At 39.7% G+C, this 111,150-nt stretch overlaps 1 protein-coding gene across 12 annotated transcripts; it reads right to left on the bottom strand.

Moving 5' to 3' along the window:
- Nucleotides 1–9,329: 9,329 nt before the first annotated feature.
- Nucleotides 9,330–107,914, bottom strand: PIK3CB (phosphatidylinositol-4,5-bisphosphate 3-kinase catalytic subunit beta). 12 transcript variants are annotated; one of them, XM_050712531.1, is made up of 29 exons: nucleotides 107,801–107,851; nucleotides 95,106–95,185; nucleotides 92,823–92,922; nucleotides 88,215–88,376; nucleotides 70,076–70,195; nucleotides 55,002–55,264; nucleotides 54,867–54,911; nucleotides 54,486–54,671; nucleotides 49,325–49,550; nucleotides 47,498–47,721; nucleotides 44,019–44,201; nucleotides 43,601–43,771; nucleotides 42,625–42,702; nucleotides 37,662–37,913; nucleotides 37,021–37,117; nucleotides 35,989–36,119; nucleotides 34,124–34,177; nucleotides 32,934–33,122; nucleotides 30,295–30,416; nucleotides 28,192–28,335; nucleotides 27,202–27,301; nucleotides 24,611–24,789; nucleotides 24,014–24,123; nucleotides 23,638–23,716; nucleotides 16,346–16,513; nucleotides 15,778–15,901; nucleotides 14,585–14,730; nucleotides 12,918–13,050; nucleotides 10,649–12,390 (listed from the first exon to the last, which is right to left on the bottom strand). In XM_050712531.1, exons 8-29 carry the CDS (start codon nucleotides 54,636–54,638, stop codon nucleotides 12,253–12,255), a joined length of 3,201 nt encoding a protein of 1,066 aa, XP_050568488.1. In that variant the 5' UTR covers nucleotides 54,639–54,671; nucleotides 54,867–54,911; nucleotides 55,002–55,264; nucleotides 70,076–70,195; nucleotides 88,215–88,376; nucleotides 92,823–92,922; nucleotides 95,106–95,185; nucleotides 107,801–107,851; the 3' UTR covers nucleotides 10,649–12,252. The 12 variants fall into 12 exon arrangements, with proteins under 12 accessions (XP_035400566.1, XP_050568488.1, XP_050568480.1 ...); XM_050712523.1 differs by lacking the exons at nucleotides 92,823–92,922; nucleotides 95,106–95,185 and having other exon boundaries at nucleotides 107,801–107,894; XM_050712527.1 differs by lacking the exons at nucleotides 54,867–54,911; nucleotides 55,002–55,264 and having other exon boundaries at nucleotides 107,713–107,811.
- Nucleotides 107,915–111,150: the final 3,236 nt, after the last annotated feature.

The raw sequence follows: 111,150 nt of genomic DNA, 5'->3' as shown, positions 1-111,150 counted from the left end.
TCCCAAGCTGCTAATCATATCACTGCCTCTCTCCTGACCTCCCTCTTCCTGTCTGGAATCCTTTGCCCTGTGCATTTGCATGATAGTCTCTGCCACAAAGTTTACCTCTTGTTCTGTTCTTTTATCCCAGGGGATATCAGCTGGGTCAGGGCTGCTGTGTGCTGCTGCAACTGGAGGCATGTCTGCAGAGATGCTCCATTTCTGGGAAAGTTTCCTGTATCTTAAGCCTACCAGACCTGAGTAGGGAAAATTGTCAATCTCATTTGTAAGTTGCTTTAAAAAATGAAAATTCCAGAATTCATATTTGGTCCTGAAATTGTATTTATATTACAGGAGTTACAGAGGTACCACCACGCTGTGCGAGTAGTCCAGGAATGAAAGCAGTCAACAGCAAACATCACTGCAAGGGAGTTTTGACATCTGAAGTCTTGCAGGTACTGGACCTTGCCTTTAAGAGACAACATATACATGCAACACTGAGGTTCCTAAAACAGTCCACTCCTGTGATCTTCTGTTGTTTCAGCCAAAGGAAACTTATTTTCTCCCAGATCTTTAAGTAGGATTCCTGTTTTAAAGAGCCACTGAACTATTTGTTTAAGGACTGGCCATATAAATTGCTGTTGCTACTTATAAAAGTTGGGGGCAATTAATCAGTATATTGAAAACAAAGGTAGTTGAGTTTCATAAGATCTAAGCAGGGAAGAAAAACAAAGAAATCAATCATTCATTCAAATTCTGGGTATTCAGATCTTCTGATACAGCAACACATTTAAATGAAGCATACGAGGAATTCCCCCTACATCATTAGACTTACATTGGGCACACAGCCAAACAACTGCATCTTGAAAAGGAGTGAAATTAAATACAATATATGTTCCAAAGTACCTTTTTTTTTATTATTATTGACTAAAAGGCTTTAAAAAGACCCCTTCTGTGTATCTTTTATTCTTTGTCACCACTTTTCATTACTTACATCTGTACTCTCAATGTTACATTTTCTTCTCTTGATCTTTTAGACAAGAGGAATTAGTACTGAAAGATCCGGCAGTGAGAAGCCTTTGAAGCTCACTTCTTAGAGGTAAGATAGATTCCTGCCTCCCTGGTTGCTGCTTTTTATTAGTCAAAGATTGCTCTGTTCTGCAAGGCTTCACCTCAACACCACTGTATGCTTAATACAGGTCTTGAACTCATAGATTATTTTGTCACAAATTAAAAACTGAAGTCTTTTAATTATGAGGTGGGTCATTTTCTTTCATTCACAACTTTTATTCATTCCTCAATAGTACAGAAATCTGTTATAGTTTCCTTGTACAGGTAAATAAGCTGTTTTTAATTTTTCATAAAAATATTTTCTGCCATTTGTGTGGGAGGAATGGTTCCAACTTGCCTAGGATCTGCTAAAAAGCTGTGGGGGTATCTACCAAGCATGGTAGCAAGACGTGTTGCTCTGTTCCTTCTAGGAATTTATACTTTATTGTTAATATGTCAACATAGATTCTTGATATATATATATATATAACAGTGAAAAACTTTTAGGTTCTCATCATGTAAAACACTGGCACGGTGAGACCCTATTTTCTGCGTATATCCTACTGTAAGAACTAGTTATGGGAGAATTGTACTTAAAAGGCTGGTTTCAGTGGGTGGTGACGAATGTGGGGTGAAAGATAAAGGGTTAAGTCAGAAAAGTGAGAAGTTCAAAATGGTTGTCAATTTTTATTTTTTATAAAATATATAGAGAGATTTTGATCTTACAAACTTTGTGTGACTTGTTTTAGAAGATGATTCATGAAAAATATTTTGAACAACAGGTAGAAACAGACAAGAGCTTCCAATCATTAGGAGGGGGTGTACACTACCCTCCAAGCCAAACAACCAAAAGTTAATGCAATTACTAAGTATCAAATGTAGAGCAGAGAGACTAATTCAATCAGTGAGGCTAAAGGGATAATTCTTGGAGACAAAGCAATGCAATGCGGAAATGCAGACTAATCAACTGCTTCATCAGAAGAAAAAGGAAACAATTTCCAAGCCTTAACTAAAATCCCCAGTTGGTTCTTCATCTTTTCAGGCTTCTGGTTTTTGCTTTGCAGTGCTTGTTCCATCTCACAACATTCGTTTGTTTGCTTCTGTTCTCTGCGCAAAACTGTTTCATTGGCTCCTGGTTCTTTGCTTTCATCAAATGAGCCTCCTTCTTTCTTGCTTCTCAGCAATGAGCCTAATCATGAAAGAGAGCACACAGAGGGAAGTATGTATTATACTTAATGTCCAAGCCTACTTTCCGTAATTAGGTGGAATGCTGGTTGAGTAAGAATATCTAGAGTCGCCTGTGTCTGCAGAATTTTTCAAAGCACGGATTTGTTCCATCTGATAGAAAGCACCTGCTTGCCGATCTCTACTAAACCTTCTGCGTAACCAGGACTCTTACAGGTTTGTAGAGAAACAGATCGAGACTTTGCCAGGTGCAACGCAGTAAGGGAGAGACTGTTTCAAAAAGCTACTCAGACTTCTGCTTTCATCTGAGCAGGTGCAGTTGTTACAACAGATAAAATGAGCTGGCAAAAAGGAAAAAAGGAACTTACAGAAGAAAGCATAGGAGATGGGAAGCACAGCCGAAAAAAACGAGAGCGACTATTTAAGAAAAGATTTTCTGGATTAAGTCTCTTCTCTGGGTCTCCTAAGAATAAACTGTAAGTACATATGATATTATATTTTGTATACATTTTTAAACAAATTTATTTATACACATTTCCAAAGCACCTCTCAAAGAGCCATGAACACCTTTGTAACATCTGCTGTATTAACTTCACAAACAAGGTAACTGTTATGGGCTAATTAAACAATTTGATCTAAAAAGTAGCAAGTCACTGGCAGAAGTAAGGTCTCCAGTCTCCGGCGTCTGCACGTTTTTCTTGCAATCATTTCTTAAGCGTCCTTCCATCCATCACAAAAAATGTGGAGGGGCAGCATCCCTATTTTTCCACGCACTTCAGAGAGCTGCCACTTGGGATAACCCAGGGCTCCATTTCTAGGAGTAACAGTTTTCTGTTGCACCAATATCCCTAGCTCCAGGGTGCAACAGTGGCAATATAGCAGCACCTAAACTCACTGTTCAACAAAGTTAGTGCTAGTGAGTTGCATTGCTTATTTTCCCTGCAGTAGTGCCTTTATGCTCGCTACTTTTCAGAGGGAAACGAAAAAAGAAAAAAAAAAAAGACAAGCAATGAAAAACTATTCCTTTTATCACCAAATTCAGCGAAGAGGGAAAAATGACTTTTAGCTTACTGTTTGGTGCATCAGTTAGCTTTAAGGTAGTTTCATCATTCTTATAGTATTTGAAATTGTCTTCTTGTGTACTTGTAATTGACATTACTCTTCTTTAACATAAGGTAAACAGAGTGTATGTATCATGCTAAAATCTAAAAATGTGTCTTTCCTCATCCATTACAAAAGCTGTTTTCTGTACAGATCTCCTAAAAAGAGTCTGTCTTTGATAATGATCATGAAATTACCGTCTTAGCAGGAAGTGCATGCAAGTCTCAGCAATTACTCAGCTAACTACATTAAGCTTGATAGCCACGGCAGCTGGTTACAAGCTTGACATAAGATTAAAATACAGTAGCCAGAAATGATCATGAGAGCCAGATTCTTCTCTCAGATTGATCCAATTGCTGAACAACTAATACCAAGGGCTCTGCTTTGGAATTTATCTTGCTGCAGTCATGGGGAACTGGAGTGGAAACAGTCAAAGAACATCCAAGAAGTTAGTGAATTACAGTTGTGACTTTTCTTTGTTGTCTATAATTTCACTAAAGCATGCAGATAAGTGCAATTGAAGCAGTAAAACCATGCTGTCCAAACCTTGATCCTTATTTGAAAGTGACAAATACAGGTTTTCCCAGTTTGATCTAAAAAAAAGCAGTAACATAACATCCTTCTCCCACGGGACTCTCACATTAATCGAAAGTCTTCAGATGTTACTGGATGTTCTTTTACAGACACATTACATGGCAGTGCTTTTAGGAAGATTCTGGCCATGGGGGTCTACGGAACTTTCACAGTGGTGTAGCCAAATCAGAAGATCTCTATGGCTCTGTGCTGCTTTGTGAGCTCTTATAGGGGAACATGCTTAAAGTCTTGATTTATAAGTCACATTTTATATAAAAAACATTGAGAGTGCTTTTTTTTTTTTTTTCCCCCAGCCTCTCCACCTCTATTGAAAGCCAGTACAAAATAGGGCTTGTCTTACTAGCCAGCATAATTATTTGTGCACGCAAATGGAAAAATAACCTTTATGACAGTACAGATGAAGTCTATTGGGCCAGAAGCCTGTAGTTTAGACGCACGCAGTTGCATGAAAATTATCTTCATGCAAATACATGAGGTTTATGTCACGATTACCCACAGAAAAGGTACATATTAAAGAACTGTGGAGAAAGCTCCTATCTAGCTAGTTGACTTATGACTTTAATTATTATTTATTTATTTATTTTGCATTTTTGTTTTTAAAACTAATGACTTGTAACTACCATCACAACAACAGAGCCAGGCTTCTTTTTCTGCCCACTCCTGTTTTCTGCAGGAGACCGCACATTGCACCTGCTTGTTGAATGCCGTAGAACCTCGGGAAGGGTTCATAAATCAACACTAATTGCTTCTGATGATCTCATTCATCTAGGAAATGTATCAGTTAAACTTGCCACCCTTCTTTCCTCTGACTGTTCTAGCCCTCAGGGAAGGAATCAGATTTTTGAAGACAAGAGGAGATGTTTGCACAGGAAAGGTTCCAAAAAGCTGAAGCCAGCACGAGAGGAAATATGTTCTTTAAGGCAGCCACACTCTGGGAAAATGTGTCCGAAGTGTGAAATCCTTGTCTGCCGAAAATGTGAGACACTGCATTCAGAAAGCAGCTTCATTGCCCACAGCCTGCTCGATCACTATGACAGAGGAGGACGTGACAGCTCTAACACATTGATTGCAAAAGGCCAGCAAATACACAGAGGTGATTAAAGACTTGGTGGGGGTGCCTTGTTGATACCTGACTACATCCAAAATGCTGAAGCTTGGATCCATTCAGGCTGAGCCATCTGTCTGCGCAATCTGTATGCAGCATCAGCAACTACAGCCATACTGTTGTTCATACTTGTTATATGTAGCAGATGTCATTCACTCAGTTAACTAGTACAAACTCTGCAAACAAAGATTTGTAAGTAGGAGCTAAAAGTGTCTCAGCTATTAAGAACAGGGAACGGTTTCAAACAATTTCAAAGAGCTTTCTCTTTTTTCCTCTCAAAAAAAAACCACCCAAGATTATCGCATCTAGCTGCAAAAGAGAAAGTGAATATTAAATGCAGAACCACTGGGTGCATTACATTTGTTTGTAATGCACAGGTATGTTTCAGTGTTGCTTATAGTCTGAAATATTAAACTTATTTTAAATTAACTGGCATTAGTGTATAATTTGATTGGGGGAGGGGTGGGGGGGAGGGGAAGAGAACTTCTAAAGGCTATCCTGGCCACAGAAAATTGCAGATCACATTCAAATGCCCTTCCAGAATTCCCGAGCTTTTACAGACATTCAACGCCTAGCTTATGATCCAGCATCTCTCCTTAAGAGGAGCAGTAACAATAGCAACTCACAGAGTAAATATTTCAGCCTTATTTGGGTTTAAGATCTGTGTAGCGCAGCACTGATTAAAACAGTATTCAAAGTTTAAACAGTGGTATTCAATGTTAAGATTATGAGCGGAACCCACACCTTGAGCTGTCCATCTCCATTCCCTTCACAGGGCCTGGAAGGACTTGCCCAGTGACAATCAGGAGAGCAGGAAGGTGACAAGCCAATATACCATGCTAGGTGGTGTGTGGCGCTGCGGTCAGCCGTACACAAGACTATTTACCTGTATGGAACTCAGAAATACAGGGTAAGCATATAAACAGCCTCTGGAGCAGATTACGTCTTTTCCTCCCATGCTAACTGCCACAACTCTGTATGTGGGATTAATTCCTTGCTGTTGGTAGGGCACAGACTGAACAGACTTTGTCTCACATAGCCATAAATATTAAGGATTCTTTTATTTAGCCAAGCAAACACAGCATGAGCTGGACCTCTGTTTAATCACTCCTCTTACTAAGTTCCCAAGTCACTAATCCACGGGAGCAAGGAAACTGTCTCCTTCTGTCTCTCTCCGTCCTCCCTCCCTCCCCTTTGGGAGTTGTTCCATTTTTGATCAAATCAATGTTGGGTAAGGGGACTGGAATCCACATTGTTTCTGTCCCTAGGGAGTGCTGTAACTGTGCTGCATCATCCATTCTAATGTTGTTGGTTACCCGCTTCCCTGCCCCATGGAAAACAGCTTCAATAGGAGGAATCCGTAGCCAGGTAAAGGTCATTCCCACATTCCTGAGCAACAGTGCTCAGCTCCCTTCGAGATAAACTAGATGAAGACTCAACACTCCTTACACAGAGGAGGTAAAGAAACAATTTCAGAAACTAGAATGAGCTGCTTTGGCTCTTGTACAGGTGGTCAAATCAGAATGTGCACCCAGAGAGTGTTCACTGGGCAAAACCCAGTAGGTAAGGTAAGCAGGAGAAAACCTCGGGCAGGATTCTCAAACAGGAATGAGCCACTCTCGGATTCCTAACCTCTGCCCAAACTTCAGTGGTTGTAGGCACTCCCAGCAACAGATGTAGACTTCCAAGACAAAAACTTGGATCTTACAAACATCCTTGCACTACAAAGGGTTTTAATCCCTCAGAAACCATGTTTCCATGGCGCTTGATTGTTGCTTCTGCTCATTTGCTTCATAAAAGCCAAATGGTGCCTGGCAAATCAGAATTAACCTTTTATGTTTCCCTGTGACAGCTATTCTTAAAGTGGGATCCTTCATAAATTTCCCAAGAGTGAGCCATACAATTACTTAAGGAATGTATATTTAGCCCCATCCCACTTCAACAAGCAACCCCAGGGGAAACTTTGAGATAAACGCCTGAGGAAAACAAAGTGACAGGCTGAAAGTATGAAGGACTGTCTCATCACAACTGCATCACATTAAATCTGATAGTCCAATACGGTAAAACCTGTTAAAATAGGTCATACAGTTGAGCTGACTTTTAGACAGATGTTCTGGAGGTGACATAACAGATAAAGTTACACCAGTATCTGACTGGTAAAGTTTTCCGTTGTGGTTTGCTAGAGGACAGATAGTGACAGTAAGTTCCTCATGGAGGCTCTTGGGCTGGAAAGGCATCCAAGTAATACTAGTTTGCAAACCCACCTCACTAAAGGAAAAAGCTTTCTCTTCTTCCCACTTCATCAACAGTTAATTCTATTTTGCCACAGTATTGGAGGAAGAGCTAGTAATAAGAGCAGGATAAATGATTTCCCTAGGAATTACAGGTGGGAGCAAATACCCTCTTCTTCATCAGTCATGAAGTCACACTTGGAAAGAACTACATGATTTTTATTATGCCTTGAGGTAGCACGAACAACATGGTAGTCATTTTCTCAGTAGCATTGCCTGTTAAAATTATTGCACCTTTCCTGGATCAGATATTAACATCTGCCCCAAAGATCTGCTTGCTGTTGTTTATTCCCGAGACCACATTTGTTCCTTCTGCTTACTCAGGTTTATATGAAAAGGTCCCCCATGTCCCTATGGGAATGTCAGAAAATCCAGCTCTGCCGACTCCATGGTCCCTGAACTGAAAATTAGCTGTGCTCCCTAATAAGTGATCTGTGTGGGCAATAGGTTATGCATGCTGGTTCCCAACAGAAACTGTTAGAGGAAGCTGTCACATCCATGAGATCTAAACAAATTTTCTATGGAAAGGCAAAGCTAGTTTTCTGAACTGAGATGCTAAAATATGAAAGATCAGCCATTCCTATGTCCCTTTACATAGGAATGGCTGATCTTTCATATTTTAGCATCTCACGAGATTTTATCTATTATAATCTTACTACAACTGATTTGCAAAGATATTCCGATTACAGAAGTAATTTCACTACTAACCTTACACCCAGACTATATCCACCAGAAGTCAGTAGCAAACAGATGTGCCTCAAACAAAAAAGTTTTGCGCTGGAAATAGTAGAGTAGTCGGACCGATACAGTGGTCAGGCAATAAAAGCACCACTATTTTAGCTTAGTCTGGCTCTTATCTAGGAAGCCGGGCCAGAATAAGGCACATTTGTCTACAAAAGAATGTCTTATCTAAACTGTGAGGTCCAAAAGCAATGCAGCATTGCCATCTTGTATAGCAGCAGCTAGTAAAGCTTGCTTTCCATCATGATAACTCTGCTCCCTCATCTCTCAGCATTATTACAACAGAAAGAAAGATTTTTAAAACAACTAAATGGTTTTTAAATGATGGAATGCATTATGTGAGCACAGGATTTCAGTTTTAGATTTTAAAGCCAGATGAAACTCCTAATTATATTAATACAATATATTGTGAAAAAGTAGTAATAGAAATACTGATTACATACTTAGAAGATTTAGGCTTGAAATAATTCCTAAGAAATAAAGCTGTGGTCTTAGCCTGACATATTAATTATTAAGAGCCGCTAACATTTAATTATCTCATTTCAACAGCTCTAGGAAATTAAAGAGGAATACTGGACTCTATTATATTAAACATATGAATAGGCTCTGTCAAAGGCATTCACTAGAATGTGAATGATTTAACAATCAAAACACCACTGTCAATTAAAACTGAAACAAGCATAAAGGAGAAAGAAAGTAACTCCATTGGTGAGAGGCAAATCCATGGAAGCTTTTTCCTTAGAGAGCAAATATAGGACAAGCTGAATTGTAAAAGCAGCATTTGTCACCAGTAGTCACAAATAAAATAATACAAGGTAAGGAAAGCAAGACCCACCAATTAATCATGCAAAAGAGAAATGGAATATATACAACATATACATACCATATATTGTATATATACACAACATATAGAACATATATGTTGCATACACCTGGTTTCAGTTGTTTTTAAAAGCAGTGTCTAGGTATCTTTCTCTCGTGAGAAACAACGAAGGACTCGAGAAGCAGGATTGGTTTTAAAAAAAGTCATTTTCCCACTGGAAATGTGCAGATCAGAGTAAAAGTAGACTTGGAGAAAAGCAATTACCATAACATGGGACCATCTGAACTGAAAGTGTTTTATACCCAAATTCACAACTTATAATTAGTTTTTTTACAGGTGCAAAAAACTACATCCTTTCCAAAGCTTTCACAGTTTTTTAAAAGGCTCTATTTCTACTCACTGCTATGAACAAAATCTTGAAACTCTCATATTATAATCCGAACACATCATGTCTTCTGAATTCTGCAAATGGTCTGAGAGCTTAGAAGAGGAAAAAAAAGATGATCCTGCTCAGCAGAAATTAACCTACCACTTCAACACTACAGCTGGATATTGGCAGGTAGGTACAGAAATGGTTATTGATCTCAAAAAATTCTCAGATTTCTCCTCATGGATAAGGAAAAGCAGAAGGGACAGTCTCTCCTGGCACTTTTGCAAAGCAGCTCTGTTTGTTGTTTTTGTTTTCTTTTGAACCAAGATCTCTATGCCACAAAATAGCATAGATTATGGAAACCCAGGGAAAATGGTCATCTGTTACTAGCATAATTCAGCAGACCAGCACTACACTTAAAATTTAACATGAAAGGGTCACAAAGTTAACTTTGGTTACCTTATAAGCACCGCTTAACGTAAGGCTCCTCCCTGAGAAGTCAACCTGGAAAAGCATTCTTGTGAGGTATGCTACCCTCTCAGCAATCTAAGACCAAATAAGTCTAGTTTACATGAGGAAAATGCATCATTTTCTTTTGCTGCCAAACATGAAAACACACTGTATAACAAGCCTCTAACATGTTTTCCCCTCTTGCTAATAAATTGTCAACAGTAAGTGTAGTGATTTAAAGACAACCAAATGCAACTTTTTTAAAAATCCTATCTGAAGGCTATTAACCAATACAAATACTGAACAGAGGTAGTATTTTATAGTCATCTCTAAACACAAGCTATTTCAAAGAAGATGGGCAACAAATGACATTGCCCATCTCAAGTACATTTATAACCTGCATTAAAGTCACATAGAAAAAAATCTCATGATTTTTTAAAGATGTTTATCTTTACACCTCACAATATCCCAGTGGTAATTGGGAAGACTTTCCTGCATCTGGAGGTCACTGCTACTTCCTCCATTTTTATAGATGGGAGTCTAATACACAGGCTAGACTGACTTGTTCTTAGTCTCACAAGAAGCCTGTGGTAGAACATGGAACTTGCTTGCCTTCTTCATGATAGGTGCGAGCAAGGGACCATGCTCCCTCCTAACACATACCTTGCACACTGGCCAGTCAAGATGAACCGGCCAACTGTATCTCAACTTCTGGGAAAGGTTGTGTCTCCCTGAACAAGGCATCCCAGAGATGTTTGAGTACTCCAGCTCACAGACAAATATAACACGTGTAGGAATTATTACTTAGCTAACTCACAGCATGTAAATTTGTATGAGGATAAAAAGACTTCTTTTAGAGTTGTCAAATGCAGAGTCATTTCTTTTTAACCCCTCCTCCCATCTGCTTCTACAAAAAAAAAGGGGGAGGGGACACATGGCATTCCTTAAATATTACTACATCACTACAATATAATGATAATGAAAAAGAACTTGTTACTTTTACAATATTCTAGAAGCTGAGGTCATTATATACAGACCAGCCCCAAGAGTGAGGGCAAGAGAATGAGAATCAAACCAGTACATAAAATGCTCTCCTGGCTCTCTAGTTAGGACCAAAAAACCCAAACAACCCAAAACCAAAACAAAAAAACCCACTCTCAACAAAGTAAAACCACCTTTAATTAAATTCCTACATAAAACAACATTTCTATGCAAAACAACTGTTTAGTCAAAAAGTAAATATATATGTTTAATTCTCTTTCAAATGTCAACAAGAATTGAGAGCTACCAGTGTTCTTTGGAGAACAAGCAGTAGTTAAAGTCTATCTTGCTGATGTTCAGAAACAGTATGTTACATCTTTTAACCAGCAGTTCCTATTGCACGTAACAAATTTGCTCTCCATTTAAGCACCTAAAAGCCTGGTACCTCACTAAATAAATTAAAACAAATCCAGTTTCTTCAGTAACCATCTTCAACACAGATATCTCGGTAAAGCAACATTACTGCAAGCTTTTAATAAATACAGAAAGAAAAGATTAATGACTTTTCATTGGTGTTTTACGGAATGATCTTTTCTCATAAACACTTGCTTTCCAAAGCATTGTGGTTTTTGGTATGTATGCTCTAAAAATCACTGTACTATATTTAATGAAGATTTTCCATACGTGTTTATAAGTCAGTACATTTGCATGGCATACCTAATCTGAGGATAAGAATTTCTATATATGGCTGTAAGGAATTTCTTGTTGAACCCAAAATAAATTCATCTCCTAAGGAGCTGAAAACAAAGCCCTAGAGGCAGAATGGGAGACCATTATCAAGGAGGGATTTTCAGACATGTTTAGAATTGGCCCAGCTTTCTCTTACTTAAGGAATTCTTTTGTGTGTATTATGTCAGGGGAAGGAAACTGCGCAACCCTGAACATTTGGATGCTGCACCATTTTCAGAGATGTCTCCCCTTTTATCACCACCTCCTCCCCCCTGCATTACAAATGCCTGTCTACTCTTCTTTCGGCAGCAGTATAAGACATTAAGCAGCTCCCTGTAGTACAATGATACTGTGGTTGCTATTTACAGTAGAATTAATGCATCTGTGCCACTATGGCAGAATTCATATGAAAAATATACACATGGTCATTTTTAGCTAGATTAGAATATCAACAAAAATTTACTCTTCAAGTCCTGATTTTAAAACAAAAAACAGTTCTGTCAGAGGTCTTCAAACCTCCTAAGTGTGTTAGAGTACATTACCCTAACATATAAAACAAATATTTACACCTCCATAAAGTACCAAAGAATATTTAAAAATGCCTAGTAGCTCTCAGCGTGCAAAGTCAGCAGGAACTGATTATCCATGTTGTTCACTATTTGTAGACACAGTCTTGGGATCAAGCATTCAGAAGCAGAGTGCAAAAGAATCAGAAATTATTTCAGCCCATTTCTTTTTGTTGCTGCCTTGTTTCCTTTCTTATTTAAATAAAGTTTTGTTGGTCCATACTACAGATCCCATTTAAAAACACTTATCAAGGTAACATTCAGCTTAGTGCAAATCCAGAAATCTTCTAGGATCTGTAATCTTTTCGAACAGTGTGAGCCATCCAGTTCACTTTAGTAGTCCAACTTTCCCGGAGTGCTTCATCAAACTTTTGCTTAAATTGCTTTAGTGCCTCTTCCTCACTCTTCCCTAAGGCAAGGGAGTCCTAAGACAGTAAAGCAAAACAAGACAAAAACACACACACACACAAAAAAGTCTTGTTAGAAATTTTAAAACCATAGTTAAATCCTCCTTCACCTCTTAACACAATCCACATTCTGCTTTTTTTCTATTTTGACACTTTTTAGCCTACTATTCATTTAACAATGCATCAATGACATTTTCTGGGTTTAAAGGTAAAACTAAAAAATAATTAAGCAAGTAAGTTTCACCTTTACAGGTCTATGCTTGTGCATTGAGCCACAAGGCAAAACACCCCTGAATTGACTACACATAAGATGCAGGGATGCAGAACTCATCACAGAATAGTTGAGAGGAACATATATTCACTGTTTCCTTTGACTCAGAGGACAGAACACAGACCTTGTTCTACATAGCTGAAAAAGAATGCTTTGAGAATTCTATGGGAATCTTGAGAGAAATGTAAATCAATTAAAATTTATTCATCTTTGAATCAAAATTCACATACTGGAAAAATGTTAGGTCCTGATAAGCTATAAATCTTATTTTTACCTTGAGATACTGGATGTCCTTGACGGAGGTTAGCTCTGGAAGCCCTGCAGTTAACATCAGTGCAAAGAGTGTTATAAATAGGTTTCCATGTTTTCGTAGAATCAAGTATGCTTCTTCACAATACTGGCGGAACCTTTATATGCAACCACAAAACACATGCAATGAACACAACACGAGAACCTACACAGTTGACAAATATGTAATCATTTCCAAAAATTGTTATCTGGACTAAAATATATATCCTAGGAACATGGTAATAGAAAGGACAATTGAGATTTGTAGGAAAAAGTGCAGAGATCCCTAGAGAACCTCCAATGCGTTACTACAAGATATCCCATACCTGTCTAACAAGTCCTTAAAACACTGGTACAAAAGGCCAAAAGCTTTACAATAAGCAGAGTTCTTCAGAAAGAGCAAAAAAAAGCCAAAGGTAATGCCAGCATTCCATCTCCCTGATAATTTGGTAGGTGAAACGCGCTGGTGATGATATATAGCAGACCTATGCTGGAAAATCAAAGGCTCTGTAGTAGTCCCTGCCGATCCAGCCTATCCCTGAAAAGTAACTCCTTCCTGCTAACATGGTCAAAATTGAACTGACTGCCAGATTTGGCATCAAGAGCTGTCACACAGACACTTGAGAACTTACTCAGTATCCCTAGATGTGTCACTGTATTCTGTCCACTGTCTAATCTGTAAATTTCCACAGGAAACTGGAAGACCCCTTCAGACTAAGGAATTACACTTCAAAGAAAAATTCTCTCCTGCAGCAATTTTCAAGTGAAAATGGAATCCTCCTGCCATTTAAAGTACACCATATTCTGTAGGTCTTGCAATAGCACAGTCACCTAATAGCCTTTACTTCATGCTTTTAAAAATGGAGCTATGGGTTGATTTGCTCACTCTCCAGGAGAGAAATGGTTCGCTGGCAGTTATTTTCCATTCCTCCCAGACACACCATTACAAACGTATGCACAGGTTCTTCTTCCAGAAGTAGCCGTTATATTTCTCGATCCATATCTAAATGCTTAATTTTATTTCTCTGACAGTAAATTCTTCCTGTGAAGACTGAAAGCAATGTGAGAGCAAAACATCCAGAATGACTGTCCCATCAGTTGGTGGGAGTGATACAGAAAGGAAAAAGAAAAATCTGCCTTAACAAGTAGGATCTAGGAGTGTAGTTTCCATCATCACATGCCTTTGTTTTCCATTGTAGGTCTCTAACCCAAGATGGACTAGCACATTGAATGCACATTGATGGACAGAAAGCAGAGAAGGGAGACTGTCCTTTAAGAACAGTGTTTCATCTTGCTTGAAAAATAGTCTGTGGAGTCCCTCCCTGGTGCCTAGTGCTGCTGAAAGTTTAAGAGTGGGAAACAAACAAACAAAAACAGCAACAAAACAAGCACAGGAGAAACTGCCATCTCCCGCATCATCTACTGAAGACAAAATGGACTGTACCTTTCCACTGCAAAACCGCAGTTTCTGATGTACAAAGTAATCTTATACATATTCCAGTTTAAGTAGAGAAGTAGATTGTAACATAAATGCATCAACACAGTTACATGGGAAAATTAGCAAAACCAAATCCACACAGGTTCTTGCTATGCTGTACATTATCAGTGGAGATCATCTCAGTTACAAAAGGAAGAGATCAAAATAATACTCACCGACCAAATTTTTCAGTGTTCCCTGTTTTTCCTTGTTGTATAACATGAATGAAATCATAAGTGAGTATGAAAGGTACCCGTTCCCTTTTAATTCCAAACTTGGATTTGAAGTTCCCAAGAATATGCCCAAAATCTATATGAAAGAGCTAAAAACAGAAAGCAAAACAAAAAACATAGAAGTGAATAATTTCTCCAATGAACAATTTCATTTTTCTAATACCTCTGCAGGATGCTGGTATCAAGAACAGTTAACTCATGACGTTATTCTCCATAGCCCACGGTTTCAACCCTTTTGGGGTGTTTAGTTTTACAGTGTTTCAAGATTTATTTTAAAAGTCAGTGATATCAACACTTTTATGAGCAACCACTGCTACAAGTTAACGTGGAAAAGACTAACTCAGTTTCAAGCTTCTGACATCTTACTGGTAATATCAGAAAAATTAGCCCAATGATAAGCCCACAAGGCTTAACATCATTGTATCCAAGGGCTTCCTACAGGCAGGAGCAAAGCTAGTACAATTTATATTAATCCCAAGGAACCTGTGACAGTTTTCCCATTTCATAATCAAAGATAAGGGCATTTCAGCTTTCTTGTACTAGGTAAAGACTTAAAAGAATACTGCAAACATCTATAAAACTCTAACTTTTATAACCATTTCCAGTGTTTTCTAGGAAGAAAAAAAAAAAGAGTAGAAAGTAACAATTCAGCAAGCAAATACATTTTTATTTTACCTAGGTTCTAGGTTTTGAGATTTACAGCCAAAGAGTAATACTGGCACTCAGCTGCATACTGAAAATTTCTGCAGCAGTAGCCTGTAGAGACTAACTTCAGGAGAAATATATTGCTCAAGACTGTAATTAGGGTATTTAAGGATGGTCTTCTGCAGGATACTCTGAGAGGACTTTTATTCAGTGAATCTGAACCATTAACAGGCCTTTCAGATGCTCTGAAAAATATCTACAGAACAGTCTCACGGACAAATAATAGCTTACTAAACAGGCATTGGTTGTTCCTTCTACTAGTCTTACATTTAAACCTTTCTTTAAAGCTCTCCTCAATACTCAGTAAATGAAAGAAATCCAACAGCTTTTAGATATAATTCTACTGAGACACTAAAGAAATCAGAGTTTTCAAGGTAATTCTTGTACAAAGGAGATGCTGTTGTTATTCTGCCTACAAAAAGGATTTTTACCTGGCCATTTTTTCTGACCATGATATTGTCACTGTGTCTGTCACCAATCCCCAACACGTAAGTAGCTACACAGTAGCCAGCACAAGACAGAGTAAATTCTTCAATGGCTCGATCCAAGTCATCTCTAAAAACACCAAAACAAATATTAGTGCATTCAACTAGTAATTCATGTTATGCCTTAACATCAAAAAGGATTGTTGCAAGAGAATACTGTATATGAAGAGAGAATACTGTAGAGAGGGGCTGCACAACCACAAGTAGCTATGGAGAATGAGAGAAATCCAAATACTATGAAAGGCAATGGCATCAAGATTTAAGACCCATGTAGCTTTCTTGGGGTTTTTGTTTGTTTGGCCTAGTCTAGAATAACTTATTCAACAATATGAAATCAGAATGCTGCAAATATCAGAATTACATCTGGACCACTCTTTGAACACCAAGGGAACCTGAATCTGAGTCAGAGTTTGATATACTAAACCAAAAGAAAAGCATACCTGACAGAACAAACACACGTTCCTTAACACCTATAGCTTATAGAAACACTTACAGAAATATTTACAGAAATTACCCTAAATTGTATTCCTTCAGCCAGTTTAAGAGAGCATCTTTGTTGAAGGCAGCAGCAGCAGCAACGTTGCTACTATTTAACTGAATATCAGCAATGGTTTCTGAACTAGAAACAGCCTCAATAAGGCCAGAGTGATCTCCAGTTGCTAAACAGCCATAGGGCAATATCCTGAAACAAAATGAAGATTAATGTTAAAAACAAAAATAGTAAGAATGCTTCGTTAGTATACAGATACTTTCAGAGGGTTGAATATTCACTTAACTTGAACATTAAACTCTAAAAGTTAATATACAGATATTACTTGCAAAGTTAAAATATCAGCAATTATTTTAAAACATTCGTTTTTCCTACTGCATATATGTATCTAGAAAAAGAAATTATGAGCAACCCTTATTTTTCCATTTTACTGAAGAACATAGTTACTTGTAATTTTATAGGAGAAACTATAGAGGGAGCCCTTTATTTGCATTTGTTAATTTCCTGGCTAAATGAACAACTGTTGCACTCAAGTTTATTCTAGACTATCAGTTGTGTAAATGGAAACCAGGGTCTTATCCTTTTGCCCTATTCTTCCTAACTCAGCTTAAAATGCTAGAAAACCCTTTTGAAAATACGCACACAATATAGTATTTTCCTGGTATCGCCAATTTTAAGCGTAGAAAGCTAGTGAAAAACAGGAATACATCTTTCGATTCACCTGATACATAGAATGTTCCTGTGCATTTATACACAGTTTCTAACAAAAAAAACTTACAACAATTTGTTGCATTAAAGACATAAACATATAAGGGGACATGTCTAAATAGGTAAGTGCATTTTTCCAAGCTTTTTGTTCATTTCTGAGGAGTAAAACCATCACATTTGCTTTCTTCAAAAGCACTGCATCACATATAGAGGCGTCTACTTTCATTTTAGGCATCTCAGGTCATGAATAATCTCTCAGTTCTGGACATGGATCCACGTATTTAAAAAAAAAAGATACCCATGCAAAATCTAATTGCAGTACACAGCTATAGAGTAGCACTATAAAGATTTGCAGGACATTAAATTTGCATGTGTGTATAGATAGAAAGCACTGCTGGTGGAGGTATTGTCATCTGTATTTTACACAAAACAGGTATTACGCTTGATTTCTTCAGAGCAGAACCACATCTCTTCCCTAAGACAGCCTATTATCCCCTCCCGCAGAAGAAAAATAAATAAAATTCCAGAAAATTTAATTGGAGCTCGTTGGCATAACAGCTGTGAGCTAACTGAACAGTTTCTCTACCACAGTGATAACACAGCTGAAGGGGTATAAAGCAGTAAGAGCCCTAAAGCTGGGGATTCTTTTCCACTGGCAGCAAAGCAAACAGAAAACCAGATTCAACAGGGTTTTCAGAAAACAGCCAACTTCAAAACAACAACAAAAAAGAAGTGCAGATTTGGAACCTTCTTTCCTTTAGTATTCTAATCTATCTCCCAATTAAAAACCCCAAGTTTCTGTGCTGAAGGGTTCTCCCAGCGAACAGCAGGGTGACTCCAATTACCGAACGCCTGCATTCAGGACACGAGGAAGCACTGCCCATCCTTATCACGACATGACAAACGTAAGCCAAGTATTGCCAGGTTAAAGTGCACGCTGGCCTTCTTCCATGGCATTTCAACTCACCCTACTTGCAGCTTAACTGGGCACCCATCCAACAACTTCCCCTTCAAAAGCAAACAATGATGAAAGCCTTCAGCCCCTTGAGGACTGTATGCTTACAACTGGAGGAAAAAACATCCTTGTCAGAGAGACACTTTGACAGGAGTCAAGTTAGGGACAAATCCTCTGGGTCCTTTCCATCTCATCCTGGTCTTTCTGACTTTGACATCTGTCAGCAGGATACGCGCCCTACTTTTTAATGTTGTATAAAGACCACTGACAGATCAATACAGCAATTCTGGATTGATAGATAGGATAATTTTCTTTCTCCACTTCATTTTTCGTCAAGCACCATAAATGGAGGGGAAAAGATGCTTTAATACTGTTATTTATTTCAAGAATTTAATTATTTCTAAATACAACCCCAAGTTCGGGGACTTGATCAACACATTCTCTGGAACTTCGTGTGCAGCAGTTTCAAGACAATGACACACTTTAAACTTGTAACAAATTTATTTTTCAAAGGTTTTGTGAACTCTGATTTTACTTGCACAAAACCACTTAACATCAGACTTCACACAAATTAAGGCAGTGAAAACAAAAACTCATTACAGACAGGCAATGAAATGAAAAAGTTGTTGGGAGAACTCCCTCTGTCTGCCCAAGAAGGAACTAGGTATTGAATACTTTTATGACAATTCACCACAGTAAAGATCACTCAACAAAGATTAAATTCCTCAGACTTAGAAAAGCAACAGAAAATCCTAACTTCTCCCTTAGCACAATTTCAATGCTGCAATACAGGTAAAGCAACAGCAACGCCTTTTGGTGCAAGGTTTGCTCTCAAAGTTGCGCACGGCAGACCCCACAGCATGCTAGGAACACAGACGTTATGCTCCTCTGCAGTGACAGGTATTTGTAATAGTTAAACATTCCTCATAAAAATAATAGAAAGTTATGTCATCTACTATGATTATGCCCACATGCATGACTTCAGACTTATTTTTGAAGCAAAAATAACAGCTGTAGTTTTAATTTTTCAGGAGGTTGAACCTCTGAAAGTCTCCTTCTGTCACTCTGCAGCTGCAACCTCAATATAAATATTGTTTAAGTGAGTAAGTTTGTTCCATAACTGCCTATACTTAGAGTACAAGAAACAACTAGAGAAACTACAGAAAGAGCCAAGGAAGTTTAGTAGCACATACCTTGCTAACGTCTTAGGCAAACTATTTCAATAGTTTGCCTAAGAAATTAATCGGTAGGTTTTTTGTTTGTATGTCTGGCAGGAATTATTTAAAGAATATATATATAAATATATTATTAATATATATATATTAATATAATATAGTAATATATTAATATAATATATTTATATAAATATATATTTTTTTTCTCCCCAATTACTCTGGTACTTGACTGACTGATGCCTAAGGTGAACTGAACTCTGAGTCAGCCTTCTACAAATGACAGAGTAGTGTTCATCTTTGCTGATGGCCTTTGCTGTCTAATGGTTGGGTCTGTACTGAGAAGCAGATGCAATTTGCACCTGAAGTTTTATTCAGCTGTGCAACTCCACAGTCCATCCAGTGACAGCCCAGGATGAAGGACCTACTGGAGAACACTGTTGCATCCTGCTGCACACACACAAATTTCCTTTTCTGATACAAACCCTGGTCTTGTTCCAATATTTAGTCAGAATGCACACACAGGAACCTAAACAACAGAACATACCATGTGTGAAAGACGCCACTTTACCCATGAGACAAATTAGTTGACAGTTAAAAACAAACAAACAAAACCAAAAACTTTCTCCTTCACCTTTGCAGATCTCAAAACCCACATATATTTGGTGCCCCTTTCTAGAGCTGAGAAATCCCACTGGGAATTTTGTGCTTGCTTTACACTTCTAGTAGAACACACAGACTGGGCTAAGATTTCATATTAAATTACTAATGAGTAAGTGATTGGGAATTGCAGTACAATTATAAGGAAAGTGATCCTACCCCAAACTCCTCAATGGCAGCATATTGGCTGCCATGTGATCCCTGCTTCAGAGAAGCTATAAGATCTGCTGTGACAAGATATTCTTGACTGGGAGTAACTTCTCGAAGAAGACAGAGGCAAGCAGTGAGTGTTTCTGCATTTACATTGGTGAAACAAGTTAGAAGCCCTGCTTTTGCTCGAATGGAGTTATCAAACATTCTGTAGTGGAAAAAAGTTGAAAAGCACAAAATCCATTATGCATCCACAAAAGGAAAACGGGAAGCAACAGTGTCAGGGAAACGTAAACCTCAAAGGACGATAAAGAGCAAGAAGAAAAGACTCCACTCATTGGCACTGATGTATGAAGCTGGGTTTTTCAGGAAATCAGAAATATTTGACACTACTTTTTCACTTGATAGAGATGTCTCTCAACCCAAGCAACGAGAGGCAATCCAAAAGTCCTGACGCATGAACAGGGCAACAAAACTCATTATTACTGCTGCTGATTCATAAATTTTGGACTCGTCTCTTCTTAATAAGTATGTAAACTGTAAACATAGATTAGAGATCAAAGTCGTAACTTCTTAGCTGCACTGTCATCCTCCAGGTGGTCATAGGGCTGTTTTGCCCAATTCTATTGCCAGTTAAGGCCATTTCAGAACCTTTCCTTGGCAATTGCCTCATTAAAATCTCTTTGTAAGACGTAGAACTATAGCCCTACCTCAATCCCAGAATTTTATTTCATAATCAGAACTAAGAAAGGATGAATGGAAGGAAGATGCTCACAGTTATGTAAATAAATGGAAGAAGCCAATTATAGAACTGCCATTCTCACTATTTCCCCTTTCTACATTTTTCTTCTTATGAGAGTTTTAAGAAAAATCAGAGCCACGTTTTGGTTTCCCTTTGTTGAGGTTAAAAAAAATGCATTAGTCAGGAAAAGCACATTTGATGACTCCCAATCACTATTCCTGTTTGCTAGGCACAGTGTGTGGCCCTGGCTGGAACCACAAACTAAGCTTCTGGGAAGGCAGCAACTGAACTATGCCTCATCTGGGATTCCACAGCTGCCAGAGGTTGTCCTTGCCCCAAAATGCTGGATCAGTCTCTTCACAGTCTATTTATAATGATATAAATTATCTAAAGTTTCCTCAAATCAGTGTTCAACCTAAAACACACTCAGCTACCCCATAGCAAACATACACTTCCAGAAACAATCTATTATTCACTTTCCTATTTTATCCCATACTTCACTCTAAGGAATCTTTCCACAAGTAGCACATTTTCCTGAAAGGTTAAGAGATTATCTGTGGGTTGATGTTATGTGCTTTGTGAAGCACGTAACGCTTGAACAACAAAATTTGTAAAAATGAGATGAAAGAATCCAAATAAAATATTTCAAATGATATTTAAGTATTTCTAGCCTTATAAATAACAGTTACAATTACAATTAATATAAATGATTTCAGCTCTGTTTCATAGGCATACAAAATTGACTTTATGGTGTCCAAACAGTTCATAATAAAATATGAATCTGATATGAATCTGTCTTCATTAGAACTATTTTTCTGTCAAGAAATTAGAATTTGATAATTACCTTAACTAAATCTGGTGCACAGATTGGCTGGGAAAGCTTCCCTCATACTGGAGGGTTCTATTACGATGTTGAACAATGCCTCATACTCTTTGGAATAGCATTTCTATAAAGAAGACGGGCTTATCCTATCAAGTATATGAAGGTAAGAAAGCTGCTTTGGATAAGACTTCAAGATTCAAAGATATTTCTGGTCTGAAAAATGTTTTCTGACATCTAAATGGTGTTTTAACAATAAAAGAATGCTAAATGAGACTTCAGAATGTACGTTAAAAGTGTTTACAATGCCTGCAAGCAGGAATGGAAGCTTTAACACAAAATATTATTGAGTTCAACTTCATAAAAACATCTTTAGTACTAAATACACTAGGACACCATGCCTATTCTCCACTGATTTTTATAATAGCTGTATTAGAACTACATCACTGAAATGACATCAAAAATATATTTTGAAGTACAAATTTTGAGGAAGCTGCAGAGTATTTTTTTTCCCAATATAGCAGTGGCTCTAAATATACCACCTTTCCTGCCAGCCTCATCTTACTACAGAATCTTGTCTTACACATGAATGATTACCCACTGTTTATCAGAATTCAAAAATACAACTGAAAATATGCAGTAATTGGGATTAGCAGGTAGCAAGCATAAAACAGACGAAAATACTTTTTCTTACATACAAATAACAAGACTTTCACCACAGGCTATTGACAAGGCTAAGAATATAAAAATGTTTAGACTCCAGCAATCATTTATTTGTTTTCAACCTCCAGGCAGAGTATGTAGTCACGCACCCATCCAGACCGTAACACCCTAACTCAGAGGCAAGAATAGCACAGCAGTCAGACTCAAAAGCATTGCTAAAGTCAGGGTAAGGACATCCCCCCAAATTCAGTCATTTTATCATAGAAGGCAATCTGATTAGTCAGGCACAATTTATCCCTGGTAAATCCATATTGACTGTTCCCAATCTTCTAACCCATATAGTAGGTAGAAGACAGACAAACCTGTTACATTTTGTAGGAAATCGCAAAATAAAAATAAAACAAAAAAGTATTTGGACAGAAATGTATTCATTTATGGCCGTGGCTGTGGAAACCATACATACCATTAAGAAATAAGACCAACAGAAATAAGAAAATGCTAAAAAAGAAGAGTTTGATTGTTTGGCTATTCCACAACTCTGGTAATTCTCAACTAGATAGTGAAATTTTATTATAAACAGTCCTAACCTCCTATTACCCCACTCTCAGATTAGAATACCTAAAGTTGACTAATTTCTAAAGCGTGTTTTGCCTGTTAGAGAAGCCTGTGTATTCCAGATGCAATCCTCAATGACTAATTTTTGACCAGTACTGCTCAAACACCAGATAGATTACAGAAAGCCTTCACATAAAGATCTTTTCACTGGACAGCAGATTTGCATTCTACATTTGTACCTCACTTGCACATGTGTATTAAGAGCTGTAATTCCCATAAATCACAAAGTGAACTCCCATTTTTGCATACACCTGAAAAGTCTGTGACAGTTAATAGACATGTTTGTTACTTGAGAAATTTATAAAATACATACTTTTGGAAAGCTCACAGACAAAAACAAAACAAAGAAAATAACCAACCAACAAATTAAACAAAATGCACAGAACCTGCCTGCTGGACCTTTAGGTCAGGAATTGTTTCCACACCTCATACAATGCTTTTTGTCTGTCTGAAAACCGTAAAATGTTTTCATTTTCATTGCGGAAAGCGCAATTTATAATCACCATGGCGAGTTAGATACACTGTGAAAGATACAGTGCACAAGGACAAATATCCTGCTTGATAATAAGTAAAAATCTCAATGTTTAACTTCACTTCTTGCATTATTTCTTTTCATGGCTAAATTATTTTGTAATGTGGGCCATCTGGGGAACTGCAAACAGAAGCCATCTAGTTAGGTAAGTGCCTTCTATAGCCTGCTCACCTTGGCTATGACAAATGAAACCTTTTGGCATCATTCCAAATGTTTAGGGGAAAGCATATGAACAGGAAAGCTTTACTGGTAAGAGTGGACTCTCCACCGAAATAAACAAACCCTTAAGAGATCCTTACCGGAGATCCAGGCCAGCTTCTTTCCAAAGTATGTCCATCAAACGCAAAATCTGGAGTGTCAACATGTCCTGCCGGAGATCTATAATGGAAGGTTGAAACTGCTGCTTCAGTTTCTCAAAAGCGTTGTAGATAAACCGTCTAATATTTATAAGGCTTTCGGAAAAAGCTATCTAAAAATCCTCAGTCCTAAATGTGAAAGCAGGATTAACCGTATCATTATGACTGATAACATCTGTAATTTGAAAACTAGTCAAAACAAGATGCTTAATTTGTTTGCTGATGCTATAGTAAACCATGTTTAATTTATGGCAATACAGAGCAACAAAGCTTAAGTGGAAGTGTGAGAATAAAGAAAGAAGTGCTCAGCACTGCTTACCATCACCATTTTTAAAGATGATCCCTACAAGATCTCCTCCAAACATCTTATTGTTGTATACTATCCATAGAGGCTTCATTTTAGAATCCATATATCTACACTTCTCAACACTAGAAGAAAATATAACAAATGTTATAGTTAACTAAAAATAGTTCAGCTGAACAGGACTAAGCATTGTTCAAAAACACAACAGAAAATGTAGATTTCCAGTTTGGAATTACTTAAATGTTACCTCAGCTTTCATTCGGCTACTATACTATCAGCGCATACTGAGTTATGGATGAATCTGTCATACATCAACTGTGTTGAACACCACGATTGGCACTTTTAGTCTTATATTTAAATATGTTTAGCTATGGTAATACATTGACTAAGAGTATTAAGTTTCATTGTGGATCACAACAATCTTCAAACTTAACTGCTATTTAACCTCGGGAAGATTGCCAACAGACCTCCTCTCACTATAGAAAGCGTTCTCTGTGACAGCATATCTGCTAAACAATACAGCCAAAGGAAGTTCAAGCACATAGGCGTTTCTACTTTAGTGTTTCCATTCAAAAGCTACAGTGAAACTTTATTCACTCATTCTTAACTTACTGTAGTTCTGAAAGTATAACAGAAGGATTCAGAGGAGACTGGAGGTCAGAAAGTGCTTCTCTGTAAGCATTTTGTTTCAAACACGTGTGCATTGCATCTTTTCCTTTTGCTTTGCTTTGTTTCATGGCATTCAGCTTAATTAAGCTGTTTAAAGTTTTCATTTTATTAAGGGCTTCCACCTGAAAGAAATATTTTATCTTTAAAACTTATTGCTTTGACTTTGCATGTAATACAATATAAAATTGTGTATGAAAACAAAAAGCAGTTATCTGAAATATAAAGCAATTTTACAACATCCTATAAAATGGAAATAATAATCATGAATTAAGATGGCATTTCTGAAACAAATGACAATAGACTTTTGGAAATTATTCATATCCCGGAAGTACCATTTCTGTAACAAACACATTGATGGGATGAAATCTCTGAAACCTCAAGTCACTTTTTAAAGCAGGACTTAATATCTCCAACACAGTGACAAGACATTTTAATGTATGATAAATTTACAAAAAATCCTCCTTCAAAATTCAGTTTTCATCACAAATTAAACAAAGCGTAGCATAGGTGCCTCAATCCATACTAAAGTCAACAGAAATTGAATGTTTCATACTTCTACAAAAATCAAACATTACTTGAAGCGATGGATGAACATGCTTCATTATATGCATTCAGTTAGTTGCAAACAATAACATAATGCCACATGACAAATTGCGGACATTTGTCCCATACATAACTACACATGCTCAATATTTAAGACTCTGCTCTGCAAAAGTTTGTTCATTAAAACCCTGCTGAAATTAGGCATAAGGTAAATGCTCTGATCAGGTAGGATGTTCCAAATCTGCATGCATCATCTAAGCAATATTTACTTTTAGAATGTGTGAAAAGACAGGCTTAACTTTTTCTTTCCTTCCCTCTGTTTTAGGAAGTTTTCCACTAGTACAATTTGTAAGAAAACAAGCAAACTAGCAACGTAAATATACGTAACGTTAACAGATAAAAGCCCTTTGGTAACAAACCTACATAGCACATACAACAAACATAATTTCTACACTGCATCTACATCTAAGCAACTTGTTAGCAGAATATAAAGTATATAGCAATTCACAGTAGCCATAGTTAACATGCTCAGCAATATGCTGCAATATTCTCTAGCAAACTGCATCAATTTAAATAATTGTAAAAGATTATTTCTATTCAAGGAAGCCTCAGTCTAACTTATAAGGTGCTGAGTCAAGACTTACCACTTTTACAGACAGACTGAACCCTGTTAAGCAGGATGCTGTGGAAATTGTATGGAGTTTGATTCTAAAACTGAGGCAATGGAGACCTGCCAGGTCAGCCATCTGTCAAAACTAAAAGCGCTCTGCTTTTCCACTATTCTAGGAGCTGTACAAACATCAGTGACAAGGGAACAAAATGGAACCTGTGTTGTACAAACAGGAACTTTTTGAAGTATTTCTACTTTGAATTTCTTCCGTGTTTGCACAGTTGGAAATTTTTTTGCCCCTTCTTTGATTGTACTGACATTTGTTTCCTGTGAAGTGCACAAAAACTTTACTGACCTTAGGTCTATTGCTTAAGCATTTCATCACCTAATCTTTTTATGATTTTGACAATACTAACAAGCACTCATGTAAGAGATGGTCTTTTCAATGGTCTGTGAACTGCAGAAATAAAGAGCACAACAGTACATGCCTGCTCTGTTTGTTTCTTGAAGTACATTTTCAACACTGACAGTATCAAAACTGTTAGAAATAACAAACATCAGACTAACATGTATTGAGTTGCCTTTTCTGTCCTTATTTTCCTTGATGTAGCAAATACATTAATTCCAGAGCTATAATTTTTAAAGATTTTGTTAGCAATCTAAATTTTCTTGCTAAAATTGCATTACAGCCTTCAGAACATGATTTGCAAGTCTCTATTATTGATCTGCCAATAAACTTATTAGTGTGTTTAAAAGTAAATCTCTCTCCTCTTTTTTTTTTTTTTAATGGAAAATCTGTATTAACACTAAAATGAGTATTTGGTTTGCTTCAACACCTGTTTCCAGGGAGTACTGCATCATTCTACAAATACATGATTTTTGCATTACTTTTTAGCAAAAGCTGCAAGAAGCAATCCTGGATTGATCCATACAAAGTTTAGATAGAAATGTAATAGTTTCTATTAAACAAGCTGCTCTGATGGGATGGGATGGGATGGGGGTGTCACAAGTTTCAAGTGCATAGAAACCCCTCCTCACCTAATAATCTGGGCAGTCTACTTTTCTATCTAGATCGTATGCGTAGTGCTGAAAGTTCCTGCACTTCTCAGAACACTACATGAACAGGTTGCTGCCTCTGAGGCCCCACAGCACTAGCTGCCTTCTGTACCAGGGAAGACTGCTCCATCATTACATCCATCTATTCAGCCCACTCATTTCTCCCTCTCACTCATGCTTCCTTCTCTCCCCCCACATCCCTTCCTCTCTCCTAAACAGATGGACTTTGTCAAGGTAACCAATATGACCCATAGGAACAATGGAACAAGCATTTGAGTTACAAGCTAGAGTAAGTCAAGATTTAAAGAAGGAGGGAAGCTTATACCTGTTTAGCAAGCACTTTCATGTGAGCAACACTTCCTCGGCAGTAAGCTTCAAGTATCAAACCAAACTGTATTGAAACAGCAGGTATGTGAACCTCTGACCTATAAGGGAACATCACAGAAGAAAAGCATCTCGTCTATCAAGACAGACCACATAATTTTACAGACTAGCATTTAACGCAAATAAAGTGGAAAAAAAAATACTTCGCGGTCATCAAATAAAATAAAAAGCCAAACTTCATAGGAAGTAACAAAACACTTATAAGGAATGGTGAGTTTCAACACATGCCACTTGTTTTTAGGTCTAGGACTGTTCTGGAAGCAATAATGATAAGAGGTAGTTACTGGGTATTTGTTTTCAGGAACCTCTTTTATTAAAGAAAGTAGTATTGATAGAAGACGATATTGAGAGTCAGGGCTGATGTTAAACTGTGTGTTCTCAAATCTTGGTAAGGGAAAGCCAAGGTTTCCCTGAGGGGTACACTTGGAAAGAAACACTGAACCATATTTGCAGAACCAATTATTCCCCAAAACATTTTCATGTAGTACTTGCTCTTGTTATTTAGAAATGTTAGAATAATTTAGTTGTATTTTGAAGACAGAATCAACCTATAAATCCATTCTGCAAGATACCTGCAAATCATAGAACTGATCATCAAATGTAGCAACAACACACAGAACTACTTTTATTTTCTGTTAGTCTTTGAAAAATAGTATTTTTCCCTGTGAGGTATAAATACCGTACTTTTACTGCAAGCACAGTCAAAACAAACACTAAATTCATACACGAACCTAACTTACCAGTTAGCTAGAGCTGACTGCAGTTTCAAGTATTTTCTTCAAATAGTGGATTACAAAGCATAGTAATATATTTTAAATAAGAGTCTGGCTTTGATCTATAAATGCCAAAGGTAAAGAAAATTCTTGATCTGCCTATGAGAAGTCTAATCTGGACCAACAGTTTCAGAAAGATGTAAGGGAAAAATTCTTACCTTAAATGCCAAAACAACATCTGTCCTATTCTCCTATTAGCAAGTGCTCTCTCTAATAGAAATCTGGAGAGAGCACAATCAAGAAAAGGTTCATATTTCAGGACTTGCACAAGTTGAAGAAGATACTGAGAGAGCTCTTCATCGCTAGAATGAGGTATATAAAATCAGTTGATAAAAAACTAGATTAATGACATTCCAGAAATTCAGATGCATATGCCAAACCCAACTATGCATATCTAGGCTCAACAGGAAGAGTTTATCCCAATCTTTCAGTCACAAGGAGAAGAAAAATAATACACAACTTAGTGCAATTGCTAGATTGATCAATTTATCATTAAGTTAACAGAATCTTAAAGCCATCAAACCTTTAAGTAAAAATGTCGTATTTAATCATGGGCCTTTACAAGATCAACATCTCAGCCTGAGCGTTAGGTTAAGCATCCAGGAGATAAATTATTTCAAATGTTTCCAGACTGGACATTGGCTCCACTTTGACCCCTCAAACTCTGATTGAGGAGCTGTATCTTTGGAATCACTGAAACCTAGCAGTCAGCTAACTCCAACAGGCATGGGCAAGAAGGGCACTTCAGGCAAAACTAAGAACACTTGCATACCTGTTCCAAAATCAGGAAAGCAGTATTCATTCTACTGAATGTAATTCATTAACCTGTCTTAAGATGTTAGTGCCTGTTAGCTGAAAGGTGTTTATTTATTAAGATACATTCACAAACTGATCCATTAGGTAAAATATCAGTGGTGTGTTACCAAAAATATGATGTTGTTTAGAATATGAGGAAAATCACTGAGACAAATCTTTCAGACACCAAGCAATGCCCAAAGTACTCATACTTCAGAAAGTTCATAAACAAAATTTTTAAAAGCTTCTATGTTAGTTAACTACTATAAGTAATACAGACAAAACAAAAATAATTCCAATAATTTTCTATAAAAGCTTGTACCTACCCCCCCCCAAAAAAAAAAAAGCCAAAACAAACCTCTTAACACTTGACAGTTATGTTACTCCAGAAAAATTCTGAACTTTCCCTGACTTTTTACATTCAAGTATCTTTCCTTTTATAAATGGCCTGAAGAATTCAGATTGTCTGCCTAGGATGAAACAGGAACCTTCTGCTTCTGTTCGCTTTATCTTACTCTGAAACCCTTCAGTAACTTGGTCAAAATATTCAATCACACTGCATTGTATTTATTTTTGTCTACCTTTTTATTTCAGCTAACAGTATCACCTTTAGGTTAGAGTTTTTTTTTTTTTTTTTTTACCAGCTGCCTTTTTAAATAAGGTGGAAACTGACTTCTGATACCCAACTGAACATAATTTTGCTTCAGAACCAGAACTAAGAGTACTAGAAATAATTTCAGATGTATCAATTCAGTATTATTTGGATAGCCCAGCAGTTAAATTTCTTGTTTATTTGAAAGAAGTCAAAATATTTTTTTTCAAATATATAGCCTTGACCATTAAAAAAAAATCATTAAACTATTTACCACAGACTTTAGAATTCAAGGACAGGAAATGCAGTAACGATAATGTTAAACAAAGCTTGCCCTACGTTACACTGAAGAGCAAAATTATACGTGATAAAGGAAGAACTACAGATAGCACAGGCTACTATCAAGATCAAACAAATTAGTAATTTTTTAGTTTTTTAATTGTATGCTACAGCTTACGTTTCTATTAAATGATACAGCAAATACTTAAAATGACAGAGTAGCTGGATGGCACTTCTTGCAAATATTTGATTATTATAACATTTTGACTTTTCATCATTAAGAAGTTCTCACAATATCTGGTTCTCCCTTTGTCCAAGGAAGGAGTGAATACAACTCTCTCTGGGACAAAGGTACACCATTTTTTTCTTAGCAGCATGGAAAATAATAATCTTTGAATACAAGATATCAGAGTAAAGGGGTTTTATGTGGCTTCCAATTTGTGTATCCAGAAAGACTGCTTAATGTGGTCATTATTCACAGCAGACAGTCCATTTAAATCTTTCCTCTTGGGGTTCTTTTTTCCTGTAGACATACAAAATGAAGTTTCTTCCCCTCAAGAAAGCCTTGTATGCTGAACTAATACGATATACTCACCTCATTTGCTTTAAACATCCCACTGCATATTCTCTCACATACTGGTCTGGATAATTGAAATCCAACAATTCTAATGCTTCTCTAGGCAGCAGCTTGGGCCATATCTGAAGGAGAGCCTGAAGCTGTTTTAAAAAGAAGACTATCAGGTTACAGGTAAAGTAACTATTTAAGAAAACAGATGGGTATAACTGCCCATGAAAGTATTCGTACTAACAGAAGGAGAGAAACAGACTCGTCTGGCTGGAAAAAAAAAAAGTGGGAAAATGGTCCCACTTCTGGTTGAGTTTAACAACCTCTGAAATTATCCCAATGATTTTTTGGCAGTAGGCCTCATTCACATTTACTTGAAAAATCTGTTTCTTCATACATAGACAAGATGCACAGTAAACAATAGTTAGGTAATGCCAGATGTGTGTTTTAGAAACAGAGTTTCAGTAAAATTTAGAGAATGTTTTATTAACACTCTCATAAATATGTAAATATTCTGGTAAAAATACAAGTTTTCCCTTAATAAAGGTTTTAAGACCATTTTTGTTAAAGAGAGATCTTTACCAAAAGTATTTATCCATCTCAACCAATGAAGCATTTTCTTACATGTACATAGTAATGGGCTTAAATGCAGAAAGGATGATCCAGATTAGATATTAATAATTAGATAATAATTAAAACCCTCAATCCTGAAGACAATGATGTGCTAGAAAAAGTTGCAGAAAAACTAGTCTATTATTTTGAACTACTAAGAAGAAAAAACATCTAGAGGTCTCATAAAATAAACTTATTGCATTTTAATGAAGCTACCCACCAAGGATATGTTTTAATAATATGTATATATCAATACAACTAAAACAGTACACTATTAGCCAAAATAAGTCTGAATGTGTAAATACAATATAAAGTGTACACTTTTTCTTTTATATGCTAAGAAGCCATAACTCATGATAAAAATTTCTATTCAATCCTTAGCCCATGAGGGTCAAACAACACCAGTCTTTATATCAAGAAGCACTACAGCCATCAACACTTCCGTATCATGAACACTTGTACTGAAATTCTCAAATAAATACTAACATTGAGCAGACACTTAATACCATAAAAGCAGATGTTGAAAATGCAAACAGCAGCTACGCCTGCCAGACACACAATAAGAAACTTCAAAACAAATGTATCAGAATTTCTAGACAACCTACTTTAAATCAGGTGCAGAACCCATAGAAATACAGAAACGTTTTCTTAATAATGAATGATCAAAATGAATGAAGAATCTGAGTTACAGTCTGAAAAGACAAGTGTAAGTGGCTTTACTTGCTTCAAAATCAGGCAATGAATTTTGAAAGCCGTGGTTGACAGTACGTACATTCACTGTGACTTACATTTCAAGATACAAACCTCCTGACTTTGACTGCAGCAGTACTCAATTGTTGAAATAATTTCAGAGGTTAATAAAATGAGAAAATGTTAACTGATGTGACCTAGAGGAAGTGGGATCTAACTGGCCTATGAAACAAGCAAGAAAATTCATGAAATATGCACTGCTCTGTTTACATTCTTCCTTAGAACTTTTATTAAGAGAAGCACAGTCCAGCTAGCTCCATATCCCAGGTGCATTGCAACTGGCTCAAAAGGGCAGGTCAAGGGACATCACAAATGCTCGTTGCATTTGGAGAAAAACTTGGATTATGAAACGCCCTCATCTGGTTAGACAATAGAGAGGTAGCTCTGAAGAGCTTCCAAATGCGTCTGATTTTTAAAGAACTTTTATAGTTCAGATATGTTTCAGGTTTTTTAAAAGTTCTTTACAATATCAAACACGTTAAAATGCTACACACATGAATTACTGCATAATTCTCCTCCCACGTGGTTTGAAACTCCTGACAAGCTGTGAGAAAATGAGAAACATTGAATTCTCAGCAATGATCTAAAGGTTTAGAGAAAGCTCGAGTCTGACTGACCTTGGCATATCAGTGTCAACCCCCCCCCCCCCCCCAAATGAAACAACCACAACTTCTTCCCTAACAAGACAAGTTTTCTATAAGAGACAACACAATTAAAGAAAGGTCAGTATTTTTCTTCCAGTTATTTCAAATATTTAAAAATTAACTAGCCTTTCTCTAGTTCTTGTTAACCATGATGCCACTTCAGTGAAAGTGTCTGATTAATAATGTCTAATTTCCATTTTGAGAATAAATACTGTCTGTGAATCCTGCCAGACAGTTCTGCCATCCCACTACTCTGCTGAGTGAAGAGGTGACGGCAACATAAGGACAAACATATTTAGAACACATTCAGTGCAACTATTCTACTAAAATATTGCAATACAATGAGAGCTTGGATGAAATCTATGTGATAAATAACACAAGAAAGCTGCTTTGATCCATTGTACAGAAATTCATGGACCACTGAACTAATAGGTTAAAGATGGTTTAAAAATCAAACATAATACTCCATTTCTAAGAAAATTTACCACATTTGAGCTGCAATAAAAGAACAGGAAGACCAGAGAAGTTCGTCTTAGTTGTATAAACCAAAGTTCATTGTACCATTTCAACAGTTTCTTCACTCGAGGAAAAAACAAAACAAAACCTATTTACTCATGATTTGACTGCAGCATTTTTCCACCCCATCTTTGCCTTTTCCCTTACCTGAGCAACATCTTCAAGTTTGTTCCATTTTAAAGACAGCAGCAGTTTTGGCAATGATTGTGGAAAATTTTCACGACAGTCATATCGCAAAGTCCAAATAAGATCCATTTCATTTTCACAGAGCTGAGATAAAGGATCTCTTTCCATTATTTCTTTTAGCACAATATAAAACTTCTTACCACCTCGACCCTAGAAAATGAGAAAAGTATAATGCTTTGATATATTCAGTAAGATTCTTATTTTTAGCACAAATGCCGTATCAGGCAGAATATCAAATAAAAGTCATGAAATACAGGGGAACACTGATTACGTCTTTCTTTCGGATTTCTGAAGCTAGTTCTAAGAACTGCAACTAGTACAGTTATTCAAAATGCAGTGTACAGAAGTTTCTGAATAATAACTTCAAAGTTAATGACACTAGGTGGCAATATTTCTATTTTCCAACTCCAACGGGGAAAACTCTTGTTTAGGATGCATAAATATGCTTTTTCCTTTCGTATTTCAAATGAGCAAATTTTATTGATATATAAATAATGCTTTTAAATTTTTAAGCCAAAAGACACTTTTCCAACAATAACCAAAGGGAAGTGCGGTTGCTAAGTGTACAAAGTGATATTTTTTGTCTTCTAATCCAGACTTGTCTTTTCCAGACATTTAGCTCTGTTTTATCTCTCTGAAACATTAACATAACATTTGCATGAATGAGTCTTCACACTGGCTCAGTTACTACCTCTGTCCTTTTATACTCTTATGCAATCTGCTAGGGCAGAAATTAAAGCAATAATATCAGCAACAACAGAATTCCGTAAATTAATGGGAGATGAAAAACTGCTGTGTCTGAGTAAGGATGTAGCAGTTGAAGGGAGTAAATTAGTTTCAAGATAATATTCTGAATAACAACACGGCAAGCTTTTAATACCAAAGCCAACTTTATCTTCACAAAGCTAAAGGAAGTTTCAGAGTAATTGTAAGAGGTTGGCCAAAGGTCTTTACATTGATGGAAAATGAAAAAAATGAAGAAAAGTTGAGAAAAGATGGTAGTAAAATCAGGACTGATAGCAGAAACAAACAGCTATCGTTAAAACAACATTCTGCACAGGTTTTCCACCTGACAAAAAATGTATATTTATGCACCTGTTATACATACAACTTATTTAAATTTAAAAATATTGCCTTTGGCAGATGCTTACCGCCATTGCAGCATTGTCACTGCTTCTTGCAATCTCAGCTGCCTTTTCAAGTATCTGCAAAAAGATGTTTTTAAATACATTAGATTTAAATACAAATCTGACTGAAAGAATAAGTATTATAAAAATGAAGTATTATAAAGAGTTATAAATATTATAAAAATGAAGCAGATAAGGAAATTTTGCTATCTTTTAAATAATTAGAACACTATTATATTGTATATACAGTGGTATAGCATGGAGAAAGTATTTCTCCATCTAAAATTGGATAAAGAGGGAGAAGACTTGTATCAGCTTTGATCAGGCAATATGGGAAACCACGAAAGACTCAGTAATCAGAGACCAAATATCCAGCAGGTAAAATCCTTAACAAGGCACACCTACTTGTTGTTGTTGTTGCAGGTGTTTAGTTCCTCTGTAAGAAATGTTTATTAATGTCGTATTATATCTGCTACTTGGCTGCAAAGCCCACTCACATACTGTGCAAAAACACAAGTGAAGGGAAGTTCAATGTCCTAATCCCGTTTGATGCTTGCCCCCTTCTGCTTCTTAGAGTTTTACACTATTTGCAAATAAACTTTGAAAGTTTCTGCAAGTTCATCTTGGTTCAATTGAATTGAAAGCCCCTCACTGGTGCGTCAGCCCAATACTCGACTCCTGCATTAGACAGCAGCTTTCTTATGAATTGTCACAGCACTTCTGCTCACTCAGCCCCAAAACAGCTGTTCACTGCAGATGGATTGATGCTATGATCCAAAGATTCATCTATTTTTAGACATTATGTTTCTTAAAATAAAGATTTGGCATCTGATTCTCTATTATCTTGGCAGAAACAACCAAAAACACGGGGAAAATTAAAAGCAGCCATACACCAAGCAAGTCTCCTCTAGACAATTCTGAAAAGCAGATTCTCAGATGACATAATTCAAGCAGCTACAACGTTGCTCCTGATCTAACTGCACCTTTCACCAAGAGAATCTTTCTGAGACTGGGTATCTTGCCCTCTTTTCCAAGGGAGAAATCTCAGTATATCCACGGAAATTGAATGAATGGGGTAGTTTAGTGCTCTGATTTTCCCAGTGATACTAGAGTTTATTGCTTAACAGTTTCTTAACTCTAGGGAATTAAAAGAAGCAAAAGCTACTGGGGGGAAAAAAAAAAAAGGAAAGGAGCAGAATAGAGCACATTTTGTAGCAGTTCCTCAAATGTGAATACTTTCAGTGAATGTTTCGTCACCAGCTCTGCAATCACTTTATAAAAACGCTCTGGGATTTTACTCTGATATACAAGATTTTTCAGATAAGGTTGAAGAGGCAGCCAAATGAAAGTTACAATGGATAGTTAGGGCCATCAGACATTACCTTAAGGTAAATAAATGAAATAACTTAGTAAAAACTTGTCTGTATTCACCTGAATGCTTTAACATCCTTGGTACCTCAGGTACAAAGCGACTAGAACAAACAAGTGTTAAGAAACACTTTCATATTCCACTTTTGTATTTAGAAGAAAACAGCATAAAGCATTTATTTTCTAAAAGAAAAAAGCTAGTGTCATGAGCAAAATGAACCGTAAAGTGTTACAAACAAAGCAGTTACAAAACTGAGAAATAAAAAGGCCTGTGTGAAGAGTAAATTGCCTAACCAAAACGAAGAAGGCAATTAGTCAGCACTGTTTTAGCTCTTACAGTATGTTCAATCCTGTTTTATTACTGGAACATGTATTGCACCAACAGAGGGCGGTATTATGTAGTGCAAGTTCAAACAGCTGCAGGAAGCGGGGAATTCAGTGGAAAAAGCAGAGCTGAAAGTAAGGAAGAAATAGCTATACACATACAAGCATTCATGACTAGTCAGTCTGTCACACCTTACCTTATCAAAGGGAGGGTAATTGATAGGCTGTTTTGAATATTCTTGAAATCTAATGTGCAAAGCTGTTGCATTTTCAATGTAAGGGTTAGTCTGGACAGTTCCCATTGGATTTAACATTTCTTCAAGTTCATCTAAAATGTTAGACAGAATAATTAATACTACATGCCAGGCATCTATTAAAATAAATAAATAAATATTATTGAGTCATTGCCTACTCTAGGCAGTAGACAGAGACATGTTTTGCTGCATAGCACTTCTACAATGCACTGCATTTCTGGTATACACTATCTGTACATCCTACATTCACAGATGTTGGATTATCACCAGTGAAAAAAATGATTTTCTCTTTCCAAAAGAATCGTAACATCAAGGGAAGCTAAGATATTGCTATCTGAGCCAAATCCCTAAATGCAGTCCCAATAAGATCAGTCTCTGTAAACCTGTATATAGACTACCTCTATATCAAATAGTATGAAAGAGTAAAAAGTTTTAAGCCACTTTTTTTTCCAGCATTAGAGCCAGGTTGATACAGTATTTCTCAGGATGAAATTAAGAGTAACTTGTAGATTTCAGACTGTTGTCCTAATCAATCCAAATCATTTAGTAGCAAGCCTTAAAAACCAAATTCTAATTCACATTTTTTGCTGACTCCAATATTGTCATATACAATATAGCTACCCTGTTTAGTTTAAGATACATAGCACAGGGAACTAAATGAAACCTAAAATGCATTTTTAAAAAAAAACAGATAGATATAAACATGGATCTCCATTTTCATGAGATTTTCTTTCCATAACAAAACACCGAGAATACTATTTTCAAGCAGGCTCTCATCTTTCCTCTTTCCTGATAAACAGTACTTTCATGAAAGACATTAAGACTTTATATATTTATCCACATAAAAAAAATGTGAGTAGCAAAGAGATGATGACAAGAGAACTGGACATGCATGTAGTAAATATTCTATTATTTGATACTGGTCTTCTTTAGTCTCAGGTATCTCAAACAGAAGTCTTAAAATTTAAACTTTACCAGGAAATGATGACCAACTGTGCAGTACAAATTCTCCATTCTTCAGTTGTCCTTTATAATCAAATACCATGGTATTTACCCAGGCTACAGGATAATGCTGTTAAAAGAAAAAAAAAATTACATGGAAGTTAACATGCCAGAGTTTTGGTGCCCTTTTTTTTTTTTTTTTTTTTTTTTTTGTATTGCTGTCTTTCCGAAAAGCAATTAAACACAAGCATAGTTTTCAGTATGTGCTCCAGTCCCTTTGAGACAGTAATAATTAATTTTAAGGATGCCACTCTGCCAATGTAAAAAAAAAATACTTTTCCCTGAATGTGAGCCAAGATGCTCATTTTTTTCCCATCAGAACTTCTCTCAAGTTCTATGAGTTAGAACAAAACTAACTTTTAAAAATATAATTTGTTAAGCAGCCATTTGCCAGCTTGCTTATAACCAAAATGTTGATGCCTTTTTCAGTGTCTGAGAAGAAAAAGTGTTTTTTTATACCAACGTGAGACTTTTCATACATATGATTCTTAAATACATAGATTTTTTTCACCTTGTATTCTTGAACAACGAAGTGAAGACAATGAAAGATTTTTCAATATTCAGTGAAATATAATTCAGAGGTACACCCAGGAAAAAAAAAAAGACATACTTACCACTTTTCCTGCTTTCCTAATGGTTTGGTATTTGGAGGGATTCATTGCCTTAGTTGACTTTTTAGTTTTCATCTTATCCATCACAGCATAAACTGCAAAACAGAGCCTTGCCATTCTTGGTAGATCACAGACATTTATTTCAAACTCTAGTACTTCATTCCAAACGTGGTCACTTCTCCCAGATATTTCTGTGCTTACAATTGTTTTACATAGGAGCTCTGTACCATGGAATATACCAGCCCTAACATGAACCTGCAATAAAGAAATAAGAGAAAAAAATGTTACAACTTGCCACAAAGCCTACAGAATTCTGCACAGAATACTACACAGAACATACACATATACATTTATTCAATATTTCTAACTTGAAAACAATCAATAATTTTGAGATTTTAAAATTAAACAAACAATTATTGAGAACAAATTCTTTTTACTTTGCTATTCATGTTTCTGGCCAGCATGTTATGGAAGAAGACGTTACTCGTACAAACTAAAATTAGAAGATTGCATCTATTAATGACAACGGAAACAGCCAGCACACTATTTAACAGATGCTGCTTTGTACACGTGACGAGGAGTAAGACATACTATGGAAAATGAGAACTGTCATGGCATTTTTTCTATAGGAATTTTCCATATTTTTATAGAAAATTATTTCCATAGAAATTACCTCTGCTGAAAACAACCCCCCGCGAATCTGTGTTCTGAGATACTTTTCAACTTACTCAACAACAGGCATAAGAAATAACACCTGGCTTTTCATATGACTTATTTCCTCCAGAAAATATTCCATGCCTAAAGCACTATTAAATTGCTTTTATATTGATTTCATCTAGAAAACAAACATTATAAACAGTTCACGTACTAAAACAGTAACCCTTTTTTGTTTCATTATTTAATTAGCTATGCATCCTCATCAGGACCTTTCCTTTTCCCCTCCCCGTGTATTCTCACCAAAATATTTTAGAAACACAGAAATACTGGAGTCTACCTGAAAATATATTTAATTATTCTTGGTCTGAGGACATTTTAAAACATGGTAACAACACAGATAACTTGAAAAAACAAAGTCCATATTTTAGAGAAGCTAAAACGAGCAGCTGAGTAACAGAAGAGATATTTTATACCTATTTTTTAAAAACAAAGGTGAGTCACACTTAATCGGAGTAGAATAATTTAGTGGCAAATCAAACATCATTCAATAGCAGAAGTAACTATGAATTACACAAAAGAATAGTCTCTTCCCATCTGACTGTTTATATAGATGGAAAAATTGCATTTTGATAGCCAAATCAAAATATATTTGTTCAAGTAACATTGACTGCTAATTTGTAATACTGAATTATATTGCCACATACAACTAGTAATAATCTCTCATTTGTAGTAATAAATGCAATAAATTAATATATAAATGCTTTTAACTTAACATACCTAACATTGAAAGAAAGCATAGGAAACAAGCAACAACAACAACAGAATGAAAAAGGTAGGACTATTTGTGCAAATGTAAATTCTAACCTCCAGCTAGAACCAATTTGTGCTTCTAAGAAAAGTTTGGGGATTTTCCAACTTAAGAAAAAAATCATTTTTGATTTAAACTGTTTATAGACATGTATGGAGGGATACTGATGACTGACATCAGAAATCACCTGTAATGGTAATAATAACGTACATAATTCCCAGGAATTCTGTTTTGTCTTTAGCACCCAGAAACCAACAAGACCGGCTAGCTTGAACTATAAAAACAAGGAACAGGAAAGGCGAAGGGAGAGAAGAGAAAAAGATGGAGTTATTGGCACTGAAATTAAACACATTATAGGTCAATGTTAAGATGTGGCTAATTCCTGCATTTCTGTTTAATAACATATGTACACACAAAAATGCACGTTTCCAAGTTTCCATACTCTTGGATAGTTTCAGTAAGAATGACGAGGAGGTCTTCATTTTTTGTTGCCAAAATGACAAAGAAATATGTCAACTTCTTTTAGGTGACCTTCAAAAACATCAATGGAGAAAGACAGGCAGTGAAGGAGGAATAGTCTATAGTCCTTTGGTCACCTTCAAAAAGAAGTTATCAACGTTACAGCTAGAGGAGTAAAAGGTAAATTGATTTTTCAGGTTCCTTATGTTCCTTAAACAGCCTTCCTAACATTCACTTTAAGCTATCATTATTTCTGAGCACTGTTAGAGAAAGTGGGAGATGTTCATAATTTGGTATAATTTTTGGATAAAAAGTAATTTACATTACTATCACAGATCAGGAGGTTACTGTTATAGCATAGGCAGAAGTATGAGGTCTTGGAGAACACTGTAGTAAGTTACACTCCTTCTTGACACAGGAGCTATAGGAACATTCATTATTAAACTGATTCAGTTGACTTGCATATATACATATAATCCCAATTTTATTCCCAATCACTGAAAGGAAATATTCAATTTAGAAGACATTCACATGAGTCCCAGTGATACTCATAAAACCCACTTTTACCTATTTTTGGCATGCTTCCCCACCGTGAGTTACGAATAGCTACATGAGCATCCATGAAACAGAGAACACACTTTAAAGAAATCTTACTTCAGACAATCTAAGATGTATACAGACTATATGTGTGCATGCATACATACACATAACTATGTATGTATATATTCATGCAGCCAAAATTCCTGTTTACATTTATAGTTCTTTTCTAAATCTAATTACAGATTGCACCATTATATTCTTCAAAAAGGAAATACTGTCTGTGGCTGATGCCAGGGAACCTATTAAAATTTGTTCACAGCCTTTTTGAAACAAGTCACCAGATGGTCCTTTACTAACAAATTTGGAGATTTATTATATGTTCAACTGAATTTACAACCAAATTCCTTTGCTGATTGAAAGCTATCTTATGGCACTATGATTACATTTAGTGTATTATCTGCTTGTGCTTTAAAACCAGTTAACAGTACATGTTCTAGAATCTACCTGATTTATTTAAAACCGGGGTTTTAAACTCACATTTGCATAGTTTTTGATATTGTTCTTTGACTTCTTGACATCTGATATTATCACTTTGTAGGCCACCAGACTTCCCTGACTGGGGAAGTTTTTTTCACTTCGTAATTATAAAAAGATGTTTTAATGAGAAAAATTCAACTGATCAAATAAAATTTGATAGTAACATAGCAGCCTGGATATTTCTGAAGCACACTGCTGTTTAGAACTGGCCAAGGGCAGGCAAATTTTATGATTTCCATTCCTGTTAAATATAAGGGATTGGATTTTTTTTTCTTGTCACCCTGACACTCCTTTTTTACTAATGAAATAGTATGTTAGAATGGTGCAGCCAAATAGCAAGACAAAAAGAAAAGCAATTTCAAACATCATGTATTTGGAAAATTGGGTGTTAGCTGAACGAAGTCACTGGTGCTCTAGGTGAAAATACTCAACACAGCTCACGCTGGTAGAGTGCTACCCCATCTAACAAACATTTTGTTTCCCCACTACAAACACTGCACTTATGAATTAGTGGTTTCAGCAAAAGTGAATATTGGCTGGGTCCAAAGTACAGTGAAACTAGGGGAATAATAGCAGTGAATTAAACATCACATTCTAAGGAATCAGAACTAGGATACAAATATGTTCTCAATAGTGAAACAATTCCACAACAGCGTAGGTAGACAATGCAAAGAAATATGCACAAGCTTGCAAGATTAATGCATGAAATTTGGTAACTACGGCACTTAGGTTTTGAAAACTACAATGCATTCAAAATACTAAATACCCCTTTAGATTGCGTCCACAAGAATCAATACTAAAGAACTATTAATTTTCATTGTTTCTCCTCAACATATTTTCTTTTTCCTCTAAATGTGTATTGAAATTAATCAAAGCTCGTATTTTATAAGTGTGTGTGGTATATACATATCTATATTTAAAATATATAAATATATATGATAGCTACAACGCTTCTGGAATCCACCTACTCCTCCTCCTTCCCTTTTATTTTAAGGCTTTAATAGTCTACAGAGTGTAAGGCTAAGAAGATAATACTAATACATAGCTAAATAATGGTTTAGATATAGTAAAAGAAAACTTCTGGTTTTGCAGACATCCATTTCCACAGCCACGCTGTCTAATAGAGCAAAACTGTAACTAAGGTCCATTTAGCCATGTAGTAAAATGAAATATTCCTAATACACATGGAGGTTGGGACAGTAGTTTTGAAGAAAAATGCGCTGGGTATCTTGAACAAAGCATCTGAACAGCAAACATCAACGGCTAATTGAATTTCTTTTGAACTTACTTAAATAATTGTTTGTCAAACAAAATAAAGGAAATTAATGCTGTTCTATTTCCAAGGCAAGTGTTTTTTGAGGTCTTAAAGTAATTGTGCAAAAAACTGCCACGTGTTAACAACTTGTGGTCTGTGAAACAGTCAGTAGCCCAGTCATGTACATTTTACAGGAAGTGCTACTACAGCTTTCTTTTGTACGTGTGTGTGTGTACTCAGCATGTTTAGACAATAAAAGACAGACCGTGCAGAAGCATGCTATCAGTGCTTAGACTCACAGAGAATTTATTCTGGAGCACAAAATTACCTTAAGTTCCCATGAAAAATGTTTAGTATTTAATCTACTTTTGCTTGTCAGATGTTTATGGCAGCTTAGTCTGAATAAGCTTATTTCATACCAATATCAGTACTTACAGATATCAACTTAAAAAAAAATAATCAAGTATCACATGAACACACATTTCATACTGTCTGTAATTATTAATAATGTTCTAATGTGCATATCCAACTTCAAACAATAAAGCAATACTTTTAGCAATAAAGCAAGATCTTAAGCCATAGCACCAATACAACCAAGTGAAAATACACTTTCACTGAACTTAAAGCGGTTTCATTCTGAATTCACTAAACATAGAAAAGCATTAAAATTATGAACAGAATGTCTTCTGAAACTAGAAGTAATTACTTACTTTGGCATTTTCTTCTGTATTTAGTTTATTACCCTTTAACAGAGTAATCTTGAAAGGGCTGCAAACATCCCATACACTCTGAGAAGGGAAACAAAGATGCAAGTTTTCTCATGATCAATGTAACGTATTTGGACCTATTTGATGAACTAAACATTTTCAGCAAAGCCATAAATACAAACTAAAAAATACAGATTTTTTTTAACATGAATTTGAATTCCTAAAAAATGAATTTGTTATCATAACTACACAAGCATACCAGATGCTCTAAAAGGAAAGAAAAGTAGAAAAAACACTAAGCTGAAGATACTGGAGGAAAAAAGAACATTCATTGCATATTATTTGCAATAATATTATAACCCTTCAAATGTATTATTCACTCTCAATATATGTTAAATGTTTAAAAAGAGCAAAGCCACTTTCTTTAGAACAGCAGTACAGAACTTATAACTGTGCCATAAAGCCATGGTACTGTTTAACAATAAGGAAAGCACCACATTAAAAGAAAAGTTAGATTTATATGATGACAAAAGTTGCCATCATTGAAGTGGCAACAGCATGCAAGATACATGGGCTAATATAAGAGAACTGAGACCACCACTGTCCAAGCTAGTGGAGCCTACGCATTGTGTTGAAGCTGCAGAATACTGATCTCTGCAATAAATTCTCCAGTTGCTGGTACCAGATTATTACCTGCTCTTCTGGCTTGTGGTTAAAAGTAGAATCAACAGCAATGAAAAGGGGACAGTGGGTCTTTTTGTGGAAGCCAGGAAGAGGGCAAGAAGGAGGCAAGAGTACGTAAAAATTATCCCAAAAGCCACAAGGCCTGCTATTTCTGACAAGCAACTGGGGGCTCTGAGTAGACCAAGGAGACCTATACTGGGAAACAAAAGCAGCAGCAGAAATCCCAGGCATTGTGATTTATATTCCACAATTCTCTTTTCCTTTTGGATATTGCATACTCTCCACATCAACTTACAGTTGTTGCTCTTGTTTTTTTTGGTGGCAGAGGAAGAGGAAGGTTGGATGATTTTCGGTTTATGGCAGCTTCTATGGCAATCATCTCCTGTTCACACATTTTCTTTATGGTACAACATTCAACTAGAGTCAGCTGAGGAAGAGTCCTGTTCATCACACAGTTGCGTATATACTAAAAGACCATGGAAAATAGTTATTAACAGAATATTCCTACAACAACTTTTAAATCAAAGAAGCTGTATTATATTGCAAAGATACTAAGGAAATGGTGCATAAGTATTTTACAATTGGAAAGTGCAGCAGACATGAGGAGGAAGCACAGCTTTGCTCACCATCTGATGGCATAGGATGTATGGTGAAATTTTGGCCAAGGCTCCAGAAACTAATCATTACATTAAGTTAGAAAGAGCTTTATGTACCTGAAACTGAATTAATGGGTGATCACCGAAAACATACTCTAGCCTCCCACTAACTTGCAGCACATAATCAGCAGGATCAATTTCCTCATCTTCTTTTCCATGGATAGTCAAACGTTTTCGGATTGCCAGCTCGTTCAACTTGATGGGATTCATGTTAGGAGACACCTGAAAACTAAATACATCCTAACAAAACACAAACAGGGATGCTGATATCAAACTCATCACCATCAGACATGCAAGACTTAAACTGTAGCATACATAATGAATAAAATCTTAAGTTTTCAAAAATATCTGAATATATTAGAAATAAAGTAATTCAGGTAATTTTTAAAACAGTTTCTGATATATTTGGATAACTCTTTAAAAACAAGCTTCCAAGAAATATATAGCTGATACAGATTTGTGCAACTTTAAGCTATCTTACAGTTAAATATTCTCATATGTGTCTCTGTTCCAACCTGAGCATTCAGTGTTACTGCTCAGTTTAAAATGGTCTACTTTAACTTTTCTACACTGTTAAAGTGTTAAAATAGGCCATTTTTAACCTTGACATCTTCAGCGCAATTGGAGCAATAAAAGCTCCCAAAATGGCCAATTCCCAAACTATTTTAATATCGTAGGTATTTTTAAGAATGCAGGACTTTATCCAAACTCAAATAAAACAAACCTGAACAAACTATTTCAGATTTTTGTGCTATTTTTAGATTTTACTGAAACAGAATCAATAGCAGATCAGTAGCACATTTGGGGAACCTCTACTGGAAAGAAATTGATCTTTATATTAAACTTACCATATTTAGCCCACTCTGGCTTTCAATTTGTGATTTTGCATGCTTTAAATTAAGCTGCAAAGAGTTGTTTCAAATTCATAAAATTAAATTTTAGTTTTCTACTCAACTTACAATTTCTACTAAGCTACTATCGTACTAGATGCATCACGGAATAATTCAAGGTCAAATGTGCATGTGGCTCATGTATATGTTTAAAATTCTTAGGAAACAAGTTCACATTCACAGGATTGGTCTCAATTATTGAAAAAGATAACTGACTCAACAGTGATTTAAAGGCTTCTAAATCAGGATGTTGATCTAGAACCTTACATTTTAGAACGTGAATGAGAGAAAAAAAAGTTATGTATGCATTTAATGGTATTTATCAGTATTAGATGTGTCATTTTTTCTCCTTTTTGGCCGCTACCTAGTTATCCTCTATATATCACTGTACTCAGAAGAAAAATAATGTTTCAAGTAATAAAGCAGAGTAAACTGTTAATGTGATTTACGTACAGAAACACTGTCTAATCTGGGGGCAGTACAGAAAACAGGCATAGCAGCAAATACCCATAGCATTCTGAATACAATGTGGAAAGACTCTGCATTTCCAATGCAAAATTCTAATCAAGCTTTTAAAGGCTATTTATGTATATCTGTAGTATCTTTAGTTTTGATTTCTGATTTTAAAAAGGTAAAGGTAAGAAGTTACTGCTTTTTAAACTAGGGGAAAAGAAAGGTTTACATGCATTTAAAGAAATGTAAATGAAGGTCCTCTGTGAAATCTTTCTTCTCCATTCATCTACCGTATTATGTTCTGCACACCTGTATTTGCAAATGTTGATTTCGTCAAGTTCTGGTGCTTGCTTTTTATTCTTTTTGTGCACACATTCATGAACGTGTAAACATGCTAAGAGCAGTTATTTACAAACAAAGTGTCATCTGACTCTCATTCTTATTACTCGTGTTTTATTTATATAGAAGGTTAGCAGTAAGAAGCCAAGCAGCCCTAATGGAAAAATCTAACTGTGTAAAGTCAGACAAAATTCATTTTTTATTTTCTCAGTTTCTGCATGGCTCACAACAGCTTCCCCTGTTCCAAATTCTGCCAAACAGTGAAGGCTTTCTTCTCCTGTCATAATTGACAGTGAGTAGACAGGGAATGAAACCTTTTCTTCCCAGGAAGTTGGTGCCCTGTGACAGCTGCTTTACTTCCAACTTGTAGGTCTTTACATGTGTATCACAGAAATGGGGATCAGCTGCTTTCTCTTGCTCCAGAGCTGATTAGATTGGTTTTATATTGTTCTCTATTTCTTGCAGCGTTCCTACTGAAAGGACACAACAGTATCAATACTTTCCTATTTAATTCTCCTGAGATGATTTTTAGTAGTCAGTGGAAGTAGTTTGGAACAGAGTTTACTGCTCTAAAAAACAGCTCTGATTTGAACTGTTAATAGCTTTGAAGGTCAGAACTGGCAGCAGAAGCATCTGAAACATTTGAAATGTCAGCAGCCTAAGCTATTACAGTGGCAGGCAAATGCATTTTGTACCAGCATGAACTTTTGCACTCCTTTTGTACCATTATCATGTGCATATATACACAATATTTTCATTAAAAGCTGACAAATATATATTCTCGTTCTTCCTGCAAAACTGCAAGTCCTCCACTAAGACGTAGGGGTTTTATTATGTTGTTTGTGGTTTTTGTTTGTTTTTGTAAAAACACCTACGCACCCAACATCAGCTGGTTACTTACTGGTTACCAAGTGTAGTATTCATCTCTGTGCTTAGTGTTTCCGGAGTCAGGTATGATTTATTATTTTGGATATATTTTTTTTTAGCATTAATAAAGACAGTATCAGAAATAATAAAGCTTTGTAAATAAAATCAGCTTAATCATTAGAACATCAGTACCTACTAACTGGGTCTAAATGGACAATAAAAATAGTCTGATATATTATTGCACACTTCTAAGATTTTAAGGTTCCCCATGCTGACACCTCGCTGTTACTAAAAAGAACAGTGTAAAAATGTGGATGAGAATTGGTAGACTCAGGTAGAATCGGAGCAACTTTATCATCAAAACAATGAAGTACAGTAGTTTTATGAAGAAACTAATTTTTTTTTTCTTTCAAAAATAAGCTAGGGGGTCTGTTAGCTGGACTACAAGAAACAAAAAGGTAACTCTTGGTTTCAGTTAATATTTATTCATTTAGGGAATAATAATTCATCTTTTTTGCACTTACTTCTCAACTAATTAGCAGATTAACCCTAAAGATGTTAAAAAATGAACCACGCACATAAAGAAACGTTTTAAATACAGTGTCTCCCAATTCATCAGCATCTCCTGGACCAACAACTGATCCCCAGTGAAGTCACACAATAATAGTTGGCCAAAAAAAAATGCGACAACTTGGAAGTATGTTCTACGTTTTAAATGAACATGAAATAATACAAAATGTAAGAGCTGTATATTTTCACTTTAAAAGCAAAAAAGTAGAACTACCATTTGACTTCAGAAGTTCAGTTCATGACTGGCCATTGGCTTCCTCCCTTTCTTTCAAAAGTCAATCAACCCGGTAAAAGAATTTGCTTTCTGAATCAAAAACCGTAACATTGATATTCTATTTCTCTTGCATGATCAATCACATTCTATCTCAGATCAGAATTAAGAACAGCACATTAAATATGATAAATAACCATTCCTACCTGGCAGTTATCAAAATGAATGGCCACTACAAGATTTCCACTATACAGCTTATCTTGGAAGTTCTCTGGGATAACAGGTTCCTGTTCTGGTGGGTAAGTGTGCATTAACCAGTCCATCCAGGAAAGACCCACTAGTGACTGAATTTTTTCCTCACTGATTCTCCGCATTTTAGCTCGGAAGTCATTCACTTCAGGATCTTGTAAGGCATCGAACTCATGGAGACCTAGAAGAGTACAGTCAAAGTGATTTGTACCTACCTGTACAGATTATCTATTCACCACCCCTCCCCAAACTTTTATTATCTTAAAGTAAGGTTGTATAAGTGGTTTTCTTCAGATATTCCATCTAAAATGAGTGCTCAAAAGTGAGTTGGGTTGTACATCCTCCTGTACATCAGTGGACTTGCAATGTTATTTTCATAATTCCCATGCAGCCTGGCATGATTGTTTAAACAGCAAGAACCAATGCCTCGCTTAACATTAAATGGGAAATCCAACCTCACCCTGATTTTGAAATAGATTGGGAAGTTTAACGTCTCTCCTGACAAGAGACGATGCAAACAAAGCGCAGTAAATGCATCATAACAAATGCATATGGGAGGAAGTGTTTTTAAGCTATCATCTTTCCCCTCTACCCCCTGAAAGATGACAGTGCCTTTTAGATTTTGTTTAAAAGGCAAAAAAATGAGAGCGGGACTGCAAATAGATAAATTTATTCTTGATTTTTCCAAGTGATTAAAATAAACCCCCTACTCAAGTAAAAGTGACAGCACTGAAAGTTCAACCAATCCAAGTCCAATAAAGTTTTCCAAAATATATAAAGGAAGAATACGCAGTGGAGAGCCCCCACAGCTGTGGTTCTTCAGTACTTCAGGAAGTTTAGGACCTGCAAGAGCGTTTCTTTCATTTCTCCCAAACTTTGAAGGACATTGTCCAAATTGCAAAAAGCACTAAACACCTTTTAGAATGAAACACTAAGTTTATAAGCTTAGACGGGAAGACATTTTTTCACTACTGAGGTACAGAATAGGGTTTGCTGAAAGAAGGATCCTGTGCAGCTACAGTAAGCAAAATATCCAACCAAAGAATATGAATCTCATGTAATCTGTCAGAATATGTTTGAATGGTTAAACTATCTAACTGTTTCCATTGTTGGTTTTAACAAATAGGCAGACAGCGTACTGCTGAAATCTAAACAAAACCTGCAGTCTTTATAAAAGAGCTAACAATGGTTCATTGTCTTAAAACAAGAGGTACGACCTCACATGACCCTGTCAATCTTTACTGTATAACCAGACTAATTTAAAAGCTGAAAATTCTGAAATAACATCAAGAACAAGTTACTGTAAAACCTTTAAAAATAGCTTTTCATTGTTTGCTGAAAATCAGCACTATAATTAAGAGCAAAACCAAGAATATTACATTGTTAACCAACTCAGAAAACATGTATACCAAACCCAAAGTAATTTCTAGTTCCCTCTGTGTATCCACTTTGTTGTTAGATGATAACACTTTTCACGGGTTATGCTTTCCATCACTTAATAATAATATTATAATTTTTTCTCCCATCATATAAGATAAATTTGCTTCTTTTGTGTAGTAATATCATACAGTGCTGAACTGCAATACAGAGTAGCTTTCACCGACTTTCAAACATTTCATCTTTAGTGTTTAAATTATTTTAAACTTTATCAATACTTGTTTGAGAAAGGGAAATTTTGTCAGGGACAAAAAGAGAAAGAAAATATTTTATTTTTTTCCATTGTTAGCAAATAAGACCCTCTTACAAAACAAACTTTTTGAAAAATGAAAAGTAAATGTAATTACCTTTGCCTATGAGGACACCTATTTTGGAATCCAACTTTTCTCCTGGATCACAATTCCTTGTCACTAGTTTAAGGACAGGAAGAAAGGGTCTAACATCACAAAGTCTTCGTGTTTCATCCTCTAATTCTTCATGTACAGCAGTCTGATTCACACATGAGAACATGTAAGAGTCAATCTCCATAAGGAGATGAAAGAGTGGATAGCTATGTGCCTGCTTCCATAACAGCTGGAGGGAAAAAAAAATAGTATGTTTGTTAACTTGGTTCATTTTTATCCCTATATATCATTATACATTTGCCTTGTCTTTATTTTACTTTCTATCTTGTGGTTATTTTTATGCAGTAATCAGTATGCATAAACATCCCAGAGGTTAAAAGTACACAGGGACAAGTAATGGGAGGTGATGAGAAGGGCAGCGCTAACCCTCATCCTGATGCTCATCCTGGGACTGACACTATATAGTCCCATTTCCAGAAAAGTTGCAGGACTGTGGCTGTCACTCACTAGGACAATAGAGCATTACTGATTTTGGAGGCAGATGTTTTTGGTGCCAGCCAGCAAACTGTCATTCTCCTCCACCCATTCCCATCACGTCCTATCAAAGATCCTCCTTCCTCAAGACACATCTATAGCTGATTTTTACACACGCACCCAGCTGCACCCAGCCTTGTGACGATTGTAATATATGGTCAATGTGTTCCCACTATAGAACTGATTTCTGAATAAGAAATCCCCTGTTGTCTGTAGAAGCTCAGAATAAATTTATTTGTAAGCTACTTGCAGGTCACCATTATAAATTCTTCCCAGACATTAAATTTGGAAATAAAATAGAACTCTCTTTTATCTAAATACTATTAAAATTTGTCTGTAAGAATGTTTTTGTCCTACTTTTAAAGGTTTAGATTTTAAGGATTTGTTTCTAAAGCTTATTTTGAAACAGGAATTGCAGGATCAATAACGAACAAAATCTTTCTTGAAAAACCTTAAAAAAAAAAAGTTGAACTGAACTCCTTTTGCCAAGCTGAAAACACCTGCATATATTTCAGAGATTCATACAATCAAGTCTGCCTTCCAAAAATGTATCCCAGTACATTGCGCCTATCTGTGCAAAAGCTTTGTTTGGCCTAGAACAAAAATTCCTATTTCAAAGATATCAAAAGACACCAAATCTATGATTTCCTTTGTGTTATCCTCCATTAGCTAATTACATTACTTAAGGATCTGTGGTTCCATTTTAGTTTGAGTTGGCTATGATTTCCAGATACTAGTACTTATTATAACCCTTAAGCATCATAATATTTATAAAGATCAAGTTCCCAAAACTGACTCCCAGTGAAAGCAGACACTCACCATCACCCACAGTACTGGCCTGGCAGAATTACAGTGTCTGCAGAAATTCATTTATTTTTTTAATTCCCCAGCCCTCAAATAATGGCTATTTTTCATTTTTCCCCCACTTATTTTAATCTTAACAGTTCCTCACACAAGACAAATTCCTTACACTTGCTCTCAAGTCCTCTGTTTATAAATCCAAATATCCCCAAATTAGGGCTTGTCACAGCAATGTGCTGGGAACAAAGCTGTTAACACACTATGCTATGTTTTCATTTTTGTTTGTTTTAAATTCAGTGATTTCCATGAAAGTCCTCCTTTTCTCTGAAAAACAGCTAAGTATCAACAGTACCTGTTTATAAGCATGTTAAGGTTCGATGTGTTGCAAACATCAAGAAAACCACACAGGTCCCTTATTGTTGGCGCTTACATACCTGTTTTTTAAATTCTTTATCGGTTGCAATTACTATCAGCTTTTTCATAATTTTACCCACAGATTGTTATCTGACCAACTAAGCCGTTGTTGCCCAGGTTAACCTTTTACTACAACAACGTCATTTTTCTAGTCAGAATTATTTCAAGTATTTGAGTATAGCACAAAACATAGATCACTTCAATTCCTAGTAACATTCTCATTTCTTCTACAAAACCAAGTGGTCCACTGCTTAAAAAGAGTATTTTAGCATCTAGAAAGTTTCAAGTCAGGGGTACAATTAATTACTTGAAGCTACTACTTATATAAAGAAAATGATTTCTATCAAGAAGTGAACACCATCAGACTGAATAGGAATTAACAAACGACACGCTTGCTAACCAGGCAGTGGAATGGAATGAGAAATAACCCTTTACAATTTTCTTTTAGAAGTTTATTATGCTCAAGAAGCAGGTTACTTGTTATTGTAAGTCACCTGCTACGCTTTTCCAAAGTTACCCTCACGTGGCCACTATCCAATGAAAGGTCAGTCGATTATTCTTTAAACCTGTGGTTATTTCCTTACGTACCCCACTTCCTTCACTTCATTTGGAAGTATTCCTTCATTTTTTTTGAGTCAGCTTTTAAGACAGTCCAAAACAAGAGGAGCTTTTTGTGAAGACAAATTTAGAGGAAATTCTCCAAGCAGTTTACTTGCCATTTCAGCTACAGGCTTCAGTTTTAAAGAAAATGTAATTTAACCCAACCCCTAGTTGAGCTGTGAGTCAAGCGCTCCTACTTTAAGTAGAAGGACTACTATTTACTGCAGGAAAGACAACAAAGCTAGAAAAAGAACTAGTTCTCTGTGCTGCTGACATGAAAAACAGAGAGACAGCCACTTCTGTGTCATTTTCAGTGTCGCTCTCTGGTGTTTAGTGATGTTCCATTAACATTTATTTTCGATGCTGAAGTCTAATGTTTTCCCCCAGAAAGCATCCTTCTTGATTCTCACAGCTAGTCATACTGAATCTTGATGCTGAAATTTGAATTTCCATCCTTATGCTTATGTTTACCAAGCCTAGAGGCAGTTTTCACTTGGAAACAGCAAAGTGATTCAACTCTTAATATAACTCTTCATGAGGAAAACTGCAAAAATTTACTATCAATATTTTTTATTATTATTTTAATGGAAAAACTAAGTTGGTACAGAACAAACAAAATATTATTTTTTGTGCATAATATAGACCTGTTACTAACCAGCCTAAGTTCATACGTTCTTCATGTTTATTAAACTTGAAGGAAAAAAAAACAACAACCCTAAAAACAACAACCCTATTACTAAAAGGCTTTAAAGCAAGTATTCTTGCACATGTCAAGCTTTAATAACAAGCCCTTTTTCAACAGTGTCTGTGACTTTATTACTAGATGGCATTACCTAACAGCAAGACTCCAAGCTCAATCCATATCAAAGGAAATGGTTAAAAGTAACCTCTTACATGCAAGGCAACCAGATATTTACTATACCACTTAAGAAAACGAAGTTCTTTTAATTAAGGAATTCCATGGATCTGCAAAGATCCATACATGCCATGCCTAAAATCCTTCAAGTGAAATTTGTACTAAAGGAAGAATTAGGAGTGATGTGTCTAAATTAAAGCTGAGAGGAAAGGAAGAACAAAGAACAGACAAGTCATTAAAACAAATTCACATTATTTTTCCATTAACAACATATTTCACAGGAAAAAAAATAAAGACAAATGCAAGCATGAGGTTACGAATTTTCTGTAACAAGAATAAAGTTAAATGGAATCAGCCTGAAAAAGGAGGACATCAGTAAGGTCTAAGAACCCATAGTTCGGTGAGCTATTTTAATGCTAGCTTCATATTATCAACATTTGCCTGGCAAAAGGATGTTACAGAGTTGTGAGAAACTATTTTAGATTAATGACTTCTGGATCTAAGAAGCTACAATTATAAGCACACTTTCAAGATTTAGAAGTCTTTCCTTTATCCTTTCAAGTAATTTTACTACCCAACTTCTGTCTTTCACATAGTCCAGAAAGGAAAGATGGGCTGAAGGCTAAAGGTACCGCACTCATCCTCCAGAGATCTGCTTCCCTGCCCAGCACTGCCATGAATTCCCTCTGTAACCTGAGGGTATACCTATCCTAGGCATTCTATTGCTATGCATTTTTGACCACTGAAGTAATTCCAGGAAATATAACTGTGATAAAATGATAAAAGTATTTCTTCTAATAAAATAAGGGATCAATGAAGAAAGATCGTAAAGCACTAATACAGCCTGTGCTCCTCTGCTGTGACAGGCTCAGATAAGAATGCACATAAATTTGTCCCTCCGTCTTGACTGTAAGTTTTGTAAGCTCTCTGTTTATCCTCATCAACTTTATTTCGAACATTTTCACAGTCAAAACAATGCACCAAATTCACAGAATTTCCATAACTTCAGATCTATGTTACAGCACATCAGTATGAAAACTAACACAGAAGTACTCTTACCCAGTGTTACAAACATGGGCTTAAAGAGTGCAGAAGATGTTCTTGTTACTGTGCTATCCCCTGCTAGGCATTTGAAAAACACCAAAAACAAGAACAGATCAAATCCACTGCTCAAATTTGAAAAGAAAAAAAACCTCGGAATTTTAGCAACCAGATTTTATTAATTCCATCCTTTTACAATTACACAAGATATTCTCTGGGTGAACTGTTTGTAACACTGTCTTTCAAAATACAAAATCCACAGTATCACGTCCCAAAAGAATTAAAAACATTTAAAAAAATAAAAAGGTCAGTGCCCTTCTTTGGTAAAGAAAATTGTTTCCTTTGAATAAACAGACAAGGATTTTTCACACTCATTTTAGAAAGAGACCTTTCACACAGCAAATAAATCAAGGATTTCATTCTTTTTTTTTAAGTGATGCCCCAACAAGGCACTTGTACACAAACTTAAGAAGTGGCATACGTAGTTTTTAAGGCATCCACCTTTGGTGTCCATCAAACGAAACAGGAGCACAATATATGACTTCTATATTAAAAATCAAATCAGACACAGCATCTCCTGTTTCCACACTTATCAGAGAAATCTTAAATAAATGTACAATGTATTAATGGTATGCTAAGAGTTTAGATGTAGCAATTCAGTATTAACATAGAACAATCATGGTAATCTCTGCTGAAGTGTACCCATCAGCAAGAAGTTATTTTTTTGGACCTTGACGTCTGCCCAAAAACATTCAAAACCCCCGGAGACATATATCTGTACCAATCATTCTGCTATGAATGTACCTTTAATTTATTTTTTATGCCTACCCAGATTCACTACTTGATTTGCCAAAAGGCATATAAAAATCAGAAACAGAACACAATCCAAATATAAGTTAATTGGCCATTTGGTATTACCTGTTTAATATGAGATATGGTGGCGTCTCGAGGGACATCCAGGTTGATGTATATTCCAGTGGGCAATAGGAAGTCCACAGATATTGAGCCATCAGCACCAATCTGTGAATCCACTGCCCAGATGTCAAGGCTGTCTGTCACGGCAGGAGGCATTATGGAATCTCAACAATATCATAACCACATGGCCTTAGGAAAAAAAAAAATTAAATTCAGTATACTTAACCTTCTATAATTAGACACACATTTTAAAGCTTTTGGAAAGTTTACATAAGTCTGCTTGTGCAGCTCAGCTTGCAAGTTTAGGGTCTCAAATGCTAGTATTGCAAACACATATTCATAGTTTTACTCATTAATTCCATTTAGTATAATAAGAGCACTTGCCTGGTAAAGCACTCTTGTTGTGGTGTTTACATAATTTATACTAAGCTATAAGAGAAAAAAATAACTAATTAGAGGCTAGCTAAAACAAAGTCAGAAAATAATTTTAGATTATCATCTCCTTTGAATTCAACTCACTGTGTAAACTACACCCACTGCAGGGTAGGGGAAAAGCCTTTGTGCCTTCTTCTTCTTCATTTCACTTCCCTGGATTCTTGATTACTTGTGCTTTATATTTCAGTTTTTCAAATTTCAGTTTTCAATTACTCTTAATAGTATTACTAGTGGTTTGGACCTTCCAAGTCTCATCTTTTCAATTAATTCTCTCAAGATGAGTGAATAGTGATTGAAAGGGAAACACAAGTATTTAGCTTCCTCTTCATCCAGACAATGTCCTTCAGCTGGCAAAGAGATGGGAAGTTGTAAAAGATTGTACCAAAGGTTTCTCCAAGAAGGACAGAAGAATTTAACTCCACACCTGTTTGACTCTTGTTGGACAACACGCTGAGAAACCACTACTCGTTGAAAAAAAACAAGCCAACCCAAACCAACAGACTGTGGTGCAACCCTACTACTACTGCAGCTTCCCCCTACTTTCATAACTCCTTCCCGTCTCTTCCGGATCTCCTCCCTGCTCTGAAATCAGGCCTTCTGCTTAACAGAAGCTATTTCCCTCACTACAGCACCAGCAGAAAAAGCAAGATGCAAGCAATACACTGGGCTGCTCTTTACAGCATCACAGAGCGTCATCATGAAAAGAGAAAAAATAAAATGAGCACAATGAGCATATGAAATCCGGTCACTACCAGTGACTACATGGCAAAGAAGTCTGCTTAACACTTTATTTTTCCTTTTAAGTCACTATGCAAAATCCATCTTTAAAAAGGAATCCTTTCTCCAGGTGCTGTACATGTATGTATGCCTTCATCAATATGTAATTGCTTCACTTGGTCATGCCGTAGAACTATAGATAATTATTATGCCGTGCATCAAACTTCCCAAACATCTATGCAACACACTCATGAATAGTTTTCCAATCCCGAAGCAGTTCATTATTGTTTTTCTTCCCAAAGCAAGCAACCAAGAAACCTTAATAGCACACTATAGCGGAAGCGGCCACCAAACTGCAGGAGACTGACTGTGTCGTAACAGAGGTGCTTCACTCCCCTTCCCTCTCCAGCTTCTCATCCTTTTTCTTTGGTAAACAGCTTCATTTCAGAAAAGTCTCAGCACCAGTAAATAAATTAAGATGTTATGATGCACAGAAGTTAATGCTTCGTTAAGTTTGGTTTGTTTGATATCCTTATTTTACAGAAATTCAACTCAATTTAAAACTCTTTAAAGTTGCTAGGCCTTTAAACCAAACAATCCGTTGTCGCATGCATCATGGTCCTCACTGACAACAGGGATATAGAAGCGCTACTTCAGGAAGTCTCTTTGCACTCTTTGATTTGATACAGACAGCTTGCAATGAAATACATCAAGCAAAGCCAAGCAGCGCAGGGCAAGGCTGAACATGCCTACAGCGGGTAACGCTATACAGCAGCAGCACAAAACCTACTACAGCTGCATAACTTGTTATTGACAAATAAGCTATTAATATTTTGTAAACGTTACCAAGGGCTGCTCAGGGGTAATTTTTACTGATCATCATTTTTAAACAACTAGTACCATTTAAAACCACCACTCCAAAATATTCCCAGTCCATATCTTTGCATCATTCTTAGAACTGGTTTCTATCCCGTCAGATTCTGGAAAAATATAAACCGGTTCATTTTGACATTTGGAAAATTTTAGGAGATGAAAACCTCCAAGACAGACAGAGACTGTACTGGTTAGAAGGAACTGAAACCTCCTAAAGCTCATCAGTCACCAACGGAATAGCAAGTCTAAACCCCACATGGTGCCCAGCTAACTACTGAAAGCAGCCATTTGTTGCTGCGCCTGTGCTCTCGGCTTGCCTGTTAAAAGCTGGTTAGATACGAGACACCGCACCCAAGTCTCACCTCGACCTGCCAAGTAAACACACTGAGTAACAAGACCCATTTGAAAGCCTTTCTGTTCAGCCTTCCTGAAGCTGTGGAGACGTACATGAACATGAATGCGACCAACACATCTTGTAACTACGCTAAAGATATGGATCTCAATACTTTGCTTGTACTAGATAAGATTACAGTACATTTTTTAGTAAAAACAAACAGGAAAAAAACTTTTAACTTTCAGAAAACAGAAATACATAAGTAAACATTTTTACTTAACAGATGCAACAATTAGGGAGCTTTTATTATCATCATCATCAAGCAATAGTTTATTATCATTAGGTTCTTATTTCCAAAAAATAATAATAATAAATAATTTAGATGGAATCAAAACAAAAAGGATTGGGGGTGAGGGGGAGCAGGTAGACCTGGTGACAAAAACAAATGAAAATACCTTATCTTAATTACTAGATTTTTACAAAACCATCCCTTCACTCATCCATGGATTTATCTTGGTGAGTGATCTCTTTAAGTTGGCTAAAGGAAAGAAATAAAACTTAACCCCGTCATGCAACACATAACACTATAAAAAAAAACAACAACATAGAACCTACCCCCAAAGTCTTAGGAAATGTGTAGTTCCTTATTACCAATTAGTTTATCTTCAGTGAGCTACTCCTTAAATGGGGTATTATTATTCAACTTCTTCTGTCCATATCTTTGCTTCAGTTTTGTTGCAACTGACAATAGCAGTCACAGAAAATTCACTGGAATGATCTAAAACTAAAGCTTTTTCATACTTGCACTCATACTTGGGTAATCACAGCCTGCTGGCAGCTGCTTTCCGCAGTCATCATGGTAAAGCTGACTTATAGAACATATAACTTACTATAAAGTACTAGTTTAACAGGAGCAGAAGCAACGAGAAACAACATTAATCTGTTCTATGTAGTTATTTCACCTGTAATTTCTATTTTAACTCAGCGTAAGATATTATATATTGGAATCCTCTTCTGGAGGTTCTCCTACGACATCTGCGATGGTTGCAAGGTTGGTACACCAATGCAGGTTGAAAATTCAAAGAAGCAGGACTTAAAAACGCCACTATGTACCTCTAACCTAGACAGCACGAAGCAGAGTTAGAAAGTTCTTCTAAGGTATCTGCTTACAATTACTGACTTTCAACACAGAATTTAAGAAGTTTCTGATGTCTCTTTACATTTTCAGCCAAAAAGGGAAGAGCCATCGTTACACCGATCTGAGCATGCTGGGAAGCTATTCTTGCTTTCAGGCACTTACTTAATATTTCCTTCCTCAACGAAACAGGTTAGTGCCTTTCACAGTCAGCACCCAGTTTCCACCAGGAGCTGACATCACGGGGGTGAAGAGAGAGCAAGTATTTATGCGGAGAACAGTGCTGACTGCCAGCCCGAGGTGGCTGTGAGCGTGAGTCACGGACCGAGCTGCAGAACGCACTGTGGCACTGGTGCCGAACCAACAATATCCCATCCGGTAACCGAAACAAAGGCAGAGAGCCATCTGCGTTGGGAGCAATAACACAAGGGACATCTTAAACAACTTCCAGCTAAGGGGAAAAAAATCAACAGTCAAACTAATACTAAGAAGCTATTTCAGGCTCTTAACCTCATAGCTATTTCTGTCTACAGTCACTGTAAAAACAACTTCTTATACAAAAGAAGGAAGTAATTAAAATGGTACTTAATCTTGGCAACAAATATCTAAATCAATGATTGCTTTAATTCAACAGGGGCAGAGCTCAATACTAAATGTTTTTCTTATGTCACAGGTATGTAGCACAGACAGCATGCAAACTGTAAATTTGCTCTAAACTTTGAGTTACACATTTCAGATTTAAATATATGTTTATGTAAAGATAAAGCTCAGAACTGCTCAGTCTATATTTTACTATACCATAAGAAAGAGCTGCTTAGGCTAATGGAAAGAAACGGAACACAGTTTAGTAGGTCATCTCCAGAACAATAAGAGAAACAAAATTTAAGCGTCATCTTTGTATTTACGTATTTAATGTCCGCAAACAAGAGGCCCTACAACCGGGGTTATCAAACCAAGACAACTGCCTGCAATTTTTCCATCTGTAAGTATGTACATCTGGTACATGTATCAAGCATTAAGACTGAAGCAGAACAACTAACCTAGATGCTGAAAGCTTGTAGGATAAGCCTCCACACCATGCCATAAGATGGTTTTCCTAACACATGCACAGCATGGTATGGTCAACACAATGCCAGGCTGAAGGGGAACGGCTGCGCCCTCCCTGCTGCCCATGCTGGTGGGAACACTTCACTGGGACCACCCTTCTGGGGCAGCCCAGACTTAAGCCATGCACCAAATAACACTTCAGTTGCTTTCAGCAGTGAGAAGAATTCCCAAATAAAAAACAAAGTACTAAATGCCTACACTAAATGAATACTCAATAACAGAATTCTAAATACCTTAATCTTGAATTCCTGCGGAGTGTGAGAATTTCTTCTGTGAAATCAATGTGAAAGTTACAGAACTTAATTTTTTGGCCTTTCTCTGCACTATGACCTTGATCACAAGATAATCAGACAGTTCAAGGAGGCAAAGACAACAGACCACAAGCTCTGAGCAGCTAACCAGAACAGCTATGTGTTCCCAGGCACAGGGTTCTTTGCTGTTGCTTCTTTGTTTTCAAAGGACTTACCATGTCTAGGCAGACAGAAGAAATGGCTTTAAGTGCTAAGTCTTATTCCAGAAGCCAAGAGACCTTGTAGACCTTGCAGGTCCACTCCCACACTCCCCAACAAAAGCATCTCTCATCATCTAACAACTTGGAAAGGAAAAAAAATAATAAATGGTTACCACAAGCAGGCTGCTTCTTCACTGATTCCTAAGAGGGCTTCGGGAAAGATGACAGTCAAAAATAAGCTACATATCTTTCTGTAAATTGCTAGCCACGTGTTTTTTTTCCCCTAAGCAAAACTTGGAACTAAAACCGTGCATGCCTGGGTACAATGCAGGTACAAAAAGGGGTCTTTTTAAATAAAACGCAGACAAAGCTGTCAGCAAATGTCAGGCACCAGCAGAACCACTGGGACGTTTCCCAGTATCAGGCAACAAAACCCACACGTTTAGAACTTCCTCACGCATTACAAGACTTAGCGTTTAGACTAGAAGGATCAGCAGGATTTGAGAAGGTAGGCGAGATCAGCTTGCAGCAAACTCAATTCCCTGGCGAGTACTTCAGAGAGCCCAAAACCACACAGCTGCAAAGGTTTCACACCACTGCAGTAAGTGATGGTAAACTGAGTTGTACCTGTGTCATGTAGTTACCTTGCTCATGCAAAGGAATTAAAACCAGGAGGTGCAAATATCTGACATGAAACCAAGTGCCATCCAAGAAGATATGAGGGGCAGAGTGAGTTTAGCAAGGGGGTGGAGAATTCACAAGGCTATCCTGAACTGAAGAGCTGAACAAGAGTCCTAGCACACTCAAGAGGATCTGTCAGGAGGCACTGCAAAAGGTTAGAAATGGAGTAACAATGCAATGAACTTGTAAAATGTACCCAGGGAATGTCTAGAAAGGCCCTGCAGAACTTTTTTTTTTTTTTTTTTGATGAGTGTCATCAAATACTAAAGCAGGCTGCCCAGAGAGGTTGTGGAATCTCCATCCTTGGGTATGTTCAAGACTGCTGGACAAGTGCAGGCATGACCTGAATGAATACTAAAGCTGAAATTCAACCTACTACTTTAATAGCAATCCATGCAGAAGTTCAACAAAGATAGCAGAGAACAGACCCGTATCCTTACCCAGGAAAATTATAGCTACTCACTTAGCAGAAGAAATTTAGAATCACTTCCAGTTCTGAAAGATAGGCTAAAATTAAAAACAAGTGAATGGTTTTACATGCTTATATATTTTCTCCTCTTTCTATTGTCACCTCTTTGAATTTCTCCATACCTCCTCATTCCTCAATTGTATCTCAGAGAAAACAATGTTTTATGTTCTAAATAATTCCGAAAGTTCTTGGCGTTCATCCAACACAACTGGATCAACATGATCAACATCAGCATCAGTTAGTTGTCTTCTGAAGAAAGAAAAACTATGTTGACTTATAGATATGGAAAAGAAAAAGAATTGATAAGATAGGAGACAAGAGAAAATTCTAGTTTTTGTTTCACCCATTAGATAATAAAACTAGTTTTATTTCCCTTTAAAATACTTTGTCATATGAGCTAAAGACCTAGACATTCAGAAGTACCCACAAATTCACATGGATCATAAGCAACAACCAACATTAATCCGTGTCAGGTAGGTTCTTCTAAAACTGACGTACTGAAAAAAGCACAAGTTCTGAAATGTCACTCTATGCCATTAAGTTAGAAACTCTCCTTTATTACTTGTGACCTCACTACTAATCCTCTAAGACCCATCCTTTGAGGTGTATTTTTCTGTTATTTCAAATTAAAAGAACACCAAAGTAAAATCTAACACAACATTTGATCAATTATCCTGAAGCATAAAAAGAAACTAGTAAAAGACAAGTGAAAGAATCTGCGAGGAAGCTGGTAAATATAAAAACCCACGTAACACAACGTTGGAGGAAAATTCTGACACCTTCAGTTATATCTCATAGCAGCCACCCCCCAGGGCTGCTTCCTAGCACCAAGCCAAGGGAGGGTTTGGGGGAGAGAAATCCCTTGTGTATGAGGAGGGTGGTTTCCATATGAAGAAACTTTCATTTACTTATTGCTTCATCTACTATTTCAAACACAGGCACATTTTAAGAGCACAAATACACACAGCTTCTCAGGTTAAAAGTCATTTACATTTGCTAAGCTACAAAAACCATAAACTCCTGAACACAGCCTTTTTTTTTTTCTTTTCACTACGAATATTAATATTTACACAGACAAGGGGCAAAGCAGAAACTAGCTTATTTTAATTATGTAAAATCTAAGAGCGCTCTGCTCATCCAGCTTTTTGCTTTATATAAAGTTATTGCAACTGCTGTGCACCACATTCCAAGATGACCATCACTGTCATCAATACTGCCTTTTATCTACTGCTTGCTCTACCACGTGGCAGTCAAGGGGCTAAAAAAAAAAAAAAAGGCTTGCAGTAGTGAAAGCAGTTGAAAAAGGGCCACCCCATCCAGACACACAAGAACAGTGTTGAAACAATACCTTACTGTCCCAAACAGACTAGATGACAATCTGACCACAGTAATTTTCTAGGAAACAGCAGCAGCATATCACGTAGTCTAAGCAGAAGAAACACTAAGCGCTTACACAATATAATCTTTGTAATCATTTTTCTAACTACGCAAACATCCAGTACTATAAAAAGATAAACACGCTATGGAGGAAACATTTGAGAACAAATAAGGGAAAAGAATCTACCAGCAAGGATGTAAAAAGAGTAAGAACATGCAGGAAGGCTTATGTCCTATGAAACTTACGAAGCATTTAAAAAAAAAATCAAAGGCAAAACTCCTCCTTTATATTTGAAAGAATTCAGGTTTCTTATGGAGACTCGGGTGAAGTCAAATACACACAGGAGGTCAGTGTGCCTGCTTGTGGCTCTGGAGAACGACATCCTCTTCTACTGAAATGGTAACAAACTCACAGCTGCTGCCACAGCAGAGCTGGTGGGCCCAAGCTGTCTGTTCTGCAGCTGAGAGACCAGCACCAGTTTCAGACAGTTGCACGGGACTCCCACTTTGTTGATTTCCACTGTATTTGCACTGACTGTAACAGGATCACCTCAGACACCTCTTTGCTCTCCCGAGCCCCTTTGTTCCCTGCGTGCAATCCCACGTAATGCGTAGCTCACTGGCAGAGCAGTGTACAGTCAGGAGAGCCTTCCTACCCTGTCGCCCACCTCCCTGGCCACACAACACAACAGCTATGCGGACAAACACCATTTGTTTTCCATCGAATCAGGGAACAACCTGACTCACCCTGTGGCATTCGGGCACTACAGCTGAAGCAAGGGCGGCATGAGAACAGCGCTGCTACCTTCAGCAGTAGCCACAGAGATGAAACTAGGCGAAACGAAACTGCAGCCTGTTTGTTTAGAGGTTTAACGGGACAGGGGAAAGCACCTGTGCTCAGCAATGCATGAGCTAATGACTATTTTCTGTTCGCTAGAACTCACAGTTCACACCAGATTACTAGGAGCCCTCTTTTAAAGATGGGATCTGATGCACTGACAATTAGAATCATCACAGATGATCGGAGAATGGCTTGGGGTGGACGGGACCTCAAAGACCCCCTGGCTCCAGCCCCCTGCCCTGGGCAGGGCCCCCTCCCACCAGCCCAGGCTGCCCCCAGCCCCATCCAGCCTGGCCTTGGGCACAGCTGGGGATGGGGCAGCCACAGCTGCTCTGGGGAAAGCAGTAAGTCACACAATAAAAAATTAAAGTTTATTCCATATATTATGTCATACCATTCCGGCCTTCTGAAACTGAATAGTCCAAAACGCCTATAAATTTAAAAATAAAATACAAACAACTTGATTGTAAATACAATTGCCTAAATTAGCAAAGCTAAGATTTTTCCACTCCAGGAATGTCATGGTTGTTTATCTATAATAGCAAAGACTGTAAGAATTTAAGATATCTACAGTGTAGCCTGAGAAGTTACTTTTAAAGAGTATGTGTTACTATAAATATTTCCCAGCAGTTTATTTCAAAGCTGGCCCTATGGAGTGGAAAATTAAGTGCCCATTTAGTCAGGATTCCTCCAGAAATCAGAATAAAAATATCATTTCGTTTTCTGAAAATACCTACACATAAAAAATATAAAAGGCCCTATTTAAATGTCTTTCCCTCACAGTGCTCAGACTGGTAGCAAGAGTAGCCTCTTAACTATTCAAGTCTCGATTCTCTCATTCTCCTCATGAAATATAGATAATTTTCCATCAATAAAAAAAGAAAATTACTGTGTCTTTTTTCCACAGCCACGAATTATTTTATCTGTTCATCTTGTGTAACTTTATTTCTGTATCAGAATTCCTTTGCTGTACCCACGGCCGCATATATTACATTTTAAAAATTGGAGCCAGGGTTTTAAAACCACCACAAACAGAGTTTTTATTATGATACCAATGCCTCTAAATGAAAGTGGGCCCACTTTAAAAAAATGCTGAGTGCTTGAATTTGCAATTGACTTCAGCAGGATTTAGAGACAAGACAAAAATGCGAACATTAACTGATTTCAAATTAAAATATAATTTAATTTTCAGCAACCTGATTTGAGCAGGTGGTTATTCTAGATGACCCCTGGTTGTCCCTTCTTATGGAAATTATTCTACAATTCAACGACAGCATAATTTTTAAAATAGCATGTAAATAAGATTATCATCGTCAGAAACTTCTTCCTGCAAAACAAGTGTCCAGGTAGAGAATGGCATTATTAAAATGGTATTCCAGACCTGGAGACTTACCAGAACCGGCAGGAACAAATGAAGATAAGAGGAAATTACTCCTTTATGCTCAGGTAAATAAGCTTTGTTCCTGCTCCCTCCAAAGGTTATTCATAATGAACCAGACAACTGAATAAAACTTCAGTCCCAGGCTTTTGATTTCGACTTCAGACAATTCACAGGGAGTACAATATTCATAATGAGTACAAAAGTAACAAAGTTGTTTCTCTCAGCTAATTCATGACTATCCTTTGTTTTATCTTGAAATTGGTATATAGATATTTTAGATACATATCTATAAAATTTTAGATGTGTGTGTATATATACATAATGAGCTTCTGACCATCTTGTTGTATTGTACAGCTAAAGTGAGTTGCAGAGAGAAGAACTTATTTCACCTTTAAATGCTACTGTCTGAAATTGTCTGCAGGTGCATTTGATCACTGGATCACACTGAAGCTGGGACCACTATAAGAAAACATCCTTCCTCTTTCAGTGCAATGGAATTCAGTTCTGAATGGTCAAGAATGGAGAGAATATAAAGAAGTGGAAGAAAGCAGCTGATAAGGAAAGCAGCATCATATAAATAGCAGGTAACGTGATACCTTGACTAACTGAGTCAGGGAGTTGGATAATCCGGTGTTCTATGCTGGTGAGAACATATGTGGGTGTTCACCTTGGGGAAAATTAGTAAACAGCTCTCTTCAGAGATTTCAGGAGCTTTCAAAAAAAGTGGTAGGCAGAGTGGAACCTGACATGAAGACCAATGCATTCTGCCCCAGCATAGTCCAGCTCAGTAAAGCGAGACTACAGATTTGGCAGATTAGACCTGGTTAGTTCCAAACCTAGATAATTTGCTTTTGGTAATCCAGAACACTGTAGGTATTTTATGTACCAGGGAAAGGTTAGCACAAAGTGTTAGAATATGTTGAATTCTGCTTAAATGTCTTTGAATTATTCAGAACTGCCTGTTGGTTCTCTGTTTTATAATATCTATATTGTATATAGCCCTATATATGCACATATACATACATGAATTTATATATATAATATAAAAATATGTATTTTTGAAATATAAATACTTCCAAACTAAAGTCATACACACCACCTGTGTGTGTGTATATATATAAATATATATGCAAAATGAAAAATAAAGCGTAACAAAAAAAGGTGAATGGAACTGGTGCAAGAGAAAAAGTAGGACTGGGCAGTCAGACTGAAGGGAGAAGGAGGAGAAAAAGTTGAAGATTTACACAGAAAAAGAGATGTCATTTTAACACAGGTGAGACCAAAGCGTTTCTTGGGTTGCATACCTGAACATAAAATAAGTTTGTTTTTTTTTGTTCTGATTTCAAAAGACTACGTAATGTGTCTGTTGTAAATCTGAAGAGAGGCATTAAAATCTGGAGTTTTGATTTTATTGATTTATTCTACAAAGCAACCTGTAGCCTCCCCCCTTCTTACCCTCATGTTCTATTGCTATACAGGAATTGTACAAGATTATTCTTCCTATTCTAGCAAAAAGTAGCAAATACTAAATCAGTACTAATTCTGCTCCCTCGTGGTTTTTTGCCTGTTCTATCATGCAGGATAATTACTTTTTCCACTGTAAACAAGGAGGAAAGGAAAAGTAAACATTCCACTTAAAAGGCATTTAAATATATAAATGGTTAATATTTCATCTCAAATTGCATAAATGGACCTAGACCTTCAAATTTCACCAGCAGTCAATTGTTTCCTTTAGCTATTAAAATGTTACATCTCTAAATTATGAGCTAGATGACTTCCTTCTATAAAAAAGACCAGAAATTGAGGTTTTCCTATATATAGATACCTCTTCACACAGGGATTAGAAGATTCACTTCTCAATTATTTCTGATCTTTCAATCAAAACCTCTAGGAAAGAGGGCTATTCTCCAGCAGACAAGTTGTATGCATCAGAAAGAGGGGTTAAAAAAGTAAAATAATTAAAAACAGTGGGAAATTAATTAGGAGTGAAATTTTCTCCGAAAAGGAGGGCACACATTGAAACACAAAGCTATCACATAAGCAGACTAGGCCTAGGATTCAAATATAGCGATGCCATGGATTCTACAAGTTAGAAAGATGCTCTGCAAGGGAAGGAAAAAAAAAAATCAGACTAGACATTTTTCCTGGTGGGGTCTTTTTGTTCCAGAGATCAATCTGGTCTGAATTCCTAATTTGCATCAAGATGCGGGTTCTCTTGCAGTACCAGCTTCATTGTCACCCACTGCACAGATTCAGAGCTGGCTCTTCACAGCCATTTGTTATATTAACAGGACTGTTCAGGGCTGAACAAGCATTGAAAGAAATACAGCAATTCGTGTCTAATGCAAACAGCTGGATATATTTTACGTACCTCTTGTGACATTCATAAAAGCAACTGGAAATATAATGTCAGTTGGTAGAAAAGAATAAACATCAAAATTGCATGCAATCAATATTTTTGTCATGAAGTTAACGGAATAAAGCTGAAAATAGTCCTGGCCATAAGGACCAAAAATAATTAAGATTGTCGAAGAATCACAGAATAATTTAGGTTGGAAGGGACCGCTGGGAGTCACCGTGTCCCAAGCTTGTTGCAACACCCAACTTAAAGCACAGCTACTTTTCAAAGTCTCCAAGGACAGAGGCCCCCCAGTCTCTCCGGGCAACCTGCTCCGCCCTCACAGTCAAAATTTTTCCTTCTCTTCAACTGGGATTTCTTTTGGGGAACCTGCGCGTTCTGTCAGTTGCATTCTGCCTTTCTCCCCGCCTCTCAGGAGCCTGCCCGTGCCCCCGCAATCCTCTTTCAGGCGGCGCAAAACCGCAGCGCGATCTTTTCCCCCCTCGCCCTCTCCAAGCTCGGGCCGCAGGCGCGCCACCCGCCTCGGCCGCCCGTCCCCTCGGCAGCTGCGGGCCTGCGGTGGGCTCCCCGGGCCGCTCCCAGCCCCCCGGTCCCTGCGGGGCCCCGCGGCGCCGAGCAGCGAGGGGCGGCCGCCCGCCTCCTCCTGCCCCGCCGGCAGCAGGCCCCGCTCCGCTCGGCCGCCGCCAGGGCGCAGCGCAGCCCCGCGCGCGGGCAGGGCCCGAGGGGCAGCCGCGGCCCGCTGAGGGAGTCGAGCCGCTGAGCGCCTTGCGGGGAGGCTCCGAGGGAGTCACAAGTTCCCTGGCCACCTAACGCACGAGCTGGGGTCGAACGCAAGAGCTAGTGTCGTGGCTTGCACAACCCCAGAGACAACGGCTTACAGTGCCTCAAGCTGCCTCCCGTGGACCTTTTTGCATCTAATTTGTTTGGAGAGCTTGGTTTCAACTTTATTGCCAAGCTGTTTTGGTAACTTGATTACTGGAGCCAGTGATTAGCTTGTCAAAATAAGTATGTAAGCAGCAAACAGGTATTATTTTATTGGGACAGCGTCATAGCTGCCTGTATTTACGGTACATCATCTAGTAAGTTAGTAAAAGTCAGGGGACTGAGAACAGTTTCTGAAAACTGCAGAGGTCAGACTTCATGTATCAGGTGCTACAAGAACCTTCTGAGAATACATTTACTGACCACGTATGGTCTGGGATCAGTAACACACACATGTTCAGGTGCTGACAGCCTTGTAGCATTCGCTCCAAGTTCAAGTACTCAGAGGAAGGGAACTAACATGCACATCAAACTCTTTAAATGCTTGTTTATTTGAAACTTTAAAGTTATCAGTACAGATGTGTTATTCTGGCAATTAAAACCACTTTGGAAAAAATATCAAGTAGGAAGCCTTTAGCTTGTCTGACTAGGTTCACAGACACTTTTCTACCCCGATACACATCCCTTTTCTAAGAAGCTGTGAGGAGTCATTTCCTTTTGGCAATAAAAGCAAGATGCCAAAATACACTTGTTGAAAACCAAAATAATTTTCCACTCCCTTTCAGTTCTAATAGCTAATTTTTTTTCCTTCCTAACTATGCATTCAAGTGCACTTCCAATGACTTTTGCAAAACCACATTCACATATCACATAGCATGGGTAAACCCCGTCCCTCCCAAAAAAACAGACAAAACATTATGCAGATTTTTCCCCATTTCTAACCTGTACAATGATGTTTAAACATCCCCCACCTGATGCAAATAAGTTGATAGAAAAAATATTACATTCACATTTCAAGCAACCAAAGCACACAGTAATTAAAAATTATGCTTTGTCAGTTATCTAAATTTTTAGGTTTCTGGTACCGAAACGTGCAATTCGCAGTCCCAGAGGTAGGTAGCTAAGCTTCTTATACCATAAATGAGACAAAATTGAGCTGGAAGTTAATGGGACACTGAAGAAAAACATACATCTGAGATTCATAAATTGAAGACTTGCTGGGTTGATGGATGATGGAACTGCAATACAGGAAAACATTGCCAGTGACAGCTACACCCATTCTTCCTCCCAGTCCCAGCTATTCATTCCTTTCCTTGGACAGTCTTACGTGTTCGTGTTGTACCGATACAGACCCTGTCTAAAAACTGATAAAGACTAAAAACATCTGTTCTGCCAGGTTAGTTATAACTTCAATTGGATTCACAATCCATTTCACTGCATTGACACTTGTAACAGCAGAATGGGAGACATGAAGATAAATTACTGTCCAGAAGAAGGAGGGAGGATGCAGCTATAAACAACCAGTCTGGCTTAAAACAGTTATCCAGTGATAGTGACAATGGTAGACTCGTATCACTGGCGTGCGTGGAGGCTCCTATATCGCACTGGTACATATATGACTTTCCCTTCCCTGGAGTAAAGTACATAAATACTCGTTCTAGTGTTCTGGTTGTTGTTTTTTGTTTTGGTGGTGGGTAGGTGGGTTGCAAGGGAGACGACTCCCCTCTCAGATCTTTATGTATTCATTAGTCAGCGACGGGATGAAGACACCAAGGTGGGGGGCAGCAGACAGCAGTGGAGATGGACAAACACCACTGGAGAGGACACAGACCCCCAGACCCTGTTTTTCCTTTTCATTATGTTCAGATCACCAGGTTACAGGCTGTTCTAGGGTGGAAGGACTCTATCTCCTTTACATTCAATCTGTATCACTTTGCAAATTAGAATTCAAATTTACTTGGCAGAAAAAGCCAGCAGAGAAAACAGCACAGCTATTAAGGGCTAACTGAGAAAGGAAACATTTGATTCTTTAACCTAATTCTAAACATTGGTGTCTACCAGAAATTTTTAGTGTAAACACTGCAAACCTAGTAAATTCTCCTGTGCCTCTTTTATATTTGAAAAATATATACATATTATACTATACTATATATATATTATACTATATAGAGAGAAAAATACAGCTTCACAAAAGATGGAGCATGTTTACTCCCACTGAACAATCTATCAAAAAGGAAAATAAAAATTACATTAAACATGAAATACTCTAAAATATCAAAGCCACACACAGAGCGCTACAAGTGGAAAGTTACAGCCAAAAACAGTTTTCAAATTCTGTTGGAGATGCAGGCAGGGCTTTAATATTTGCCAGCAGCTCTGGGTTTATATGCAACAGCCTCTGCAGTAGGCCACTTCCTGCTCAAAACCATACCCAGAATAGACAGGATCCTAGAGAAAAATAGAAATAAAGCCTATCTAAATTTCATAAGATACAATTGCTACCAAGACGGCAGGTGCTTCAGTAAGAGTCCAACAGAGTGACCATTAACAACTGATTCAAGTGAGTATGGAGTCATTCATTTTTTTAATGCAACTTCAAAGTTAAATACAACAATAGCCCAATAACTAGACTACTGACTTCACAAGACAAAAAATTAACTGTAATACTTACTTCAGGGAACCCGTTCCTGTTTCAGTCCAACCGTGTAGTGAAGTTACTTCTATTAAACATTGTTTTCCTACTATTTCCCTTGTTTTCTTGGAAGGTTCTACAAGATGACCTAAATGTGACCTAAAAAAGAAAAACACAACATAATGTAATTCACAAAATGAGAGCTTCAGCAATTCACATTTGGTTTAATGGTGCTGTGAACTGTTTGTGCAGAAATTTCTGATTAATCACACATTTTCATTGTTTTCAAATACTATAATGTCATATTCATGTCACACGATCCAATTATTAAATGAGTGCCAAATCCTCAAACAAGAAAAAAAGGAAAAACGTAGAAGATGCCATTTCTTCTAACAACATAGGTATAAGAGTAACTGTATAATCTGTACATATATCCAGGGTCACTCCATCCCAGGAGCAGAATCTGGCACTTAAATGCAAACCAGGCTCTCAGCAAAATTAAACAAACAAAAATATTTAAACTAGCCTCGACAACAAAGCGGTGCTATCAGTTTGCACTGGTATTATCTGCAGGTCAAGCCACAAAACACAAGGCAGGTAACTACCTTCCTCCTCCCATGAACAGTTCTTCTGAAACACACTGAATAGTCTGTCTACATTGTGCTTGTAAGAACTCTACACAACTCTGCAATCAGGAGCAAGGGCTGCCTTTCCCCTGCCCCATGCAGAGCAGAACCTCGGTAGGAATTGGCACTGGAGAGCCCTGGGAAGCAATTTAGCTCTCTTCAGCGGCTTTGAGGCAAAAGCAGTTGCTGCCCCACCTGCCTACATATGAAAAAAATTGAGTTACAGCTCCAGACACAACCTTTTGAAAGCAAGGTTTTGATACGGAAAGGTGTGAACTAGTCCAGAAACTTCCCATGATTAAAGTTTAGGTGCCTACGACAGCCAAAAAGGAAGACTAGAGAAAAATGAAGGAGGTCTTACAGGATTTAAAACTTGTAAGGGCACAGGAGCAGTGTAAATATCTTATAACCAATGCTAAAGGTACCAGTCAGACATTAGTGGAACCAGATGAATCAGAATTAAAAACTAAGGGACAAAAAGCAGGAGTTTGCGGGGGAGTGTGAAGTACATCACACTACAAATACAAGACAAATAGCAGTTACTTCCAGAACTTCCTCCCGAGGAAACAATCTTTCAACACTTGTGGCCCCCCAAAGGGGAGACGAAGCGCATGTATGAAGTCCCACACCCTGGAGCAGAAGCAGGTTATTTTAACTAAAAACTGGTTACCCCAACATCCCAGAGGTCTCCGGATAACCAGTCAGGTGAGGAGCGCTAACACCCCGCAGGCCTTCCTCAGAACTTGGGGTGAAACAAAAGATGCTTCCAGTAGGCAGTGGCCAACACGCCAGTACTCAGGCTGAAGGCTGGCACGTGGCTAAGTCACGGAGCATCTAGGGCCCACAAATAGTACACGTTTAACAAGCCAGCACTTTGGGAATAGCTCCTGTCAAAGTTTATCAATTCTCATCTTCTCCACAGTCCCTAACTTGCTAGATTTCTGTTCATTTCGTTCCAATGCCAGCTGCTCTCTGCCCCTCCCACCCCCCCAGTGTGCGTTCTGCTGCTCCTCAGCCAACTGCACGCTGCAGACCGCCAGGGGGTGGCTGGCCCTCCAGACCTTAAAGCACTGCTGATGTACACAGGCCAACTACTCACTACTGTTTTCAGGTGTTAGGAACATGCCCTGCCTTCGTTACAGGATGACAGCGTGCAGCTTTATTTTTCTAGCTAACCAACCTTTCTCATTTTTCAGGCGACGAGAACAGAGGTTACGAGAGATGGTTATCAGCGTAAACGCAGATCACATCTGGTCACAACCTTTCAAATGCCAGCACACATTCTGCCTTCAAAGCACAAGTGGGAAGTCTTTCAAAGGCTGGTGACTGCACTACCTAACAGGCCGAGGTACAGACTCGGCTGGCCTATTAGCCAGCCAGTGAGAGCCCCAAGCACACCAGAGACATGGAAACACAACCTCTGGGAACACAGTAAAGATCAGAAGGCCTAACGGTAAGATGGAAGCAACTGTCTCAAGCAGTGAATACAACCTGGACTCTGATGAGCACACAGCTTTTCCCCACTGCATCTCCCTGGGGAATGTGGAAAAAACAGAGCTGTCACCTGGACATCACCACTGGGCCTCCCACACGGGTCTGTCACCCCTGAGCTTAGTCAAAAACACAACACGACAACACCTTCGGCACCTCCCTGTGGGCCCACCCATACCACTTCTACAGAAAGCACTGGGGACCCAGCAGGAAGCCAGCTCTGTTTTCACTTGCAACTTACAAACGAACATTTTGCAAAATAATTGTTCTTGTGAATCTTTTCGTTACACCCTTCTTACACAGATACGCTTTTTATGTTAATCTTTAAAAAAAATGCCATCTTACAAAATAATTCAAGAATCATTAAATTGCTGGGTGGCGATCAAAATCTGTGGCAATACAGTTAAACTTTCTATAGCTCTACAGCTACCCCCCCGTACTTTGTTACACACACAGAAACATTTCCAAACGCATAACAAAAAACTGTACCAGAATGGAAGAAAGGGGGGAAATGTACAAGATATCATTGCTTAAAACTTGTTTTGCATCTAAAGTAAACCCAAAGCAATTATGAGCCGAAGAAGTGATCCACTGAAAACCAAGTAATAATTAGAAAAAAATTAAAAATCCTTCAGAAGCAGCATAAGATGCCACACAGGAGTTACTGGGCTAAGATCCTGGCCCTTCAAGTCTTCACTCTAACAATTTCTCGAACTGCCAGGCAGCCTCCCCTGTGAATTGTGCTAGAGCATATGAAGAAACCATCTGTTAGCACACTCCAGGTGTGCTTTAGGTAACGGGACTCTGAGGGGGCTAACTGAGTGACACCAGACAGCAGTTTCTTGACAGTTTTCCTCTCTGCAAACAGATCTCCTGCTCCAGAGGAACGCACTGAGGAAGGCGTCAGGACCTCTGCTGAAAGCACTGGCAGATGCTTTGGACAGCTACACAGAAAGAAACGAAGTACTAGGGTATTTAGCAGCTCTTGGTTCACATCTTCAGCTACCTCAGAGCCGTTGCACGCATTTCATGCTCTCAATAGCACTGAAGACTGGACAAGTGAATGTCAAGCTGAATTAGGTACTGTAGCATCCACTCAGCAATGACGAAACTCTCTATTTTACTGAATGTGAGATAAGGAGAAGATTAGCTATCAGAAAATACACCAAACAAATACCTTCCAGTGAACACAACACTGAGAAAAATAAAAAGCAATATTTTTTCCTCTCTTTCCTAGTCCTATGTTTCAGCAATGATACACAGAAAATTGTTCAAGAACTCTCAGAAATTAGGCTATTGTACCACAAGTTCAGGAATTAAAACAGTGAGAAAAAGAAGAGCTTGTAGAAGGCACGTTTGGTTAAATCCCAGCAACCTCCAGCTTCCACACGCTGCACATCTTAGCACAAACATTGAAACTCCAACTTAAAGCCTGAATCTGATAAAATGATGTCCCTGGACTTGCATAGTATTGTGCACAGACTGATCCAAGCCACAGCACTGTAAGCATCATCCTAATTACGCCGTGACTGTGGTCATTTCAACAGGAGAGACCACTTTGACCTTTTAAAGGCGGCACTGTTATTTCTGCACTAATACCACGACAAAATATTTCAATCAACAGCACGCTGTTTTACACGTGGGATCACTTTGCCTTGTGTTCTGCTTTCATTGGTGTTTGTAGTTGGTCAAAAACAGTATTAAAAAAAACAACTCCGCCTTTTCTGAACTACCTCACTTCAAAATCCAGAACAACCGACTGTTCTGTGAAGCCCACCTATCTCATACAGGATCTTCCTAACCAAACCAAAATAGGCGTATTTGTCAAGCTCTCGTCATGTGAAAACAGCCACAGAAAATAAATAAATAAATAATAAAAAACCAAGCAGAAACGGAAGCTTCAGGACACCAAGTTCTAAGCCAAATGAGATGAATAGGAGATATGAGCCCAGAGCTACCGGGCAATTACAACCTTGATCTGTTTTTTCTTTCTTAACATGGACAAAACAAAGACCACAGAGCATTTTCATGAATAACTTTAAAACTACAGGGCAGTGTTCCTCTGTAAGTTAAGCGGGTAATAGCCAGAAATGTGATTTGAAGCTAAATTCAGCTATGTGTCTTCATTAAGAATAACTTGACATAACAATTGTGTTTCTCGGGTGGGTGATTCAGAGCGGGAGCCCTGTGCTTGGCTGCTCTGACTCACCCCCATAAGCAACCACACTCACTTTACTCAGAGGGCCAGCCTCATGAAGCCACGGCTCTGCTCTGGGAGCCCCCTGCAGCCTCCAGCAGGTATGTTTAAGCCTCTCATGCGTTCTAGGTCATAACTAGGTATGACCGAAGTGGAGGGCAAATGACGATCTTTTGCCCTTACAATAAAGTCAATAAAAGAGCGAAAGACTCAGGGTCCTTACTGCCACAGGGCAAGAAGGGCCTTCAACTAAAGGAGAAAAGGACAGCGACATTTTTGACCCTAATCTGCCATCTGAAACAAAAACCTAAACAAACAAAAACCAAGCACGTGTTTTTGTAAAGCCGCAGACAGGGTTTTTTTTCTGTTTTGTGTTTCAGAATGATTCAACTGTTTCTCTTCTGCTCTGCCACCTTGAAAAGAAATGCCTCTGGGCATAGCAGAAGTGGAACATACCACTGTTAATGAAGCTTAACTAAAACAGACTCTAGAAGATAGCATGTTTTTTCCTCTCTCGCTCTGTTTGCCAACCTACTACTCTCTAAATTTGAGGGCAGCGTGCTGAAATCAAGATTAGCAAAGTCTCTGCAAGAGTGGGAGAGCCTGCAGATGCACTCGGTATTAGAGAGGGCTGGTGGCTGTGCTGATAGCAGCAATCAGGGAACACCAAACCATCCCAGGAGAGATTCTGAGCATGAGAACAAGCTAGATCTGAGGGTGCTCTGCAGTTCAAAACGCACAAAGTTCTAGGCTGCCCGTGACCGTTTTTATAAAAACGGCAGTGTTTTTACGATTTCTGATGACTCACAAACAAGTGCTTAGATTTGCTTTGTATTGATTCATGAACAGGGGGGTCAAATGAGTAACATCTTCCAGCTCATTTCCAGTTCCAATCCAGTTTAGGGCACAAGTGGTTACTCAACTGGTTGGCTCAGCAGCTCCAAAGTTGGTGATGAAGAAACAGTTTCAGACTCATCTGCACAAAGACACAGGTTCCCCTGCCTCCGGTCAGAGCCCACACCTCACCTGCACCCCCAGGCTGCAGCATTTCTCCAGTTCTCTAGATCTGGAGCATGGGAGCGAAGCATTAGAGGCCACGGTCGCTGAAATGTCACCAGCAGCACCCCTCTTCCCAGGAGTCCATACCTGCAGACGTACACGTGCGCAGAGCGGGAAGCTCAAGGGCCTGAGGCTCAGTTAACTGAACCACTGAGGAGGAGTTGAGGCAGGTGCGAAAGGACCCAGCGCCCTGTCACAAGCCCCTGTACCACCTACGGAGGTGTCTGCAATAGTTCATGAGCTGCCAATCGACTGCTCTGCAGTCGCTGCGCACCCTCAGCACTCACAGCACTGAACTTCATCTTTCTGAATATTAAAATAGATTGAATGCCATAAAAAAGTTGATCTTGCATTGATTTTCATTACACCTAAAGCGGTATTTGAGAACATGCAGAAAATCACTGTTTAAACACAGAAATGTTGGGGGGGAGGGCACTGCCAGCAGCACAGCAATTCCAGTACCTGTGAGGCTTGGAGCGATGCACTGGTTCTTTTGGTCCTGTATCATGCCACAAGTACTGCCCATACCGGTGTTTTCAAACCTACCTTTGAAGTTCAGTTAATTATTTGGCATAACACAGAACACTAGGTCAACTGACTTGTTAAGGAACAACATTACCTTCCCACCACTGTTTTTTGATTAAGAAATTGTATATTCATTTAATGAACTCTTTAAACGAAACCCATTTTCAGACATTCTAAATTTTATGAAGTCCTTCTCCATTATTTCCCTCTGTCTTAAACTCTGTGGAAGACTTTTTAGGTGCATAGCTCTCCCTGTTTAGGCATTTCATCACAATTTTGGATACTTGAATATGGCCCTTACTGGTAATGCAATTTCTTCTCACTGCTGCATCATAGGTGTAAAAACACTGCAAAATAAATCCTATTAGTCCCATCTAAAAGTTACCATCAAATATGTATTTGCATTTTAAACAGAGAAACTTAACAATGAGCTTTCATCTTGGCTCTGCAAAGATCTCGTGACAATTAATTAGTTACTTGAAAACATTATTAAGAATAGGACTACTCTTGATTTCTGTTTCTTGTGATCTCTTCCATGTACTCAGTTTTCTTCAGTATTTTCACATGCTGATGTTTCACTTCCCAATTACATGGTGTTAAACGCCTATATGGTGAAACTCTGCAGATTTACTGTTGTTTAGTTCCCAAATTCTGCTTTTTGTAGTACATTTAATCTTATCATAAATGAGAACACACTAGTAGAGTTAAATAGGCTAAACAACTAATTTTTCGGTAATTGTTAGGAGCCATTCTGTGAAGCTACCTACCTCCCACTTTGCTCCAGACACCAGTTTTAAAGGCTTTGTTCTCTATGATTAAAACAAGCTCCAAAGTGTGGATTGCAACAGATTTTGAACTAACGTGGTAGTGTCTAAGTTTACTTCAAAGACACACTGCTGCAGTCTGACTTGCTGTTTTAATTCCAAACGGTACTCATGATAGGTATCACCAGTGTTTCATCACTAACATGTACAGTGAATGTGATCTGAACTAGAAGTAATCACTAACAACGCTTGTGATGAAGGAGGAAAAATTCCAGCACCTCACAAATGCAGTTTACCCTCAGCTCAATCCAGCACTCCAAAGCAAATCTACTAAGCTCTCCTGGGCAATGAACTGCAGTGCATTTTCATTTGCTCTTGTTCCCCCCTCCCTCCTCTTTCAGTTAGAGAGACTTCTATTGCTTCATACTCTGGTGCTGGAAACTCAGGGTGTCAAAGAGTTACACGTTATAAGCCAGAACGTACAAATTGGGTTCTCTGTGGGTGTGTAGAAACCCTCCGAGAGCCTCAGCTGTGATACAACACAGAAAGGGGAACCTGGAAGCAAAATGAGCAGGGTCTGAAGAAAGCAAGGCCAGCCATGCTCCCGCCCACACCAGCTGTTCGACAGAAAACCTGACCTGCACTTAAATGGGTGGGGGAAAACAGGCAAAACTGAACAGAAAACTAGTAGCAAGCCTGAATACAAGTTTGGGCTCTGGCTTAGCTCTTACATTTCCTCTGAAACGTGGAAACGATGGCAGCTTTATCTCCCTTTTCTTTCTTGTCTTTATGTATAAATTTACAATTGGCAGTACAATGGTAATCAGCGCACCATTAACAATACAAAATGTAACTGGAAGTGATTTTGGGACCGAATTTTCTAACATAAATGAACACAATCACATTTACAGCTTCGAATAGAACCCTTTGCATTAATAATTTTGTTTACAGCAGATTCTTTTATCCTTTCATTAACTACTTTTTCTTCAATACAATAAAAGCTGCAAAGCAGTATATATTGCCAGGCTATCTCCCTTAAAGCCTCTTTCCATAAAAGATCTAATCTCAATCAACTGGCACATCCATTATTTAACAGGAAAAAGCGTGTGGCTATCAGAGAGACTGCTGTCTTAGAGCTGACAAATAACTCCTAGCATCACCAACTTTTTCTTTTTATAAAATCAACAACAAAACCAACAAACAAAAAAAAGCCACAAAACTCCATTCCCTGCCCCTTACCCCAATACTAATAAATTTAAGAGCTTTCAGAAATAAACCTGATCAATTAAGTACCAAACACAGCAATAACAACTCAACAGCTATGTTGATACCAGGCTCGGCTCACAGTAGGGGTTTTGTTTGTTTGTTCTCATTTTGTTTTGATGTATTGTCAGCGACTGCTTTTTCCAACTGTCTGCACGAAGAGCTAAGCAGCTACGGCCCTGTGTGATGGCAGCGTTGGTACAGCACAGAACTACTCGGGGAACACGCGTCCTTCACAAAGGGAGCAACCTGCCTGGCAGATCTCCAGCACAGGCGAACGACTACTGCAGATGCTCAGTTGGACAAACTGCACATAAAGAACAGATCTATATTCAATACGATCAAATTGCAAAGCAGTTCTTGACACTGAGATGAACCACAAGCAGCAAGATGGAAAGAATAAAATACAACCTTCTTAACTTCCTGTATAACATCTCTAAAGCCATAAGACTGAAGAGGAGCCCAAGGAAGGCTGGACAACAACGCAGCCAGGGCCATTTCCACAGCGAGGTGTAGGACGACTAAGGAGAGGAAGCAGCAGATGCCTTCTAGCAAACATCTTTATCCTCCTCCTAAACTACAAGATTGACAATAGACCATTTTCTGGCAATAGGCACCTAAACGTTCTCTCTTTCTGTGATAAATGAGAAAGAGCTCCTTCCTCCAGAGCAAACGAGGAGAGCCCTTCTCTAGCAACCCCCCTCTCCGCTCCATCACAACAGCTTCCCATGCCGCAGCACGCTGCCTCACCTCCAAAGAGCAGCAGCAGCACACCAGGGGTATGAACCTGGAGCGTAAAAGAGCACCGGAGCAGCAGCATGTGCAATCAAGAAAGGAATTGTTAAAATATGCAGTAAATTCAGTAATCAAAAAAGCGACCCTTTCAAATGAAAGCGAGGGCTTTTCCATTTTCACAGAAAAAATAACGGTTTGACTATATCAAAAAATATCTCACCGTCGCGCTTGACAGCAAAAACTTGATTTACAAAAGGGTGCAATTGAAAATTGAAATTCAAGTTCTTTCCCATGATAAGTCAGAAAGAAACCCTGGAAGTCCCTCCATAATCTGATTTTACTTCCCACAAGCAAATCACAAAGTAAAGCACATCACAGACCAACAGAAAATTACACAACTCTTGGACCACTTCATTGCCATTGCATCCCAAGAAATCTTTCTTCAGGGTAAATGGATCTGTTAATCACCTGAATGCAGAACATGGGGCTTGAAGTTTCAGGAATGCCCTTATTTCTGAAAATTCCTCCTTACAAAAGGCATCAAACTAATTACCTACACAGCAACCCTTTATTACTCCACAAACAGAGTGAAAAAACACAGCAAAAAGTATCATGCTACTTCCCTGCCCAACAAGGCCCAATTAAATTAACGAGGAAGAATCACCCCCTGGCATCAAGAGGGTGGGAAAATTTCACAATAATTGGTTTGTATTAGGTCTGACTCCAAGACACCTTTTTTTCTTTCTTCATTTTTATCAGTCTCCAGACTATCAGCCTTGTGTTTGAGCTTTATCAGTATGGCACACAGTCAACCTCTTTCATTCTCGTGAGCCAGTAATCCCAGAAGATCAGCCTTAAGCCGTAATGTAGCAGTATTTTAAATATCAGCAGGTATTGATGGGAAGATAAAAGTATCCATCAAATGCTGAAGGCCTCATCAAATCCTGTACTTGTACACAATGGAAGCTGATGAGTTATCAAAGTGCAAATAAACCTGAGAATACAGCAATTTGATTTGTGAAGTTCACATGAGGAAGAACATAACTTAGGGATGCTATAATAATTACCTGCACTGAGAGGCATAGGAACAACTGCTCTGCCTTCTCAGAAATTTACCTAGAATTTAACTGGAACAGGAATATTGCAGGAAATGGCTATAAATAGAAGGGGGTTAATCACTCAGACGTCTATTCCCACGACAGCAGTACACTAAAATATGCTAACTTTTTAATCTTTTAATATGATGCTTTAAAGAGATTTTAGCTGCTGTACTACAGTCTGCTTCTACCTGCTTTTTATGAATAATTTCTCCTATAAAAATAACAATGATACAATGAAGGAGATTTTCTTTCACCAAAAACATTTCCCCAGAGACCAGCAAAGTCAGGCTGTGCATCAGCTGGGCAATTTGTCATTATGGGGCAACTTAAATGTTGTTTGGTGGTGGTTGGTTTTAAATGAGGCCACTTAAAAATACATTTACAATTTCTTCATCCTAATATAAAGCAAATAAGGCTTATCTGCTATTCATTTCAACTATCATAGCTGCTACAAAGTATTTCTCAATTAAATATCTCCATTTATCTTAAAGTAGCATCTCAAGCACTTTAAGGTCGCTGGTAGCAGATACCACATATCTTCAACAACATAATACAAGAGAAGTTTATCAAGCAAAGACACTGAAGAAAGAAAAAGAAATAGCCTCATCCCTGACGCACAGATGAGAGCATACAATGATAGCCAGACTTTTCCAAGCTCAAACTGCAGCTGTGTGACACACTTAGAAACAAAATCTAATTATTACAGGTCCCCAGCCAGTACTTTCCCCACAGCATTTCTCACCCAAGAAAATTAACGTTGAAGCTTTCGCATTAAACAAAATGGAGTAAAAGAAAAATTACAGAGACCGAAGTTCTTTATTTAAAAAGTGGAAATAGATGAGGACTTCTATTATTTTATCATGAATAGCGAGAGTTTGTCATTTTATGGTAAAAACTGAGTGACTTGAATCCAATGTATTTGCAGTGATAGAAACAATGAAAGTAACCAATATGTGGATTCAATTTCAAAAGACAAAGAGCTGCTGCAAATCTTGACGAAATTATTAAAAATTCAGATAAGAAATTATGAGCAAAAAACTTGATTGGGGTCTTAATATTAATTCTAACTTTTTCAGCTGTCTTCACATTCCTGGAAATGTTGGTTTTGATGAAAAGCTCAAATTCCTACCAAATAACCTTCTCTTTTTATACAGTACCTGTCTGCTATTCTTATCACTTTAGCTTTTCATACACCTGTCTTATTTACAGCATCAGAAGTAGAAATTACCATAGTTATCAAAACAGACTGTTGTACAGAAAAATTTATATACTTGTAATGGCTGAACTCTAACAAGCTTGGCAGAATCATATTCGGTAGTAAAAAAAAAAATGGTAACCCAATACCTTAGCAACAATTCAGTAAAGGAAAATATTTTTATTATTACTTAGATAAAGAATAGTCAGATCATTATCTTGAGCATAGTAGAATTTTCGGCATACCTATGTACCACCTAATTAAAGCATAGATAAACATTTTTAATTTAAAAAAATGACTTCAGTACATCACTACCACCAGCAGTAGATGTAAAACAGTAACTCTGAAGTGCTGGGAAACAAAACTAGTCTAGGATGAAGACTGACCATATTCCGTACAGTTTTGACACCTATCTCCGGAGTGGTACCCCTTTATCTTCAAACTACGTGTGAAATTTTGCAGCACTACAATGTTTTATTTGAAACTGTATAAACGTAGTAAAGTTATTATTTGAAGAAAAGTTAGTAATGTAGATGGATGCAAACTCTCAGTATACTAGAAAGTTTTTCATTATTATTGTTTTCCACCAAATACAGAAGGACTTCTGCCACAGGCACCGCGCGTCTCTTACATGTATGTTTGAAAGAAGCCCAACAGTATCAGTCTGCAGAGGACTGACAATTGGTCTCCTCTCCTTACTTGTATTGCTAACACCAGAAAGGAAAGTTTCTGGTTTTGCTAGCAAGAGCTTCGCTCCAAAGATTAATGTATCATTTGCTGCTGACAATCTGCCAAACTAACCACGCTGTTCTTCACTCCAGAGAGTTCACAAATTACTATTCACCTTCCAGTCAGCATTTATCACACACACGTTCCCAAATATACTCCTCAAATGAAAAGAAAAACAAGACAGCCCTCCTCCACACACATACACACAACCTTTTGCCCTGAAATCATCATGAAGAGTAAACAACTGAAAATACTTTGCAGATGCAGACAAGCACTCTTCATCTCCTCACATTATGGCTCAATCCTAACGTCACATGGGTGCACGTAAGACTCAAGAAACTTTAATTCAAACCATATATTAGAAAAATACAAGAAAAAAGCTGTGGTTCAGGTTTGGACTCTTCCCCCTTCTCCCCCCCGTCCATTTCAATAAATTAATTACTGGACTTGCATGCACTTTGTCTCGCTGACACTTCGTATGCCTGCCCAGGCTGCAAACACAGACAGCCACACGTTTTACTGCTGGCTGTGTATGAAGAACTCACTCTTCTTTGCCGAGAGGAATCCCAGTCCTGACTCAGCCGATCTTCCTTACGTAACAACTTCGATGGCTTGAACTGTTGCTTGGACCAGGGCACCTAGAGATACCTAGACAGTAAATTCCAACTTAGTGACACTAAGCTTACTTTTCTAACACACGCAGCAAGTTCCACGATTTGACTTATTCCTACTTCTCATAAAATTTCAAACCCAGCGTACTGCTTCTCCCATACAGTTGCTGTGACTTCCTTTCTCTGGAGACAGACAGCACTAAGGGCTACACACACAAACACTCCAACTACAGAGCCACAGAAAATCCCAGGCAGGAAGTGACCCACACGTACCACTGAGTCCAACCCCTGGCTCCACACCCAAAAACCAAACCCTCTGTCAGAGAGCCTTGCCACCTCCCTGTAGAGCCTGTTCAGTGCCCGACCGCCCTCTGGGTGAGGAACCTTTTCCTGACACCCAGCCTAACACAGCTCCATGCCACTCCCTTGGGTCCCTGGTGCCCTTCTCTGCAAGCCCAGACAGTTTGCAGAACACCGCAATGGAGAATCCCAATATATATCCCAATACCCAACACCCACGTAATTCCAAAGGGAATCTATGAAAAACAACGCCACCAAACTTCCCCACAACATTGTCAAGCACTGAAACACCCAGGATCCAAGCGCAGACCTCCTAGTACCATGACTTCCAGCACAGCAACCTCAAAGCCTCCCTGGTGCACCTCCAGCGGCAGGCTGCCGAGCCCTTACTACAGCAGTCTCCTTGCTCGTTTCACAATTATTCTGTTTTCTAGTTGTTTTTTTAAATATTTTCCAAACTAGGCACTTACTCTGATTTTTAAACTGCTTCAAACACTCTGTAACTGAATACAAGCAAAAGACTTCTGCATTAAATCTGTCACAAAACACTGAGAGCAGGGCTGCGAGCCTCTTAAAACGTTGGGTCCATCCTACTGAACGCCAGCTATTGCGTGTTCTACACAAAAGCTTCACTACATTGACAGTTCCTGCAATTATTGCTGAAATATTTCATTTCTTTGCTTAAATATCCCTTCTGTGTATTCAAACAGACAAATAGAGCACCTCCAAACCCACGGAAAATTAGCAAATGCTTCGTAACAATATCGTAAAACCAAAGACATGCTAATATTCTTATTAATTAATTAATTCTTATTAACTGACAACATCCCTAAATGACGCTCCACGTCTTCCACAAAAGTATTTATCTACCTCTGTGACCCAAACAAGCTACCGTGCACCTGCTGCCATTTGCTCCAAACTCCAGACTGGCATCATCGAACTCATCTTTGAATCCCCGCGTACTCTTGTAAATCCAGTTGATAAGTACAGGGCTGGGAGCAAGGGGAGTACAGAAGTGACACACTGCAAGAGCAAACACTGCAAGCTCTTAATAGACTCCACATCACACAAAAAATTTCATCAATTCCAAATTCAGATATCAACAGAGGCCTCTGCTTTCTGCATTGGACACCAGAGGGAACAAAAGCCTCAGAAGAACATTGTGAAAAGAAGTTTAAAGCATTCACTCTAAAACTCTGGTATTCCTCAAAAGTGAATTTCCAAAATGTAGTGACATAAATATACTTATTATTTATAAGACTCATAAAAAGAAATCAAAGGCCTCTCACCTCCTCCTCTCAAGAGAAAACTCACGCAAAGAAGAAAGATGCCATAACATACATACAGATGCAAAAATTAAACCCACAACACAACTTCTTTTTCCATTACAGTGCATAACTTTCCCATTCAATCATCACTGTTTCTGCAGAAAAGCATATTCATACAGCTATTTTGTGAGCAATATTTCCAATTCTTCATGATCTCTTAGAAGCATTTATTTGTAGAGGCAGATCTATCCCATCAGGTCAACTCACTCCACCCCTGCCCCAAGGAACTATGCATCACTTGTTCAACAGTTCCTGTTAAAAAGAGGTGAAGAAGTAAAAAAAAAAAAAAAATAAATCTGCGATCACACATCAGAAGTAAAACTATTCAACATTACAGCAACACGCAGAATAAATAACACAGGCATAAAACTAGAAGCTGGTATCTTTGATGGAGTTAAGATATTTTGATGTGGAATTCACAAAGTTATTCTAAAAATCCAAGTAACTACTGCGAGCAATAACAAGGTATACAGAAGCAGACGATCTTCACAATACAGCAGTCCTTTACAATTCATTTTCATATTGAAAATGTAATGCAAGACTACTTATCAAAAGCATGCATGTTTCACAATTCTGAAAGAAACAAAAAGTAAGCTTTAGATAGTGAAGTTTATATTAAGTACATTTTGCATCAAGAAAATAATTACAGTACCTTTTAATGCTCCTTTTAAGGTATGTAGAAACAAATATTTCCATACCTAGATTTAGGCCCAAAGACACAAAGTGACAGAGTACAACCCATTCCCAATTTTAAGTCAAGAGTATCTAAGGTAAGAAACAGAGTAACTGAAGTTATCACGGCTGCCCCCACTTTTTTTTTTTTTTTTAAATGCAACCGTAAAACAACTGGGGCATTTCCCCCTCCATGGCCAAAAGCCAAAGCCATGAACTGGAGGTAGCAAAGACTGTACCTGGGCCCTCTACCTTCATACAACCAATTTTACGCAAGGCTCCTTTCTGCAGCACACGGGCAATGAAACTGTAGCCACCTTAAACTGCTGAAACCAAACAAAAAAAGCAAAACAAACAAATCAAGGCAGGTGGTACAACTGCACCAACCTTACTTCTTGTCAAAGGCAACTTTTTTGATGTTATCGGTTTCACTATTTGTTTCTTTAATCTTCTGAAGCCAGTGTATAAATTGAGTTACTCTGTTCGCAACTTATTCACACGCATATTTACTCACTGGGGCCTCACCCTGAGACTGTAATATATGTAAATGACACCGCATTCCTGAAGGTACTCCCACCAGGCTCAACATAAAGATTTACTCTTGTAAAACTGACAGACTGTAAAAGACAGTCAAGCAACAAAAACATTCTTTGGTCAGCGCCGCCCATGAGCTAACTGACACTCCAGGCATTAGAGAGGTACACGTAACCTTAACCGTGGCACCTCTGTTACCTGCTGTAACCTGGAATCCTGGGCCGTCAGCATACACCTTGCCGTCCCAAAGCAAAACTGCACGATTACAAGCTTTTATTGTGATTTCTTACAATTAATTCTAAGACCTGTTGAATTTCTGAAGCTGATATTTGCCACAAGATCTAATTTAGTTATCCCAGGAAAACACACAGAAACCTTCCCACGGTGAGTGACTCTGTGAGGACTAACAGCACTGCCACAAAATCTCTTCAGCACGCTCAGACACTAAAACCAAATTTTTTTTCAGCCCTCAGGGATTCCAGGTCCTCAGATTTGAGGCAAAGAAATTGAGACTTGAGATGTAGTCTGTGTCACCATGTGTATCAACACTCTAAGCATAAGCACAAACACACATTTATTAAAAACAACAAAAAAACATGAACTTTTCTATGTACCTGTATAAATGATGCTTATTTTGGATTTTTGTCTCTTGCACTGCTTTCATAGAAACTGGCAGCTGTGAAAAAGAGCTAACCTTTAGTTAATAACTTACACTCTGCTGCTGCCAAGCATGGCAGTCAGAAAACCCATCTGAAACCTAAGCATTGTCATGGACTTTGCATAAAATGTAATGTCAAATAATACCAGATCCACAACACATGGCCATGTTGGCAACTCATAGAGAACCAAGGAAAGTTTCCTTGTGTATCTCTAAATCTATGAAAAAGCACCTGAGCTACTTGAGCTCTGCCTCTGGTCACTGAAACACAACACTGGCTTTCTAGCTAAACAGCCAAACGCTAGCATGCATTTCCACCTACCTCAAAAATAAAAACAGTTAATATTTTTCCTGTATCTTCCAGTATATGTAGCATTCTGACAGCTTATGTTTTTATGGAATTTTGTTTCTAAATGTCATGTTTGCCAAAAAGAGTACATTGCAAATATATGCAAGCTGTACAGAAGTCATGCAACGTTTTACGAGCTTACTACAAGCACAACTTCCAAGAAAGGGAAAGGAGTAGTGAAATCAGATGGAAGAGGCAAAATACGTTCTCTCCTTACTACATCACAAGAATTCAAGAAAGATTTTTATTTATTTATTTATTTATTAAGAAGGCTTTCCTACTCTACAATTTGGAGATCTGCCAAAGCTCTATAGACAATTGGGGAACTGGCAAATCTATGACATCAGATATTCCAAGGAAGTGAAACCTGACTTAACGGAAGAGATTTTTATTAAAGAACAACAGATACTTAAATTCACTCCAACAAAAGTATTTTAAGACCATACAAAACTTTAAAAATTATTAAAAAAAAGACCTTCACATAATTATAGGCAAAAACTCCAGCAAAACATATTTCCAAGTTAATCCACGGGAAATTATTCCTGACATCCCTAAAATCCCTGACATTCTCCGCCCCCCAAAGTAGGAGAAAGGAGTTACCGAGGCATTTTTGTTGAATAAGACTTCTGTTTCCCTCAGTCCCCTCAAAAGCTCTGCTTGCTGGCATGAAACTCCCAAAGCCTGGAAAACCCTTGGTCTCACGTTTCTGGACCTAAGCTCCTGAGCGACCTGGCCACCGATTCCCCAGCCAGCCTCACGCATCCCCCTGGACATCACAGCCCTTTGACAAGCGGACGGACGTGGAATATTTCTTTACGTGCAAGTTTTCCTAAAAGCAAGGAACGCAGCCCGAAGCTCCCTCTCTCACCAGCCGACAGAGGGCTGCGCACCCCCCAGCTAACCCCGCGGACCCCAGGACGATCAGTCTGCTCACCGCGACCGCTCACGTACTCGCGCGTTTGGATGCTCGGTGCAGACCTGAGCGCACACACGAGGCCAACGGGCTTCTGCCAGCCCCGGCGGACCCCGACCCGGACCCGGACCCCGACCCCCGGCACCCCCCGGCCCCACAGGAACCCCCGGCTCCCCCCGCCCGCCGGTTGAGCAACTACCGTGTGGCAAGGCGCCGCAGCCCAGAGCTGCCCCCTTCCTGCCGAGCTCGCCGGGGCGGGGAGGGACCGAAAGGCGCCGGGGGAGCCCCGCGGAGAGCGCGGCCGCCGCTCAGCCCCGGCCGCCCCTCAGCCCCCGCCGGCCCGGCCCGGCCCCGCCGCCGGTACCTGCCCCGCCGCCTCCGCGGGCACTGGGAGGGGGGCGGTTACCATGGCGACAGCTTCGCCCTCGTCCCCCGGCCCGCCCCCCGGCGCCGAGCGGCCAACCAGCACGCGGCTTTCAATATCGAGCCGCCGGCGGCAGCCAATCAGGCGGCGCGTCCCTCCCCGCGCGGCGCGGCCCGGGTCCATTTTGCCCCGAGGGCTGGGGCCGGGCCGCAGCCGCCGCTCGGGCAGCACCGGGCGGCCCCGGGACCCCGGGGCTCAGGGGCGGGGGGGCAGGAAGGGCCGAGGTCCTGCTGCCGCCAGCCGGCCCCGTCCCGTCCCAACCCGGCCCCCGGCAACGCTCCTGCTGCCCTGAGTGAAAGTAGGGCGAGGCTCGTCCTCGGCTGCGTCCAGAGAAAGCGCGGCCAGGTTCCGCGTGCCTGCCCCAGAGCCCTGCAGCCGCGCCGGGTTCTGGCAGCGCCGCGCGTTTCTCTCTGTTCGGCTTCCAGTCATTCCAGTTTTGAAAACAGGCGCATTTAGGTCCTCGCCAACTTCACCTACCGAGCGTCAAGGCGCTGAAAGTTCATTAAATGGGGATTAGAAACACCCAGGGGTGGGTGGCTGGCTGTTTCAAACCCGCCCCAGCACGGATTGGCTGGAGATCTATGGGCAGGACAAAGCCCATTTATTTTCAGAAATTCACTTTTTTTTTTTTTTTTTTTTTGCGGTGAGCATTCACTACAGTATCTACACAAATCTCGGCAGAAGTTAATGAGAAACCTTTCCTACCGTGTGCCAGCGGCCTTCGCAGTCTGTATCAGTCAGTGGCTCCCCTTCGTGCTTTCAGCCAGTTCTTTGGAGGCTGCTCAGCACTACAGGCACTGTTTCTGAATATCATGCTGCTTCTTCATACCGCAGCAGTGTGGTAACTTCACTTAACTTCCCTTCTTCCTGGAAAAGAAAAAGCCAACGGATTTAAAATGAAAGTGACCGGTTTATCAGGCAAGAGTACAGATCACGCCAAGACAGTATCTTCTCGATGGATCACGTCCTATATAATCAAGTTCAGTTCAGCACGTGGAGCTACTAATCTCTTTTGTGTAAAGTGTATATTGCTACTGAAATGTATTTCTGAAAAATAAAGTATTCATGAAATCCAGTATCACAAAAAATCCCAGATATGCAACTTTTCAAGCCAGTCTCATTCTTGTGCTTTTTACATTACATATTCCAGATAGTCTTGGCCTAGATATTCAAACCTTGGCTGCTGGTTGGCCTTCATGACAAATGGTTTTGTGTCTGACTATTCTTGGAAAGGCTGGACAACATTTTTTAGAAAAGAGCTATTCACTCAAGATTTTGCAACGTGACATTGTTGTTCTACAGGCTCTGGTACAGTCTTTGTAAAGTGTAAATCAGCTATGATGCGAGTGACTTACTGGATTAACCACAGGGCTACGATCCAGAAACTTTAAAACGTTTACTGCGCTGCCATCTTTTCAAGTGAATACCGATGCCTTGAAGTACCTGTCACACAGAAAGCCACAAGCACTTAAACATTGTCTTGTACAGACACCTTTTGCTACATCTACAGATAGATTTCAGTGAAATCCACTCAGAGTTTTTCTGTAGGTTTGTGATCCACACTTCAAATCTCTTTTTTGCTTTAATGCCTCAGTATTTAATGGTAGGAGTGAAGAGATCTCAATCAGAAGTTATCTACGTACTTCATATTACAGTCGAGCAACTTGCACGACATTCATGTTCTTGGCAGACATGGAGTTGATATGCACAATGCGTGCAATATGGGTAAGGAACTTGTCTGAAGCATCTTAAGTAAACATTTTTTTTTTTTACCCTAGATGTCAGTGAAAAAAATGAGGTTTTAAGTATAATTTTAATTTTCAATTTCCTTATTTTTAGATTCTCTCCCCACCCCCTTCACAAAACAAGTGCCCTATTATTCTACCCCCCCAGGCTATTGTTACACATGTTCTCAGTATAACAAAAGGTTTTTGTCTAAAAAGACTGTATCTGAGTCATGTCTTTGCATGTGAAACAGCTGTACACCTAGGGCACATTCTTGGTCACTTGAAAGTGTATCATTTTTAGCATTCTGGGCTTACATTATTTTAGCCCTGTGTAACTGCAACGATCAGGAAAAGGAACTAACACCCAAGTTGTCTGCACATCTGCAGACATCACAGAACCGCCGCAGCAGACCTTGGCAGAGGAGAAAGAAAATGCGAGTAGAAATGCAGCATGAAGGAAATTTGGCCGAAAGCAGAAAAAACTAGTCTGAAGAAAAAAACAAATAAATCAGCTTAAAAATCTAAAGGACAATGATCCAAAACAGCCAGGAGATGCTTAGAAATCATTTATAACAAAATTTTAATGCTGATGGCAACTTGCTAGCGTCCTATATTCGCTCCTTTTAAGTCTTCATCTGTACTAGAGCAAATATCCTCCAACACCTAAGGTCCTTACCATGTGGGGGAAAGAAATTTCAGTGCCAAACAAGAAAGATTAAGAGGTGCTAAAAGGTGACCAAATCATTCTGGTGTGACAGTTTTGTGCCTTGTGTTTAGAAAAAACAAATCACAGGAATCAGGTTTAACTAGCAAAGTTTATATTCAATCTCCTAAAAAGAAAACATTAAAGACATTCCTAAGGAATTTGGTATGTTTACTGAGTCTAACCACGACTGAATGCATGAGGTCAAAGTCTTGCAATACCATCTAACCCTGCCACAGCTTATAAGCGGCATGATACAGGAGGATATGGTGTGAGTCTCAGCTGATAAATAAAACTGGTCGGCTGGACTGGACCTTCCTGGCCTCTGCAGATGTTGGACCAGCCTAGGGGATCAAAGCCGCCCTCTGCCACCAGGGCCTCTCGGGGCACGCTGTTATAGCGCTAATGGCTGCGGCGAAGACCCGATGACCCTCACCTAGCTCCAACTGGAAAGCATAACGCTCCCTCTGAAGGTGTTCTGCGCAGCTCCGCTCCCGTAAGAAGCTGCTCTTTGTTCTGTACACTGACTGCAACGAAGGGGGAGGCAACAGCAAATAATGGACTGAGTGACACTCAGTACCAGACTGCAAATGCAGATGTCAGACAAACGGATGCTGAATTTGGCCAATGAAGCTACAGCCTGCAGCGAGAACAAGCAGCTTTTAACACCGCTTTGCTAAATCGTTATTTGGTATGTGCAAAATGCAGTGGGAAAGTTCTGAGGACTTGTAGCATACATAGAGGTGCCAGAGGGGCTGGCTGTTATCTAAAGCAGGACCTCACAGCGCACTGACACACAGATACTCGTCATCCCTGCACTTCACTGTTCTGCCGTCTTTACTGAATTCAGTGTGAGGCCTTTCATTTTAAAACTGTAAGCCTAACTTAAATGACCTCAAGCCACTTGAAACAGAGGGCCTCTTCCTTAACCTCCCTGACCTCTGCTGACCACTGTAACACGCCAGCAGTACGAGCACATCAGCTGATACATCCGTCAGGGCAGACAGAGCCCTGCTGTGAGCGAGTGGGCTGAGCTCCTTCCCCTTTTCCCCTCTGATGCAAGCTGCAGGAGCTGGCATGCTGGGGTGGGTCCGAGCCAGAGAGAGGCCTCAGCCCACCAAAGCTCCCCTGCTTGCTCACAGAGCACGGCTGCTTCTCTCAGGCTCCCAAAACCCAGACCACGGACTGGGGGAGTTGGAGAGTCCCTCTGTACGGAGGCTGCAGGTGTGCCAGGAAGAGCTGGGAGCGAGCCCTCTCTCCCTGTTCTGTAGATCCACACCAGGAAGGTGCACCACAGTATTGCTTCGGATCACAGAGAAGCCGTGACTAGAAGTACTCGGGAGACACTCTTCAATGGTGGCATTTTTGATCATTTATGCCAATTCTGTGCCAACTGTGTTGTAATAAAGCAGCATTTTTGATACAACTTACCTGTAGAGGAACTCCTTGAAAGCACATAGTTGTCACTCATTCTGTGCTATAGCATTTGTCTACATGGTTGCTTATGTTCTGCACCTGCTCATGGCAAGCATGTTTCTAGGTATGGCCTCACTTTATAGGACAGCTTGCTCATCGGGCATGTGGACACGCACGTTGCCTCAGACAGTGAAGATCAAAAGAAGTTGCTCAGAGTTAACAAGACTACGAGCTTTGCAAAGAGCAAGCGCATCCTGAAGTGGCAGGGTGACCTCGCTGCTATATATAATAGATATATGTTTTTTTATATATAAATAATATCTAAATATTTCTACATACTTCTTAGTTCTTCCAGTTTCCTTACACGGATTTTGCAAAAACAGTTCCATTCATCAACACAAAATAACATTTCATCAAAAGCACGGCACACAGGCAGATCTCCTGCTATCTACTGTCTCACCTGCCCACTTTGCGGGGCTGAGCTCATACCCTATTATTAACATTTCTTTGTCATAAAAAGAAGCGCTGGATTGTTAGGATTGCCACTTTTTAGATGAGACACTGAGTTCCCTTATGTTATTTCTGCTGACTTTTCTAATCAAACATAAAGATCCCATGACACATTTTGACAAAAAGTAGGGCACAGCCAGCTTATTTATCCCTTTACTAAAAATAGGCTTCAATGTCCAGCAGGTTTTAATGTGTTAGATAGCACTTAAAGTGTAATAGCTGCCACACTTGCCTTGGTACACATATATTACCAGTTATGTTCATCTTTGCAATGTGCTAAATATGAAAATCAAGCATCAGGTTTCACAATTAGCTTAGTAGTTCCATTTTGCTAAAATGCTTACTGGGATTAGACTGTCCAACAATTGAAAAGGCAATAAAATAGGTTCTTATCCTTACAGGAGGAGCTTGTGACACCCTTCCAAGCACCGCACGGCGTGTCTTACATCCCTTGGGTTAATGGTACATTACTGTTCTCAGCCACGGGCAAGGACTAGGGAAGAAATGAATTACGAGAACTGGAACAGAAACGGCTTAAAGAAACCCACCTCTCCCCCACCTTCCTTACATGTTTGTTTTCTGGATGGCCTTTCTGTTAATGCTGTTTTGAGAAAGGAAGAGATGTCACGACTGACAGTGAATAGAGTAATGATGATCACGAATACTACTGTGCATCACACTTTTTAATGACTGTGGCTCTGGAACGTGCTAAGGTAGGCTTGTTTCTGAATCTGGCGTTCCAGAAGACTTTGAACTCGTGTTTTGTCAAGTCTGCTTAGAGATCATTGTCCAGTCACTTACGTCAATGCTGTAAATCAGGGTTAGCAAAGCTTCATTTTGTGTAGAACTGCCACAGGAGAGAACAGAGTCTTTAGCCCTTGTTTTTAACCTTTTAAAGCCCCTAGTCTTTAACCTACACCGACGTGGTTACCCTTTGAGTCAAATACATTTACTGACCTGCAGCACACAGCGAACACCACTTCTGAATTTGGTCACGTGCCATTTGTGATTCACGAAAGACTTGCTCAGAAACAAGTCTTTCTTTATCTCCCACAAGCTATATGTCACGTATAAACCAAAGAAAGAGATAAAAGCAAATGCGTTTTATTACTGCTCCCAGCACAGATACTGCATTAACATTTCACTAGCCCACAGAAAACATGATCACTTCAACCCCATTGACGGTTACACACTACTAGTAAGCTAGTATAAGTGTATGTATCTGTACCTACATACTAGAGCAGACTGAAAAAACCTATGTGAAATTTCAACATCAATAAACACAAGAAAAATAACATATTACATGCAACATCATTCCTCTTAAAATACCTATTTTTAGCTATAAATGGACTATAATTTTGAAACCCTATTTAAAATGTCAGATTTGAGCATCCTCACACTTATGAATAGGTTAAGATTTTAATACTACTTATGAGTTTCTATTTTTAAAAGGACTATCAAAATACATGTAACTAGCAGTTAGGCATTCAAGCGGAATTTATGGATTTCTTATTAAGAATGTCTTAAGTGCCTATAAACCTCTCACACTAATTTACGAGCATCTATTCATATCAACGTTTCTTTTGCTATAAAACTGTTTTTCAACACTAAGATGGTGCAAACAGAGTCACTAAGATGCAGTGAAATCAGTGAGAACCAAGAACATGCAACACTGGTGGAACAAACTGAAGCACTTTCATCTCATGGATTTATAAATTTAACTCATCACCATCACAAGCCTTGAGTTCTACCCTCAGAAAAAAAACAGTGTCTGATGCATTTCAGAACAGTGTCCACAAAGTGTTATTAATGGGCGCTGCACAAACAGTGCTGCAGAGATTCTAGGAATACTCCTAAAATGCCACAACATAGTTTGAAACAATTCCCCCAATAAGTTTTGTTGCTGGAAAGTGCAGTCAGCCTGAACCAGGAAGACTCATGTTATTTCTAGGAATTACAGTTTAGACAGTTTCTTTGAGCTACATACACATCATCTTCGTTTTTAGTCCTAAATAGTCAATGTTACTGAACCTGGCTAGATGCCATAAGAAAAAAAAAAATCATTGCAGCATTGAAAGCATATCATCGTTACTTTTAAAACTAACAAATTCAGCCTCGTCTTACTACTTCACAGCTCCATGCTTTGTGCTCAGTCTCTTTCCAACGCTGTTTCCAGGTATTGATTAACCAAATCCGAGTATGCGCCTTTTTCACCCACTCAGTCTGGCAATATATCACAACAAGTGCAAAAGCTTCATTTCTATGAATCGTACCCCAGCAGATTAAACTACTGTGCAAATGATGCCAATTCTCTATTTATCATAGCGCTGTCAGTGAAACAAATCACACAGCAGGTGAATCATGACATTACTGTCAGTTTGGATGCCAAATAAACACAGAGGCAAGCCGAGAGGTGCCAGCTTAACTTCATGCTTTCCAGTCTGTTTCTCCTTCCCATCTCCTTCTCCTGTATCACGGTAACATTGCTAATATGAGCAGATGAACTGTTTTGCCCTTTTCTCAAGGCACAGTGCATTTGGCTGCAGTTCAGGAAGTCCTTCAGACACATCAGAAGACCGAAGCACACACTGAAGCAGCTTGCCCAGGAGAGTGCTTGCTGCTTAAGCCTCTGAGAGGGAAAGTGGGGTTTCATTTCCAGTGTGAAAACCACATCCATTTAAGTAGCTCCACCACTTACTGCATAGGTCTCCTGCTTGGAAGGGGCTCAGTGAGGGTTTCTGTTGAAATTCTGCTGTACAACAAAGCAAGATATCACTGCCCAGGGCCAGGCTAGCCTTCTGGGTATGGCTGCGTCACCTTTGCAAGAGAACACATTCCAGCAGTTTCTAAAAATGTGTCTGAAGAGGTTTTTATTATTATTATTATTATTCCCAGAATGTCTCTCATTGCCAAAAAAACGTAGCTATGCTCAGAAAAATATTCCATGGGGAACAAACATTCTTCGGCAAAGCCATTCCTCCCTGCTCCACCCCAGATAACGTTACACAAGTGAATAATGCATGTCAAGGTATTAAGTACCATGTAAACATTTCCAGTAAATGTTCCTGCTGCAGGCCCCGGCTTAACTGCTATTGCTTTCCTCTGTGACAGTGGAAAAAAATAACTTCCTCCATTCTTCTGCACCTAAAGCTTAATATTAATGAAGTATTTACTCCTACCAGTCACTGACTGGAGGCTTCTTCCTTCCCTATCTCCCAATATAGATCTTAAAAGTCTTACCAAATGAAGCTTTACTCAGGAAAGGATCTCTCTGATGCCCTCTCAGCCTCTGCAACGAAGTAACTCGATGTCCCAGAACGCTGCAGTTATGGTAGTACATTTAAGGACAAAAAGGCAAATTCCAGTCAGAAGCATGCTGGGTTCTTCTCCTCTTCTCATACCGCTGAGGATGTTTTACATGAACCTCTGGCTTCCCATCACAAATTGTCCAGTGATTATCCCCCCCAGCTCTGAGCCTATGTATTTTCACGTATTTTCTTCTCAGGGAGTGAGAGCACAGTGTTGGGAAGCCACAGCCCTTTTCAGACTGGTAGAGGAAATCCCCTTGGAATTCAGTACTGCTTCAGGCATGCACATGTTTGCACAGCGTGTACCAGTAATTCCTCTTCCTTCACTGTCTCTGACACTCCACAACAGGGGCAAATGTGGTTCTGAGCAAAGCAGCCAAGAGGGGACGTGCTTCCAAGGGAGGAACGTAAAAACGCTAAAATATCACTCAGATGAAGATAGGCTTTGGATCACTCCAGTGAGACTGAAATCCATTAGTCCCAAAGGAGAACTGCCCAAGAAAATTTCTGGGATTTTCCACTGGAATTTGTATGTTCCCAAAGGATTTGCTGTAGGAGACCGACCTACAAGGTCAAGTATCTGAGGAACTCCCAGCAAACAACACCGAATTCCACTCTCAAAAGCACTTGGGCAAAAACCTCACCTTCATACCCCACAGCCCCATTCAAAGTCATGCATTTTCTATAACATTTTCCAAGTATAAATTATTTCTTTTAATGTCTGCTAGCCGCACAGGGCCGGCCGATAGTTGCAGGGTGAGCCGCACTGTTCTTCTTTGCACAACCAAATCGTTTTGCTGGCAATCCTGGGGCCTGACCGAGGCCACGGTACCAGCAGCACTGAGCATTACTTAGAACCAAGGGTCCCACTGATCCTGCAAAATCTTTTTTTAATACACAAAGCCGTTTGAAAACACAAGAGCTCAACAGGTCTTCAAAGTTGAAAGTATGACAAACTAGCACAGTGTTTTAACAGGTTTTTGATAGCCTTTCATAACCAACAGCACACACGCGGTTTTCTGGCATAGCAAAACACAAGAACATCCAAAGATAGGATATTAATAACCTGCTTTGATGTTTACTGATCATTTGGCTCCAATCAAACTTTTTGGAAGACTGCAATGAGCTCCCCCAGGCTTCATTATGCAGTTGCAAGAAGACTGTTCCCAGAGACAAACGGCAAGTAGTAAGAAATGTACTCCTGTTTGGGCAACAAATGGAAAGCAGAAATACCAGAAAGCAACCTCCTCTAACCCCTCTCTGTCCCCATGCTTACACCAGCAGCCTTTTTGCCTGGTCTCCCAGACGTGGATAAGAAGCAATGAGCTCGCAGCTCTGCCTAGCACAGCTCCAGAGCCAAGGCTACCAGCTCTCAGAAGGCTTCCACCCTCTGCACAGCAACTGCAGCACCGGTAGCAGTGACTGTTCAAAGAAAATAGAAGCACATGGAAACAGAAATCGTGGCCATCGGGGCAGAATCAGGTCACAATAACACGAGAACTGCTGCGCACATCTCAGTAACTGATATGGGGCTAGTCTTTGTGGACGGGCCAATTAGGACGGGCACAAAGCAAAACCCATGCCAGAGCGAGCCGGTCCTGCTCAGAAAACTGTTTCCAGCAACACAGCAATGAGTTAATGATTGCTATCACAGCTACCACAGGAATGCCAGAGCTCAGTAAGAAGGGTTTTGAAGAAGGGTTTTTGAATGCTAAGCTCCTCACTGCTTTTAGCTCCCCCATAGACGTACCACCACTGGAAAGGCCAAACCAGCTGCAAAGGTCTCCGGAGAAAGTTTTGGCTCTCCACTGCTGCCTTCCTAAGAATCAGTAACTCACTGCATTTATACATCCCAAAAGAGGTGAAATAACCTCTTTTGGTGTAAGAAGGATAAAACTTCTGATTTCTAGACTTCAAAGTACATTACTGCCAGGGCTAGGCAGACTTTAAGAAGGACCAGTGGCTTCTAGGCTTTTCGAGAAATTATTTTCAACTAAAAGAAGTTCATTTTTCAGCCAGGGTACTGAGGGCACCAAAGTTAGGTATAAGCTCTCTGTGCAGAGGAACAAGATGCCAGCACAAGTGCATTCACACTCACCTTCCCCCCCAACCCCAAGCCACCCACCAAAAGCGTGTTCCCCTCCTCTTGCCCACAGGAATGGGGGACGACCTGCAGGCCCCCGCGCTTTCCAGCCCCCCACCCCTGCTCCCCCCAACTTCACAGCAACCTGGCCCCATGTACAAGAAAGGACAGACGCCACCCTGACACACCCCAGCATCCTCTTGCCATAAAGCAGTGTCTGGCAGCACAGCAGCAGCCCCCAGCCCTCTCTGCACGAGCTCGGTGCAGCCGGGAGCAGGCTCCTTATCTGGCACGTGACGGAGATTACATTAGGCCAAGACTGGGTGGTGACAGCCCATACCCACTCGGCATACGGCAGTGTTTACATACGTGCCTACCCAGAGCTCCGTACCCTTACTAGGCAGAGTTTCGAGCAGAGGACTTTGGCGAGCCTGTTTCAGCTGCAGGGATCCACATCCCAACCCACAGCACGCTGCTAACGCAGAGCAGCGATGCCATGCCGGTAGGAGAGAGCACGCTGCCTTTAACTACTCCATGCAACTCTGACAGCATTTCTCATGGCACCATAAGGTTGGTACAAACGCAGAGCTGTTTAAACTGAAACAACACACACATTGTGTGTCATTAAACTTGTCATTAAACTATATTTAAAAGTTTTTCTGACAGACAACTTCCAGTTAGGGCCAATCAGTTATAGTGCAGACTCAAGGGGTATTTCACGACAGCAAAAAGCATCGAGTATCAGCTCGATGTTAAAAACACCATCTTTGCTCCCCAGCACTGTTAACAACAAACAGACCCAGTACCTACAACAGCCACAATACAGAAAAAGAAATCTTCTCCACATTGTAAGGAAAAAAATCTGTTTGTGAAACAATACCTGTACACATAAAGTCCATCCTGTGCCAATTTCTTCAAATAACATACTCAAAACAACCTCTTAAAACACTCTAAGTTAAATTATTAGAGGAAAGCACTAATGTTAACTTAAAAACGCATATTTAACCTTTAAACCTTGACTGTAATGCAAAATACTCCTGTGAGAAAAAGACTTGAATAAAGTATTACAGAAACATATGCTCTCATCTCTTCTAATCTAGTCGCATCTCAAACTATCATTTTTCATAGGTATGCATGAGCTTAAAAAGAAATACACATACATTTGCAAAATGAGGCCCTGTTAGAGGATGCCGGGTTTTCTGACAAAAATGTGCCATGACACCTTGTGTCTTAATCATTTTATACAAACCTAAGAATTGTCAGTGCTCAGATAAATTATCATTTACCGTAAACTTATCTTGCAAAACTGAGCTTGGTTTTCTTCTGTTGTTTTCTCCCCTTCTCCCTTGCCAACAGCTCAGGGAATAGGCATGCAGCTCTGCAGTGGGTTGGCCATATGAACTCTATTAAAAAACTGATTATTTCAAGTTGTTAGAGATCAGATGATAACTTCCCTCAAAAGGAAATGAAAAGTATGAATAGACTCTAATTAGTATCTAATAAAGAAGTGGAACTGTTGCACTGTGTAAACACTGAATTAGAATAATAAAGGAGGGAAACTCAAACAACGATGCTTTGTGTTTCTCATTACAACCAGTGATAACTCCTCCAGGGGCCTGCCCCTTCCAGCCCTGTAAACATGCAGAAGATTGTAATAGAGTAATATTATTTCTCCACACCCTGATAAAACATACCTGAAAGGCGTTTCTGGAGCACAGTTTAAAAGGACAACCTGGTTTTCCATTCTGCACATATTCCCTGAAACAAAACAGTTTGGAATAAACCCTTCTGGGTGAGCTCCGAATAAATCACCCATACAGTAAGGTAACTCTTAGAATAACCTCCAAGCGTATGTATTCAAAGAGCATGTGCAAATCGTACTGCATGTGGGTGCACCTGTGACATTACCTGCAGACTATCACAAACCTTAGCTATCCTGATGTTGTTTCTCCCAGTCTTTGCACTAAACATGAGTTCTTCTCTTCCACCTGTGTCTTGTATCAAAGCACCAAGAAACTGCCGCAGCTGATACACAACTGGTTCACTCAGTAGCAAACAAGTGACCTGCATATTAGCAAAGTGCTTTGCACTTAGCAAGTAATAGCACACAAATGCATTAGCATTAGATATAAGGCTACTAGAGTCATGCAACTAGGAACAAATGCCTGTGTAACAAATTTACTGCCAGTTCAAGTTCTTTGACAGATAATGAGACACCTAGTATCCTAACTAGCAATCTCCCTTTTTAATGCACAGAAAAACAATTTGCCTCCCATTGCGGGTCTGTATTGATTGATTCCACATACCCACACACGTAACCTTACACGTGAGCAATCCTGTGGAGCTGAACCATCTTTGCAAACCAATACGTGCTCAGCACATGCCAGGTTCTGTACATTTTGCCCTTTCCAATTCATCCCATCTGTTTATACCCTTTCCATCTAGATGACCACAATTTTCCAAGGTTTCAAATTCACCCTTTTCCTTTCAGTTTTTCCCATCTGATGTACATTGTAATGATATTAAGACTTTTTTTTTTCTTTAAAGAAATAGCTTAACTCAATTTCTTTCCACAGCGTTTGTCCAAACCGGCTGGCTGACCGTGACCTTTTCTAAGGTATTTGGCAGAAGCCTGTCATTTGTCAAGTTATTTTTCCAGTTTTGGTCAGTGTTACTTTTAAAACTGGTATCAAATGATTCTTGTTACATCCGATCAAAAAACACTTTCTAGCTGAGCTGACATCCTTTAGTCCAACCCATTAACACTGCAGGAGGCAAACAAAGTAGTACATGGTGGAAAAAACACACAGAAATCTGGTTTGTGGCCAAAATTCCACCTAGACAGAGCAGTAGGTGGAGGAATACTAGGTCTCTTGAGCAGTATTTCCCAAATCTTGTTAGGAATGATCTTCTTTCCTGAGCAGAAGGTAGACACAAAGCAACAATGCTAAATGTGGGCTTGATGCTGCTGAAGATGCAAAGGGACACCACCTCATTCTGCTGCCCTGACATCTCCCATAAGCCTTGTGGCCCTAGCACATGCAGAGCAAGTTGCTTATTTCTTACAGCTTTTATTAAACACCAACTGGTGTGTTGGTTCTGGATGCTAGGGTGGAATCAGGAGACCAGCTCAAATATCTTCTTATTGTTGCTGCTAAATCCTTACTATTTTATAAGATTGAGTATGACAGGTCAGAGAGAAGAACTTTATTCATGAAAAACTCTACCAGCCTTCAAAGCAAGTCATATGAGAGATATATGAATACATATTTTTATATCTTGTGCTTAAATTAGAAACAAGATTGAAAATTTTAATGTCCCTCACAAACTCGTTCCATTCTCTCCACATTTTCCTGCTCATTTAAAATGACAAACTGTGTCCTTAATTTGTCCCTCCTCTTACCCCTTCTTGTCCTTTGACTCTCCGCTCTTCCCCTTCCTACCGTTTCTTGACTTCACATTTACCTACAACCACAAGCTGGATTCAGAGTTGCAATACGCCAAGTTCTGGCATTTGGGGAATCTGGCAATTTCCAGCTAGGAAAAGACCTTTCCTTTCTTGATTCCCCCAAGCAAGCCATAAAGAACAAGCACGAGAGAAAAATATCAACGCCACCTAAGACTGCTAAAAATCATGCTGTTACCTGTCCCAACTGTTCCCAGTTTAAAGCAGAACGATCAGAGTACGCTGACAGAAGCCTGTAACAGGTGCACCTTAAGCAGTCTGGGATTACTTTTAACATTGAGTTCTGGGAAATACCCAGAAGCCATAACTACACGACTGTGCTACAAATCCTGGGAGGCTGGGTTGCCTTCTCAGGATGCACCTGAAATCACCAGCCGTGCTGCAGGTTCTGGCTCAGTTACTTCATCTCCGCCAGCCCGCCTCGGCCTCAATGCAATGGTAGTAACAGCGTGTTCACTCCTGGGACTTACACTCGCTTGTACTTGAAAGGTAAAGAACATAAGACTGCCCCAAGTGTGCCCCTGCTACTTTAGCACGCTTTCACAAACCTGTAGAACTGTGGAGAGAGAAAGAACTTGTGGCCGCCAGTCCCAGCACGGGCTGCTCTGCCACCAAGCGTGGCCTGTGAGGACAGGCTTCGCTGCGAAGCTTGGGCTTGCAAAGGTGGACACCACATGGAAAGAGACTTCTTTCTGGTTCGTGGGTCACAACAATGTGCTTCAGAACACAAGCCTAGCACATGTCGCCTGTGCTTCAGCTTGCAGGTGTCTCCTCTGCCTGGTTTGGCCCTTACAGGGTGCATCCTCGGCCTGCTAAGAAAGGCGGACGCAGCCCCTCGCCAGCCCCTCCAGCTGCCTCAGGCAGTGCTGCAGCAGGGCCGTCATCTTCCAGCTTGCGGCTATGAGGACAAGGGGCACACATGTACCCAAATAGCAACATTCAACCAAACGGAACCACGCAGAAGACACAAATAATCCAGTGCTAGCCCAACAAACAGAGCACGAGGCCAGGCTCTAGCTCTCTGAGCAAGCTATATTCAAATGAACTCCATGTCAAGGTAAGAAATATGTCGATTTAATGCAGTAGACACAACTGAGACAAAATTGTCTGAGGTAAAATTCACTAGGTAAAGGCCATTTCCTCTGACTTTTTTTAACTAGACCAGAATAAGATATCTGTGTGAGGCAAAAGTGCTGGCCAATTCAACCAGCTGAACAGGGTGGAGAGGGGGGAAGAAAACAAGTAAAAATTGTCTGCACACAAATGCTTAGGGCCATCAAAACTGGGCACCTATGTTAGAAACCACATTTGCTCACTTGCAGAATTTAACTGTCGAAGTCACCCAGGCCAATTTAGTAAAACACAGAGAGCAGCTTTTGTGACTTTGAAAGAAGAAACAATGAGAACAAGAGGCAAACTTCTAACTAGATGAAACACTCTGGCTACAAGGACAACAGCCTCTAAAGGAGGCAAAGGAACTCAAAGCAGCTACTCAAACTAACAGCCATATAAATGAACTGAATTTAAACCAGACAGTTAGGTACCTCTGAATGCTACCGACTGCTTTATTGGTAGATATAAACAAGTTTACAGCCTCAGAAGACTGCAATCTCCCTTGCCATACAGGAAAGGAAAATCGTTTCTTTTAGAGGAACTTGGGAGTTGCTCAACAAAATTAATCTAACACAGGAAAACCCTGCCAACACAGGTGCAACTATAATACACTGCCTGTGCAGCTGGGGAACATGAAAATGGGATTTCCGTGTTCCCATCTCACTCACCAAAGACAGAGCACAAATAATGTAGGTAACACATGCAGCTGAAGAATCTGTAAAAAAACAAGCAAGTAGAAAACTTGACAGGACTGCAGAAGTCACAAAGGTCAGTCATAAGAAAGTTTGCTAATGTATTAATTAAGGTTTGAGCCCTTCTGAGGAAGCTGCCTTCACTGACAGCTTAGCTGCAGGGCAAGGAAGAATCATCTGGATCTGTATTTTAGAAAACAAAGTTGAGAGGACATTTTGCAGACTTTTGACGCAAGCTGTATTCCTGAAGGATAAATGTAATGTGTACTGATAACACTGGCTTCTCTGCAATCTCTGTGTTCTCTGTAACCGGTATTTTAAAATACAGATTACATACACACTGTTACTGGCCGCAACCACACATAACAGAAGGGACATACAACAAATGGCAGAATAGACTCTTTCCTATCAAAACACTACTTGGGTTAGAAGTCAAGACAAGAAGCAGACATTCCTTTTTACTATTAACCCATCTGCAGCATTTTAATCAGAGATGCATGTGGAAAAAAGGGACATGGGCAGCGATTTGCATTGGTTCCCATTTCTGCATTTCTAACTGGAAGCAAAAAGACTGCAGGACATGTGAAGATGACGTGCGTCATCACTGCTTGTCGGCTATGCCCTGTACTCTGCTCTGGGTGCTGAGGCAATACGTTCAGCTTAGGAGAAACAGTATTTTTCATGACAGCTTATCTCAAGTTCCACAAATCTGTCTGCATCAAAAGGACAACAGAGGGTACATTTCATGGGAAATAAAAGAAGTGTCTACACTGAGAAAAACTAGCCCAACTGGCAGCACCACGACTTTGTTTAGACTATTGAAAGCTCAGTAAGCCACTGATAAAGACGTAAGGGTCGCACTGCAAGGGTGTGATACAGAAAGGTATGCTTTCCTCAGAAGAGCAGTGCTCCTGTTGTAAAACAACCTGAGTATTTCTAACCCTACCAAGTGACCCTCTCACATCTCTTGCCCACACACGAGTGAGTAACTAAATCAACTGACTGATGAACTTCCTGTAACTACAGATACAGCATCACCGCACCCGCCCACTAAGGGAAAAGATATTTACTATTAATGAAAAACAACACTGGCTACTGGCAATGTGGCTAGAAGAGACAAAAGTGGAAGAGAAAGGATGAGAGGTTTGAAGGAGCTGTAGAGTATCACAGTCCCGCAAACCTGGGAGCCTTGGGGGGAAGACACTTCTTTTTCTCCTTTCCTACAGATACACGAGTAGCTCTCTATTTAGACCATCAGCAGGCTAACTTTTCACACATACCTTCCAGTCAATATAATAGATGGGCATTCACATTCTTATGCTATTTTCTCATTAATTTGTGTTTTATTGCTCCATTTTCAGAAGCCATTGAGCCCATGGGATGCTTTAGTAGTCAATATAATACGGTACTACACAGCAAACGCATGCTTGGAAACGACCTGGAAACACATAATGGAGACAGTAAAATGAGTAAGACTGAATAGCCTTTCATTTCAACCTGGATACTAGTTCCAGCAAGAAAATAAAATGTACTCTCAAAAAAAAAAAAAAAAGTCCATCAAAGCCACAAAAGCAATATTATGTTGGAGCTGTGAGTAACCTGACAAAGGAAGTTGTAGGTAGATTAGAAGTGCAGGTGGGTCTAAACATCAATTGCATTCTCAGGCTGGCCTCTGATTCAGGCTGCTACCCTCAATATTGAAAGTTAATACATAGGAACAACGGAAAACAGCTTTCCTCCTGGCCATATTGGTGAGGTTTAATTGAAGCAGATGATGAGAATCACCCTGTGATTTAACAGACACATTCTTCCTCTTAGGACAGACTGGTAAGACACAGAATTTATTGTACAGTAACTTTGCAGTGTTGAGATATCATCATAATGTTTTGTTTTCCACAAGTCAAAATGAAGGCCCTGCTTCTGGTTGCTATGTTAAATTGTATTTTAAATAAAAAGCCATCCTAAATTCCTGGCAAAGTACGAGGTTTAGGTCAGTTCTATAAGGAATTTTTGTCAGCTGGAAGAGGGCTTCTACATGAAAGATTAGTAATAATAAATACCAGCCTCTTTAAAAAGTAGAAGTAATGCTTGTTGAATTTATCATCACCTGCAAGACTGGTTATGTTAATAATCCTTCACATTATGCCAAGTAGACTGAAAATAATTAAAAGTTCACAAACAACCTTCCCACAGAAGTTTCAGTGCCAATGCTGTTTTTACTGATTAGAATAAATTAAAAATATAAGCCCAAATATTCAGGCCTTGAATACAACTTCCTTATACCTGAGAAACCACCATGAAAAACTTGTAATAAATCTCTCACAGCATTACCCTGTCAAGGGTGATCGAGTTCCTGGATCAAAGGTCACTGGGGAATTTCAGTCTCACCATTCAGAATTCTTAATTAAAGTCCACTCTGTTCACAAAATGTAAAAGTTAATTCAATGTATGCACACAGAGGTTCCAGCACTGAGCGAGCTCTGCTGAGCTTCCACAAATGCTCAGGATTCAAAGGGTGAGAACCAGCATTGTGCGATGTCTTCCAAAAAAAAAAAATAAAATTGGACCTTAGCTGATGTGATATTGAGGCGGTACTCATTAAATCCTAAAGGCTCTCCGTCTCACTGGGCAAGCTCTTTCCTCCTCTTGTCTAAAGTAGCTGCGAAACAATGCTCAATTGGTAACATGTCTCCAGCCAGCAATAAGGAATGTCTGCAAGGACACACGATTGTGAGAAAGGATGAAGAGGAAGAGAAGGAAATCAAGAATAAAGCAAAAGATGGAAGTGAGGAAGGTCAGAAGGTTGTTTATACATTTACAACATCTCTAAAATAGAGTCACACCCCAGAGAGATGCAGGTGGCAAACTGATTTCATTAGAAAAACCACAATGGTTCAGAGACAAGGTTCATTTTTCCAAGTATCCTGTTTCCAGCACTGCTCATACCCAGCTGTTGCAGAGGAAGGCTCTCAGCCACCCTGCTTGGCTGTTATTAAATGGGATTCCCACAGGACGGACCTGAAAGGTTTTGCTGAAATTCACCACCAAACTAAAGAAAAGTTACCCAAGGCAGAAAACAAGATCTGCTATCCAGAACATGCCAGACAAGGTCATAAAGTTTAGCACCAGCTCAGGAAATGTTTCCCCAAGAATGGCACTGTGTATGGCACACAACATGCCAATGCAACTCCCAGGTCCTAAAAAATGTTCACATCTGCCTCCACAGCATGGAAAATAAACCTGGATACTCACTGCTCTACTAGCCTAGGAACTGGGCACTGGTGTACAAGCAGCACAAGACCTACCCGGGTGTGACAGGGAGCAGCATTACCACATACGCCACGCGGGCTTCTGGAGCGGAGCGCGCAGCTTTGTGCAGGGCTCCTGCTCGCGGGGAAGGAAGCGCCACACCAGGATGACGTGGCTGTGGGCGCTTCACTCATGGATGCTGTCAAGGCAAGAAGCAGGCAAGATCAACTGCATTTGTTTCTCAGCCCTCCGTGAACTTTGGATCTTGCCAGCTGCCACCCAGAGCTGCTCAAAATACCCTTCAAGACGTTTTTCTCCTAAAAATTGTCTCCTCTTCATTTTTTAATTTCTATCCTCTTCATTTTTTAATTTCTTTCTGCAGTGGTACAGGTGGGCCAGGGCCCACTTTGCACCAGCCTCCTTGGTCACCACCCAGCCAAGGAGGCTGGTCTGCACTTGAGTCAAAGCCATCAGTCAAAACACTCAAAACTGAAAAATACATATACTACTAGCGTTGACAAAAGTCATATGCTTTGCTTTAAAATGTTCTGCAAAATAATCCAATTGGTGATCAGATCTATGCCTCACCACTTCCGGGGCCCCTTGAGATTGCCTCTGCTGAAGATGAACCAGGACACCGGAGGCTCCAACAACAGAAGCCAGATCCCGAAGCTGCCTGACTCTTCCCACGCTTGGGAATTGCAAGTATTTAGCTGTTGCTTCTCCATTTCTTCCTCTCTCCAGCATCTCAGCTCCAATACCCATCAACCCTTATTGCCAACAGGGACTGAGCTCACCAGGAAATGTACTGCATCGCCCTGATCTCTGCATAAAATGTACAAAAGCTATTACGAGAACACGGCGTGCAAACATTTAGTGTAGATTCTGACCTAAGGGCAATGTATAGCTTGTAGTGCCTCAGCAGTTTTCTGAGCTCTCTTACAGGATATGTCTGCAAGAAGTAAACCCAAGTACACGTATGCAGTGAAGGCTCCGCTCTTATCAGACCCCTCCCAGTCCGCTCACGCTTTTAGCAGGTCACTGCCCCAAGTGACCTCAAGCACATTGCACTTGCCAATAAAACACAATAGCCTGAAACTGGAAATACCTCTGGCCTAGCGTACAACAAGACACTCTCTGATTGTGTCAGTGCTCCAAGTGAGTAGCTTAATGGGAAGGGAAAAACACAGTGATTAATTACAGCTAGAGAAAACACCTTGGTACAGCAGACAGACAACACTCTTTCTTATTCAGAAACTTGAGGTTACAGTTCAGGACAGCACACGTGGAAAGTATTTAAGGAAAAAAAGCTGAAATACTGTTTAATTGGCGACCTCTCACCCACACCCCAAGCAGCCAGCCGCAGACTGGCAGGCAGCAGGCGCAAGCCTCAGCCCCGCGTCCCCACCAGCGGCCGCTGCCAGCCTTCTGGGGCGTCAGAGTTTCCCTGGAAAACCAGCCTCTGCGGTCAGGTCTTGTTGGCGCTTTACATCTTACTTTTTTCTGGTTTCTCTCTGATGCTCCACCATCCACCCTTCCTCAATCCCACCCGTTCTCCTCATCTCCCCCCCCCCCAGTCACACGGCAGGAGAGCCCCAAAATTCCCCCCCAGGGAGGGGGCAGTCACCTCCCCGGGGATGTCGCACCAGGCAGCCGCCCAGCCGGCTTCCCCGAGCGGGCCGGGGCACCGAGATGCACCCGGGGCAGGGAGGGGACCACGCCAAAGCCGGCTCACAGCGGCCAGGAGGAAGGCGAAGCACGGCCGGCGGCCGGACCGTCCCCAGGCTGCCGCCGGCTGTCCCCAGGCTGACCCCAGGCTGCCCCAGCCCGCCCCAGCCCAGCAGCCGGAGGTGCTGCGGACCTGCCCGCAGCGCACCCGCCCCGAGGCTCTCCCCCGGCGCTTCGGGAGGCAGCGCCGAGCCCCCTCGGGCCGTACCGAGCCGGGGCAGCCGCAGCTCGGGGCCGGGGCCGGGGCCGGGGGGAGGGAAGGAGCGAAAGGCAGAAGCAACCGGCCGCGTCCCTACCCGGCTCCGCTGGCGGCGGCGGCGGCTCCCGCAGGCTCACACCGAGAGCGCGGCCCTGGCGGCACGGCCCGGCCCGGCCCACCGGGGGCGGCACGGCTCGGCTCGGCTCGGCCCGGCCCTCCTCTCCTCTCCTCCTACTCCTCCCCCTCGCAGGCCCGGCCCCGGCCCCGGCCCCGGCCCGAGCTGCGTCTGGGCTCGGCGGGTTCCTCGCAGGGCTCCTCCGGCAGCACCCGCAGGGCGAAGCCGGCCCCGGGGCAGGCCGGGCACGCAGGATTTGCCCCCCGCGCATCTCTCACCTCGCGTCGGGCCCCTCGGCACCAAGCTGCTCGTCCCGCACCTCCCGCGGGGGGCCTCCAAGAACTGCCCGCCTCTAACCATGCCCCAGCAGAAGGCCTGGGAAGCCCCCCGGGGCAAGGTCGGCCTCGTGCTCCCGCTTACTGGCTGGCACAAGCAACAAGAGGGGTGCTCAGCGGCAGGGGAGCTGAGTTAACAACAGCCTCTTACAGACTTCAGAACCTGCAGAAACGTGTAATGAGAATTTTCAGCCATATGAAGTTGAAAAAAATGATAAAAACGTGACAAGGCTATTTCTAAAGCCAGGTATTCCTTTAATGCTTGGTAAGGGCAACAGCTTGCAATGAACACCAGCAACCCCGAGCCTTGTCCTATAGCCATGCCGGTCACACAGGGCTGTGATCGGGGCAGAGTGCCCGACACCACATCACAAAGGCAGGCAGAGCCACCTCCGCCAGGACCCACCTTGCCCAGCCTCTGGGGAGGGCTCGGGACATGCCATGGCCTCACCTTGCAGACCCTCAGTGCCACAGCTCTCCCCTGCGACGAGCAGAGGCTCCCTCCCCACCAGCAGAGCCCGGCTGGAAGGGGCTTCCCGGCTGTTTCTTCTGGGTGCAGGCTTCCCTCCCTGAGGCAGCATCAGCACAGCACCACACAGCCCTCCCACCGGGAGAAGGGTGCCGGGGCACCCCGGCCAGGCAGCTCCCAGCTGGAGCTGCAGAGGGAATAAGGCCAGCGGTCTGTCAAGTGTTATACGGTATAAACCCACGCCACAAGGAGACACTACCTGCCCTTTGCTGCTCACTGTGAACTCTGCATCGCCCCGGCCTTTCCATGGTTACAAGCTTCTTTTCTGCAGGACAAATGGGATGAGTGAATTAATCTGGGCTAAAACGGAGCTTTTTACTGCTTTCCCAAATGTATTCGTGACCTCTCCTTAACAACTGCCTTCTTAAGGGAAAAATAATGTATCCTGCTGGTTTCTTCCAGCAGCGATGAGCCAGCAATCACTTCTGTGTCTGGAAGTGGTTGTTTAATAATCTAAATACAGACACCCATCCTAACAGCTATATAAATCCAGAGCAGCTGTGATGAAAACCCTACAAGCAGCTGGGAAGGAACAACTAGGAGAAACAATTCTGTTCCAGACTTCTTGAAGTGTCTTGCACTTCAGTCTGTCTCAGAGACTTCTGGTGCTTTTGAGTTTATATCCGTAGCAAAATTCATGGATTTTGACTGAGGTATCTCTCCAGGACTGACTTTTGGCAGCATTTTTCCAGCACCTTTTGTGGTATCTGTAGGTTAAACCATGCTTTGAAAGGACAGTGCTTCCTTTCAACACCCCTGTATGAACCAGAACAATTCACCTATACCAAGAGAACTCATGTGCCAAGTTAAAGCCAGAGAACAATCAGCAGTGAGGATGCTGCTGGCTCATTTTCAGCCACATGTTCCTATGGCAGATCCTAATCCAGACTTCCCATTTCCACCTACAGGACACGGACAAGACTTCCCTGCTTCTACCCTCCTCCGTCCCTGTGCAGACGGTGCTCTCTTAGTAAGGGCTGTTCGGCAGGCACAGAGCACAGCTGTGGCACCAAAGCATGGCCTGGAAAGGTGGAAATAAGTACTCAGCTGCTGGGAGACAAGTCTGACTCGCTGTGTTGTGTTTTTTTTCCTCTTGCCTTTGCTGTGAAGAAATCTTTGAATGTCCACTAGCACAGCTGGTCTTTTCAGGCTGCAGACAGCTCATCTGCCAAGCGTAACTCACACGCTCCTGACCACAGTTTCCTCTTGCCCCATTGTCAGTTATCAGCATATTTAGTATTCTTCTGATCCGACAATCCTATGCCTCTCCCTCACCAGTTCCAAGTATCCTTTGTATTCTCATCACTATCTATCACTGCCTTCTATTCTTCTTGCTTTTTCTTTTTACTCTCATTAGACACCTTGAGGAGGGCAATTTTCCTGGAAGGCAGCTTACTGAAATCGATCTTGCCTCATTATCTGAGCAAGGCCCCAGGAGCTATTTACATATTTTCCTGATAAGAAATGAGAATGATGAGAATGTCCTGATGATCCTCTGAAATCAACAAGGAATTGCCTCCGTGTTGTTCAGTGTTTCTTGCTTGTCTGCACTTGCCTAATTCTCATCATGTAACAGTATTAAGTACAGTTACAAAGTTGTTATAACACTGCTTGAAGGAAAAAGCAGTATCGTGCTCTTGAATTTAGGCATTGAAGAGATGTTGTCAATACCTAGCACTTAAAGATCATGCAAATTTGGAAGGAATAATTTTCATATAGATTTTTAGTTAATTTCTGTCTGTTAGGTTACAGCTGAATCTCATTTTTAAAGTTTTTTTTCATGCAACCATTGAGGCAAAAAAAGTCAATTGCTTACATGTATTTTTTTAAGGTTGACATTTTCTTTTGTGAACATAGCTCCAAAGACCTGGAATCCTGCAAGAAAACCCAACACAAGCACCCCCTCTCCCTCTCCACGTGTTACAACCAGTGCCTGGCAGCAGCACGGAGAGCTCCCCACTGCCCCAGCACAGGGTGACTGCCTGCACGGGGCTCGGGAGCGCTCGGCATTCTGCCTTCATGGGGGCAGAGAAGGCGGCAGGCTCGCAGAGCAGCAGCCCCCAGGCAGTGGGGAGAGCCAAGACCAAGCTGTGGGCAGAGCAGGGGGTCTGAGCCACACGGCCCTCCTGGCAGCCACGTGTCCTGGGCAGGGAAATGCAGGGCAAGTGGGCCTGTTACTCCCAAACGTTTGCCTTGTGTGAGGGGATCTTTGCCCGTATTAACGCAGCAGGTTCGTGAGCATTTCTTGCTCTGTAGTGAAGTGAGAAAGTCAGGCTGGGCTTCGGCATGACTGACAGCTGGGAGGGAACCATTTGCTGTCAGCAATGTGCAGGACCACTTATGAAAACACAAATGAAACTCTTTGATCTAGATCCTCAGATTTTGTTTTCCCTAAGACCACATTCAAATCGACTTGTGCTGACAACAAACAAAACCGAAACTAAGCCAAGCCACAGCCTCCAGGGAAC

Source organism: Cygnus atratus, chromosome 9 (genome assembly GCF_013377495.2).
Source record: "Cygnus atratus isolate AKBS03 ecotype Queensland, Australia chromosome 9, CAtr_DNAZoo_HiC_assembly, whole genome shotgun sequence".
NCBI classification, from domain to species: Eukaryota; Metazoa; Chordata; class Aves; order Anseriformes; family Anatidae; genus Cygnus; species Cygnus atratus.
The sequence above is the reverse complement of the archived record's forward strand: the minus strand, read 5'-3'. Positions and strand labels throughout refer to the sequence as shown.

Excerpts from the sequence above, each read along its gene's own strand:
- PIK3CB (XM_035544673.2), bottom strand. The coding sequence starts at position 54,638 with ATGCCTCCTGCCGTGACAGACAGCCTTGACATCTGGGCAGTGGATTCA. Across the intron at positions 24,124-24,610 it reads GTTATACTTTCAGAACTACA|TGTTGAGAAGTGTAGATATA; the intron begins GTAAGTTAAGAA and ends ATTTTCTTCTAG. Across the intron at positions 23,717-24,013 it reads CATCTTTAAAAATGGTGATG|ATCTCCGGCAGGACATGTTG; the intron begins GTAAGCAGTGCT and ends CTTCCATTATAG.